The 142,478-nt window shown below is 47.8% G+C and overlaps 4 protein-coding genes across 4 annotated transcripts in view; 1 reads left to right on the top strand and 3 right to left on the bottom strand.

Annotated features, from left to right (window-relative positions):
* Positions 1-20,877: 20,877 nt before the first annotated feature.
* On the bottom strand, positions 20,878-72,713 carry PROM2 (prominin 2). The gene is made up of 24 exons (XM_063310879.1): positions 72,485-72,713; positions 65,125-65,174; positions 64,171-64,373; positions 62,407-62,527; positions 60,645-60,708; positions 58,955-59,044; positions 56,734-56,933; positions 55,610-55,684; positions 55,452-55,515; positions 54,350-54,509; positions 52,866-53,018; positions 52,510-52,633; positions 48,595-48,686; positions 47,560-47,644; positions 46,045-46,191; positions 44,419-44,490; positions 44,202-44,294; positions 43,563-43,616; positions 32,284-32,364; positions 30,811-30,879; positions 29,104-29,193; positions 25,364-25,470; positions 22,190-22,277; positions 20,878-21,391 (listed from the first exon to the last, which is right to left on the bottom strand). The coding sequence occupies exons 1-23, from the start codon at positions 72,711-72,713 to the stop codon at positions 22,214-22,216; spliced, it is 2,487 nt and encodes an 828-aa protein (XP_063166949.1). The 3' UTR covers positions 20,878-21,391; positions 22,190-22,213.
* A 38,513-nt stretch (positions 72,714-111,226) lies between these two features.
* LOC134502914 (leucine-rich repeat LGI family member 3-like) lies at positions 111,227-117,114 on the bottom strand. Its single transcript, XM_063311428.1, has 4 exons — positions 117,107-117,114; positions 115,517-115,686; positions 113,907-114,071; positions 111,227-112,172 (listed from the first exon to the last, which is right to left on the bottom strand). Exons 1-4 carry the CDS (start codon positions 117,112-117,114, stop codon positions 111,355-111,357), a joined length of 1,161 nt encoding a protein of 386 aa, XP_063167498.1. The 3' UTR covers positions 111,227-111,354.
* A 760-nt stretch (positions 117,115-117,874) lies between these two features.
* LOC134502913 (basic salivary proline-rich protein 3-like) lies at positions 117,875-118,402 on the top strand. The gene has a single exon (XM_063311427.1). It carries the CDS (start codon positions 117,875-117,877, stop codon positions 118,400-118,402), a length of 528 nt encoding a protein of 175 aa, XP_063167497.1.
* Positions 118,403-138,486: 20,084 nt separating this feature from the next.
* LOC134502912 (leucine-rich repeat LGI family member 3-like) overlaps positions 138,487-142,478 on the bottom strand; it is a 5,872-nt gene continuing 1,880 nt past the window's right edge. Inside the window, exons 3-4 of the mRNA XM_063311425.1 lie at positions 141,151-141,315; positions 138,487-139,432 (exon numbers count right to left, since the gene is read on the bottom strand). Coding sequence (XP_063167495.1) covers positions 138,615-139,432; positions 141,151-141,315 — 983 coding nt within the window. The 3' untranslated portion in view covers positions 138,487-138,614. The remainder of the gene's footprint in view (positions 139,433-141,150; positions 141,316-142,478) is intronic.

The raw sequence follows: 142,478 nt of genomic DNA, 5'->3' as shown, positions 1-142,478 counted from the left end.
AGTTGTTAAAGAAATCTCTGGGGACACAGACAGTGTTTCTCAACCTGCTAGTTCTACATTTGGAAGATGCCCTGGCCCAGATGGACAGCTATGGCAGCATCCCTCTGCCCACCCGATGTGCTAGATTTGGGCAGGGTATAGACAAAAAAAATTAAGATGAGGCTGTAATGTCAGCTCTACTTCTTTTTTATGTGTGTTGCATCTGCTCACAAAAAACCGAGCGAGGTTTGATGGCACCATTACGCAGCCCTTCTGACTGTTTTGACTCTATCCTGCAGGCAGCCCTGCCTCCCACCATCCCCCCCGAGCGATGTATGTCCCGAGACACGTAACAAGGATGGGGTTTTGATTGCTTGCTTATGCCTGCCCGGCTGACTTTTTTGAACTGCCCATGAATCTCCCTGCCTCTTGGCAAGGCTCCCTGGTATCAGATCCCTTTCTCTCTTTGAGTGGGAGATCCAAAGCAGCCTCTCTGAGACTTAGCCTAAGCTATTTCTTTGGCCTGATTTGAGCTGACAGGCGGGCACGCTGGAATTAACGTAATAAACCCGTCCACATTGATGTCAGATGAACTCGTGAAACAGCAGAGGCAGATCTGAGCACCAGGTAACGGTTGATTCTGCAGAGCTCCTGAGCAGATCTTTTGTTGTTGCTGTTTCTGGCTGACATCAAAGGCAGAACTGCCACAAACAAGCCAAGCATCCTTTGAGAGACAATGCACATTCTCTCTTGTGTTCCATCAAAAGAGAAAGAAAGGGTTTCTTCCTGTCTTGGGCTTTCTGTAACAAATCCTTTCTCTCTGGATCTCCAAAAGCTTCCTCCAGGAGAGAAGGATGAATGCTTTTTTCTCCAAAAGCAGCTGGATTTTTTATTTTCTAGCTCCACCCTGCCACACTGGGGGGAAAAAAAACCCTACAGTGTAGTGCTTTTTTCCAGAAGGATTTTTTTTAAAATCCAAGAATTAACTTTGAGCCACTCAGTGATCCCAGGAAGACCCAGCACATCAGCCACATTGTTCCAGGTGCTCTGTTTATGTTTCCATCTTTCCAGAATGGCACAAAGGCTCTCACAATCTGAATGCCAGAATAGCACCCGCCCCACGATTAGCTAAATCCATTAAGATCCCTCCCAATTAAAGTTTAAAGGGAATGGTGCCCTTAATCTTCGTCAAATGCCTGTTTTCTTGCCTCCTGCTACTGGGAGAGGGTCAAAAAAGTCAAGATGGCACCCACAACCACATGATCAATGCCCCACTTTTTTTTTTTTAGATTTTTTTATCCTACCTTTACTATTTTTATAAATAACTCAAGGTGGGGAACATATAGTACTTACCACTCCTTCCTCCTCCTATTTCCCCAACAACAAAAACCCTGTGAGGTGGGTTGGGCTGAGAGAGAGGGAGTGGTCCAAAATCACCCAGTTGGCTTTCATGCCTGAGGTGGGAACTCGCCACCTCTTGGTTTCTAGCCTGGAGCCTTCATCACTAGACCAAACTGGCTCTTTTACATTTTACCTACTTTGCATCTGCAATGTGTTAAGAAGAAGCAGGGCTTCATTGCAGGCACCATCTTGACTTTTTTGACTCCCCCTGCAGACTCTCCTGCATTTGTCTCCCATGTTGAGGTCACACTGAACTTTTTTGGCGTTTTTCATGACCCTGGTTGGTTCTCGAGGCATTACCAGTCCAACCTTATGACCCTCCCCTTAGGCTACCTTAACTGGACCATGAATTGGAGAACTGGAGATTTCTAAGTCTTAGGCAGATCCTGGTAAACCAGCTAAATTACTCAGGAAGCCAACAGAGCAGTGTTTCTCAACCTTGGCAACTTGAAGATCTGTGGACTTCAACTCCCAGCATGGCTGGCTGGGGAATTCTGGGAGTTGAAGTCCACACATCTTCAAGTTGCCAAGGTTGAGAAACACTGCAACAGAGTCTTCACCGCAGTGTCTGTCACCCCACTTGCAGAATTTTCTACCCAGGCTTTCTGTCCTCAGTACTGACTTTTCTTTCAAGGTTTCTTTCCAAAGCTATCTTTAATGCATTTGAAAGTTCTGCTAACCATCTATCTCTAACCAGGAAACAGCATCCCACAACCTTTTGGGGATGGTGGGCAGAGCTGGACTGTGGAATTTGGAATCTGAGAACATGTGGCTGGCATTCTTACTAACCCAGCTGCCAAGATGGGGTAACCAGCCACAAAATATTCAAATACCAGAAGCAAGCAAAGCCCTAGAGTATAAACTGCCAAGATTTTATTTTCTAACAATGTCCTCGGGGTGGGTGTAAATATAGATTGTGCCCAAGGCTGGGGTTAGCTTGGTACATGCTACAGTTTCCTTCCTTTTTAATTAAAATAATCTAAAACAAATAAAGAAATGAGGCAGAACAGGGATAATGGGGGAATTTGATAGAAGTCACAATGACACCAAATGATGTGCACACAATGTGACTTGTGCCCCTTGCAGACACACACAGTAGGGAGCCTGGCAGGTGCCAAGGTGCATATTTGCATTATCTTCCCATGTGGGTGTGGGTGTGTGCAGTTTTGGTCTGAGAAGAAGCCCCTCTCATATTTTTAAAGTTTGAATACCCCAACCCTGATCAGTTTTTCCTCCGCATCAGTGTTTGGCAAGGTCTCCCTTGCTTAGTGGCATCTTCTGAGACACTTCGCAACATCTTCCTGAGATGCATTTTCTCAAATCACACAATGATTCATCAGCCTCCCTAAAGATTCCGTTCTCTCCCTCCCCACTTGCAAAGACGATCTGGCCAAGCTAGCCTTGTGCAGAAAAATAGGCCAAGCAATGCAGATTTGAGGTCGCTTCCTTCTGAGCTGTAGGATCCATGACTGGATTCTCACAGTACATTAGGCTAGGCTAAGATGGGGGCTGGAAGTCTGTTGTGAAAATCCAACTACTTCACTGCCTTAACAATTATGAACAGGCCAGCTTGTTAAGCAGTAAGATTTTTGTTTAGGCAGGGAGCATTCAGGGAACTTGGCCGTTCTCTGTCATGTGTGCTACACAGTCAAGCACTAAATGACCATCATCGTGGACTTCCCTGCAGCCTCCCTCAGGGGCTTGGGTGGGAGACCACCAGAAGATCCCAGAATGGTAGGCAAGACTGGAAAGCTAAAAAGGTCTCCTTTAACATTCATAGATAACACTGAAAAATAATACAGTGGAGACTTCAGTATTAAGTATTCAGCTCAAAGGTCGAAATCTTTTTCACATTATAAACTAATTCAATGTATTTTGCAACGTTTTATCAAAGTTAGCATTAATTGTACAACTTAAGCAACCTCTCAGAAGACAGCAGTGGCAGACCATTTAAGCTTTGTTGGCAGGGTTTCTATGTAGCCTCTAGAAGTTCCAGCTGAACTCAAAAAATCAGAAGCAATCAGGTAGCACCTCCATTCTTATATATATAAGAATGTTTACAGAAATAAGAGATAAACATAAAATGATATAAAGAAAAGTTAAGAAAAGGAAATAAGGTAAAAGAAAAAGCATGGAAACAGATACAGAGAAAATTAAAGAAATGACTCCTGATCTTCTTCACAGCAGTTACAAACTTATTATTTCTCCTCCCTCTTTAAAATTACATTACATAATTCCCTTCTATCCCATATTCAACCCTTTTTAATCAGCAAATCCAGAAGTCACCATGTCATTTTCTTCCATTTTCAGCAAAAAAGTGGATTTTTGTACCTGATTTCCAGTCAAAGTACTTTGGTTTTATCCTGACCAAACAGGTCAATTTTGCCATTTCTGAGAATTCTGCCCTCTTCTCGATCCATTCCTCCGTCGTGGTGTTTCAATGCTCCTCCAACATGGTGCCTATAACAATCTTGCTGCCATTGCCATACATAAAACCAGTCTTCCATGCATCTTTTTTGATTGGCTATCCATCAGTCCCAATTGAGAGCCAGTTCGGTGCAGTGGTGAAGGTGGCAGGCTAGAAACCGGGAGGCAGGGCCGCAACTGGGGGGGGGGCAAGCTGGGGGGACACCAAAATGAGCACCGAGGGGGCACCAAAATGGGCACGGAACCCATGTTTGCCCTGGGTGACACAGATCCTAGTTGCAGACCTGCCGGGAGGCCGTGAGTTCTAGTCCCGCCTTAGGCACAAAACCAGCTGGGTGACCTTGGGCCAGTCGCTCTCTCTCAGCCCTGGGAAGGAGGCAATGGCAAACCACTTCTGAAAAACCTTGCCAAGAGAACTGCAGGGAGTGTCCAAGGATTGGACACGATTAAACGGATTTTTTAAAAAGTCCCAAAAAGAAAAGGTCTGGTAGCACCTTTTCCATCCAGTGTGAGACTAGGCTGAAATGGACAATTGCAGCCGTAGCTGAAAAATGAACTAAGCACATGTGTAGAGAGGACAAAGTCAGAAATAAGAACAGCCACCGAATTTACAAATCCATGAAATATGGGCTTTGGGGTCCAGAAGCAGATCAGCTCTTGGAGTCATTCTGGGTCTGGACTTCGCAGTTCCCGTGCCTCTAGCTCAAGTTTTCTCAACCCAGGCCATTTGAAGATGGGTGGACTTCAACTCCCAGAATTCCCCAGCCAGCATGGGGAATTCCCCAGCATGGCTGGCTGGGGAATTCTGGGAGTTGAAGTCCACCCATCTTCAAATGGCCCGGGCTGAGAAAGACAGCTCTAGCTAGTCCTTGGCCCGCCAAGTTGAGTAGGATTGGCTAAGTGGGGGTGCTAGTGAGAACAAGTGAGCTGGGAACAGCTGCACACCTTAAATCAGTAAAACTTTATTGTGGCTGTACATTCGGCAGGTCTCTGTGTAATCATGGCTGGCTGGGGAATTCTGGGAGTTGAAGTCCACCCATCTTCAAGTTCCCAAGGTTGAGAAACACTGGTGTAATCTAATTGAACCTCAGTTGTTGCAATGGTTGTTTGAAAGTGGTTTGCGAGCATTTCCAAAAACTTTATTTGCTCTCAGCCAGGGCTGTGGGTTGCATTATTTCAGCCCCACGTGTTGGACCACCAGTAGAGAGCAAGGGGCATCAGGGGATCTGCGTATATCACATCACATCACAGGGTGTGTGAATGGAGTCAATGGCTGTAAACTGAGCCTGAGTATTTTTGCAACACCAATAAATTTTATTAAAAGGCATCAGCTTTCGAGTTAGTTGGAAAAGATGCTACCAGGCTCCTGATGCTTGGCCCCCGTAGACTAACCCAGCTGCAGCTCACGGAAGCTGATGTCTTTTAATAAAATTTGTTAATTGGAGAAGGTGCCTCCAGGCTCCCGATCTTTGGCCCCCATAACCCAACCCGGGTCCCCTGCTACACCAGCTGAACCCAAGGGAGTCTCCCACCTTCCCTTTTCAGGCCAAAGGACAGCCGGTTGTAATTTACTGAAGCAGTTGCTGGAGAGTGAATAATGGCTGTGGTGTGCCTTCCATAAAAAAATGACACTATTAAGAGTAATCACCCATTTGTCAAAAGGGATGAATGGGCAGCACTGGAGTAACCGATCCGATGGGATGAAAAACAATCTCCGTGCCATTTTCTGGCCCCGTTAAGTGCTGGATGGCTTTTAGTTAACCATCCCTTTAACAAATGTCCTTAAGTGCCTTGGGAGTGAAGAACAAGGCCTTTCTACAAACTTCTTAAAATCTCCAGCTATATCAAGATCACCGGATAACATTCCGCCAGATTAAAACAATAAACTGAATGAGAAAGACCAAAAGGGCATAACTGCCATCAGATTCAGTCCTGTCATAGAAAGGGGCTGCCAACACTCTGCAAGAAAGTTGATAAATACAAATATAAAGTGCTTTAAACATACTGTCAGGCAGGAACACCTGCCAGAGGAGGGTGTCAAAAAAGTCAAGATGGCAGTCACGATCACAGACTTTGTCTTGGCTTTTTTGACAGTGAATGCCCCTGATTTGGTGAGAACCTGGCCTCTGTGGTTTATTTCATAAATCACAATAAACAAACATATAAACCAGTGTTTCTCAACCTCGGCCACTTGAAGATGGGTGGACTTCAATTCCCAGAATTCCCCAGCCAGCCATGGCTGGCTGGGGAATTCTGGGAATTGAAGTCCACCCATCTTCAAGTGGCCGAGGTTGAGAGACACTGATACAAACAAACACACATATGCTATGCTTAGCACAGAATATGAATCTACACTTTATTTAAAGGTGGTCTTAAATATTCTTTCTCTATATCCTATTCTAGAAAAAAAGCTTTCCGATACTATATGGATAAGTCTATATGCAGAGCCAGCTTCGAACAAGTGGCACCAAAAGATGAAGATACTCTCAGTACAGATATCCAAAGCACTTTCCTTTAATTGTGCAGATAATCCCTGAGCTTCAAAACATTAGGAGAAGGAGCTCTGAGGGAGCATTTTCTACACATTTAATTAAAGTCATTGGCTGGGATCAGACAATACCATTCACCTAGGCTGAGCTGGCCTAGCAGTTTGATGCCTTGTGTGAACACTGGTAATCTTTTAACCTAGTTCGGTGTATTTATTTCCTTATTTGGGTTATATCCCACCTTTACCTTTTACAACTCAAGATAGCATATATAATATTCTCTGCATGATGCAGATGGAAGTACATCATCTTGGCCCAAAGTAGGGTCAGGGGTACCTGCAGAGCAGCCAAAACAGTCAAGATGGTGACCGCAACCGTGCACTCAAAGCCCCACCCCTTTTTTACAGGCGTTGCGATGCGCATAATGAAAGGATGGGGCTTCAATCTCCTCGTGGTGAGTTGCCCGCTTCTCTTTTTTGAACCCCTGAGTGGGATGAATGGTGGACCTCAGGAAAGGCATTGCCACAATTCCTTACAGAGCGCTGAGCAGAAGCAACAAATCTGTAGCACAGTAGGGATCTCTTTGTTCTTCAGCAGCATTTGCAGATGGAAGGTTCAAAGACATTCATAAAATGGATCTGGGCTGACAAAGATTATCCCTGCTGCTGTAGCTCAGAAAGAAAAACCAGAAGCTTTTTCGAATGACATCTGAACATTGATAAGGCTCGATTGTCCCCTGCTAGCAAAACAACAGTGGGGAAAATTTGCAACAATTGAAATTCTTTTTTTTAGTGAACCTAGCAAACCTTGTTGTTGTTTATTCGTTTAGTCGCTTCAGACTCTTCGTGACTTCATGGACCAGCCCACGCCAGAGCCTCCTGTCGGTCGTCAACACCCCCAGCTCCCCCAGGGACGAGTCCGTCACCTCTAGAATATCATCCATCCATCTTGCCCTTGGTCGGCCCCTCTTCCTTTTGCCTTCCACTCTCCCTAGTATCAGCATCTTCTCCAGGCTGTCTTGTCTTCTCATTATGTGGCCAAAGTATTTCAGTTTTGCCTTTAATATCATTCCCTCAAGTGAGCAGTCTGGCTTTATTTCCTGGAGGATGGACTGGTTGGATCTTCTTGCAGTCCAAGGCACTCTCAGAATTTTCCTCCAACACCACAGTTCAAAAGCATCGATCTTCCTTCGCTCAGCCTTCCTTATGGTCCAGCTCTCGCAGCCGTATGTTACTACAGGGAACACCATTGTTTTAACTATGCGGGCCTTTGTTGTCAGTGTGATGTCTCTGCTCTTAACTATTTTATCGAGATTTGTCATTGCTCTTCTCCCAAGGATTAAGCGTCTTCTGATTTCCTGACTGCAGTCAGCATCTGCAGTAATCTTTGCACCTAGGAATACAAAGTCTTTCACTGCTTCTACATTTTCTCCCTCTATTTGCCAGTTATCAATCAAGCTGGTTGCCATAATCTTGGGTTTTTTGAGGTTTAGCTGCAAACCAGCTTTTGCACTTTCTTCTTTCACCTTCATCATAAGGCTCCTCAGTTCCTCTTCACTTTCAGCCATCAAAGTGGTATCATCTGCATATCTGAGATTGTTAATGTTTCTTCCAGAGATTTTAACTCCAGCCTTGGATTCCTCAAGCCCAGCTTGTCGCATGATGTGTTCTGCATACAAGTTGAATAGGTAGGGTGAGAGGATACAGCCCTGCCGTACTCCTTTCCCAATCTTAAACCAGTCCGTTGTTCCGTGGTCTGTTCTTACTGTTGCTACTTGGTCGTTATACAGATTCTTCAGGAGGCATACAAGATGACTTGGTATCCCCATACCACTAAGAACTTGCCACAATTTGTTATGGTCCACACAGTCAAAGGCTTTAGAATAGTCAATAAAACAGAAATAGATGTTTTTCTGAAACTCCCTGGCTTTTTCCATTATCCAGCGGATATTGGCAATTTGGTCTCTAGTTCCTCTGCCTTTTCTAAACCCAGCTTGTACATCTGGCAATTCTCGCTCCATGAACTGCTGAAGTCTACCTTGCAGGATCTTGAGCATTACCTTACTGGCATGTGAAATGAGTGTCACTGTTCGATAGTTTGAACATTCTTTAGTGTTTCCCTTTTTTGGTATGGGGATATAAGTTGATTTTTTCCAATCTGATGGCCATTCTTGTGTTTTCCAAATTTGCTGGCATATAGCATGCATTACCTTGACAGCATCATCTTGCAAGATTTTGAACAGTTCAGCTGGGATGCCGTCATCTCCTGCTGCCTTGTTATTAGCAATGCTTCTTAAGGCCCACTCAACCTCACTCTTCAGGATGTCTGGCTCTCGCTCACTGACCACACCGTCAAAGCTATCCCCGATATTGTTATCCTTCCTATACAGGTCTTCTGTATATTCTTGCCACCTTTTCTTGATCTCTTCTGCTTCTGTTAGGTCCTTGCCATCTTTGTTTTTGATCATACCCATTTTGGCCTGGAATTTACCTCCAATGTTTCTAATTTTCTGGAAGAGGTCTCTTGTCCTTCCTATTCTATTGTCTTCTTCCACTTCCGTGCATTGCTTGTTTAAAAATAATTCCTTGTCTCTTCTGGCTAACCTCTGGAATTTTGCATTTAATTGGGCATATCTCCCCCTGTCACTGTTGCCTTTTGCTTGCCTTCTTTCTTGGGCTACTTCTAGTGTCTCAGCAGACAGCCATTTTGCCTTCTTGGTTTTCTCTTTCTTTGGGATGTATTTTGTTGCCGCCTCCTGAACAATGCTGCCAACTTCTGTCCAGAGTTCTTCCGGGACCCTATCTACTAAGTCCAGTCCCTTAAATCTATTCTTCACCTCCACTGCATATTCCTTAGGAATATTAGTGAGCTCATATCTAGCTGATCTGTGGGTCTTCCCTAATCTCTTTAGTCTGATCCTAAATTGTGCAAGAAGAAGTTCGTGATCTGAACTACAGTCAGCTCCAGGCCTTGTTTTTACTGACTGTACAGATGTCCGCCACCTTTGGCTGCAAAGGATGTAATCAATCTGATTTCGGTGTTGTCCATCTGGTGAAGTCCATGTATAAAGCCGTCTCTTAGGTTGTTGGAAGAGAGTGTTTGTTATGCAGAGTGAGTTGTCTTGGCAAAATTCTATCATCCTATGTCCTGCTTCATTTTGTTCTCCCAGGCCATACTTACCTGTAATTCGAGGTGTCATTTGACTGCCCACCTTAGCATTCCAGTCTCCTGTGATGAAAATAACATCTCTTTTAGGCGTGTTGTCCAGTAGGTGCTGCAGATCCTCATAGAACTGCTCTACTTCAGCTTCTTCAGCATTTGTGGTTGGGGCGTATATTTGGATCACTGTGATGTTAGATGGCTTGCCCTGAATTCGAATTGAGATCATTCTGTCGTTTTTTGGGTTGTATCCAAGCACTGCTTTAGCCACTTTACTATTAATTATGAAGGCTACTCCATTTCTTCTGTGGTCCTCTTGTCCACAGTAGTAGATCTGGTGGTCATTTGATGTGAAGTGGCCCATTCCAGTCCATTTCAGTTCACTGACACCCAAAATGTCTATCTTTAATCTTGACATCTCACCAATAACCACATCCAATTTGCCCTGGCTCATAGATCTTACATTCCAGGTTCCAATGGTGTGTTGATCCTTAGAACATCGGATTTGCCGTTCACCACCAGCACCATCGGCCGCTAGCCGTCCTTTCGGCTTTGAGCTAGCTGCGTCATCACGTCTGGGGCTAGTTGAGCTCATCCTCTGTTCCTCCCCAGTAGCATTTTGACCATCTTCCGACCTGGGGGTCTCATCTTCCGATGGTATACCGACATATCTCTGGTTGTACTGATCCATTTAGTTTTCACGGCAAGAATACTGGGGTGGGTTGCCATTACCTTCCCCAGGGATCGCATTTAGTCTGACCTCTCTGTCATGACCTTCCCGTCTTGGGTGGCCCTTCACGGTTTAGCTCATGGCATCATTGAGGTGCTCAAGCTCCAGCACCACGACAAGGTAACAATCCTTTGCTGAAGAGCAAACCTTAATAAATCTATTATTATGTATTATATACATATACTTTTGTCCAGTCATCTCTTACCTTTCAGCTACCAGATGCTCTCCAAGAACAAGAGAACAGACTGTGGTTCTTGCTGCCAATGCTTGTTTTAAAAACTGCCCGTACTTATTTATCGATGGCCAACATCCCCGAAGAGTTCAGGATGAATAGCGGCAAGGGTTTGAAGACCAGCTAGACCATGAGTGAAGTGCAACATCTGGAATGTGGTGGCTGCCTGAAAATAGCCATTGCTAAAAGCAGGTACTGGGCCTCCCTTCTGCTTGCACTCCTGGGTGCCAGGGGGAGAGAGAAGAGCTGTCTTCAAACCATACACGGTGGCGTGCTATCACAGATGCCTCACACACTGGCACCATTTGCAGAACACAACCAGATCCAAGAAAGGCCTCCTGCCAGTGTTTGCAGAACATGCAACGCTTGGTTATTCTGACCTCCGTAGGACTGTGGAGGTTGCCTGGACCAGATGGATTATCAGGTTTTTATTATAAATGTTTTGAGGATGAACCTTTACAAAACACAACAAACTCTATCCTACAGGGAGGAGAGATGCCAGAGAGTTGGAAAGAGGCCAATTTAGCATTAACACCCAAAGGGGAACAAGATTTGATTTTAGAAGGAACTACAGGCCGATATCATTACTTGTCATGCGCTGCCTGCCTCTGAATAATACTCAGACACTGGTTCGTGGATCAGGCTCTGGTTTATTCACAGCGCAGTTACAGCGTCGGAAGAAAAAAGCTGAGAGTGACAGGAGCGCGCCGGTGCGGGGTTTAAATACCCCGCGCCGGTCAGCGCCCCCTCACTCGCGGTCACGTCACCCCCCTTTGTCCAATACGTTGCCCTGCCGGTGGGTGAGGGGTTGTGAGGCCCCGCTGGCGTTCCGGGATCGCCCATCATCGGGTTTTCTATTCATCCGGTGATTGCTGTCAGCTGGGCGATCTCCGTTGTATTGGCGCTGATGGCTTGGGTGTGCTCCGTGATCCATTTAGTTATTGTTTGTTGGCCGTTAGTCGTTGTGAGTTGATGGCTACTTATCTTGAGCCCCTTCACCTATTTCCTTGCTATTGTCATGTGTGCCATTGCGCTGATGACTTCAGCTCAACGGCACTCATGACATACTGCCCCCTGTCCGAATAGTGCTCCCCCCCGGTTTTCTGGTTTTTTTTTTTTTTTTTTTTCGGTGGAGCTGTCAAACGGCACGTTTTTTTTTTTTTTTTTTCCGAAATTCCCGCCGGAGTAGTTGTCGCCCCTCCCTTTGCTCCTCCCTCTACCACGTGCCTTCCCAGGGTGTGTCCATAGTGCGCATGCCCGGGTCACGTCCTGGCGTGCGCATGCTCCAGCCACACCCTGTTTGTTTGGCTCAGTTCGGCGAGGAGAGAGGCGTGGCTGGTCGGGTGCTTATCAGCTCCAGGTAGGGCCCTTCTTTTTTTCCATTTAAAGTGCGTCGCCTTTGTTGTATCTCCTGGGCGTTGCCCCCAGGTTGCCCTGTTGACTTGCTTGCCACTCCCCTGCGGCCGGGGGGCGGGGGGAGGGTGCTGGCGAACGCTTGTCACCACCTCGTGGGCCCGGGGCGGGGGGAGTGAGTCCCGGGGGGGGGAGGTCCACCCAAGTCGCGGGCTTGGGGGGGCCCTTTCCCTTGGGGCACGGGAGGCGGGGGGGGCCTGCGGGGGGGGGGTTTGGCTTGCTGACCTTGGTTGTGGCTTGTCGGGGTATGCCCGGTGAAATGCTCTGGTTAGGTCAGGCGCGTTAACGTTGTGCGCCGCCACCCATTCCGGGTGGGGGAAGTGTTTCCACCTGACCAGATAGTGTAGAGTTCCTCGTTGCTTGCGGGAGTCGAGAATGTCCCTTATCTCGAAGTGGTGTTGCCCGTCGATCATCACCGGTGAGGGCTGTGGCGTGCTTGGGTGCCATCGGGAGGTGGTTGCCGGTTTCAGGAGGCTGGTGGAGTCTCCGTAGGTTGTGTGGCAGGTCCAAGCGTATTGCTACCGGGTTCACTATTTGGGTGACTCGGAACGGCCCGATGTACTTAGGCCCCAGTTTTTTCGAGGGTTGGGTTGATTTTAGGAACTTGGTGGATAGGTAGGCCATATCCCCCGCTTGGAACGTCGGTTGTTGGCGCCGGTGCTTGTCGGCCTGCTCTTTGTAGGCTGCCTGTGCATCCTTCAGCGCCGCCGTGATTACTGGCCATGCTTCCGCGATCTTCCGTCCCCAGTCGCTAGCGTCCACCTGGGGTTCCGGGGGTTGAGGTAGCTCCGGTATGGGGACGAAGTCGCGCCCCGAGACTACTTCGAACGGAGTTTTCCCCGTGCTCGTGTGGACGGCGTTGTTGTATGCGACTTCGGCGAACGGGAGCAGTTCAGCCCAGTCGTCTTGGTGGTAGTTAGTATATGATCGTATGAATTGCTCTAAGGTGGCATTAAGAACCTCTGTGGCTCCGTCCGTCTGGGGGTGCCAGGCCGTAGATAGGGCCTGTTGGGTCCCCATCAGCTTTAGGAAGGCCCGCCAGAATTTGGAGGTGAACTGTGTGCCCCTGTCGGTCACCACACGTGCGGGACATCCGTGTAGCCTGTACACGTGGATGAGGAAGAGTTTGGCTAGCTGTTGTGCGGATGGGACCGACGTGCAGGGGATGAAGTGGGCCTGCTTTGAGAAGTAGTCCTTCACCACCCAAATGGCCGTTTTCTTCTGGCTGGGTGGGAGGTCCACTATAAAATCCATAGAGATTTCCTCCCATGGGCGGGAGGGTTCTGCCACCCGTTGTAATAGCCCCGCGGGTTTGCCTGGTGCCCGTTTGGCCCTAGCGCACGTTGGGCAGGACGCTACGTATGCTTTTACGTCTCGCCTGAGCGCGGGCCACCAGAATTGACGCCGTGTTAGGTGTAGGGTCTTGAGGAACCCAAAGTGTCCCGCTTGTTTGGCGTCGTGTGACCTATGCAAGATCGCCTGGCGTTGCGAGTCCGGGACGTAGATTCTGCCTTCCCCCCATGCTAGGTCCTGTGCCATCGTTACCTTGTCGGGGTTTGCCAGGAACCAGGGGTCGGTTTTGAGGGCGGCGGCGAGGTCCGTGCGCATTCCCCCTGGTAGTTGCGGTTGGCTTCTTCCGGTCGCCGGTTGTCCCGCCGTCGGCTGCGCCGTAGAGTCGAGCTGCCTCCGCGCGCCGCTTCGGGTGGTCACGGCCATCCCCAGTTGCGAGGCGGATAGGACCGTCCCAATGGTGTCTGGGGCGGGCTCTTCGTCTTGGGGCAGTCGGGAGAGGGCGTCGGCCAGGAAGTTCTTTTTGCCCGGCATGAACTTCAGCTGGAAATTAAAGCGGCTGAAGAATTGGGCCCATCGGACCTGTTTTGGGTTAAGGCGTCTGGGCGTTCGTAGGGCCTCGAGGTTCCGGTGGTCGGTCCAGACCTCGAATGGTTGGGTGGCTCCCTCGAGTAGGTGTCGCCATGTCTCTAGCGCTGATTTCACCGCGAAGGCTTCTTTCTCCCAGACGTGCCATCGCCTTTCTGTCTCGGAGAACTTCCTTGACAGGTAGGCGCATGGTTTCAGGAGTCCCGTGGGGTCTTTCTGTAGCAGGATGGCCCTCAGGGAGAAGTCTGAGGCGTCGGCTTGGACCACGAACGGCCGTTCTGGGTCCGGGTGCGCGAGGATTGGCTCCGTAGTGAACAGCGCTTTCAGCTTGTTGAATGCGGTCTGGCACGCGGGAGTCCAATTCAGCACTGTGCCCGGGTTCTTGGCGCGTCGGGTGTCCCCCACCCCTTTGGTTTTGAGGAGGTCCGTTAGGGGGAGGGCTATCTCTGCGAACCCCCGGGCGAATGACCTGTAAAAATTCGCGAATCCGAGGAAGCTCTGTAGTTGGCGTCTGTTGCGGGGGCGCTCCCAGTTTAGCACCGCCTCGACTTTTGCGGGGTCCATTTCTATGCCGTCCCCGGAGATTCGGTACCCCAGGTAGTCTAGGCGCTCTTTGTGAAACTCGCACTTTGTAGGCTTGGCATAGAGCTGCGCCCTTCTGAGCTTGTCGAGGACTTGCCTGACTAGGGTCACATGTTCCTCGTGCGTTTTTGTGTAAATAAGGACGTCGTCGATGTAGACCAGGACCCCTTTGAACAGATGTTCATGCAGTACCTCATTGATGAGCTGCATGAACACCCCAGGGGCCCCCGCGAGTCCGAAGGGCAGTACTTTGTACTGGAAGGCGCCTAGGGGGCAGTTGAACGCCGTCTTCCATTCGTCCCCCTCCCTGATTCGGATGCGATAGTACGCCTCGCGAAGGTCCAGTTTGGAAAAGACTTTGCCCGTGGACAGGTGGGCGAGCATGTCCTTCACCAGGGGTAAGGGGTATTTGTTGGACAGGGAAGCCGCGTTTAGGCCCCGGTAGTCGGTGCAGAGCCGTAGGGTGCCGTCTTTCTTCTCCCGGAATAAGACGGGGGCTCTGACCGGTGAGCATGCTGGCTCTATGAATCCCCTGTCTAGGTTTTTATCGATGAACTCCCGGAGGGTCGCCATCTCCTTCGGGGTCATCGAGTAGATCTTTGGTCTAGGTAAGGGGACGTCGGGCAGTAGGTCGATCCGGCAATCCGTCTTGCGGTGGGGGGGTAGTTGGTCAGCTTCTGCCTCTCCGAAGACCTCGGAGAAGTCGGCGTATTGTTCCGGTAGGTCTGCTGTGGTAGCGGCATTGTCTTGTGTAGTCGCCTCCGCTCGTCCTACAGTGGGGTTGGTTCTGCCCGCTGGAACTGGTGCTCGATACTCGCCGTCGCCGAATGTGAAGGTGCGGGTCTCCCAGTTGATGCGCGGGTTGTTTGTCGCGAGCCATGGCATCCCCAGGACTGCAATGGGCCGTCCGATGTGAGTGACGACGAACGATGTGCGCTCGGTGTGAGTGCCCATTTGCAGGGTGACCGGCTCGGTTTGTAGCATGGCTGGTTTCCCTCCCGCTGTGGAGCCGTCCAGCTGGTGGAATGCCAGCGGCGTGGGGAGGGGGAAGCAGCGGAGGTCGAGTTTGGCGACTAGGTCGGGGTGGATGAGGTTTTTTGAGCACCCCGAGTCCACTAGTGCCGCGGTCGTGGTGGCTCCGTTGCTGGCAGAGAGTTTGATTGCCGCCATTATTACGGGGCTTTCGTCGTTCCGTCGAGGTGGTCCGCGCTGCTGTCCCACCGCCTGCCTCGCCACGCGTTTCAGGGCAGGCGGGGAGCTTTTCCCGCCAGCTGGTCGGGGTCTGCGTTATCCTCTTCCCCCCAGTAAGCGTCCCAGCCTTCCTCTGGTGTCGCTGTGGCCACGGTCATTCGGCGGTGAGGGGGCGGCCCCAGGTTGGGTGGTTTGGGGCTAATTTTCGGGGTGGGTTTGGGTGCACTGGTCGGCGGTCGGTTGGCGAAGCAATCCACCGTCTTGTGCCCTAATTTGCCACACCTCCCGCAGGGCTCCCGATTGAATTTCTTTTTTGGGTATATGGGGCCGGCCATCCCCACGTGTGGTGCGGGTACCTTTTTTCCGGCATAGTTTGTGTCTTCCGTGGTTGTCATGAGGAAGGTGCGGTGCGCGTGTTCGGCTTTCCCCGCGAGGTGGATCCACCCGTGTAGCGTTTCTGGGTCGTCGCGGTAGAGGGCCCATTGGAGAACGTCGCGATTGAGCCCCCTTTTGAACATTTCCAGCAGGGTGGTCTCGGACCAGTCGCTGACCTTCCCCGCGAGGGCTTTGAACTCCAGGGCGTAGTCAGGGACCGTGCGTGTGCCCTGTTTAAGTCTTTGGAGTGCGCTTTTCGCCCTTACTTTGGCTAGGGGGTCTTCGAAGTAGTTTTTCATCTCATTGATGAAGGCAGGGAAGGTGGCGAGGGCGGGGGAGCTGGACTCGTACAGTTGGACGTACCAGTCCGCCGCCCTGTCTTGTAGTTTGATCGCCACGGCGGCGATCTTGTCGGCCTCGGAGTCGTAGGAGTGTCCGTGCCTCCCCATGAACTCCCTAGCGTTCGTTACGAAGAACGAGAGTTTCGTGGGGTTCCCATCGAAGAAGATGGGGAAGTCCTTTGGGGCCTGGGCGTTTTGCGCGGCCCTGCCTCTCGCTTCCCGGTCTGTGGTGTCGTCCGCCTGTGCCGTCTGCTGACCCTCCGCTGGCCCGTGGGGGTTCGGTGCTTCGCTCGGGGTGTGGGCCTGTGCGGGGACGTCGTTGGGTGGCGCGGGGGGCATAAGCGACTGGAGCATGGTCCGGAGTTCCGTCGGTTGAGCCCGCATGGCCGCGAGTTCAGCTCGTGCCTCCTCGTCCACAGCCCGCGCCGCCGCTGGGGCCGGTTCCGTTGGTGCGTCAGCGGGGGTGGGTTGCCGGCGGGGTTCATCCTCCCTCTGCCGCTGGTCCGCTTCCTCCGCCGTCTGCTGGGTGTCTCCATCGTCCTCCTCCGTGTTGACCGCCGTTGGGCTGTCGCTCCACGCCCGTTGCTGGGGTGCGATGTGGGGCGCGGGGTCCTCCGCTGGTTTCGGAAGGCGTGCTGCTCCCTCCCGCGGTCGGGTTGCCTCCGTCGCCATCTCCCCTTGGGGTTGGAGCTGAGGCTCGGGTCGGGTGGGGTGGGCGTCCATGGCTCCGGGAGTCCGCGGTGCCTCTGGCCTTGGTCGGTCCTCCTCTGTCTCTTGCCGCGCGGCTCGCCCTCCTTGCCCGCGCCGCTCCGGCTTCATCTTGCTGGTCTTCTCGCCGTCTATTCCTCCCGCGGCTCGTTGTCGTCCGGTGGGGCTCGGCGAGGCTGAGTTTATGACTCTCAGCTTTATGTCATGCGCTGCCTGCCTCTGAATAATACTCAGACACTGGTTCGTGGATCAGGCTCTGGTTTATTCACAGCGCAGTTACAGCGTCGGAAGAAAAAAGCTGAGAGTGACAGGAGCGCGCCGGTGCGGGGTTTAAATACCCCGCGCCGGTCAGCGCCCCCTCACTCGCGGTCACGTCACCCCCCTTTGTCCAATACGTTGCCCTGCCGGTGGGTGAGGGGTTGTGAGGCCCCGCTGGCGTTCCGGGATCGCCCATCATCGGGTTTTCTATTCATCCGGTGATTGCTGTCAGCTGGGCGATCCCCGTTGTATTGGCGCTGATGGCTTGGGTGTGCTCCGTGATCCGTTTAGTTATTGTTTGTTGGCCGTTAGTCGTTGTGAGTTGATGGCTACTTATCTTGAGCCCCTTCACCTATTTCCTTGCTATTGTCATGTGTGCCATTGCGCTGATGACTTCAGCTCAACGGCACTCATGACATTACTGAATAACACCTACAAGCTGTTCACAACAATTCTAGCTGATAGACTGAGAGTAATTTTGCAAGAATTTATTCATGAGGATCAATGCGGGTTTTTACCTAAAAGACACAATGTCAGAAACGTGTTGGACATTTTGGAATATTTGGAGCAATATAATGAAAGACAAGCTGCACTGATTTTCTTAGGTGCAGAGAAGGCCTTTGACAGTTCGAACTGGGCTTCCTCGTTCAAGGTTTTGGAAGATAATGAACTTCGGAGATAATGTGGGTAAGATGAATTTACACTTCGCAGAAAGCACAAATAATTGTAAGTGGAGATCTAACAAAACCCTGTGAGATACAAAAAGGAACAAGGAAGGGATGCCCACTGTCTACTCTCTTGTTTATTTTGGTTCTTGAAATACTGAATAGAGATATAAGACAAGATGAGAGGATAGTGGGAGTAAAGATTAAAAAAGAAACGAATGAGTTGAGGGCTTTTGCAGATGACTTGGTGTTGGTTCTGGAAGATCCTTTAAAGGGAATTGAAACATTAATGGGCAGATTAAAAGAATTTGCTGCATTAGCAGGTTTCAAGATGAATAAACAGAAGATATAGATATTAACAAAAATATGAAAATAGAAGATCAAACAGAACTGATGAATAAAATGGGTTTTAAGATGGAGGAGAAGGTAAAATATCTGGGTGTCACTACGACAAATTTAGTTATTTCAAAATAACTATGCAAAGACATGGAGCGAAGTTTTAAAAAGGCATTAAGATGGGAGAAACTACAACGGTGTGTGTGTGTGTAGGATTGTGCATTGCTGGCTTAGCATTTGGACAGATCCAGTCCAGCTGGTATGTTTGTTTCAATGTATTGTGCAAAATATGGATTAACTCACATGTGTGTCTGCAGGGAGGGCAGGTGATATCAGCCTCCGTGCCATTTGCCCAGTGAAGATGCCACTTGCCTCCCCCTGTAGATGTCCAAGTGTCTTGGACTGGAAATCTGCCATCATTCACTGGTCTCTAGGAGCCGCACACAGCATGTCCTTGCAGCAAAACCGATGGTGCGCAAACATCACCTGGCCCCACCTCTTCATATGTTTACTTGATGACCAGAAATGCAGTTCACACAAGTGTCCACCTGCTTCTGGTTGGCCCAAAAATCATTGGGTTCTTCAACCTCTAGATATGATAGCAAGTTTGGCTCCAGCTTTTCACCGTCCACTGAGGAATTTGTAAAAAAAACAACCACCAAAAAGTGGCAGTGAGCAGCATCTGGTGACTGAGGGAGGGGCTTCCCACCACAAGTGGAAGGAAGGGGGCTGCTTACAAGGAATGGCAATGCAGCATGCAGACCAGAAGCATGGCTTGACTGGAGGAAGGTGGGACAGGCAGCACTTCTGATGTCCAGCCAGGAGAAACACCAGCCAATGTTCTGTTAACTGCTGGCTGGGGGTGAGTTGAGGACAGTGTTCAGTGTTCTCGGCCCCCCAGAATGATGGCTGACTCATGCTCATGATGGGATAATCTGGAAGGGGGATCTGCCTTTGGACTTTTGGGGGCGTTTTTGGCCCAAAGCTTCAGGTATCTTAGGATGGCTACCATGTTCTGAAAGATGCCCTTCCTGTTGGAACAGTATACCCTGCCTTAGTGGACTTGACTAAGCTCATACCCTAGGCTAAATCTAACTCTGGTTGATTTGATTTTGGCTCTGGGGGAAGACCCTGACATAATGTCTAAACCAGGGTTTCTTAACCTCAGCAACTTCAAGACGTGTGGACTTCAACTCCCAGAATTCCCCACCCAGCATGGCTGGCTGGGGAATTCTGGGAGTTGAAGTCCACACATCTTAAAGTTGTCGAGGTTAAGAAACCCTGGTCTAAACTTTAGTTTATAGCTTAGCTCAATGTGTGCCCTGCAGGAATTTTGGAATACTCCCCAAACCATGGTCAAATCAAGCCATGGTTTAATCTAGTGCATGCAACTAACTATGTAGCAGCTTCCTAGTGTTACCTTCCCCACCTGAGTCAGGTCTAATCTCCATCCTGACTTTTCTGGAGAGAAAAAATGAGTAGAGATCAAGGAAGACCCTGGACCCTATTATCTGCTCCAGCTAGGACTTTCTGTTCCCCCACCCACCCGACCCCATTTTCCCAAGCTTCTTTCTCACAACCGTCCTTGCACCCTGAAATAACAGAATAGCTCATGGTTTTCTAAAGGTACACCAAGCTCTCATTGGCAAGAGACGCCTGCTGTGTTCTCTGTTGGAAGTCCTGGCAAATCCAGCATGCCTCATTTGCATGTGAATTAACATGTAAAGTGAGTTGTCCCACAATGCAACTCTGAGGAAGCTGTTTGTTGCCACTCCCACTTGCTCTTTCGCTCTTCCACCAGAAGCCAGCACATGGATGTGTGCTGCTCTCCTCCATTCTGGGCACCATGCCCAGAATTCCACCTACCTGCAATTCCCCTTTCTTCCACGCAGCTCTTGGCAGCTGTAGGGCTGAGAGTTTAGGGCAGAACTAAGTATTTAGAAAGGAAAGAAGAACAAAGGAACTTCATCTTCTCCACCAAGATGGATGTAGCAGAAGCAACAATAAAGTCAGTAAGAAATTCTTTTTACTTATCTTAACCTAATCTGTCTAAGTGTGTGATTCTTTATGCTTGGGAGGGCTGAGTGTGTGAGGTCAATAACCTGTGTTTCTCTGGCATGCTCACTGAAGCTATCTAAGATAACTTTCCTTTTTCTGTGCCAGCTTCTCAGCTGTGCTATAAGCTCTGCTCCATTTCAGTGGTTCTAGGCAGGCCGCTGAATTGGCTTCATTCTCAACCCTGGAAAACTGCTTTGGGGGCTTAGGGGGAATCTCTAAGAACAGTCAAATTAGCTCACTTTCGTTTATCTCCTTTTTTAGTTTTTGCAAACATGTCCAGTTCTTTTTTTTCCCCCTCAGTTAGACATACGTTTCTTCAAATATTTATTTTATTTTATTTATTATTCACATTTCTATCACCGCCCATCTCCCCCTAAAATGTACATTCATTTGTCTGCAATGTTGCTTAACAAACACTGTGTTTGCAAACTGCTTTCCATATTGCAATAATTCTAATACAGTCTGTGAATATATACGTTTTCCCCCCAATACGCTTTTAAAATTGATTATTGAGAGAGCGCATTGCAACATTTGGAGGGCTGCACATTTTAATTGACCATTCTATTTTAATTTGGGTACCGGTCTGAGAATACAAAGTTAGTATATCTGCATTCAGATGAACCTCCTCTAATGCCTCTCCCTGTATCAGAGAGAGGTCATGGCAGAGAAGGCAGGGAGGGGGCTTGTCCCCTGCGATAACAAGATTACCTCTGGCCCTTCTGGCAGCAGTTTCAGAAATAAATTACACCCTTGATGTCTCAGATTGCTTTCAGCAGAACAGAACAAGTTGGATGTTTCTAATATCATCTTCTTGAACTGGGCAGCGGTAACTCCAAGCAATTACATCCTGGAAATACTCTGGGGCTACTTCACCCCTTAAGAAGGAAACACCTGCTTGGGACAGATAGAGGCTTTAGTGCCTGAGATGCATCCCCTGTCCTTTTGGCCAGTCTAATCCTGCTGCATAAACCAGCCAGCTGCATCAAAAACAGGAGGAACTGGATCGAAATTGTCATCATCCACAATTCTACTCACTCTCCTGGGAGTGAGGAGCTCCAGGAAGGGTTACGTCACACAAACAACCGAAACTGGCCACAGAGTGAGTAGCAGCTGCAATGATGGAGGACCAGCCCTGGTTGGATCCAAGCCTTTTCCCAGGATGATTCCTGCAACTAAGAAAGAAACCACATTGAACCATTGGTGTGAGGCTCCCCGGAAAGCTAAGCATGATTGAAAAGAGAAGCAGACCTCCCCATCAAATATTCCAACTGTCTGGGAACAGGCATCCTCAAGTTGGGTCAAAAGAGTCAAGATGGTAACCGCAGCCATGCAATCAAAGCCCCACCCCTTTTTCGCATGTCTTGCATGCGCAACACATGAAAGATTTTGACTGCATGATTATGGCCACCATCTTGACATTATAACCCAGCCCGCTCAGATGCTCTTGGAACCAAACGCTGGATCTGAAAGGCTGGTTTTCTTTTGGCAGGGGAATTCTGGGAGTTGAAGTCCAAACATCTTAAAGTTGCCAAGGCTGAGAAACACTGGTCTAAGTTGTCTAAACATGTGAGGGTTAATGACCTTTAGTCAATACTGTAGAATAACCACTGTATTGAAATAATACACAATATACAGTAATGGATTATTACAGTAATATAATAAAAAGGGGGGGGGCAGAATCAATTCCTCATCCAAGGCAAAGCAAAGCATACAAACCAGGCTCCATTAATCTCCTGCCCTAAAGCCAGGTTCTTGAGCCATCCAACAGGGCTGTGGCCATCCAAACCTCATACTCAGACTATTTTTTCCAATTTCTGCACGTGTCATCAGGGAGTTGGAAGCTGGCAAAACTCTCTTGGAAACAGCCACACCATCGGTGTCCTGGCCACGCTGCAGCGTGGGGACCGGTGACTTTCTTAAAAGACAAAGCAAACCGCACAACGCACAAGTAGGAAATGTTTGACCCTCACCTGCTTATCCCGGGGGCCAAATTCTTACAGCCGCAGAGACGTGACGCGTGGGAGGTGGAAGGGAAGTGTTTCATCTGATCCAGTAGATCTAGACGCAGCAGAAGCGAAAGCAAATTGTATTAAGCCATATTACTTTCTTAGGAAACAGGGGTGTCTGCACGGTGTGGTCGAAAAAGTCAAGATGGTGGCCACAACGGTGTCATTGTGCATGGCACATTGATGTCACCATACACATCAAAAGTGAGCGGAGCTTCAGTGGCACCTTCCTGGCCACTACCTTGACTTTTCTGACCACACCCTGTGGACCCCAATTGTAGTGGTCGCTACACGGCTGAAATACTCCTCCCAGCAAATGACAGACACGGATCAGGAAACTGACATGGGAAACGTTACGATGTACCCAGAACATTGAAAGGATGAACATGACACCAATGAGCCAGAAGTAGTTCCGGGCTGAAACAATGACAGGGGTATTTATTATTTATTATTCGAATCTTGCTACCGCCCATCTCCCGCAAAAGGGGGACTCTGGGTGGTTTACAATAAAATCAATAAAATCAAGACTATAATAACAACAATTAACATCTATAAAAACAATTACAGATATAAAATGCGGTAAATAAGTATAAAATCCAAGAGGTTATTGATTGATTGATTGATTAGTTCAATTTATACAGCCGCCCATTTCAACTGCATGACTCTGGTCTGCTTACAAAAATGAAAAAGAGACTACCAAAAACTAATACAGTATGGTAATACAGTAACTCAAGGGGATTCAATTTTTTTTAGGCTCTGTAACCTGATAGCTAAAAATAATAATAATTCCCAGCACCCCTGATCTGTTGATCAGAAATGAGCTGCATCCATACAGCAGTGTAAAAGATATTATGGACTAACATCATGATGAAACCAGAATTATTCCTACTGGGTTTTATGGACAAGAAATTAGAAGAGAAATATGGGAAATTAATATTGTATATTGTAACTATGGCAAGATTGTGGTACGCAAAGGGTTGGAAAACCAATGAAATACCTATGGTGGAAGACTGGATTATAAAATTAACTGATCTCGCAGAAATGGCGAAGTTTGGTCAGAGAAAAAAACGACAAAGACTTTTCTGAAAGACTGGAAACCTTATATGGACTCTTTTTAAAAAGATTTTTTTAATCCCACCTTTATTATTTTTATAAATAACTCAAGGCGGGGAATATACCTACGTAAATACTCCTTCCTCCTCCTGTTTTCCCCACAACAACAACCCTGTGAGGTGGGTTGGGCTGAAGAAATAAAAAACAAATTGATGATTTTGGGATTTGGGGGCTAAAAAGGGGACCAAGTGGTTGGGGAAAAGTTTAAGTGACAATTATTCAGTAGAAAGAAGGGCAGAAGGTATAAACAGAAGGCATCTGTTCTTTGATTTCTTTCTTTTTTCCTATTTCTTATTTCCTATCTTTCTTATCATTTGCTTTGTACATTTTATTACACTGAAAATTTCTAATTAATATATAAAGAGGACGGGCTGCATTCAAGTGAGCTTTGTTTTTACGCCCTTAAGTCTCTCGTGAAACTCCATCCATTATATGCATTTACATAAAAATAAATAACCAATCAATAAACGTACATTTATATATTTTATATATTTATATAATAAAATAAAAATAAAAAAATAAATGTACATTTATATAAGTGTACATTTGGAGTATCGCTAACCAGAGACATTTTTCGTAATTTTGGAAAGGGTCATCAGGAGAGTTGGAAGTTGGCAAAATTCCCTTGGATTCCATGGGATGCTGATTGAAAAACCCTGCAGGAGCCCTTTCTCACAAGTTTTGGATGCTGATGCTAAACCAGGGTTCTCTTCCACATGGGATTCATTCAAAGATGAGGCAACTGTGGGTTTTAACCAGGCTGCGGCACCGTCACCCTCTGATACACGAAGGCCTTTATTTGATGCCAGAGTTAAAAGGAAGGGATGCTAGCAGTTCAAAGAAAGTATAACACTGATGTAATATTATCTATTGTTTGTTGTTTATTCGTTTAGTCGCTTCCGACTCCTCGTGACTTCATGGACCAGCCCGTGCCAGAGCTTCCTGTCGGTCGTCAACACTCCCAGCTCCCCCAGGGATGAGTCCGTCACCTCCAGAATATCATCCATCCACCTTGCCCTTGGTCGGCCCCTCTTCCTTTTGCCCTCCACTCTCCCTAGCATCAGCATCTTCTCCAGGGTGTCCTGTCTTCTCATGATGTGGCCAAAGTATTTCAGTTTTGCAGTTTTTTTATCTATTACTATTGTGGGTAGTGCATTTGGTTAACAGTAGTCTAAAAATTTTTTTTTTATATTTTTATGTATGTTTTATATTTTATTTGCTAGGGCTTACGTGCTGCTCCAATGCAAAAGGACTTTGAGAAGCTTACATTCCTTTCTTTCATTAAGAAAGTTTTTCTAAAAAAATAATAAACAATACAAGGAGCAACAGAAGGGGTTGCTCAGGGTTGACCTGTGGAGTCCCTGGTGCCCTCTGAGCTTGGTTGTTGGCTTGCAGACATTTCGTTACCCAGCTAAGTAACATCATCAGCACCAAGGACCATTAACAATTGCAACTGAAATTACCAAAAGGTGCCGCATCCGAGGAACACTAAACATCCCTAGATGAATGTGGAACTTGCTACTCTTACTAGTTCTGTCCTCCAACACACTCTTAAAACGCCAGGTTTTAATGGCAGTCCTGAAGCTCACCAGGCTTCAGGCTTTGACCCTGATCAGGGGAGGTGAGCTGATCCAAGGAAGGGGCTACTCCTGAGGAGGCTCAATGCTGGGCCCCCCCAAAGGTGGGGACCGGGAGTGTTCCCCACCTTCCCAAACTTTTCAAGTGGGCAGAATTTTGCAAGAGGGAATGTTAGGCATTTTAGCAGCTGTTGCTGAAAGCAATGAAGCCCTGCCAAGCTATTCAGATAACTATCTGTAGGCTAGAACTAGGCTTGATTTTTTTTTAAAAAAAAATATATGTCTTTTATTGCTGCAGCTTTTGTGTTTTTTTCTGGATTGTATGCTCATCCTTGTAAGTTGATTCTGGGTTGGGAATGAAAGACAGGCTAGAAAAGAGTCAATAATAACAATAGCAACCACCACCACCACCACCACCATCTGCAACCCATCTTTTACAGTTACTTACACTAATCTGTGCCGAATTGGACGAAAATGCTTCATCATTTTGAGGGCGAGAAAAATACTAGGAAGAAGGAAGAAGGTGCACCCTCCCAGGCTGAACCAAAAGGCATTCTGGAAGCAAGCAAAGGCATAAATTACAAAAAAAAAGTGGGGGTGGGGGTCTTGTTTCTGAGTCTTGTTTCACCAACCACTTATAAATCAAGTCTAGGAAATGCTCCAAATTTTGTGTTAAAAGATTTTCAAATTCAGCCATGCCTCTAAGTGTTCTGCCTTATTTCTGCAGTTCTTTTAAACCTATCCTGCTTATTTGAAGATATTGAAGGCTGGTTGGTTGGTTGGTTCTTCTTAACCCAATCAATTTCCCAAGAGAAATTTGCTGCCATAGATTGATAGAAAAAGGAATGGCCTTGAGGAACGGGAGGAAGAGCTGCAACCGAGACAATGGTCAGATAAAAGAAACCCGAGTCTGGGGCAGAACTGTAACCTGAGAAAGTTCCTCGGACAGGAGCCTCCCTAGTTCTCATGAAGAGAAAGGGAGGGAGCGGGGAGGCCCATTCAGACTTGCAAGATTCTGTTACTGTAACCTTATAATAGTAAAAGTAGTATTAGCATTCATGACTTTGATTTCCTGGTCTGGTCTATCTCAAAGGGCTGACAATTGGTAATAGCCAAGTGGCAAGAATATAGGAAACTGCCTCAAATTGCTATACATTGGATATACATTCGACTACTGCATAATTGTTATGTTGCATTGATTACTCTACCCAACACTGTATAGTTCCTCTGGCTCAGGGTTGTTCCCAAACTGGTTGTGGCTCTCCAAGGTGTTAGGTATAGGAGCTTGGGCCTACTGCAGGCCACAAGGCTCCTTCGTTCCCAAACTGTTGACTCCAGGAAGAAGACAGACAAGACCACATGGAGGAAGGGGATGTGGGTGGCTCTCGGCCCCTCCCAAGGCTTTCCCACCCAGAGGCCCAAGGCTCTCCTCTGGGTGGGTTGCAAGGCAGGCACGCTAAGGCTTGCCTTGACCAAAGGTCTGCAATCTGCCCCGAGCCTACATTCCTGCTTCCCGTGAGGCTGCGTGTCCTCCCTGCCTTGGTGCAAAGGAAAAAAGGTGACTCCAACGTGCCCTGATGCCCCTGGTGCCTTGGGGGTATTTTCAGTGGTTCCATGGATGGCCCCGTGGCTCTTAGGCTGCAGACAGCTCCCATGGCTTTCTGTTAGTCAGGGGGGAGCTGGCTGGCAGTTGACCCCAAAGCTGGAGGACTGAAGCAAGAAACTCTGCTCCTAACCTTGAACTGTGGTCAGTATAACATTCGGAAGGAACAGATGCCCCGGGATCAAGCTCCTTGATCTCTTTCTGCAAGATAGTGCCAAGAATCCTACAGTCGGGACATGTCACTCACCCTATTTTGGGGGGGGGGGGGTGTTTTTAATCTGGCAATTGGAGTTCAGAAGCACACTCCTTTTGAACATGGGGTTTCATAAAGCCCCCATGGCCAGTAGGCCTTCAGCCACAGCTGGCACCCCGAAATGTCTGTCTTTCTTTCCCAGGCTGTTTAAAGCCAAAGCAGGTGTCAAATCTCCAGGGGGAGCCAGTGCCATCCAGACCATTTTGCTTTGTGCACAGAAGAACTTTATGTTGCTTCTCCTGATTCAGCTCTCAATTTCAGCTGAGGGTTTTGGAGCGTCCAAGTAGTTCAGAGCAGAAACCTTCAGTGTGTCTCTACATTTGATAAAAGGGGTGACCTCCTCCTCCTCCTCCTCCTTCCTAGCATTTTCCCGCTATCGCGGGGTTGGCTTTTTGGATCCTGAAATGCCACTTTGCCTGATCATCCACATCCTCAGGGCGCAGTTTGCATGTCCTTATTGATGGTGTCTTGCCATCTCTGTTTTGATTGCCCATGTGGCCACCGGCCATCGATTTTACGACGGTAAACTATTTTGGCGACAGTGGAAGGTACTGCTCTAAGGACATGTCCATACCAACGAAGCCGGCTTCTCTCACCTTCTCTGTAATTAATGACATGCCTAGTTGTTGTCGGGTGGCATCGTTTGGGACGTGATCGAGCAGGGAGATGCCCGATATCCAACGGAGCACATGCATTTCCGTAACATGGAGGCGGCTCTCTATACCCTTTCTTGCTGCCCAACACTCGGTTCCATACAGTGCCACAGGGTGAGCGATCGTCTTACAGATCTTAGATTTGAGACGGGTCGGTATTTGTTTGTCAAAAAGCACACCAGTTCTCGCCAGCACAACCAGGCCGCATCCACCCTTGCTCACACATCACCGCTGATGCCACTGTCACCTTGGAGATGGGAGCCAAGGTACCGAAAGATACCTATCAAAGGGGTAGCCTTGTTTTCCCTGAATTAAAGAGTCGCAAATGCTTTCACTCACCTTCCCCAGCCTGATACCCACCAGCTGTGCTGGGACTTCTGGGCATAGTAGTCTCAACGTATCTGGAGGGATTGTGAAAAATTGCTTTGGCCTCTTCTCGTAGAGGAGCGATCTAGTTGCCGGATAATTAAGATTTCCCTTTTTAACCATTTTTCCAAATACTAACCTGTGAAACAAGGCTTCTTCCCAACCCTATTCCATTTCACTGAGGCTTTCCCCGGTGTCCATGTTGTGGAAGAATTTAAGCAATTAGAATATCAATAAATGTTTAGCATGGAGCTCCTGAGCATAGTAACAGTTTAAACTGTAGCAGCAAATATTTAGAAAGCACCAGATGTGGGCAGATACGTAAGAATGGTTGTTATCTTGTATTTGTGGTTAAGCTAGCTGAAGTTGTGGTTTGACAAAAGGCCGGGGTACAGTCTACACTAGGAAGTTGAAAAAGCCTGCCGTAAGAACCCAATGACAACCAATTTCCATACTTTTTGCTAAGAAAACTACATGGATGTATCAATAAAATCATCAGGAGAAAGCCAGGCTGTATCAGAATCACATCACTGCAAAACAGCTCTAGATTTGTCCTTCTAACGATGGAGAATCATTGTCTTGGCCACCTCTCAGCACTCAGCTAATCTTGGTACTCAGAAAAGCTAAGCAGGGTTGGATCAGATTAGACAGAGCACCACCAGGAAATCCCTGGACTGTAGAGTAGATTGGGAAGCTGAAGAAATGCCCCACTAGAAGGCAGCGGCAGCTTTTTGTAATGGTTTTGCCAGAAAAATTCCACAGATGTGTCCTTGAAGTGACCTGGAGTTGAGGTTGACTAGAAGATGCTACTGTACCTTTTACCTTATACCTACCTAGACACGGAAAAAAATGAAACCAACAGGAAACTTGGATATTGAGAAGGGATTTTCATGAAATGAGCGGATCACGAGGCACATTAAAAACAGATGGAGCTTTGGTCGTGCCACCTTTTCCTTCTGGACGCTACTTGGGGACATTGCTGTTCAGCGGTCTGGTAACACCTTTTCAAACTAGCAAGGTTTATGAAAAGGCATATGTTTTTGTGAGCTAAAGTCCAGTCATCAGATGCAGGAAATGGCTTTAGCTGATGCCTTTTAATGAAACGTGCCAGTCTGAAAAAGCACTACCAGACTGCTTCAGATTTTGACTCCCCCAGACCTAAATGGTTCTCCTCCTACAATGTTCACTCCTCAGAGCCACCTAAAGAAGTGCTTAATTTTAAAAAAAAAAAAAAACTTCTTAAAAACTAGGTTGGGAATACAGCGAACCAGGAAGAAGGCTGAAGGCTTTGGTTAGATGGCAGAAGGATTTACCCAAGGATCCACAATGCGATTGCACAAGATCACCCAGCTGTTGTCCAGAGCAGTGGAAAAGGGCTGGCAGGAAGCAACGTCCTCAGTCAGCTGGAGCAGAAGAAAGGAATATTTTCTGTAATTGCTGATTTGCACAGTTACTTTGCTCAAACGGAGTCTGGAGCCACTTTGTTCCATAAAGGTCTCTGGCCCCATGGGGAGAATTGATTGGAGGCTGAATCCTTCTTAGCAATGCTTAAACACCTGAGCAACTTAGGAACTTTGGCAATCTCCAAGGGTGTGGACTTCAAATCCCAAAATTCTCATCAATGGCCCTGCTGGCTGTGGAATTCTGGGATTTGAATTGAACACAGTTGGAAATTGCCATGGATGGGAAGCACTGCCGTACCCACTTGGCAACATTCAATGGCCAATCTATTAATTCAGTACAGTGCTGACAGCTTGAAAGAGAAATCTAGGATGGCCGATATTTTGTTGAGATAAACCCTGAGATATTTGTTTTATTCCTGTTCTCTGCCAAGTTTGGACCCTGAGGGCTTTGTCTGGGGGAATCAGATCTGAGGCCTACAGCCTTTCCCTCAGTGAGTGTTGAGAGAACGCAGCCCTTGCTATAGGTACAGAAAGAGCTTCAAACTTAATGATGAGAGAGAGAAGGCCACTGTCAAGGGGTGGAGATAAAAACAGGGGTGGCAGGCCTTTCTGGGGATGCCACACATCATTAATGAAGAAGCACAAGGACAGGATATTTGCTAGGCCATCATCTGTCTCCAGTGATCTCTGCCCCACCAACGAGGTCAGGCAGGGTTGGCACCTTCCAGGTCCCATCAATTAAGCGGGGTCATCTGACAGGACGTAGGAGGCATGCCTGCTCCATTGCTGTGCCTACTACAGGGAACAGCCTTCTGAAATTCGGATGGCCCCACCCCTGCTGGCCTCCAGAAGGGCCCTGAAGATCTGGCTTCTCCCCTGGCCTCTGAGCCAGCCAGGATGGTACATGTGAGCCTGTTTTATAGTGTAAATGTGAGTTGCCTCTGGCGTAATGCATCTGTTTTGATGTTTGTAACCCTCTGTTAGCTGCTCAGAGTCACATGGTGAGTGGGCAGTCATACACATGGGAAGAATAAAAAAATAAGAAGGTGTTTAGTTGGCTTCTGTGTTTCAGAAGATGGATGGAGTCAGCTATGGGCCTTTTTATTGTTTCTCCAGCTCCCTTCTCCAATTGCCTGATGAATGCCTGGTTGTAGTAACGCTATTACTCAGCTATGGGTACCACCATTTACAAACCTCCAAGAATCCCCACAGCCTGAGTGATCTAAACATTGGCCCCTGCATAATATACCACCAGTTTCCATTCCATTTGCCTGCCTATGGCATTTTGCCCCTAGTTGCAGGAGATTATGCCCGGCTAGCTGGCAGCACCTAGGCTATCTTGGCTGACCTAAGCATGGTTGAACCAGTTTGGTATTTGGATGAGAGGCAGGAAAGTCCAGGAGGGTACTTTGCATGGGGAAGTCCAAAAGACTTCATCCGGGAAGAAGACAATGGCCAACCACTTTCATACTTTTGCCAAGCAAACTACATGGAGATGTCTGTGTAATCACTGCCATCACCCACCAACTAGGGTCTGTCCAGAAGCCACCATCACTCCAACGCACTTCACAATCTGCTGACCACTGGGGCATCTGAACAAGGGAAGCCAATCCTTACCGTAGTCCTCATCCAATTCAGGTACTGGGAGATGTATCCCAACTCTTTCCTTACAAAGCAATCCAACTCCTGAAGAGAATGGAAAATTGAGTTAAAAGCAGATTTTCTAGAGGAATTTGTCAGAGAAACCCATCTTCCCCTGCTGTCTGTTTCTCCCCCTCTTGATAAAACATCTTCTAAACTGAGGACAATTTCCACCAGAAAATATATCCAAATATTGTGTATGCACATAGACAAACTAGCGGCAATCTATTGCCAATGATTGTATGAACAGCACTGTTTTAGATCTTGGTTGTCTGTTCCATTTTATGGGACTACAGTGCCCAGTTATCTCATTTGCACAATGTTTTGACAACAAAGGCAGCAAGGTCCAGTGGGCAAATTTTAGATGTGGGAGATCCAGCTTCTAAACCTTATCCAGCTATCAATTTATGAATTTAGAACAGCTATGGGCAAGTCAAACAGCCGCCCCGAATTTTCCAACACAAAACCTCTCCTGGGCAGCTGATGAACTTCAGGGAAGACCCTTATTTCTAAACTTGTGTTTTCTTCACAGTTCTTTAGATTGCTCTTTCTCAACCATGGCAACTTTAAGCTGTGTGGACTTCAACTCCCAGAATTCCCCAGGAGCATGAAGTTCATCCATCTTAAAGTTGCCAAGTTTGAAGAAAAGTGGATCCATTTGGATGGATTCACAATTCTAGGGTGTGGGTGTGCTCTTTTGTCTGTTGAGTGAGAGGCATGAACCTGAAATCTTCACAGATAAATAAAGAGATTGCAGCAAGCCCACCTTCTTTGCAGCTTCTGTTTCTATAGTTCACATGGTAAAAAAAAAAAACCACACAATTCTTTTGACCTGCAACTTTCCCAGGGTTTTCATGAATGCTAATCCTTCCCGCTTTCTTCCTTCCCTTTGCATCTCCACCCTGCTTTGTTCTTCCCAGCCCCGCCTTCCTTGAATTTCTTGTTTCAGAGGGGAGCTCTGTGGGAAGGGAAGAACTGCAACAGAAGGAACCCCAAAGCTGGATCAGACATAATGCCTAGTTCAGCCATCACTGTTTGCCACGGTGGCCCCAAATTGTTCACAAATAGGATAGTCCTTTATTATTATTATTATTATTATTATTATTATTATTATTATTATTAATATGCAGGTGCTGGTGCATCCAGCATCTTGCATAATCCAGTTCATTTAACATAGGTAATTGCAGATGCATGGTTCAGCTCTGTGCATATTCTCTAAAGCAGCTGTCTTCGAGTTGCTGCCCTCCAGATGTGTTGGCATGCATGGGAGTTGGTGCCCCAGCATGTCTGGAGGACCCAGCTTGGGAAATGCTCCTCCAGAATTACAACAGAGGAAGACAAATCTAGTATTTCAAGAGCAGCGGAGGAGATCTGATTCCGCTGTTACTCCTCGAATAGCCACGCTCTTGGGAACAGCCTTTCGAGTGTCCTTGTGTCCTCCTAGCTCACCTGTCGGAGGATCTTCAGAGTCTGCAAGGGGAGAACGGCCTCCACGAGGGTGGTCTGGGACTCGGTGTTTTGGAATTGAGCCTGGGGGCGGGGGGGGGGAGAGGCAGGAAGAAAAAGCAAGACGTTGAGCCATCAGGGAGGCTGGGAGAGCTCCTGCTGCAAGCATAGGAGGTAAGGACCTCGGAAAATGGCAAGCTTGCACTGAACTCCTTCAATTCATCTAATGCAGGGCTGGTGGGCACCATTAGACTGCTAAGAAAAGAGAGAGAGAAGGAGGAGAAGGAGAAGAAGGAGAAGGAAAAGGAGAAGGAGAAGGAGAGTTCAAGGAGATAATTACGTTATTGTAGAATTGTATTTTTTATTGTGCTTTCAAGCCAGCCTTGACTCCTAGTGACTGCCTGGACTAGTCCCTGCAGTTTTCTTGGCAAGATTTCCCAGAAATGATTTGCTCTTCCTTCCTCTTGTTCCTGGGGCTGAGAGAGAGCGACTGGCCCAGGGTCACCCAGCTGGCTTTGTGCCTAAGGCAGGACTGGAACTCACAATCTCCTGGTTTCTAGCCTGGTGCTTTGACCACTATACCAAGGTGACTCTCCATCACATCGACCATTTCTATGACTCCGCCAGATGCCACAGGGGTCAGGAAATGCACAAGTGGCTGAATCCACACTACGTGCTTAATCCCAGTCCAGGTCAACCAAGCATCACTGCTATATTCATATAATCTTGCTTTCCCCAAATCAATAAAGTCTGTTAAGGCATAAACATGATGACCTGGTTGAGCCAGCAGAGTAAGACAATGGCTAACTTGTCTTCAGAGTGTCCACAACACCCTGAACCACATTCTACCCACTCTACTTTAACCTAGCCTAGTTGCCTGGTGTCCTAACAGCCAGGAACCACGCTGAGACGAGGAGCAGGTCTCTAGTGCTTTATTACTGCTACATTAGACAGAACATCCTAACAAACTGAAGAAGCGTGGGAAAAACCCAGACAGATGAACCCCAAAAGTCAAGGCGGGTCTGATCTGTGTCTCTTTGAATGGCTGCTCAACTCCTCACTACTACGCATGCGTTTTCCCCCCTGGATAGGGGCTGTCATGAGTGCCGTTGAGCTAAAGTCATCAGCGCAATGGCACACATGACAATGACAAGGAAATAGGTGAAGGGGTACAAGATAAGTAGCCATCAACCCACAACGACTAACGGCTAACAAACAATAGCTAAACGGATCACGGAGCCACCCAAGCCATCAGCGGCAATACAACGGGGATCGCCCAGCTGAAAGCAATCAGCAGAGGAATGGGAAACCTGATGATGGGCGATCCCGGAAACCCTCACCCACCGGCAGGGCAACGTATTGGACAAAGGGGAGTGACGTGACCGTGAGCGAGGGGGCGCTGACCGGCGCGGGGTATTTAAACCCCGCACCGGCACGCTCCTGTCACTCTCAGCTTTTTTCTACCGACGCTGTACCTGCCCTGCAAATAAACCAGAGCCTGATCCGCAAACCAGTGTCTGAGTGTTATTCAGAGGTAGGCAGCGCATGACATAAAGCTGAGAGTCATAAACTCAGCCTCGCCGAGCCCCACCGGACGACAACGAGCCGCGGGAGGAGTAGACGGCGAGAAGACCAGCAAGATGAGGCCGGAACGGCGCGGGCAAGGAGGGCGAGCCGCGCGGCAAGAGACAGAGGAGGACCGACCAAGGCCAGAGGCACCGCGGACTCCCGGAGCCATGGACGCCCACCCCACCCGACCCGAGCCTCAGCTCCAACCCCAAGGGGAGATGGCGACGGAGGCAACCCGACCGCGGGAGGGAGCAGCACGACTTCCGAAACCAGCGGAGGACCCCGCGCCCCACATCGCACCCCAGCAACGGGCGTGGAGCGACAGCCCCACGGCGCTCAACACGGAGGAGGACGACGGAGACACCCATCAGACGGCGGAGGAAGCGGACCCGCGGCAGAGGGACGATGAACCCCGCCGGCAACCCACCCCCGAGGACGCGCCAACGGAACCGGCCCCAGCGGCGGCGCGGGCTGTGGACGAGGAGGCACGAGCTGAACTCGCGGCCATGCGGGCTCAACTGACGGAACTCCGGACCATGCTCCAGGCGCTTATGCCCCCCGCGCCACCCAACGACGTCCCCGCACAAGCCCACACCCCGAGCGAAGCACCGAACCCACACGGGCCAGCGGAGGACCAGCAGACGGCACAGGCGGCCGACACCACACCCCGGGAAGCGAGAGGCGGGGCCGCACAAAACGCCCGGGCCCCAAAGGACTTCCCCATCTTCTTCGATGGGACCCCCACAAAACTCTCGTTTTTCGTGACCAACGCTAGGGAGTTCATGGGGAGGCACGGACACTCCTATGACTCCGAGGCCGACAAGATCGCCGCCGTGGCGATCAAACTCCAAGACAGGGCGGCGGACTGGTACGTCCAACTGTACGAGTCCAGCTCCCCCGCCCTCGCCACCTTCCCTGCTTTCATCAAAGAGATGAAAAACTACTTCGAAGACCCCCTAGCCAAAGTACGGGCGAAAAGCGCACTCCAAAGACTTAAACAGGGCACACGCACGGTCCCTGACTACGCCCTGGAGTTCAAAGCCCTCGCGGGGAAGGTCAGCAACTGGTCCGAGACCACCCTGCTGGAAATGTTCAAAAGGGGGCTCAACCGCGACGTTCTCCAATGGGCCCTCTACCGCGACGACCCAGAAACGTTACACGGGTGGATCCACCTCGCGGGGAAAGCCGAACACGCGCACCGCACCTTCCTCATGACAACCACGGAAGACACAAACTATGCCGGGAAAAAGGTACCCGCACCACACGGGGGGATGGCCGGCCCCATATACCCAAAAAAGAAGTTCAACCGGGAGCCCTGCGGGAGGTGTGGCAAATTAGGGCACAAGACGGCGGATTGCTTCGCCAACCGACCGCCGACCAGCGCGCCCAAACCCACTCCGAAAATTAGCCCCAAACCACCCAACCCGGGGCCGCCTCCTCACCGCCGAATGACCGTGGCCACAGCGACACCGGAAGAGGGCTGGGACGCTTACTGGGGGGAAGAGGACAATACAGACCCCGACCAGCCGGCGGGAAATGCTCCCCGCTTGCCCTGAGACGCGTGGCGAGGCAGGCGGTGGGACAGCAACGCGGACCACCTCAACGAAACGACGAAAGCCCCGTAATATTGGCAGCAATTCAACTCTCTGCCAGCAACGGAGCCACCACGGCCGCGGCACTAGTGGACTCGGGGTGCTCAAAAAACCTCATCCACCCCGACCTAGTCGCCAAACTCGAACTCCGCTGCTTCCCCCTCCCCACGCCGCTGGCATTCCACCAGCTGGACGGCTCTACAGCGGGAGGGAAACCAGCCACGCTACAAACCGAGCCGGTCACCCTACAAATGGGCACTCACACCGAGCGCACATCGTTCGTAGTCACGCACATCGGACGGCCCATTGCAGTCCTGGGGATGCCATGGCTCGCGACAAACAACCCGCGGATCAACTGGGAGACCCGCACCTTCACATTCGGCGACGGCGAGTATCGAGCACCAGTTCCAGCGGGCAGAAGCCACCCCACGGTAGGACGAGCGGAGGCGACCACACAAGACAACGCCGCTACCACAGCAGACCTACCAGAACAATACGCCGACTTCTCCGAGGTCTTTGGAGAGGCAGAGGCTGACCAACTACCCCCCCACCGCAAGACGGATTGCCGGATCGACCTACTGCCCGACGTCCCCTTACCTAGACCAAAAATCTATTCGATGACCCCGAAGGAGATGGCAACCCTCCGGGAGTTCATCGATAAAAATCTAGACAGGGGATTCATAGAGCCAGCATGCTCACCGGTCGGAGCCCCCGTCTTATTCCAGGAGAAGAAAGACGGGACCCTACAGCTCTGCACCGACTACCGGGGCCTAAACGCGGCTTCCCTGTCCAACAAATACCCCTTACCCCTGGTGAAGGACATGCTCGCCCACCTGTCCACGGGCAAAGTCTTTTCCAAATTGGACCTTCGCGAGGCGTACTATCGCATCCGAATCAGGGAGGGGGACGAATGGAAGACGGCGTTTAACTGCCCCCTAGGCGCTTTCCAGTACAAGGTACTGCCCTTCGGACTCGCGGGGGCCCCTGGGGTGTTCATGCAGCTCATCAATGAGGTACTGCATGAACATCTGTTCAAAGGGGTCCTGGTCTACATCGACGACGTCCTTATTTACACAAAAACGCACGAGGAACATGTAACCCTAGTCAGGCAAGTCCTCGACAAGCTCAGAAGGGCGCAGCTCTATGCAAAGCCTACAAAGTGCGAGTTTCACAAAGAGCGCCTAGACTATCTGGGGTATCGAATCTCCGGGGACGGCATCGAAATGGACCCCGCAAAAGTCGAAGCGGTGCTAAACTGGGAGCGGCCCCGCAACAGACGGCAACTACAGAGCTTCCTCGGATTCGCGAATTTCTACAGGTCATTCGCCCGGGGGTTCGCTGAGATAGCCCTCCCCTTAACGGACCTCCTCAAAACCAAAGGGGTGGGGGACACCCGACGCGCCAAGAACCCAGGCACAGTGCTGAATTGGACTCCCGCGTGCCAGACCGCATTCGACAAGCTGAAAGCGCTGTTCACTACGGAGCCAATCCTCGCGCACCCGGACCCAGAACGGCCGTTCGTGGTCCAAGCCGACGCCTCAGACTTCTCCCTGGGAGCCATCCTGCTACAGAAAGACCCCACGGGACTCCTGAAACCATGCGCCTACCTGTCAAGGAAGTTCTCCGAGACAGAGAGGCGATGGCACGTCTGGGAGAAAGAAGCCTTCGCGGTGAAATCGGCACTAGAGACATGGCGACACCTACTCGAGGGAGCCACCCAACCATTCGAGGTCTGGACGGACCACCGGAACCTCGAGGCCCTACGAACGCCTAGACGCCTTAGCCCAAAACAGGTCCGATGGGCCCAATTCTTCAGCCGCTTTGATTTCCAGCTGAAGTTCATGCCGGGCAAGAAGAACTTCCTGGCCGACGCCCTCTCCCGACTGCCCCAAGACGAAGAGCCCGCCCCAGACACCATTGGGACGGTCCTATCCGCCTCGCAACTGGGGATGGCCGTGACCACCCGAAGCGGCGCACGGAGGCAGCTCGACTCTACGGCGCAGCCGACGGCGGGACAACCGGCGACGGAAAGAAGCCAACCGCAACTACCAGGGGGAATGCGCACGGACCTCGCCGCCGCCCTCAAAACCGACCCCTGGTTCCTGGCAAACCCCGACAAGGTAACGATGGCACAAGACCTGGCATGGGGGGAAGGCAGAATCTACGTCCCGGACTCGCAACGCCAGGCGATCTTGCATAGGTCACACGACGCCAAGCAAGCGGGACACTTTGGGTTCCTCAAGACCCTACACCTAACACGGCGTCAATTCTGGTGGCCCGCGCTCAGGCGAGACGTAAAAACCTACGTGGCATCCTGCCCAACGTGCGCTAGGGCCAAACGGGCACCAGGCAAACCCACGGGGCTATTGCAACGGGTGGCAGAACCCTCCCGCCCATGGGAGGAAATCTCTATGGATTTTATAGTGGACCTCCCACCCAGCCAGAAGAAAACGGCCATTTGGGTGGTGAAGGACTACTTCTCAAAGCAGGCCCACTTCATCCCCTGCACGTCGGTCCCATCCTCACAACAGCTAGCCAAACTCTTCCTCATCCACGTGTACAGGCTACACGGATGTCCCGCACGTGTGGTGACCGACAGGGGCACACAGTTCACCTCCAAATTCTGGCGGGCCTTCCTGAAGCTGACGGGGACCCAACAGGCCCTATCTACGGCTTGGCACCCTCAGACGGACGGAGCCACTGAGGTTCTTAATGCCACCTTAGAGCAATTTATACGATCATATACTAACTACCACCAAGACGACTGGGCTGAACTGCTCCCGTTCGCCGAAGTCGCATACAACAACGCCGTCCACACGAGCACGGGGAAAACTCCGTTCGAAGTAGTCTCGGGGCGCGACTTCGTCCCCATACCGGAGCTACCTCAACCCCCGGAACCCCAGGTGGACGCTAGCGACTGGGGACGGAAGATCGCGGAAGCATGGCCAGTAATCACGGCGGCGCTGAAGGATGCACAGGCTGCCTACAAAGAGCAGGCCGACAAGCACCGGCGCCAACAACCAACGTTCCAGGCGGGGGATATGGCCTATCTATCCACCAAGTTCCTAAAGTCAACCCAACCCTCGAAAAAACTGGGGCCTAAGTACATCGGGCCGTTCCGAGTCACGCAAATAGTGAACCCGGTAGCAATACGCTTGGACCTGCCACACAACCTCCGGAGACTCCACCCGGTGTTCCACACCAGCCTCCTGAAACCGGCAACCACCTCCCGATGGCACCCAAGCACGCCACAGCCCGCACCGGTAATGATCGACGGGCAACACCACTTCGAGATAAGGGACATTCTCGACTCCCGCAAGCAACGAGGAACTCTACACTATCTGGTCAGGTGGAAACACTTCCCCCACCCGGAATGGGTGGCGGCGCACAACGTTAACGCGCCTGACCTGACCAGAGCATTTCACCGGGCATACCCCGACAAACCGCAACCAAGGTCAGCAAAACCAAACCCCCCCCCCGCAGGCCCCCCCCGCCTCCCGTGCCCCAAGGGAAAGGGCCCCCCCAAGCCCGCGACTTGGGTGGACCTTCCCCCCCCCGGGACTCACTCCCCCCGGCCCGGGCCCACGGGGTGGTGACAAACGTTCGCCAGCACCCTCCCCCCGCCCCCCGGCCGCGGGGGAGTGGCAAGCAAGTCAACAGGGCAACCTGGGGGCAACGCCCAGGAGACACAACAAAGGCGACGCACTTTAAATAAGAAAAAGAAGGGCCCTACCTGGAGCTGAGAAGCACCCGACCAGCCACGCCTCTCGCCTCGCCGAACTGAGCCAAACAAACAGGGTGTGGCTGGAGCATGCGCACGCCAGGTCAGGACCCGAGCATGCGCACCATGGACACACCCTGGGAAGGCACGTGGTAGAGGGAGGAGCAAAGGGAGGGGCGACAACTACTCCGGCGGGAACTTTGAAAAAGAAAAAAAAAAAAATAATAATGTGGCGTTTTGACAGCTCCACGGGGAAAACCCAGAAAACCGGGGGAGAACACTATTCGAAAAGAGGGCAGTATGTCATGAGTGCCGTTGAGCTAAAGTCATCAGCGCAATGGCACACATGACAATGACAAGGAAATAGGTGAAGGGGTACAAGATAAGTAGCCATCAACCCACAACGACTAACGGCTAACAAACAATAGCTAAACGGATCACGGAGCCACCCAAGCCATCAGCGGCAATACAACGGGGATCGCCCAACTGAAAGCAATCAGCAGAGGAATGGGAAACCTGATGATGGGCGATCCCGGAAACCCTCACCCACCGGCAGGGCAACGTATTGGACAAAGGGGAGTGACGTGACCGTGAGCGAGGGGGCGCTGACCGGCGCGGGGTATTTAAACCCCGCACCGGCGCGCTCCTGTCACTCTCAGCTTTTTTCTACCGACGCTGTACCTGCCCTGCAAATAAACCAGAGCCTGATCCGCAAACCAGTGTCTGAGTGTTATTCAGAGGTAGGCAGCGCATGACAGGGGCCCCCTCCTGCTCGCCATCAGTGCTCATGACACCTGTGCTAATCCAGCCACAAATATTTTATTTATTTATTTAATTGTAGGACATTCGTATGGCCACTCATTCTTACCTATGAACTCTGGGTGGCTAACAACAATCAGCCAAACAATATAGTAAAACCTCTATAAATCAAGCAAAAACCAGCATTAAAATAACAATACAGCAATAACCAAGGCACCGTATAACAAACAGTCGCACGAACTGCACTTCCCTATTTCCCTGGTTCAAGTGAGGCAATTTTTCATGCAATAGACAATAAGTGCTGGAGGAGGTCTCGGTGATCATGTAGTCCACCCCACAGCCCAGCACAGAAATGGACTTGGCAGGTATTTTAGACAAGCGTCCCCTCTGGGGACAGCAACCTCCTATCTCAAGGCCAGCCCCAGGCCTCTCCTACAGATGGTCCCTTCTTCCTGAGATCCAGAGAAAGAAAACCTGGACAAGGAGATGGTGACTTCTTGGCCACCATACTGAAACATTCTGCCATTGCCTACATCCATGGCCATTCATGGTGGTCTCTCATCCACATACTAACCAGCACTTACCCAGCTTAGCCTTTTGAGATCATCCAAGGTAAATTAGGGCTGTCACCTACCCAAAACTCATAAGTAGAGGTGGAAGAAAACAAATCACAGTATATGCAAGTTTCACACATGCCCACACAAACATTTGAACCCAAGCTCCCCATGGCAGGTATGATGCTGCTGGAAGCTTCCCCAACACTCAACCCAGCAAAGATCAGAAGCAAAATTGCCAGGAACCCCTTGGATGATCCCCTTACAAGGCTTCCTCTGGTGAAAGAGGCCATGTTGGGGCAGAGGTGGGAGCCCAAGGTGGGATCCTCCAGGTATGTTGGACCACCTCTCGGAATCGTGGCCGTATTGAAATTCAACTCACTGGGGACAAGCTGGTGTAGATCAACATGACTGCCCAACGGTCATGGTCAAGTTGATGTCATGGTCATAATCAGTTATCTACACAAGGATGCAGCAGCCAAACCACCTCTTCAGGCACTCAGCACAAAACTATGAGAATTCTTGGTTGAAATCTCATGAGTGTTCAAGCATTCTGTTTTACATTTTTTATTTAACCCTAGAGTACCCTAGAGGGACGCGGTGGCGCTGCGGGTTAAACCGCTGAGCTGTCGATCGGAAGGTCGGCAGTTCGAAACCGCGCGGCGGGGTGAGCTCCCGTTGCTCGTCCCAGCTCCTGCGCACCAAGCAGTTCGAAAACATGCAAATGTGAGTAGATTAATTGGTACCGCTTCGGCGGGAAGGTAACGGCGTTCCGTGAGTCATGCCGGCCACATGACCCGGAAGTGTCTATGACAACGCCGGCTCCAAGGCTTAGAAACGGAGATGAGCACCGCCCCCTAGAGTCGGACACGACTGGACTTTACGTCAAGGGAAACCTTTACCTTTACCTAGAGTACCATAGATAGCGTCCAGGGTTGCTCCGTATGCCCTGGCGTCCACAGGTGTGTGTTGCCAACCGTGACATTAATGCTTTTTCTTATTTTAATGCATAATCAGTCTCCTCCCATTTTTCAAGTGGAAATGTTCTGTGTAAAAAATGTATAAGGCGTTTTACACTTATGGAAAGGTGTAACCGGTTCCTCTGTGTTTGATAACAAGGCATTTTCTATTTGTCTGTAATTATGGTCCAGCTAGCTGTCCTTCCCCCAGCCCACAGAAGCAATCTTTCTGGTTAATCTTTAATTCTGCAAGATGTTTCTGCTGGAATTTGCATCCATTACCCTATCATAGGTGAGAGAATGAAATATCCCTCAGTGGGTAGTTCAGTAGGAAAAAGTACTTCAGGAGAGGATCAAAGGCAACACCTTGTTTCAAATGCAGGTTTTGAAGGGCCAAACAAACAGGCCTTCTTGTCCATGTCTGATACAGAAAACAAAGAATTTTCATGGATGAGATAGATGTAGAAGGGCTAATGCTGAAGCACTGTGTGTGCAAGTCCTTATTCCCATCTACTCTCATGGGAGCACATCTGGAATGCTGGCTATAATTTTGGGAACCACAGTTTCAGAGGGGTATTGACAGGTTAGGAGAGGTTCAGAGGAGGGTGACAATGGCGATACAGGGACTTGCGGACCTGCCATGTGTGGATAGGTTGAAGGAACTGGGGAGGTTCAGTCTGGAGAAGAGCAGATGGAAGGGAGACACGATATCAGTGTTCAGGCGCATAAAATGATGCCCTAGGAAAGATGTGCAGAAACGAGAACCAGAAATAACGAGTATAAATTGCAGCTACATTAAACATAAGGAAACACTTCCTAACAGCAATATTTGTACAACAGCTGAACAGTTCACCTGGTTGTAGGTACTCCATCTCTGGAGGTTTTTAAGAAGAGGCTGGATCAATGAAGCCCCAGACAAGGATTTAATTGGTTTTTCTGCACACTGCGGAGGATTGGACTAGATTGGTGTTCTTCAACCTTGGCAACTTTAAGATGTGTGGACTTCAACTCCCAGAATTCCCCAGCCAGCATAGCATAGCTGGCTGGGGAATTCTGGGAGTTGAAGTCCACACATCTTAAAGTCGCCAAGGTTGAAGAACACTGTGCTAGATGATCCTTGTGATCCCTTCCAACGTCATAATTTTCTGATGCCACAGAGGACAGAACAGAGCATTCACCTACCTAATTTGAAACCCAAGAATTTCAACCTTCACAGCATAGAACACCAGCCAACTGTAGGTGCAGAACCTTGTTGCTATACATGTAATGGGCAATGTACAAGAAAACAGATTACTGTGGAGTGATTTCTATTGTATCCCCATTGGCCTATGAGTAAATATCTTGAAGTTATCATCAAAGGAGTCAGTAGTGCAATCACAGTTTAGAAATATTTCAGCTCCCCAAACCATTCAAGGAACTAGAACTGAAGGACACGAAGCTGGGGTGGAAGGTATTATCTCACCTACCTATGTCCCTTGTAGTGGGCAACACATTTAAGAGTGGCTTTTCTTGCCAGTCTACATCCAAAAATTAAAATTCCAATCTCAAGGAGACATCATCATTTTTCTTCTACCAATAAGAATCGTGAAAAGGAAGACAATGTATTACTTTAAAACCCAGGAACATCTAATGTTCTAATGTTCGAACATCTAATGTATTGATGGGATTTAAGAAAAGGTGGAATATACTGTATATGAATGAATGAATGAATGAATGAATGAATGAATGAATGAATGAATGATATATAACTTCTGGAGTGTGATTTCTTTGTGGTTGATATGTATGTATGTATAAAATATATCAACCACAAAGAGATCACACCCAAAAGATAGAGAGACAGTTTGGTCTAGTGGTTAAGGCAATGGGCTAGAAAGCCGGCTGGGTGACCTTGGGCCAGTCCCTCTCTCTCAGCCCAACCCACCTCATAGGGTTGTTGTTGTGCGGAAAATAGGAGGAGGAGGGCGTATGAGGTATGTTCACCACCTTGAGTTATTTATAAAAAAAATAATAAAGGCAGGATAGAAAACAAACAAAAAAAATAGATTGATGAGAGAGAGAGAGAGATGATAGACAGATCATTCACAAAGAGAACACACCCCAGAAGTTATATCACCTGTAATAACAATACCTGGAAGCTAGGTGCCATCGTTGCTAAAAACTGAACACTTTCTTTCAGCTTTGCCTGTAAATAAAATGAAATACAACAAATTAATCTGGCCTCGTGAAATATTAATCGCATGCTTAGCATGACCAACTGCTTTCTCTTCCATTCAGACAGAGCCAGAAACACCATCTTCACTTTACCTAAAATTAAATTTATAGACTATAGTTTAGAATCTCTCAATAGGATGTTTGCTCCTTCTGCTGAAGCACTTCTGGGAAAAGGACTTTGCATGATAGATGCCAATGAAATTCCACCAAATTTGCCTAGAATGTCACTTTCCCTAGTCAGGAAAATATGATTCTGATGATCAAGAGGCTGCACTGGCAAAACACACAAAGCCATTAAGAAATGTCCCATGCTTAGCATGGTACATGAATGAGGCCACCAGGTCTTTCACTGATCTGGTTAAGAAAGTTTTCCGAACAGGGGGGTTCAGACTGCACCTTGCAGAATTCCTAACCACAACGGCCACACCTAGAGGGCAGCAAGTTGGAGAAGGTTGCTCTACAGTGTCCAGAAGATCTTCATGATCTCTGAAAAACCAGAAAGTGTCCTGCTGAATCTCAAGTTGAGGTTCTTTGATGTTCTTTACCGAAGGCTTACCACAAGGGTCTCCATTGGGAGGACCATCTCATTCTGGATTCTTCTGAGCTTCATGGCTTCCTCAGCCAGTTGGTCCGCCAGAGTTCTGTCGCTCTGCAAGGAACATCAACACCTCTGGGTTGGCTGGGAAGCGAGGACGGGAATTTGAGAAAGACCCCGGTGACTGGCTTCCCTCCCCATAAAGCCCCGTGGCCACCCATCTCTTCTGGTTCCCTACCTGAACATTACTCAGCCTCTCAAGATCTATTGCCAATCCTTCAACATTGGTCCTCACCACAGGGTTGCGTATCTGCAAGAGAAATAATCACCTTTAGCCTGGACTTATTCCAGCAATCCCAAGTGAGATGACTTCATTATATTAAACTGATGCAGCAGAATGGTGAGCAACACTGGAAAAAGGATTGGCTTGAGGAAGGCCACCTAAAGTGTTTACAGGAGAACCAATATCTGCACTTGTTTCTTGGTTACACCTACCTTCTACTGTACTTTGCAACTCCCATGATCCCCAGCCAACATAACCAACGGCCATTCTGTTTAGGAAATTGTAACCTAACACATCAGACTGGAAGCAGATTGAGGAGAACGGCAGTATGTAACGCTTATTCCCCAAACTACTGTATGTTGTCCCTGGTATAAAAAAGCTTTGGGTTCATAAAAGGAAGTCATGGTTTTCCAGGTTTTAGAGCAATGCACGACATGTTTCTATGTATTAAGGCAGCTATCTTGGATTTCTATAGTTTTTAAAAATGTATTCTAATAGTAAATATCTCTGCTGATCATAAAAGAGAAAAAAGACCCAGAGCTAGGAGGTGGTGGTATAGTCTACCGCTCATACATTTTGCTAGAAAAGGTTTCAAAACTTGTTCCTGGGACAAGGATTGTGCAAAAGAAAACTAATAAATTTGGACAAAGAGGAATCGGAGAGAGAAAGGGGGAACACCAGTCAGATTCTTAAAGCGGTGTTTCTCAACCTTGGCAGCTTTAAGACGCGTGGACTTCAACTCCCAGAATTCCCCAGCCAGCCCTGCATCTTAAAGTTGCCAAGGCTGAGAAACGCTGTCTTACAGATGTCACCTCTCTAAGCAGAGGATAGAGCTGATCAGAGTGCTGGGTGATGCCAGGCTCAGGATGAGTGAGAGGACACACCAGCCTTCAGAGAAGAATTTGGAGAAGCATCCCAGGAGAATCAGAGCATCCACCTACCATCATTAGGAAATATGATGACCTGGTTCATACACTGAGCTAAGCTATGGCTTGTTGAATAAACCAGAATTGGCTGGGTTTAAGCTTCATGATAAGCCATTGGGGGGTAGAAACACATTCTTGAGAGGACACCAGTGGTAGGCCCCCTACTGAATTCTGCTAGCAACAGAGGTCACAGTTACATGACACATCACTGCCTCAAGTCCATGAGATGTGACCAGGTCTGGCCCTACCTTTGGGCACCCCAGCTCCTAGTTCAGACCACATCATAGTGCAATGGCCTGTGAGAAGAACCTTGGGAGACAGGAGAAAGGGCCGCAGCTTAGACAATGGTCCGGTAAGAGAAATATGAGTCCAAAGGAGGGACGGAAGTAGAGAAGGCATCTCAGAAGGGACCCCCCCCACCCCGCCTAGCTTTCTGAAAAGTAAAGGCCAGGGAGGGGAGAAGAGCTTTCAGATTTGCAAGATTCAGTTACTATAATCTGACAATTAATGTAGTGTTAGTATTCATGCTCTGAGTTTCTTATCTGGACGACCTGAAATGGCTGACACATAGTGACTTCACCACCCACATCTGTAGTTGTGGATGGAAGTGGATAGAAGCAGGATGTCTCTCTCCTTCCCCCAGTTTTACACTCACCTCTGCTGTGAAGTCAGCGTAGTTGACCAAGTCAATATCGCTCTTTCTGAAGGTCTCCAAGTCCTGCCTTCCCTCTGCATTTAACAAAGCAACGTCTTCAAAGCGGATGTTGACGTCGCCAAGGCGTTTCTGAAAGTCTGCAGTGTACTGGAGCAGATGGGGGGGGGGGGGAGAAATGAGGCTGCTTTTACAATGGCAAGTTTTAGTGTGATTATTTAATTTAAAGTTTAAATTTAATTAATTTATTTTTAATAAATGTATTTATTTTTCTGAATTGATTAGCTGCCCAACTCGTTTTCAAATTCAAGAGACAGAATCAATGCTGGAAGGACACCCTGGGTTTTTTCTGCTCATTTGGGACCCCCGTACTCACTTGACCCACTTTTCAAGCTTGGATAGGCTGAAAATTTGGCTGGAAATTTTAATTATTCCCTTTCATGCATTTTCCTGCTTGAAATAGTACTCCTATGTTTTTTTACTGCCTTTTCAACTTATTTTTTACTGGGGAGAAAAAAATAGATAAGATACGGTAATAGATCCCTATTATTGGCCCCAATTAGGGGTGTCTCTAGTAAGGTGGTCAAAAAAGTCAAGATGGTGGTCACAACCAAAGGATCAAAGCCCCATCCCTTTTTTATGCACATTAAAAAGGGGCAGGGCTTAGACTGTATAGTTGTGGCCACCATCTTGATTTTTTTGACCCCTTTCTGGGCACAAGTCTGTCCTCAATAACGAAAAAACTTTGAAAGGGTGGAACTGCATCTTTCAACCAGTCTTTAATCCTCATCAAATGTATGGCTGGTGCCACCAGCTTTAGATTTTCAGTTTTATAAAGAAAGAAAAAGACTGTATAGCTCTCCACATAATCTGTAATTTGTACCTAAGATTCAGGGGAGTAGCCTCACTGAACCTGAGAGCGTGTGCAGAGCACAGGAAAAGATTTTTATTTTTATTTATTTAATTTAAAAAAAAAATTAAAATTATACTAAATTTTTTTTGGGGGGGTGAAAGCAAATTAATCATCAATGATTATCCAAGAAAAGGTGACCAATGTTCTTTAACACACAAAAATGCAAAAGTCCCCACAAAGAAGGTTGTGCACTTTTATAGTTTAAAAAAATGGTATTTAGGCCAACTCCCCCATGCTGAGTAATTTTAAATATAATGGGGAGGAACATTGCCTAAATTCAAGCCCCACCCCAGCCGATATTGCAGAACAAGTTCTCTGACTCTGTCTTAGGCTAATTCAACAGAGGAGGCTACCAGAGCAGACCTGCCAGTTGGTACTTAATTTATTGCTTGTTTTTAGGGAATATGATGCTGTAATTCGATGGTTTCCTTCACATTTGGGTGGGAAGATCTTGAGAACCTCTGGAAGCCCATGGTGATTGAAGCCAGGATTGTTGAGCCTGGCAGTGTGCTATTGTTTCGTGGGATCCTCCCAAAGGTTCCCAGGGGAATCGAGCCTTGCTCTGCAAAAGGGGGCGACCGAGGATGCAGCCAGAGGCTGGTTACCTTGGCAACGCTGAGATGCTCGCTGAGGCTGTACTGGTCCTTCAGTTGCAGAACTTCCCACAGGCCTGCACCGTCCTTGCACTGCCTGAAAGGAGACGGAAAGGCATTAGGCCAACCCCCATCAGCTTGCGATTTCCCACCACCTCCTTCATGCGAGGTCTCTAGATAGTGTTGACCCACAATCCCAACCCTAACTGTTGGCTCTGCCAGGCTGGGGTTATCAGATGTCGGGCAAGAGGAGGACACGCCCTCCTTTTTGGCCTCATGTCCTCCATCCGGCAGGCATAGCCTTAAAATCAAATATTGTTGGGACAATAGGATTGTAATTACCTGTTGAAAAGAAGGTGGAAGGTCACTCCCATGTTTTTTTAATTTTTGTTTGTTTTTCTATCTCTTTTGTTTCTTGCACTTTTTTCTTTCTCTCTCTCTCTCTTTCCTTTTTTTTTCCTTTTGATTTGTCTTTTACCCTATGGAAAAATTCTTAATAAATAGAATTTTAAAAAACCAAATATTGTCTGGCTTTTTGAGTATATCTTCCTGAGCAGCTTTTCTCAGAAGCGCAGGGCGTCCCTAAAAGGGCTAACCACAGGTTAACCAGCCCTGCTCTCTGACCTTAATTGGTTGATTAACACCCTCAGCTGCTGCCAGAAATTGTCCAGACCTTAATCAGTTCTGCTCTGAAGGCTTTTGCCTACTAACCGGCTATAGTACATTCCCGCTTTTGGAAAACCAGCCTCTCTAATGCTGGGGAAAGTAATTTTTCTACATGTAGTTCTAAGTACATTTTTTTCTTTTTTTCCAGTTTTTCACTGTAATTTTTGTTGTGGATACCAAAAAAGTGAAAGAGTTAGTGTGTCCTCCTTTCTCCCCTTGTCCTCCTTTCCAATGGTCCATGTCCTCCTTTGCCTGCTTGGCTATGTAGTAAAGCCCTGGCCAGCTCAAGATGCTGGGCATCTTCTTGAGGTGTTGGCCTGGAGGGAGGCAGACAGTCCAACCCTTTGGCAAGGTGGTGCCCTTGGAAAAGGGGATACTCACTGATACGCAGACGTGAGATTAAGATTCTGCCTTAAGCCGAGGTATTGAGAGACGTTCATGGAAGGAGGGAGGTTCCCAGGGGTGTCGATGAACTGAATAATAATAATAATAATAATAATAATAATAATAATAATAATAAATAATAATTTTATTTATTGATTTATTGATTTAGATTTAGATTTAGATTTAGATTTAGATTTAGATTTAGATTTAGATTTAGATTTATCAGATTTATCACCGCCCATCTCCCCTACATGGAGAGACTCTGGGCGGTTCACAATAAAAACATTCAACCACAATATAATATACAATAATATACAACAATCTCAATGACATAAAAATATAAATATTTTTAAAATATAATAAAATCCAGATGGCTAGGATATTCTCTTACAATAATTATTATAATAATAATAAAACATCGGGAGCACCCCTTGAACACCATCGGCATTGACAAAATCACCATCGGTCAATTGCAAAAGGCAGCTTTACTTCGAACAGTTTTCATCCTGCGACGATACCTTTAACACCATCAAACAGCCACATCTGCCTATCCCAGGTCCTTGGGAAGGACTCAACAGGTGGACAAAAATGCCAGATCCAGCCTGAACATCTGGCTGACTGTGCGATCAACCATAATTTATTAAATGTATATGTGGCCCGAGTCCCAGCAACTCTGAATGAGGAGCAAAACACGTAAAGAGAAAATTCCCTGAAGAAGCCAAATCAAGACCTTGCACTCAGCAGCATATAAGGTGGGGAAGAGAAACAGGAAACCAGTGGGAATGGAGGGGTCTGGAAGATCCAAAATTTAACATATAGTATCTGTGTAGCATACAAAATTCTCTCCCCTCCAGAGGTGAAGCCTCCTCCAAGCTGAGCTTCAGCCTTAGTTTGTTATTGGTCCTTTCCAGAGCCTTTTTTTCAATTTCTCACTCTAGCTGACTGTCCTATGATTTCCTGGTGGTCTCCCATCCAAGTATTAGGCTGCTATGGTTTTGCCTAGTGATCTCTGCTCTCTGGCCTGGATATCCCATCCCCACCTCTCTCTGATGCCTTCATTACAAGAGTCCTTGGGCTGCTGCAGCCCTGGCCACCCACCTCCACATGAAAACCCTCACCTCCAAAAAACGTACAGTTCCTTTTTCACCTTTCCCCCAGAAATGTCTGAAAGAAAGCTGTTAGCTTTCAGTGGTGCATCGATCTAGAAAATAAGGTAACACTTTTATGCCTCTGACAAAATGGACTTTCATAATATATGTTTGGGTGCCTGTGGGTGTGTGACACAGAAAGAGAAGGGGTAAGTGCCTGCACACCCTTGCTTACTGATTCTCCCAACTGTAACAATTTCAACAGCACTGTTTACAAGTGTAAAGGATTTTGGAGCATGCCTGGATCAGAGCTGGCCAAGATGAAAAAATACAGGTAGTCCTCACTTAACGACCATTTGTTTAGTGATGGTTCAGACTTATGATGGTGCTGGAAAAATTGACTTACAACTGGTCCTCACACTTATGACCATTGCAGCATCCCATGGTCACATGATTGCCATTTTTTACCTTCCCGCTTGGCTCCTGGCAAGCAAAATCAATGGGGAACTGTGTGATACACTTAACAACCACATGCTTCGCTTAATGCCCATGGTGATTTGCTTAACGACTGCCACAAAAAAGGTCATAAACTCAGGTTGGATTTGCTTAATGACCGCTTCGCTTAGCAACCAAAATGCTGGTCCCAATTGTGGTCATTAAGTGAGGACTACCTGTAATCCAGTATCGCTATTGAGTGCCAATGTGGTTCATGGGGAACTTCCTGGACTACGGAGGGGAGAGACCCAGGTTGAAGCCCCCCTCAGCCATGGGGGGACTTTGGGCCAGTCCTGCTTTCTCAACCTAGCCAACCCCACAAGGTTGTTGTGAGAGGGAGCATTGCATATACTGCCTTCAGTCCTGCTGATTGAAAGGCAGGACATAATTCCAATAAATAAAGAAAATATTTATAAATAAATAAAATGAGCTTGCCTACATCTCCCTGCACCTGCCAGTTTCTAAATACCGTTGATTAAAAGGCACCATGCAGTGACAGGGCCTCTCATCCAGCGTTAACTGTTCTCCGAGGAGACTTAATTAATTCATCATCACGGCTTGGCTCATCTGTGCTACTGAGAACGAAGGAAGGGAAAGGGCCAGCAGCTCTTAAAGGACAGTGACCATATTTTCTTGGGAAAAAAAATAAAGGACAAAGCTGAAAAAGGGGCAAACCTGAAAGAGGTTCACAAGGATTAAAAAAAAGGATTTTAAAAAAAGGATTAAAAGATTAAAAAAAACAAGGATTAAAAAAATAATTCAGTGTTTCTGCAACTATAGCTGGCTGGGGAATTCTGGGAGTTGAAGTCCACACCTCTTCAAGTTGCCAGGTTGGAGAAACAGTTTTAATGGTTTAAAACTTTGCTTTACGAAGGAAAATTCAAGAGCAAAACCAAGAAAATAAACGATTAAATTAAATACATCTAAAGGACAGCTTTCTGAAAACAAGGACTGTCCTTCATAATGAAGGACATGTGGTCACCATATCGTAAAGGGATCTTTCCACCCAGGACAACTGCAAAATAGGGAAGAGAAGTGAAATCTCAGCATCTCCCCGACAGCACCAACGGGAACTTTCGAAGCCAGCTGTGGGGGAAACAACTGCGCTCATGCACAGCGCTGGGAATGGTCTTCTCCAATCTGCCAACTAATCTCACCGTCCAAGGAACAATTGTAAGGGTGGCTTGGGTACAAGCAACTTAGCTTAGGCCCTGGGTGTCAACATGATTGCTCACAACAGCATGACGAATGTGCCTTAAACTACACAGCTTTGATCCTGGCCACCATCTTGGCATTAGGCCATGCCTTAGGGTCACCCCTGAGCCTTTGCACAGCCTCACAAAGACGTCTTTCATCTCCAGACACCCGTCAGGTATATGGGGATTGCAACTCCTTTTGGGCAGGCTGGCTGAGAACCCTGGGAATTGTAGTCCAGACACACCTTGAGGCTTCTCCGAAGTCCCTTTCTTGCAGTGAAAAAACAGCACGCCAGCTCACCCCTGAAACTCCCTTTTCTCTCCCTCTCTCTCAGAACGTCTGCACGGGTCTGGATGTTGGGTCGGGATTGCATCCAGAAATTTGGGAATGGGACAAAGAATATATGTGCCAGTGGCAGATGAAGAAAAAATTGATGGCCAAATCAGGCAGAATGTTAAATGTTAAGACACAGAGTTGTTATTTAAAAGCAAAAAAAGAATTCCCCTTTCAGTTGAGCTTTTCCAAGTGGAAGATATGCAGTGCATTTTCCCCACTGAGAGGCCTGTCCCTAAACAGAGATTCAGGGCCGGTTTTTCTGAATATTTAGCCTGCTCCCATTAAATATCACCCGCCACCTGACATTGTTTACATGTTTTAAAACCTGCTTGTCTGATGCCAAGGCATATGGAAGAGCATGCTGAGCCTAGTCCTGAGGTCGATCGTGCTTTGGAAGGATCTTTTGCCAAATTTATCGGAATAAATTGGGGCGGTGCAGAATCGCATTCGTTTCTGTGAGACCGCTGGGGGGCCAAAATTCCCCTGCATCTATGCCTCTGGCAATGCAGAAGAAGGGGAGATGCATCTCAGTGGATTTTCCTTCTCAGCCAAGAAGAAGCCTTGAATTTTCCCCGACTCAGAGAAGACATGGTAGGTAAGTCAAAAATTGTAGGACGAGTCGTAGAATCTGGGTTGGAAGGAACATTTTAACCACCGCGCCATATCGTCCGCCTGAGCGGTTAGGCTGGACGTGAGTGCATGTCTTATGTGCTACCCAGCAAGGCTCCATTACAGTCAGGCCTTTTCACCGACAACCTCTAAGCACACTTGCTAATTTCCACACACATGAACTCACTTTGTAAACCTCTTGATTGGCCCAGGGCTTGCACACCAGCGTCTGGCTGTTTCCCCCGATCAGAAAGGTGCCCATGACCAAGAGAATCAGTATCCAGGAGAAGAGGAAGCTGAAGGTGACACCCCTGTAATCAGACGGACAAACAGATCAGGGAGGGCCAAAGTCACCACCCCACCTCCCCATCCAGGTTGCTGCGCCTTCCAAAGAACGTGGAAGCGAGGTTGGGCAGAGGGAAACAGGCACCTAGAAATGGCCACATTTGGTCCTCCTTGCCAATATATTTGTTTGTTTCGTTTCTGTAGAAGAACCTCAGCGGCTCAAATCTGGATACAGAGACAGCATCCAGGAATTCTTACGTGATAAGAAACTTGGCTCCAACTTCAGCCCGGCTCTCATAGTCACTGGGATCCTCCCGCACAACCAGCCCGTAAGTGCCGAAGGAAAGGCCCAGAATGTTGCAGAAGACAATCAGCAGGATAACTGTGCATGCTATCGTGCCTGCAACCCACCTGGGAAAGGCAAAAAGGGGCAGGGAATCAGCAGGAGAAAGGTGAGGCTGATGGCTCAAGTCTCTGAAGTCAGTGCTTGGCATATCCACCAGAAATTTGGCATCCTACTTCCATTCAGCCAGAAATGTTTAAATTGGGTGGGTGGGTGGGTGGGTGCAAGGGGTGTCTTACAGCCATGGCATCCATGGTGTGAGGGGCAAAAAAGTCTCAATGGCATCTGTGGGCACACAACTGAAGCCACCCCCTTCACTGCTCTGACCCTCCTTGTTACACTCCTTAACATTTGTACTCAGTTACATCAGCAATTGGTGCGATGCTGGAAGACCTGAAGGACCAGGTTAGGGGCAGAAAACCTATCTGTGTGGCTGCTAGGAGTTGAAAATGACTTGATGGCACAAAATCTATCAGTCAAAATATTTGTACAAATATAAAGGTATTTGGAACTGTTGTAGGCAACAGGAGGTTTTTACATACAAACTATGCATCAACAGGGGGTCCTCCTGCAAGTTCTCAAGATGGTTTTCTCAATCTTGGCCCTTCTCTTAGGACAGGGAGGACCAGCCTGATACTCCAACACCCTTTTGCAGTGCCCAAAGTCCTGGTCCAGTCATGATTTCTGAAAGTCTGTTTTCAAGTTAGGAACACAGGAGAAGTGTAGTGTATGCCTGAAAATATAAGGATCCCTCCTAGACCTCCCCCATTCCTCCAACACCAGGGGGAAAGGAAACTCTTTAGCCAGGCTGGCCAGATGTGTGCTGTGGCTCTGCCCATATTATATTACCGCTCCACCCACTGGGGTCCTCAGTGCCCCCAGATGTTAGGAGTGTCGCGTTCCTTCTGCGATCAGAGGTTGCAGTAATGATTGCCAATGCTGACTGCAGCATTCTTCGCCTATGAAACTATGGGGAGTTGAAATCTAATGTGAAGGCTGGTTGGAATGCCATCAGAAAGCATCAGGGTGCATACCATTTTCAAGCAAACACATAAATACTACCTTGCAGCCTGCAGGGAACTCCTGAAGCCCCCACCTCTTGCCCCTCTAAAATTATGTGGTGCAATTATGCAAGTCAGTTTTTAAGACTTACAATGCCATTTAAAGGCTTCTGCCTGAGCCTGCCTGCCTGCCTCCCTCCCTGTTTTTCTGAGTTTTTCCATTTCCTTCAGTCATTTTTCTGCTCAAAAATTTTTGAATGTGACTAATGGCCCAGCACTCTGCAAGCCTGCAGCAGAGAAGCACCTTTCCATCACCTGCCCTGATCCTTTTTAAGCAAGTGATGCACCTGAGAATTTCGGCCTGCCAAGTACCTGCTCTGCCCAGTTCTCTGTTTTACCTGTATCTCTCATAGTACTTCACCTCCTTCAGGTAAGGGCGGCTAATGTTCTCTGCCTTCGCCAGGGCTTCCTTCATGGGACGGGTCTGATCGGAGATGGGGAAGTCATCTGCGACAAGCTGGACCCTTTGGGCAGCTTTCTCAATGTCCTTCTTGAGGTCTGCAAGAAAAGTGAAGGGTTAATGGCATCCACTCTTGATATGGTCATTTGACTAATCAATAAAATTATTCATTCATAATGGCATCCACCATGGCAGGCAAGTGACATCATGGTCCTCATGCCATCACATAAATGATGCGAATTTTGCATCATTTGCACAGTGAAATCACGATCACCATACCATACCATCACCAGACACCTTCAGTTATGATGCTACATTATTGAGTCTTCCTATCTGATTTATTTATGTGTTAGGTATCTATCCAATCCTTCCTCCAGAAGCTCAAGGCAACATACCCATCACTCCATTCCTTCAGTTTTAAACCCAGGACAATAATCCTGTCTGGCCCGAAGTCACCAAGTGGCCTTCTGTAGCTGAGGATGGACTTGGATCTGGATCTCCACTGGCTACTATGCTACACTATTGTACTGCCTGCATTGTGTGCGCACTAGCACTGAAATCAGATTTTGGTTCTTACTCTAATTGTCTGGCCTACATGGTACTCGATCAGATGTAAGGGTATAGGTAATCCTCATTTAGCAACTGCCTTGCTTAGTGACGGTTTGCAGTTATGACACTGATGAAAAAGTCACTTTGCAACCAGTCCTCGCATTTGCAACCTTCACAGGACTGTAAAGCAAAGGAAAGCTGAAGGAAGATTGTAAGCACAGTTGTAGTTTCACTTAGCAACTGCTTCACTGAATGACCAAGTTGCTGGTCCCAATTGTGGTTGCTAAATGAGGACTACCTGTAACCTAAATCTAAGTTAACAAATACAACTGCAAATAACAGCCCTGGCCTTTTTTACATGCAATGCAGTGTACAGAAGAAAGGGGAGGGGCTTCAAATTGTGTACTCCTGGCCACCATCTTGACTTTTGATACCCTCTGGATGCCCTTGTGTGAATCCAGCTCATATTTTCCTGGAAAAGCTTCACTCACCTTGAACAACTCCATCCATTTTCATTACGGTAAACTCTGGGATTGCGTTGAAACTGTTATTGGCCTAGAAGTGTAAAAATAATATTTAATAACCAAACCAGAGGCAAAATGTACATTTTGCTGAAAGAAGATCCCTTCAGGAATCCTTCCTCACTTACTTTGTGAATCATTTCTGAGAAATTAGTCTGAGGCAGCCCATGCAAATTTTTCAAAACTTTTTCAACAGAAGGCACCTGAAGAAAGAAACGACTTGTAAAAGACTAATTCCTGGGACCCAAGATCAAAGCAAACAATATAAAACACAGCACAGACATGGAAAACGATCAGAGCTTCATTCATGGTTACAACTATAAAGCTTAGCAAGAAGGTCTTAGACTCCTTTTTAAATGATAAATGTAGCTGCATAAATCACACTCATACCTAGAGTTGCCCTATCTGGTGCAATACTCTGAACAACCACTAGATGGCAGCAAATAGACTTTTACTGTGTCTCTTTGCTGTCCACTAGCGGTCAACTGGAGCTCTGCAGCCCAGATATGGTAATCCTCTACATATTCACACCCAGCACAGTTATTTGGTCCATGTGGAGACACATACCAAGTGGATTTCAAAAGGTGGAAAAGGTTAACCACCATCTTCCTCCACCCATATCCACAACGCATTAGACTCGCTTTCTCCTTATCACACATTCAAAAAATCATCCACCACCTTGTCTAATTTTGCCCTAGTTTTGCAGAATAGTAGCTTAGGCGTCATCTGCTACTGACAGCTGCAGACTCCTTTTTTTCCAGCTGCACCCAGGGAACAGTTCTCCTGGGAGTGAAAACATGGACCTCACTGAGCAGGTGCTGCTGTTAGCCTTGACAGAAGAAGTCTTCTACCATTTCCTATCCTGAAAAAAAATGAGGAGGACGGAAATGTACCTCTCAGAAGAGAATACCCATAAGGGTAGGAGACCATGGCGCTTCAGGCACAGAGGGGTCAAAGGAAAAAGGAACAGGTCCAAAATTGGGGACCAGGAGCGTGGAGAAAGCACGCCAATTTGCACTGCACCTGATGGCTTTTCGCAATCCCGACAAGTGAATCTCACTCCCTTGAGTCCGATGGGCCTTCCACAGACTCAGGCAGTATCAGGTCGGAGGAGACTTGCACCAACAGAAGTGGTACAACAGTGCCCATTTCATATCAGAAGCACGCTCCTTAACACCTTAATTTGCCCAAGGAGGTTTTGGACTGATGCCCCATTTCCATTCTGGTGCAGCCAGCATCAAGATTAGCTTACCTTTTGGAAGTCAGCCCCCAACTTCAAATTTTGAGCTCTGCTTAGGGCCCCGGTGCAGTAAGTGCAGCGTGGCTCTTCCAGGAGAGAAGTGAGGCTTTGCTTCTGATCCTTCAGCGTTGACGCCAGCTCCCCCTGGTCCTGGATCAGTGTCTGGACGGTCCTGTGGATCGTGTGCAAGTGGTGCAGGGAGTTCTCTAGGTCTTAAAGAGAAAGGTCATGCAGTAGTTGGGATGTCCTGAAGTTTTCATGCAAAGCTGTAACACATTCCATGCCAGCAAACTAATCTCTGCTACTTTTTACTTCTTAGGGCCACACTGTTAATGGCTCACCTGTAGAATTTGCTACCCTGACTTGTAATGATGGTCATAACACAACGAGGCTTGCAAAATTCATGGAGAAAAAGTGGTGCTACTCATGGTATCTGTATCAAAGCAGCCTGCCAGCCCCAAATGCCCCTACAGGTAGTCCTCACTTAGCAACCATTTGTATAGTGACGGTTCGGACTTACAACGGCACTGAAAAAAACCAACTTGCAACCAGTCCTTGCACTTACGACCGCCACAATGTCCCCGCAGTCACAAGATCGCGATTCAGGTGCTTGGCAACTGGTTCACAATGACAACCACTGCAGCATCCTGCGGTCACGTGATTGCCATTTTCAACCTTCACGTGATTTCAGCTGCCTTCTGGCAAGCAAAATCAGTGCGAAGGGCCCCATTTCATGGCTGTGCTGACACCGATGGATTTTGGCTGTATTTATATTTGGCTGTATTTATATTTAATTTTTTGCTTTTTTATTACTGTTAGCCACCCAGAGTCACTGGTCTGAGGTGGGCGGCTATAGAAATTAAATAAATAAATAAATAATAAACCACATGATTCACTTAATGACTACTTGGTTCGCTTAACACCCATGTGATTTGCGAAACGACTGCGGTGATTCACTTTACAGTCGCCATGAAAATGAGCATAAAATTGGGTTGGATTCGCTTAACAACTGCATCACTTAACGACTGAAATTCCAGTCCTAATTGTGGTCTTTAAGCGAGGACTACCTGTATATACATGGCCTGGTTCTGATCGTCTCTTGAGCACCCTAGCAGTCAATGTGGACCAGATAAGCTTTTGACCTGATTTGTATTCTTACACTCTTACAGTTTTCAAGTACTAAAAAGAGGCAGAGCTTTGATGGTGTGGGCACAGCTGCCACTTTGACATTTTTTACTCCCTTTTCAACGTCTCTGGCTCAGGGGGCACCACCAGCTGTCTTAAAAGAGTCTGATAAGCATGAGACGGCAGGCGAACGGCAGCAGCAGTCACCTGACTCCTCGACTTCTGGCACTGCCTGTGTGGTCCTGTGATTTAGCAGGCAATGTGCAGCCCTGATCCAGACAACTGACAACGCCACCCCAGGCCATCCCCACATTTGATGGCAGCAAACCCCAAAGCTTGACTCTGAGCTGCCCTTCCATTCACGGCTGGAATCTCTCCTCGGAGTCTTAATGAATGCCCCCAGGTTGCCAAGGGAAGAGGGAGAAAAAGTGCTCTCTGCCCACATTTTCCATAGTGTGCCAGCTATTATACACCCATGTACCATCTGCTTTTATCCTCCTTCCCTCCAAGAAGTACCTAAGACGCTACACTATTTTCCCGTTAGAAGCTGCTCAAGCCGCTTAACCGTCTTTCCTGAAATTGCTCCTCTGCTAAACATGCAGGTTGGGATGTGCCCCTACCAAATAGGATAGCAGAAAGAGCTGCAAGGAGAGATCTCTTGTATGGTCCCCTGAGACCTGCTTTCCCTAGCCTGACGCTCACCAGATGTGTTGAACTACAACTCCCAGAGTCCCTAGCCAGCCTAACCATACTAAGGAGCCTTTCATCCCATCCCAGTTAGAAACACTGGGATAGGCTAGGTTGCTGTCAGCCTTCCAAGGTAGGCCAGACTAGGAATCCAACTATAGTAACAGAACCTTGCAAGTCTGAATGCGCTTCCCCCTTCCTCCCTTTCTCTTTGTGAGAACTAGGGAGAGTCAAGTCTGAGATGCTTTTTTCAAATTACACTTCTACCCTGGGCTCAGATCTCTTATCTGACCATTGTCTTGGTTGCATCTCTCCCTCCTATTCCTCAAGGTCATTCCTTCTGCCCATTACAGTAGTCACAGAGCATTGTGTTGCTTTAAGAAAAAGAAGAAAAAAAGCAGGAGGAAAGAGTTTTTCTTACCTTGCACCCTACCCTTTATGGCAGCCATGGCAGAATACACAGTTTCCTTGAGCAGAAAGTGGATGGTACTGCCGATGTTCCAGCTAATATCTGCAAGGCACAGCAGCAGCTCCAGTGAAACCCCCAGATAAAAATGTATCTCCCACCCATCTCCCCTTTGGCAGAGGACCGGGTGCCCCAAACAGATGCTCATCTCCAGTTGTATCCTGCAGATGCCGCATTAGACACTGCATACATAGTGAACATCGGTTTTAATGTTTTTAAAAACAGGTTTCCAGTCATTAAGAGTGTAGGTATTGCCTGAAAATATTCAACCGTTTTACTTCTTTATTTTAATTTTATTGTTATTAGTTTGCATTGCACGCAACAGCTTCTACCTTAAGCCATTTTACAGCAGGCCATTTAAAGTTTCCATATATCCTGATGGGCATTAATTTGCTCATTTGTAAAAGAGATAAAATCCTGCCAGTCCTGAAAAAATAATGGTTTCCTGCTTCGTTTTTAAGCCTGGGAATCCGATCAGTTGTCCCTGCCAAGAGAAGAAATCTCCACTCAAATGATTCAATTTTTTTTAAGATACTATGAAATGGCAGAGTGTGGACTTGTGTTACTGGAGTTCAGCAGACCTTCTTTTTTAAAGGCCCTTTTAGGCAGGCACAAGCAGGATTGGAAAAGTACTAGACAACCGGTGACCCACGGGGTCATCGTTTCAGAGATATTTCCTAACCAGATTCCTCCATGCCTTCAACAACGGCAGAGTTTCTAATGCACTAGAAAAATTCTTAAAACTTCAGGGAGACATTCGGAGCTGCATCTGCCTTGAAAGTAGCTCTTGTTGAACTGTATAGCGTAGTCACGCAATCAGGAGTTGACCACCGGAAATGTTTTGTGACATTTTGTATTATGTCATAAAATGTTCTTATACAATTTGCCAAATTTCTATTCCACGGGAGTCACGGGCCCTGGACTTTGGACGCATTCCGTGAGTTGGCCCATCTGAGGCACCTTGGTTCAGAAATCGTTGGCCTGTGACGCACCGTTTTGCCCAGTTAAGGGTTAAAAACAGCCAGACACAAGAGTTTTGGTAGTATACAGATTCTGGGGTAGGGTGTCTGCTGTAGTCTTGATGAACTACATCGTAGGAGGAGAGCCATATTAGTCTGCGGTAGCAAAACATCAGAAAGAATCTGTTAGTACTTTTTCCAGCGACGTAATCCATTTTATGAGCTGGGCCTCACTTCGGCTGCATCAGCTGCAGCTCGCAAAAGCTTCAGCCTTTTCATAAAATCTGATAGTTGGAAAAGGATGAACTACAGATATTCATACTCTATAGCAGTGTTTCTCAACCTGGGCAGCTTGAAGGTGTGTGGACTTCAACTCCCAGAATTCCCCAGCCAGCATGGCTGGCTGGGGAATTCTGGGAGTTGGTCCACGCACCTTCAAGCTGCCCAGGTTGAGAAACACTGCTCTACAGCACTAACATAACCATTCTTCCTATTCAACCCAGATATTTTCACTCAAGGCCAAAAGTAAACAGTTCCTCTCTGAAGGCACCTGAACTTTTATTTGCAGACGCAGATGGGTCGCATTGCACGTGTTGTGCGTTTATGCAATTAACTTAAAAACATAAAGGGCAAAGTGGTGCTGAGTCTCTCGTAGAGAACCTGCAGCAAAAGACAGCAGGACTTACTGTTCAGGTCACTGAGAATCTGCCTTTGTGGGACTCTAAATTGTTCCACAGTCAGCTGGAGTCCCTGTTGCAGAAGAGAGAAGAGTCAATTCTCAAGAGGCAAAGGAATAGCCGGAAAGGCAGGGATCAGCCCTCCATCCGCAGCAAACCGTGAGCTTTAGTGGCACGCCACAGGGGCTGTTTGTTTTGGATTCTTGCAGAACGCGACTTGGCCAGATGTTCTCCAAAACTGGAACATTTGTGGAAAGGTTTCATTTAAGCACCATTTATTACCTGCGTGGCCTACAGCAAGGGACACAGCCTAGCTCATCTATGGATGATCTCAAAAGCATGCGGGCTGGGGAATTCTGGGAGTTAAAGTCCGCCCATCTTAAAATGGCCAAGGTTGAAAAACACTGCACTAGTTGGTGGCTCAGGGCAGCCCCCTTATGCAGCCTTGCCACCCCAGACTTTTTAGATGGGAAACTGGGAGACAGAATGGGCCCTAATGGAGCTGTGAGGTTGAACCCTTTTCTTCCCCCAGAGGCAGCGTGTCCTGACTTTGAGAAACAGAAGGGGTCAGCCCCTGAGCATTCCCCCCGCTTTCTCCTCCTCTCAAAGCCTTCCTTTGTGCAACAAAACTCTTGCAGCAGAGATTGAAAGAGCTGCTGGCATAATGAGGCTCTGTCCCAACCCACCCCGTGCTTTGCAGCTGCCAGGGGTTTGCAGCCTGTAAAACGCTGCCAGGCCAAGGCATTGCCATGGTGACAGCGTGACGCTGGGAATAAATGCTGGAGAAAGGCTCAAAGACAGCACTGAAGCTCCATGCATGGAGGAACGAGGTTCATTTCTGGATCTCCAGACTTAGGACAATTTGGAAATGGGCTTTCTCATGGGTGTCCGAAATGGGTGGACAAAACACTCCGAGTGACTGTCATAGCTCTGCCTGGTTTTTAGGTGATGAAACAGCCACCACCTTGACTTTTTTGACCACCGCACATCACACTTGTCCATAATTTCACAAATCCTGGTCAGGATATGTGACACATCCTGAGCATATATGAGGTCAGATAGTTGGCTTTAAAGTGCACAACTTGCTTAAATTAGTATTGATGGGTCCCAGAGAATATTTTAGAGATCTTTCTTTACTCTTTCTAGTTTAACCTAGCCGAATAAGTGGGTGTCATCTGCAAAGCAGACAGAGTCTTCTGGGGGGGGGTCAAAAATGTCAAGATGTCAGCTGCAATCACATAATGGAAGCTTCACCCCTTTTTTACACACCCAGAGTTAGACTGCGCTCCTGCAGCTGACATCTTGACCTCATTGACCTCCCTGGCAAATTTCCAGGTTAAATGTTGGGGCCAAAATGAAAACCCACCATTTTAATGACCGTTTGTAGATTTTTTTCACAAAAGATGTTGAACACCCATTCTCTAAAGATAACTTTATAAAGCCCAGCTGAAACAAGAAACCATAATATTTCCATTAAAATTTAATAATGGATAAAACATTTTTTTAGAATAATCCTCCCAACAAGCATTGCCTTTAGTTGTTTCGCTTTCCAAATGGTTTGTTTTTTTCACTCTTGATTAAAAAAAACTGCACCTGCTAGTGCCAGGCAATAGCCCTTTCCCCAACCCAGTGCCCTCCAGTCAAGTTTGACCTGCTTAACCATGTGGTGTGAACACAGCCACACAGCCCTGAGTTGTTCTGGCATGCAATGGAAAAAGCGTGCTGTGTCCTGGAACAAATGGCTCCCCTGGGTTTTTCAGAGTCAACTCACTCGGGGAATCCCATTCAGATGGTTCCTCAAAGCCTGCAGGGTGTTCAGCGCATCCCGGGCACCCGGGTCCATCTCTTCTTTCACCTTCTGGTTGGCGGCAAAAGCACAGATAATGCCCCCCCTGATGGAAAATGGTATAAACATTGCAGAAAACAGAGGAGTGATTTTACATACAAGAGGGAAATCAAGACTAGATTCCGACTAAATTCCCTTGCCTGGGAACTCATGCAGCCGTTGAACCAGGGTTTCTCAACCAGGGTTCCGTGGCACCCCAGGGTTCTGCGAGAGGTCACTAGGGGTTCCCTGGGAGATCATGGTTTATTTTAAAAATTATTTCAAATTCGGGCAACTTCCCATTAAAAAACTAAGTTTCATTCTTTATTTTCAGCTTAAGAACACTGTTAATACATCTCTACAGGCCCACCCATGAAACAAATGTAATGATTTTGCAGCTTCTGGCCTACATTTGAGCCTGAATGTGCAGGGTTTCCCCGAGGCCTGGAAAATATTTCAAGGGTTCCTCCAGGGTCAAATGGTTGAGAAAGGCTGTATTAAATCATAGACCCAAAGCCAGAGGTCTTCAGACCACGGTTGGTTGGTCATCTGGCAGGGATGCTCTAGGGCAGTGGCTCTCAGTAGGCGTAAATACCCAGTATTTTTAACAAATGCATATATTTTGCTGTTGGGGGGGAGAGCTATTGTAAACCATCTTTGTCTCTGAAGCAGGTGGTAAACAAATTTTTGTATGGCCGTCTTGGTCTTCAGAAGCCCAGAGCACCTAGATCTGGAAGGCCAAAAAAAGAAACTCGGCCTTGTTGCCTTGGGTTCAGGTCAGACTGAAGCAGAATTAAGCCCTGTGGCATTTTCAGACTCTGCAGCTGCAGGCTCTGACCTGTAGCCCTAAAGAGAGATGCTGCTGTCACCAAAGCAACAGTGAGAACTGGAGAGCAACAGGCTGACGCTTGGCTCTGGAGCTGCACCTCCATGCTAGGATCCTGTGACCATGAACAAGTTGACTACATCCAGCTCTGCTGCAGACCAGTGCTTCTCAAACTTGGCAAGTCTAAGATGTGTGGACTTCAACTCCCAGAATTCCCCCGCCAGCATGCCGGCTGGGGGTTTCTGGGTGGTGAAGTCCGAATGCTGTAAAGTTGCCAGATTTGAGAAACACTGCTTTAGACCATGACCTCTATTTAGCTTGGCTCTTGCTGTATCCAGAACAGCATTTCTTGGCTTTGAATTACAGCTCTAGCATCTCTGTAGGATTCGGGTACAGGTAGTCCTCGACTTACAAAGATTTGTTTAGCAACTATTCAAAGTTACGACAGCGCTGAGAAAAGTGACTTATGACCAGTCCTCACACTTACGACTGTTGCAGCATCCCTGCGGTCATGTGATCAAAATTCAGGTGCTTGCAACTGACATGTATTTACAATGGTTGCAGCATCCTGGGGTCACATGATCTCCATTTGCAACCTTCCCAGCCGGCTTCCAACAAACAAAGTCAGTGGGAGAAGCTGGATTCACTTAATGACCACAGTGATTTGCTTAACGTCCATGGCAAAATTGTTGTAAAACCAGGCATGACTCATTTAACGACTACCTTGCTTAGTGATGGAAGTTCCTGTCCCTATTGTGGTCATAAGTCGAGGACTACCTGTAATGGTTCATGTGCCTGTCCTTCCTGATCTTTGCATCTCTATGGGGACAACAACACCTGTCATGGGGCCCTGATGCCAGGGTCTGGCTCAGCCTCTCACTTACAGGATTACAAGGGTGGTGAGGAGCAGACAGATCATGAGAAGATTCCGCTGGCAGATCAGGGAGCGGCGATAGGCCTTGGTCTGTCCACCACAGGGCCGGTGTTTCTGGAAGCAGCAAATGCTCAGTCCGATCAGGGGCACCATCACAAAATAGAGAACCCCAATTGCAGCACAAACAACATATCCTGCTTGGTACTTAAGGATCTGATGAACAAAGAAAATAATAATAAAAAAAGGTCTTCAGAGAATGGTATCTCTTGTCCCTCTCCCCATCCCATTCCTTTAAATGCTGTGGATCTAAAACAGTGTTTCTCAACCTCAGCTACTTTAAGATGTGTGGACTTCAACTCCCAGAATTCCCCAGCCAGCCACGAGTTGAAGTCCATACATCTTAAAGTTGCTGAGGTTGAGAAACACTGATCTAATATCACATCCCCATTTTTTTTAATTGCAGAAGGTCCATCATGAAGGGATTGAGTAGAGAGAGAAAGGATACACGGACGCCTTGCATTTCGTTAGTGAAGGGATAAATCCTTGTCCAGTTCTGCCAGAAAGGACTTCATTAAATAGAATTTGAGGGCTGATTCCAGGCTTTGCATTCTAATATTTTCCTGCCAATTTCCTCAAAATCCTTTACTGTCCCTTACCCAGCCCACCCACCACTAATGCCTAATCCCTGCTAAATCTCAATACTGTCAGATATTTCTGGGCTAGCATTCATGCACAAGGCATTTTCTGCAAATAAAATTCTTAGACAGCCAAGTTGGGAGAGTCCCAGGTGTGCTGAACGTGTATCTTGCAGAATTTCCAAACACCTATCCAGAAATTCTGGGAGTTGCAATCTGGCACTTCGAGAGATTAGTGAGGATGGTTGTAGATGCTGGGCTGTGACAGCCAATATGGACCCTCAAAGAAACAGAATGGGAAATCCCACTGCCCCAGCCCACTTTTTCACCTGAGAAGTTGTAGCAGTTGATGGCTCATCCAGGGCATCCTTCAACAGCTCTGTGGAATAAGACAAATTTTTTTTTGGCTGAAGTATTAAATATTGTCACAGTAGATGAAGCAGTAGTTTATTTATGATAGTGGGAAGATTCAAACAGAATTCAGCTGGATTAACGCTTTAATCAATGTGTGTTTAAAACTACGATCTAATAAACTAGGACTTAGACTTCTTGCGGGGGGGGGGTGTCTCACATCAGGAGCAGAGGACCTCCTCCTGTGCAGGGGCACATTCCACAAACTGATTTGGAGGATCAGTTGTTCCACTTCCCCCACAATTATTAGCTTTGAAAATCTCATCCTTAGGTTTTAATTAGTACCTTGCTTTATATTCCTGCCCTATGCTATTTGAGGCTAGTCTAGCATCTTGCACCAAACCAGCCAGAGCAGCATCTTTTGGTACTGGTGGAGAAGAGAAACCTCCTTTTTTACACACACACACACACACACACAAACACACACACACACCCATCCAGCCGGGAATGTATCCTTCCTCCTGCAGGACTTTGGATATAATGCTGTTAGAAGCGGGTGGTAGGCAGTCCTAGTTTAGGGCCCTGTTCTGTTTCCATCATTTGGTAGCTCTTGAGGTCAACGTGGAAGTGGGCAGCTGCTGCATTTTGGCTAGACCACCGGACAAGCCGCCAGGCCCCCTAGCAGGACTGACTTATCCATTAGGCACCGTACACTAGGCACAGTGCCTACGGCCGCAAAATTATTTATTTATTTATTTATTTCAGAAAGAATAAAAATGAAGTAGTCATTATTTATTCCATGCTTTTTAAGAAGCCTTTATTTAATTCCTTGCCTTTTAAGAAATATTTATTTATTTCCATGCCTTTTAAGAAATGTTTGTTTGTTTATTTATTTCCATGACTTTTAGGAAGCTTTTATTTATTTCCTTGCCGCTTAAGAAATGTTTATTTATTTCCATGGCTTTTAAGAAATACTTACTTATTTCCATGCCTTTTAAGAAGTCTATTTATTTGTTAGCCCTAATCCTTTTCATTAAAAAAAAAAGGCAAGAAACAGACAGAATTTGAACATCAAACCCTTGGTCTTATTTGTAACCTATAGGCGTAGTGTGCATTCTAAAATTTAGTAATTTTGACGATACACGACAGGCATCATAATGAATCAGGCACATCTGATCACTATTACAGAATAATATGTATAATCTGTTATTTACAATACTATTCCCTCTTTCCCTGTTGAAATATGAAGAACATAATGAAAATCATACAAAATATAATTTTTAATACTATTGGTTTTAGGAAGGGAGGGGCCCATAAGGGCAAAAGTGCCTAGGACTCACCAAAGTCATAGTGTGGCCCTCTAGTCCAGAAATGCCCTATGCCAGGGTTTCTCAACCAGGGTTCCATGGCACCCTAGGGTTCCACGAGAGGTCACTAGGGGTTCCCTGGGAGATCACTATTTATTTAAAAAATTATTCCAAATCTGGGCAACTTCACATTAAAGAGGCAAATTTCATCCTTTATTTTTAGCTTAAGAACACTGTTAATGCATCTATACGGGCCTACCCATGAAACAAATATAATGATTTTGTAACTCCTGGTGTCCTAACAGCCAGGAACCACGCTGAGACAAGGAATAGGTCTCTAGTGTTTTATTACTGCTACATAGACAGAACATCCTAACAAACTGAAGAAGCGTGGGAAAAACCCAGACAGATGAACCCCAAAGTCAAGGCGGGTCTGATCTGTGTCTCTTTGAATGGCTGCTTAACTCCTCAGTACTACGCATGCGTTTTCCCCACTGGATAGGGGCCCCCTCCTGCTCACCATCAGTCCTCATGATATCTGGCCTACATTTCAGCCTGAATGTGCAGGGGTGCCCCGAGGCCTGGAAAATATTTCAAGGGTTCCCCCAGGGTCAAAAGGTTGAGAAAGGCTGCTCTATATTCAGCACCAGAGATGGCCTTTAAATATTTGCAGAGGTTTCAAGGTGGAGAGGAAAGAATGGGCAGGGAAGGGTGTACCACTAGACCCCTTAGGTCCCTAGATCTCTTTTTTGGTGTTTATCTGGCTCTCTGCTTTAACTAACTTTTCAAAAAGAAAAAAAATCCAATGGAATAGGAAACTCCTACACTGCAAAGACGAAGAATCATATTTATTCACGTCCATGCCTTTGGGCCTCACCACGTTCCCACTAAACGGTAGAGACCCTTTTCACAGGGGTGTCTGGAGAAAGGGGGTCAAGAAAGTCAAGATGGTGGCCACCATCATGCAATACAAGCCCTGCCCATTTTTTATGCGTGTTGCAAACCCTTCACTGCAGACCCCCTGCCCTGCTGGGTACCGGGTTGCTGGAGAATTTGGGAACTATCCATGCCGATAAAGGCAGCCTTGACTGGAATCGTCAAGCTTCCCACAGCAGCCATTTTGTGGTAGGACCCATCGCATCCTCCAAATGTGGCCCCCAGGAGGCTAATGACACCCCCTGTCCCCCCCCCCCAACTCTGTAATTTCTCTCACTTCCATGCTGAGTTAGGGGAAAGGGGCTCTTCCTTGCAATGATAGGACAGCAAAAAGGGAACATATTCCAAGGAGGAGAAAGCGATGGACCAAGTGATGGGTCCTGGGATGGATGGGGCTGGAGTGTGGACAACTTTGCTTCCTTCAAGACATGACCCCCTTTCAGATTCAGACCTGCTGCCGAAAAGACCTGCCTAAGCAAAGCTGCATTCACACAACTTTTTTAACTTGGTTCCTGAGTTAGCCCATTTTCTAGGTTCAGAAAGCACAATGTACCATTAGCTAGCCAAAGAGTTTGACTGGGTTTGCAGAATATGCTAAAGCACAGACAGACAGACACACACACACACAGAGGTTAAAACAAATCAAGCTTAGCAGCTGATGCCCCTACAGCAACAGATTTGTAGCTAACCTGCTTACGTCTGTTACGTGAACACAGCCTAGGAGTTTCCAGTCTAATTGAAGTGGGTGTGAGCAAGAGGAAAATAGAGTAGATAAATATTTTGATTTTGGAACAAATGCTAGAAAAACAGCAGGTAAGAATTGGCAAGGTGTGTTTGCTTGTTATTGTTAAAGGTGACTCAATTAAAAAAACTGTGGATTCCTTTCTATGCTGGAGAAAAAAAACACCTGTTAGGATCTGGGTAGCTTAGCATATCATCTGACTTCAACCTTAGTTGCAGATAAAGAGGAAAATGCTAAGCACAGTTTGAAATGTGTGCACCGATGGGTTATACATACTTGAGTCCTGGATTCTCTTTTTCATATATCTCTCTACCAAGGATTGAGAGCCAGTTTGGTGTGGTGGTTTAGGCACCAGGCTAGAAACCGGGAGGCCGTGAGTTCTAGTCCCGCCTTAGGCACAAAGCCAGCTGGGTCACCTTGGGCCAGTCCCCCCCTCTCAGCCCTAGGAAGGAGGCAATGGCAACCCACTTCTGAAAAACCTTGCCAAGAAAACTGCAGGGACTTGTCCAGGCAGTCTCCAAGAATTGGACACGATTGAACAGATTAAAAACAAAATAACACCAAGGATTACCACCTCTCTAGGACTGACTCCAAGTTTTAACCCCTTATATTAAGGCCCAATAACTGATGATGCACAATTGCGGTTGCCCATTGTAGCTAGAGGCACAGTCCACTGCATAGCCCATGGCTTAATAGCTGGAAGGCCCATGCAAGGGCAAGGTTGCACATTGGGCCAGGAGGGAACTCCCACTGTACCACACAAAAGCATGCTTCTCGGGGATGATCAGAGATCCTGCCTGGTGAGGTGAGGTGCATATTGAGATTCACAATCATCTATTAATTGTAGTTGTTGTAATTTTCATTGTATCTGATTTTTTCTGTTTTTTATCAAGTCACACTGCCAAGCGTCACATCGGCGCAAGTTGGGCATCCATATACGCTTCATATATAAAGAAATAAGTTCTATTCATGAGTTTAGCGCTCTTTCAGAAGAGCGCTAAACCTGTCACTGAAAAGGCCTGCCTAACAGCCGATAAGGTAGCAGGGCTGCACCACGGCACTGTCCTACTCCTAGCAGCAGTGAATTGGGCTGATCCCTCTTTCAAAGCCAAGTTCCAAGCCAGATCAGATTAGTGAGCCGTTAGTACAGGAGCAGAGCTTGCTTTGAAAGAACTGGGCCTTCCCACTGCCCAAAGCCCTGGAGGACGGTGCGCAGGAAATGGGGAGGACGAAGCAGGCCCACCTCAGCTGATTCCCTACAATCAGTATAGCTAACGGTGTCTTCAGGGTGCCACAGAGGTGGGCTGGAAAGAGAATATAGATAATGTCAAGGGTACACAAGAGAAAGAAGAAGGCACATAGAGGTAAACAACATTTACATACCATTCAAAAGAGACAATAAAAAAGCCAAAAGACCAGTACACTCCCTGGCCAGCAATCAACACCCAGACAGGCAAAAATCAACACTAGGATTAACACCAGATGAGCCATCAGACAGCACAAAGGAACTATTAACTGAGGCAATCAACCCAGCAGCAAACAACAGCCCAATGAAGGAACTCCCAAGGAGAGAACAACACCCCCACCAACACAAGCAGGGCAAGCCGTGGTCTATAAACTGAGAGCAGGGCCCTCTCCTGTTGGCACTGAAGATGTGGCCTAGCCTGGCAATGAAACGTCTGCAAGAAAACAACAAGGCTCAGAGAGCACCAAGGACACCACAGAATGAAGATGGCTGGATGATACTTCTCGGTTGCATCTCAGGTTCCCTGGACAGATACAGGGGATAACACTGCCCCCATCCCATGCATAACAATAGAGAAAGCATCTGCGTGGAGGGAGGGGTGAACAAAAAACCAATATGGCATCTGCAACTATGCAATTAAAGCCCCTCCCTTTCTTATGTGCATCACAACGCATGTAATATTTTTGTAATTAAATGATTCATATGGCTGCCCATCTCATACCATCTATAACAGTGTTTCTCAACCTCAGCAACTTTAAGATGCATGGACTTCAGCTCCCAGAATTCCCCAGCCAGCATCTTAGCTCCATGCATCTTAAAGTTGCTGAGGTTGAGAAACACTGCTCTATAGCAATAGAGTCCATAACAATGGAGGGGCAGGAGTTTGATTGCACAGCTACAACTGCCATCTTGACATTTTCAACCTCCCCAGTGTGAATGGCTCCAGCCCCTGGCCACATCTAGGGTACAAATCCATCCTTTTTGTCTCACCGTCCTGAGTCAAGGACAGCCGGCAAAAGTGAAAGATTCAGCACAGGACCAGCCCACCCACCCCCAAGTTGCCCATTCCTTCACTAAACCAAACTTGATCCGGCATCTCCCTGTGAATGTTTCCTCCTCCAGTTTCCTGTCTGGGAAGGAAGCCAAGGGTTAGCCTGGCTCTAGGAAGGCAAGGGCAATCTCCTAGGGGCCCCCAAGAGCAAACTTGACTGCTGCTGCTGCTGCTGCTGGGACAGAGGATGAATGAGGCTTCTTTAAAAGAGGTCCATTTCCTGTTGTGATGGAAGTTCACAATGGAAGGGGCAACGGAAGATTGGGGCAGGCTACTGGACTTCTCCCCAAACTTCCTTGGAGCCTTTGTGCAAGTTCTAATCTTAAGTAAGACTACAATCAGGAAATGAGGATGAGACGGGTGCAGACAGTGGCAGAAGGCAGCTATTGCCAGAGTTAATTACCTGAGATACTTATCTAAGCTAGACAACCTGAGATGCCAGGACCTCTTGTGGTCCTCAGATCCCCTTTTCTGAGGACCTCAGAGGCTTCTCCAACCAAGACCCAAATGACAGGTTGCTCTACTTTATCTCGAGAGGGACTTTCTTTGGTGGAGGCTGTGCTGTTTGCCTCATGGAGGGACTGCAGCGACCCCCTTCAGCTCATCAAAACGTGTCCGTTCACTTCTGGGGGGCCCTCTGGCTGCTGCAGAAAGTCTTCCAGCAACGGGAGATCGTGGACGTCGCCGCACAAGGTAACTAACAAAGGTGAGTAACATGGCAGCACCCTTGAGAAGGTGGGGTGGGAGACCGCCATTGCTTCACAAAGAGCCCAGAAACCTTGGCCCCTCAATGTGTCTGACTTGGCATCATTGTCCCACCTATGGTGCGCCTTGCCCTCCCCAAGGGTGATTGGCACCCCTTCTGATTTCTAAAGATTAGCCATCCCCACTTTATGCCTTTCATGTGCTGATTAGTTGCATTTTAAAGGATCTTGTGCTGGGCTTTATTTTATCCTGAAAAGCCAGTTAAAACATCTGTTAAATGAATACCTTAGAACTTGTAGCATGGTAATATTCCCAAGCTATCGCTTTTCATGGTCCCTCAGCCCCATGATGTTGGGAATATGGAAAGAGAATGAAATAATTAACTAATTTGTTTTGTGTGTGTAGACACAATACAGTATGAACGTACCATACAGATCCAAGTTTTCTTCTTGCCACAATCATTTTAAAAAATCACGCTGAATAATTTAACAGCTACTGCTCTGTCCTTAAAACAAAATGTTGCAAAAACTTTTAAATGCACAAGTATAGTATATTTCCCAAACAGTCTGGGAACACAATATTCTTTTTAAAAATACTGAAATATTTCATTAATTAACACGTTTCTATCCTGCCAAGGCTATCATTAGAGGCCGCTGGCTTAGATACGACTTTAAAAGTATATCATTAGATACTCACAGTATTAATTTGCAATATATATTCAAATATAATGGCACAGATTACTCTGTTGAGTGTCAAAACTAAGAAAAGGAAGATGGTTGATAAGCATTAGGAACAAGTGAAGGATGCTTAACTGCATTTAGATGAGTTAAAACCTTCCCACTGCTTCCTGGGGGTAAAATCCCATCATGAAGTCTACAGTATGCTTGTGTCTGGGGGGGGAAAGAATGGAAATATCACTGGGGGGGGATGGAGGAAAATCTTGAAAACAACCCTGACAAAGGATTCTTGGGTTGAATTGACACATTGCACTGAGCCATAATGCGATCTGTAAGGTTTTGGCTCAGCATGACATGTGAACCCAGGCATTTGTGGATTGTCTGGGAAACTGCAAGTTAGCAACATAGTGCAAAGTTCAAGCCAGTCTGAGAATGAATTGGTCCAGAATGGTCTTCTCTGAGGAATAGGAGGAACGGGCTAGTAAGCTGGATCTGATCAAGAAGATGCCCACAGAAAGTTCTAGCAGACCAATGTTTATCTCCATGCTACGGAAAGCTTCACTTGCCCATTTCTGCTCATTAAGCTGCTGGTGAAGACACAAAACTATGTTAATTTTTCTCCCCAATTCAGAGCGCTCTCACCAGACTTATCAGCAAGAAGAACGGTGGCTTACCTGTGGGGAAAGGGTTCTGTTGGACCACATCCAGGTAACTCTGGACAAGGCGATAGAGGGGATCCAGCGATCCGTGGGCTTGGTGTTGAGCAGGAATCCGCTGGTCAGCACCCACATCGGCAAATTGGAGGATCAATGGAGGGTTTCCTCCTGCAGAGCATTGCTGTGAGTGGACCGAATCTGGGCGGACAAAGGCAAAGGCCAGGAAGAAGAGGAGCACATGTCCCATTCCAGAGCTCCAGACTCCAGCAGGGTCTAAGATTAGCTGTGATTCACAAGTCGGCCTTGTCCCTAGACGCTCTAGCAAGGTAGAGGACCCTGGGGACAGCAAGGCCCTTGTCTTCCTTCCTGCCAACCAGAGGAACAGCTCTTTCCAGCCTGTAGATCTTCTTCAGGCTCCAAGTCCAGCTTGCACAGGAGAAGACAACAAGGAGAAGAGAGCTTAGGACCACTTCTGCTGGGTGCTTTTCCAGCTTCAGCTGAGCAAGTCTGCCTCCTCCTGAAATACTTCCAAAGGAGTGTGGAGAAGGGGTGGGGGGGGGGGAGACACAAAAACCGGCCAGACAAGTTTGATGCCTCCTGATGACAAGGCCCTTCATGCAGCTTCCCAGCTCGTGGGATGGAGCAGGGTGCGGCAACCACACTGGGTGGAAGGGAGAAAGAGGGAAGCTGGTTTTTTTCCCCAGAAGCCGTTCCAGGGCTTGTCCCCAGTTTGCTTCCCTGCCCCTCTGCTGCACTTAGTCCCCGTGGGTCGCACCCGCCAGTGGGTGGTCCTGAATGCATTAGCAGCTGACTCAGTTGAAAGAGAAAGGAGGCACGTGGGAGGGGTGGGGGGCATCAGACTTCAGTTTGGGCCAGGCGGTGGTGGGGATGAGCTGAGCTGGCTCAGATCCATATCCCATCTAGTGATGCTGGGGCCACAGGGGCAGAGTTCGTGGAGAAGAGTGGGAGTGCCGGTCTCCAGAGCTTCTGTATGTCTCGTGAAATGCCAAATTGGTACTCTCTGGCTGTGCACTGCAGTTTATTTTTTCCCCCAAGCTATACAAAGGGGACGTGTAAGAAGTAGGGAATGGCACTCCTAGCTCTCCCTTCCTTCCTTCCTTCCTTCCTTCCTTCCTTCCTTCCTTCCTTCCTTCCTTCCTTCCTTCCTTCCCCTCCCTCCCCCCTCCCTCCCTCCCCCTTCCTTCCTTTACTCCTCCCTCCCTCCTTTCTTTCTTTCTTTCTTTCTTCCCTTCCCTCCCTCCCCAGAAGGGTTGAAGCCAGAAGGATAAATAAAAATAACCACTTATTTTAAAATAACTCACTTCCTCTGAGTCACAGAGGAAAAGAGGGAACTCTGCACATGCTCCAAAGCACCCTACTTGGATGCTTTTAGTGGAGGGGTGGGTGACCTTTGGGGGGGCTGAGGGTTGCAAAGTGGGTGAGCCATGGGACATATGTGAGTAGGACTGGAGTTTGAGTGGAGTTGAATGCTTTTCTCTATTTTTTAACACTGATAAGCCGCCTTTGAGATTCACTCTGCAACTGTAGAGGGCTGTCAGTTTTTATAGCAGTTCTAATCAGAAGGGAGCCCAAAATGCCCCCAAAGGAGACTTGGGAGCCAAGTGGGGCCCTGGGCCAGCAGCCCTCTGAACTAACACTAAGAAAATTCAGTTTTAAGGGTTTCCAAACTAAGTTTTAGGCTTGCCACTAACAAGAAGAATTGATGCATTTGAATTGTGACGTTGGCGAAGATTACTGAGAACACCATGGGCTGCCAGAAGAACAAACAAGTCAGTTTTAGAAGAAATACAACCAGAATGTTCCCTAGAGGTGAAGATAACTAGGCTTAGACTCTCATACTTTGGGCACATCGTCAGGAAAGACCGATCAATCGCTTGAAAGGATATCATGTTTGGTGAAGTTGAGGTCCAGCGGAAAAGAGGAAGGCCTTCAATGCAACGGATTGATACAATCACCGCAACAATGGATGCAAACGCTGGAACAGTCAGGCATGTGGTGCAACTCCAAACAGCATTTTGTCCTGTTATACACAGGGTCGCCATGAGTTGTAGACGACTCAACAGCAACTAACAGCAACGACAACTACTCTTTTTATCTGTGTAAAATTGGCTTGGGATTGGGACTGAAAAACAGAACAATTTATGGATTTCTTTGGATAAATTAGTAACAGCATTTTTTGTAGAAAATGTCTATCAGAGCCTGTAATGGTATCTTCCTGCTGAAAAATTGGTGACCAATCAAATGGATTATTCGCTGGCCTCAACCATTCAACAATTGATCCAAGAACCCCGTTCTCTTCTGAAAAATGTCCTTTTAACCCTATTTCCACCCATTGACAGAATTAAATTCTGTATGTTGAAGAGTGAAACCAAAACAGGCAGGCAACTTTACCCAACATGCTTGCTCAAACTGTTGGAAGTGTAGCCTTCAAAACACATCTTAATTAGAATGAGGCTGTTTCTAAATTAGGGCTCCAGGTTGTGTGCTCTCTTGTTGCCAAAGCAATGTATTATGTGTCATCAAGTCTTTTCTGACTCCTAGTGACCACATAGACAGATCTTCTCCATGACAATCTGTCCCTAACCTGGTCCTTCTGGTCTTCCAGCGGTGCCCCCATCGCCCCTGTAGCTGAGTCCTTCCCCCTCGCTGCTGGTCGTCCTCTTCTTCTCTCTCTTTCCACCTTTCCCAGTCTTAGAGCCCTGAGCCTTCTCCCGAGCGCTGGGTCTCTGCATCAGGGGTCCGCAGTAGGATCCTTTGAGCCTGCTCATTGGTGCCTCGAGTGAGACCTCTGGGTTGATAGGTTGGATGATCCACCAGTTTGTTTTCTTGGCTGTCCACGGTCTTCTCTGGAGTCTTCTCCAAGACCAAAGTTCAAAGGCGTCAAACCTTTCCTAAGCTGCTTCTTTAAAGTCCAACTTTCTCCTCCATGGAGTGTCACAGGGGATACACTGGCTTGCACAATTCTGATCTCACCTTCCACCTATGCAAAACGGGGCAGCCGCATCCTAGGAAAGGAAACCCAGTGCCACTGCAGCTAAACAAGAAAATGCAGGTGAGACGCCAACATTCCTAAAAGCCAGTGCAGACTTGCCAGTTAAGATTTTATGAATCAGGAGGCTGGTAGCCTGTCTGTCTTGGGGATATCGCCCACTTGAGTATATCTGAAGATTGAAGCTCCTGGGTTTTTCTACCCTTATGTTTGTGTGTATGTGGCTTCAAGTCAGTTTTTGACTCCTGGCAACTGCCTCGGCAAGTCTCTGCAGTTGGCAAGATTTTCTGGCAAGATTTCAAAAGTGGTTTGCCCTTGCCTACTTCCTAGGGCTGAGACACTGGCCCAAGGTCACCCAGCTGGCTTCATGCCGAAGGCCAGACTGGAACTCAGGGTCTCCAGGTTTCTAGCCTGATACCTTCACCACGACATCAGACTGGCTCTTTACCTTTGTGTTTAGGTGCTGATATTTGAGAATCAGAAAAAAAGATGTCCTCACATATCGTCACTTCTATGTCAGCACATTCCATATCCCTGCTCTTGCACAGAAGCATCCAATACAGGTAGTCCTCAGCTTATGACCACAATTGGGACTGGAACTTCCATTGCTAAGCAAGGAGGTTGTTAAGTGAATCACACCCGATTTTATGACCTTTTTTGCCACAATCATTAAGCAAATCACCGTGGTCGTTAAGCAAATTACCATGGTTGTTAGGTGAATCTGGCTTCCCCTATTGACTTTGCTTGTTGGAAGCCAGCTGGGAAGATTGCTAATGGCAATCACGTGACCTCGGAACGCTGCCAAGTGCCCTAATTTTGATCACGTGACCACAGGGACATTGCAATGGTCGTAAGTGTGAGAACCAGTCATAAGTCACTTTTTCCAGCAGTCGTAACTTCGAATGGTTGCTAAACGCAGGGCTGCAACTAGGGTCTGTGTCACCATGGGCAATCATGGATTCCGCACCCATTTGGGCGCCCCCCCAGCACTCATTCTGGTGCCCCCCCCAGCATGGTGCCCGGGGCCCCACTTGCCCCCCCCCTAGTTGCAGCCCTGGCTAAACGAATGGTTGTAAGTCGAGGACTACCTGTCTAGTTCAAAATCTTTTTTTAAAAAAGGAAGTCAGAAAAAAGAGCTAAAAGCTTTCTATGGGTTGACCAAACTCTGAAATCCTTCAACTGCCTATTAATTTCCCCCACAAAGTGCTGTTGTAATCCTCAAGCTAGCCCAGTTGCAAATGGCTCCGTTTACCAATATCTGCTTTAAAAGTGTTGATCCTTAGGGATCCCTCATCATGTTTTGATGAAGCGTTGCAAAATGTTTCCTGTGTTTCTGCTTCACTGCTCTGCTATTTCTATGGCATGGGAAGAGAATCAGTGAGATTCCTGTCCAGTCCATTTTCTGAGCCACGCTTAAAAAAAACTGCACCGTTTCCCTTGTTTCTTAATCTGTAGCTCTTTGGCTTTCTCTAGTGGCTGGAAACAGCTACAGCAGAGCAAGGGAAAAATACAGAAGTGGGTGTCATTTGGTTGCTTATTATCATGAGTAAGGTTTTTTTCCCTGCAAGAAGATTTAGCTGCTTTTTACATTTTTATGTTTTTATCTTTTAAAAGCTTTTATTGTAAGACAGAAAAGAAAGAAAAAAGAAGGGCTATATTAAGAATTTACAAAATGTAAACATGACATGTTAAAAGAAAAGGAAACAACAGGCAACCATTTTTCTTACAAGTAACACTGAATTGGAACAGATATAAAGAAAATCGTTTATCAGTTTAGCACTTTAAGAACTAATATTAAAATCAAATCGGAAATTGACAAAAATGGTCAAGATGATAGCTTTATCACTCCAATTCATAAGAATATAATAACAATCAACAAGAATTTGTAACTAATCTAAAGCAGTACTTTTATGGTCAGACAGAATCTAGCGTTTTCAAATTTTATGTTAAAAGAAACTCCAATTTTGGATGTGATAGAGGTCTCTGTGTGAAATTACAGTCCATAAACAGTTTCCAAATTAAGTTCAAGTTAGGAACTGACTGACATGTAGACATGAAGTCATTTTTTTATCTTGATGCATACTCCCAGTCCTTTAAAGAAGGAATTTAATTTCCAACTGGAAGAATAGAGTATCTTAGCAGCTGTTATCCTGTATAAAGCAAGTCCAGTAGGAATATAAGGCTTGCTGATACTTAATAAAAAACCACCTGGTAGAACAGAAATTCAGTATTTAAAATCTGTTTCACCTGATGAGGAATCATCTTCCGGAATTGCTGAGCTTTGTAGCATTGCCATCAGATATCAAAAGTCAAGAATCAAGATAATTAAGGATCCTTCTTGATTGTTACATTTCTGGAAGTTTTTTTAATATGTTTTTTTCCATTTTGGGCTGAGATCGACTCAGCCTTCCATCCTTCCGAGGTCGGTGAAATGAGCACCCGGCTTGCTGGGGAAGGCAATGGCAAACCACCCCGCTCTACAGTCTGCCAGGGAAACGTCACAAAAGCAGTGTCCCCCCAAAGGGTCAGACATGACTCGGTGCTTGCCCAGGGGACCTTTCACCACCTCACACCACATACATACATACATACATATATGGAATCTGGATTGGAAGAAGATGAGCATGATTTTAAAACTGAGGAAGGAATATAAATAACCTGCATTATGGTGATGATTGTACTCTGATAACTGTAACTGTAGCAATGGAAGTGCAGGAGCACAATAAAAAAAATGGGACTAAAAGTTTAAATACAAAGACGACCAAATTAATGGCAATAGTTAAAGCAATCAACCTTAGAAATGACAATGAAGATACTGAAGTGGTGCATGTTTTCTGCCTTTTAGGATTGACTATCAATAGTAAAAGAACCAGCAATCAAGAAATATGCTGCAGACTAGCAGTTGGTAGAATAACAATGAAGGCCTGGGAAAAGATACTCAGATGCCGTGATGTGTTAATACCTACAAAGATCAGAATGCTGACAGTGGTACATCCTGTGACAGTCTATGGAAGTAAGAGTTGGGCTTTGAAGAAGCAGGATAGAAAAAATATGGCTGTTTTTGAACTTTTGTGTTAGAGAAGACCCCTGAGAATACCATAGATCAGTGTTCTCAACCTCAGCAACTTTAAGATGGGTGAACTTCATGCTGGCTGGGGAATTCTGGGAGTTGAAGTCCACCCATCTTAAGTGGCCAGGCTCAAACTATCATATTTTGGACACATTCTGCAAACATCTAGGTCTCCAGGGAAGTCTATAATGCTCGGAAAGGTAAAAGGAAAGAGAAAAAGAGGACAACCAGCAGCAAGGCAGATGGATTCAGTTACAGTGGTAATGGGGACACCATTGGAAGAGCTGAAGGACCAAGTTGGGGACAAATCCTCATGGATAAAAATCTATGTGGTCACTAGGAGTCAACACCAATTTGATGGTTCATCATCATCATCAAGGAAAGAAGGCTGAGGGGTATGAATTGCTGTAGAAATATGAACAAAAAAAGACTTCTGACAAAAAAGCCTTTCTGTCATGATCCCAATATCTGAGTACCTACACATGTATTGGAGAAAACATCCTACTGAAATCATATTCCAAATTAGACATCATGGGAGCTACAATTGCTTAATGCAGATTAACCAAGTCCCAGGGGATGCATTTGTCCAGCATGCAAAATGTGATTAGTTTTAACTGTGCTAGAGTACAGTGTGAACCAGCCAGTTTAGTCAGTGTATGATTCAGTGATTTTGTGCAACCCCCCAAAATAAATTAATTCAATAATCAGGGTGTGTTGGACAGACACAATCACAGTATAAGAGAGTAAACTGAGGAGAAAGAAAGAGGAACATCTCTAGGCACAAACCATCAGCAGACGAGAGATCCTGTTACAGGTTTATCAAATAAACAGATTCCTATGCTATCATGGACACAGGATGGGAAAAAGAGATTCAAAAGAGATTCTACCTTAATGTACTTACTAATAAAAGAGGGCTAGAAGGTTCCCATTTCACAATTTGGAATGTCAGCCCTAACGCTTGGCATTAAAATGCGTTACAGAAAGTCAGTGCAAATCATGATTGTGCCCTGCAGTTAATGGCTTGACGGCCTGGGCTGTGGTGCAATGCAGTTGGGACAACATATTTGCATCGTGTCTACATTTGGCCTGTTCTGTTCTAATCCCCATTTTTCCCAGCATTGCCAACAATGAACAGAAAGTTGGTAACTGGTCTTTGTTTTACCAAATCAAAATCTAGTTTTTAACTGTACATCTGCATATTTTATTAAAGGTGGCGGACTCTGTCCATTTACAAAGACTTTTTCGTTCAAAAATTTCAATTTCTAAATGTGTATACAGTGCATGAATCTCCATGGCCACACGGAGTGAAAAATACTCCGTATAAACATTGCAGCTGCTACTGTCGCTTGATTCTCTCTGCATAGCAGACTCAATAAAAATTGCAAAGTTTGGAGGCTGTAAATGTGAAGGCGTCAATCTATAGTAAATGTCTTAGGCAGAGGCGGGGGACTTATGTAAATAGTTACAAAAATCAAAAGACATTCCTCATAAGCATCCTCAAGCATGGATGCAATAGAAGCATGTGTTATGAGGGTTGAAGATGTCGTGGTAGGGAAAGCTGGTAGCTTCCTAAGCATGCATGGAAGGGAATCCAAAAAGTCAAGATTGGCATCCACAATCATGCAAATGAAGCCCCACTGCTTTCTTACATTGTTGTGTGTGACCCCCATAAGAAAGGGCGGGGCTTCAATCGCGCGCTTGCAGCCACCATCTTGACTTTTCTGCCTGCCCCTGCAGATGCCTCTGTGAGCTAGCATCTAGGAACAGCTGTAACCATTTCAAACGGGCAACAAAATTCTAGGAAACTTTATTTATTTATTTATTTATTTATTTCTCTCCCTCTCTCTCTCTCTCTCTCTCTCACTCACTCACTCACTCACTCACTCACTCAAATTTAGCCACTGCCCATCTCCCCCAGAAGAGGGACTCTGGGCGGTTTACAATAAAATCCCACATAAAACATAAACATTAAAATCACATAAAACAATTATGATAAAACACAATAAATAAATAAAATCCAAGAGAGATGTAAAATCCAGGCTGGTGGGAGGGACTCTAGGGTGTGAGCCATCCCCAAGAATGGTTATTCACTTTCCGGCCCCAGGCAAGATGGCAGAACCAGGTCTTCAGGGCCTTCTGGAAGGTCAGGAGTGAGGGGGCCCACCTCACCTCCGGGGGCAAGATATTCCAGAGGGCGGGGGCCACTACAGAGAAGGCCCGCTTCCTGGACCCTGCCAGATGAAATTCTCTTATGGATGGGGTCCGTAACATGCCCTCTCTGGATGATCGGGTGGGGCGGGCCGATGTAATGGGGATGAGACGATCCCTCAGGTAACCTGGCCCCATGTCATGTAGGGCTTTAAAGGTAATAACCAACACCTTGAATTGGACCCGGAAGCAAACTGGCACCCAGTGCAGCTCGCACAGCAACGGTGTTATATGTGGCCCACCTAGGTGCCAAAAATAGCCCATGCGGCTGCATTTTGGACCAGCTGAAGCTTCCAGATACTCTTCAGGGGTAGCCCCATGTAGACCGCATTGCAGTAGCCTATGTGGGAGATAATCAGGGCGTGAGTGACTGTTCGGAGGGCTTCACGATCCAGGAACGGGTGTAACTGGCACACAACCCAAAGTTGCGCAAAGGCCCTCCTGGCCACGACTGCCACCTGCTCTTCAAGCAGGAGTCATGATCCAGGAGAACCCCCAGATTATGCACTGAGTCTGTCTGGGGCAGTGCCACCCCATCCAGAACTAAAGATGACAGTTTCTCGGAAGATGAAGCCCCATCAACCCACAGCCACTCCGTCTTATCAGGGTTCAGTTGAAGCCTGTTGTTCCCCATCCAGACCCCCACAGCCCCCAGGCACCAAGAAAGGGCAGTCACTGCATCACTTACCTCACCAGGGACAGAGATTGTCATGCGCTGCTTACCTCTGAATAACACTCAGACACTGGTTCGCGGATCAGGCTCTGGTTTATTTGCAGGGCAGGTACAGCGTTGGTAGAAAAAAGCTGAGAGTGACAGGAGCGCGCCGGTGCGGGGTTTAAATACCCCGCGCCGGTCAGCGCCCCCTCGCTCACGGTCACGTCACCCCCCTTTGTCCAATACGTTGCCCTGCCGGTGGGTGAGGGTTTCCGGGATCGCCCATCATCAGGTTTCCCATTCCTCTGCTGATTGCTTTCAGCTGGGCGATCCCCGTTGTATTGCCGCTGATGGCTTGGGTGTGCTCCGTGATCCGTTTAGCTATTGTTTGTTGGCCGTTAGTCGTTGTGGGTTGATGGCTACTTATCTTGTACCCCTTCACCTATTTCCTTGCCATTGTCATGTGTGCCATTGCGCTGATGACTTTAGCTCAACGGCACTCATGACATACTGCCCCCTTTTCGAATAGTGTTCTCCCCCGGTTTTCTGGGTTTTCCCCGTGGAGCTGTCAAAACGCCACATTTTTTTTTTTTTTTCAAAGTTCCCGCCTGAGTAGTTGTCGCCCCTCCCTTTGCTCCTCCCTCTACCACGTGCCTTCCCAGGGTGTGTCCATGGTGCGCATGCTCGGGTCCTGACCTGGCGTGCGCATGCTCCAGCCACACCCTGTTTGTTTGGCTCAGTTCGGCGAGGAGAGAGGCGTGGCTGGTCGGGTGCTTCTCAGCTCCAGGTAGGGCCCTTCTTTTTCTTATTTAAAGTGCGTCGCCTTTGTTGTGTCTCCTGGGCGTTGCCCCCAGGTTGCCCTGTTGACTTACTTGCCACTCCCCCGCGGCCGGGGGGCGGGGGGAGGGTGCTGGCGAACGTTTGTCACCCCCCGTGGGCCCGGGGCGGGGGGAGTGAGTCCCGGGGGGGGGAGGTCCACCCAAGTCGCGGGCTTGGGGGGGCCCTTTCCCTTGGGGCACGGGAGGCGGGGGGGGGGGGTTTGGTTTTGCTGACCTTGGTTGCGGTTTGTCGGGGTATGCCCGGTGAAATGCTCTGGTCAGGTCAGGCGCGTTAACGTTGTGCGCCGCCACCCATTCCGGGTGGGGGAAATGTTTCCACCTGACCAGATAGTGTAGAGTTCCTCGTTGCTTGCGGGAGTCGAGAATGTCCCTTATCTCGAAGTGGTGTTGCCCGTCGATCATCACCGGTGCGGGCTGTGGCGTGCTTGGGTGCCATCGGGAGGTGGTTGCCGGTTTCAGGAGGCTGGTGTGGAACACCGGGTGGAGTCTCCGGAGGTTGTGTGGCAGGTCCAAGCGTATTGCTACCGGGTTCACTATTTGCGTGACTCGGAACGGCCCGATGTACTTAGGCCCCAGTTTTTTCGAGGGTTGGGTTGACTTTAGGAACTTGGTGGATAGATAGGCCATATCCCCCGCCTGGAACGTCGGTTGTTGGCGCCGGTGCTTGTCGGCCTGCTCTTTGTAGGCTGCCTGTGCATCCTTCAGCGCCGCCGTGATTACTGGCCATGCTTCCGCGATCTTCCGTCCCCAGTCGCTAGCGTCCACCTGGGGTTCCGGGGGTTGAGGTAGCTCCGGTATGGGGACGAAGTCGCGCCCCGAGACTACTTCGAACGGAGTTTTCCCCGTGCTCGTGTGGACGGCGTTGTTGTATGCGACTTCGGCGAACGGGAGCAGTTCAGCCCAGTCGTCTTGGTGGTAGTTAGTATATGATCGTATGAATTGCTCTAAGGTGGCATTAAGAACCTCAGTGGCTCCGTCCGTCTGAGGGTGCCAAGCCGTAGATAGGGCCTGTTGGGTCCCCGTCAGCTTCAGGAAGGCCCGCCAGAATTTGGAGGTGAACTGTGTGCCCCTGTCGGTCACCACACGTGCGGGACATCCGTGTAGCCTGTACACGTGGATGAGGAAGAGTTTGGCTAGCTGTTGTGAGGATGGGACCGACGTGCAGGGGATGAAGTGGGCCTGCTTTGAGAAGTAGTCCTTCACCACCCAAATGGCCGTTTTCTTCTGGCTGGGTGGGAGGTCCACTATAAAATCCATAGAGATTTCCTCCCATGGGCGGGAGGGTTCTGCCACCCGTTGCAATAGCCCCGCGGGTTTGCCTGGTGCCCGTTTGGCCCTAGCGCATGTTGGGCAGGACGCCACGTAGGTTTTTACGTCTCGCCTGAGCGCGGGCCACCAGAATTGACGCCGTGTTAGGTGTAGGGTCTTGAGGAACCCAAAGTGTCCCGCTTGCTTGGCGTCGTGTGACCTATGCAAGATCGCCTGGCGTTGCGAGTCCGGGACGTAGATTCTGCCTTCCCCCCATGCCAGGTCTTGTGCCATCGTTACCTTGTCGGGGTTTGCCAGGAACCAGGGGTCGGTTTTGAGGGCGGCGGCGAGGTCCGTGCGCATTCCCCCTGGTAGTTGCGGTTGGCTTCTTTCAGTCGCCGGTTGTCCCGCCGTCGGCTGCGCCGTAGAGTCGAGCTGCCTCCGTGCGCCGCTTCGGGTGGTCACGGCCATCCCCAGTTGCGAGGCGGATAGGACCGTCCCAATGGTGTCTGGGGCGGGCTCTTCGTCTTGGGGCAGTCGGGAGAGGGCGTCGGCCAGGAAGTTCTTCTTGCCCGGCATGAACTTCAGCTGGAAATCAAAGCGGCTGAAGAATTGGGCCCATCGGACCTGTTTTGGGCTAAGGCGTCTAGGCGTTCGTAGGGCCTCGAGGTTCCGGTGGTCCGTCCAGACCTCGAATGGTTGGGTGGCTCCCTCGAGTAGGTGTCGCCATGTCTCTAGTGCCGATTTCACCGCGAAGGCTTCTTTCTCCCAGACGTGCCATTGCCTCTCTGTCTCGGAGAACTTCCTTGACAGGTAGGCGCATGGTTTCAGGAGTCCCATGGGGTCTTTCTGTAGCAGGATGGCTCCCAGGGAGAAGTCTGAGGCATCGGCTTGGACCACGAACGGCCGTTCTGGGTCCGGGTGCGCGAGGATTGGCTCCGTAGTGAACAGCGCTTTCAGCTTGTTGAATGCGGTCTGGCACGCGGGAGTCCAATTCAGCACTGTGCCTGGGTTCTTGGCGCGTCGGGTGTCCCCCACCCCTTTGGTTTTGAGGAGGTCCGTTAAGGGGAGGGCTATCTCAGCGAACCCCCGGGCGAATGACCTGTAGAAATTCGCGAATCCGAGGAAGCTCTGTAGTTGCCGTCTGTTGCGGGGCCGCTCCCAGTTTAGCACCGCTTCGACTTTGCGGGGTCCATTTCGATGCCGTCCCCGGAGATTCGGTACCCCAGATAGTCTAGGCGCTCTTTGTGAAACTCGCACTTTGTAGGCTTTGCATAGAGCTGCGCCCTTCTGAGCTTGTCGAGGACTTGCCTGACTAGGGTTACATGTTCCTCGTGCGTTTTTGTGTAAATAAGGACGTCGTCGATGTAGACCAGGACCCCTTTGAACAGATGTTCATGCAGTACCTCATTGATGAGCTGCATGAACACCCCAGGGGCCCCCGCAAGTCCGAAGGGCAGTACCTTGTACTGGAAAGCGCCTAGGGGGCAGTTAAACGCCGTCTTCCATTCGTCCCCCTCCCTGATTCGGATGCGATAGTACGCCTCGCGAAGGTCCAATTTGGAAAAGACTTTGCCCGTGGACAGGTGGGCGAGCATGTCCTTCACCAGGGGTAAGGGGTATTTGTTGGACAGGGAAGCCGCGTTTAGGCCCCGGTAGTCGGTGCAGAGCCGTAGGGTCCCGTCTTTCTTCTCCCGGAATAGAGCATGCTGGCTCTATGAATCCCCTGTCTAGGTTTTTATCGATGAACTCCCGGAGGGTTGCCATCTCCTTCGGGGTCATCGAATAGATCTTTGGTCTAGGTAAGGGGACGTCGGGCAGTAGGTCGATCCGGCAATCCGTCTTGCGGTGGGGGGGTAGTTGGTCAGCTTCTGCCTCTCCGAAGACCTCGGAGAAGTCGGCGTATTGTTCTGGTAGGTCTGCTGTGGTAGCGGCGTTGTCTTGTGTGGTCGCCTCCGCTCGTCCTACCGTGGGGTTGCTTCTGCCCGCTGGAACTGGTGCTCGATACTCGCCGTCGCCGAATGTGAAGGTGCGGGTCTCCCAGTTGATCCGCGGGTTGTTTGTCGCGAGCCATGGCATCCCCAGGACTGCAATGGGCCGTCCGATGTGCGTGACTACGAACGATGTGCGCTCGGTGTGAGTGCCCATTTGCAGGGTGACCGGCTCGGTTTGTAGCGTGGCTGGTTTCCCTCCCGCTGTAGAGCCGTCCAGCTGGTGGAATGCCAGCGGTGTGGGGAGGGGGAAGCAGCGGAGGTCGAGTTTGGCGACTAGGTCGGGGTGGATGAGGTTTTTTGAGCACCCCGAGTCCACTAGTGCCGCGGCCGTGGTGGCTCCGTTGCCGGCAGAGAGTTGAATTGCTGCCAATATTACAGGGCTTTCGTCGTTTCGTTGAGGTGGTCCGCGTTGCTGTCCCACCGCCTGCCTCGCCACGCGTCTCAGGGCAAGTGGGGAGCATTTCCCGCCGGCTGGTCGGGGTCTGTATTGCCCTCTTCCCCCCAGTAAGCGTCCCAGCCCTCTTCTGGTGTCGCTGTGGCCACGGTCATTCGGCGGTGAGGGGGCGGCCCCGGGTTGGGTGGTTTGGGGCTAATTTTCGGAGTGGGTTTGGGCGCGCTGGTCGGCGGTCGGTTGGCGAAGCAATCCACCGTCTTGTGCCCGAATTTGCCACACCTCCCGTAGGGCTCCCGGTTGAACTTCTTTTTTGGGTATATGGGGCCGGCCATCCCCCCGTGTGGTGCGGGTACCCTTTTCCCGGCATAGTTTGTGTCTTCCGTGGTTGTCATGAGGAAGGTGCGGTGCGCATGTTCGGCTTTCCCCGCGAGGTGGATCCACCCGTGTAACGTTTCTGGGTCGTCGCGGTAGAGGGCCCATTGGAGAACGTCGCGGTTGAGCCCCCTTTTGAACATTTCCAGCAGGGTGGTCTCGGACCAGTCGCTGACCTTCCCCGCGAGGGCTTTGAACTCCAGGGCGTAGTCAGGGACCGTGCGTGTGCCCTGTTTAAGTCTTTGGAGTGCGCTTTTCGCCCTTACTTTGGCTAGGGGGTCTTCGAAGTAGTTTTTCATCTCATTGATGAAAGCAGGGAAGGTGGCGAGGGCGGGGGAGCTGGACTCGTACAGTTGGACGTACCAGTCCGCCGCCCTGTCTTGGAGTTTGATCGCCACGGCGGCGATCTTGTCGGCCTCGGAGTCATAGGAGTGTCCGTGCCTCCCCATGAACTCCCTAGCGTTGGTCACGAAAAACGAGAGTTTTGTGGGGGTCCCATCGAAGAAGATGGGGAAGTCCTTTGGGGCCCGGGCGTTTTGTGCGGCCCCGCCTCTCGCTTCCCGGGGTGTGGTGTCGGCCTCCTGTGCCGTCTGCTGACCCTCCGCTGGCCCGTGTGGGTTCGGTGCTTCGCTCGGGGTGTGGGCCTGTGCGGGGACGTCGTTGGGTGGCGCGGGGGGCATAAGCGCCTGGAGCATGGTCCGGAGTTCCGTCAGTTGAGCCCGCATGGCCGCGAGTTCAGCTCGTGCCTCCTCGTCCACAGCCCGCGCCGCCGCTGGGGCCGGTTCCGTTGGCGCGTCCTCGGGGGTGGGTTGCTGGCGGGGTTCATCGTCCCTCTGCCGCGGGTCCGCTTCCTCCGCCGTCTGATGGGTGTCTCCGTCGTCCTCCTCCGTGTTGACCGCCGTGGGGCTGTCGCTCCACGCCCGTTGCTGGGGTGCGATGTGGGGCGCGGGGTCCTCCGCTGGTTTCGGAAGTCGTGCTGCTCCCTCCCGCGGTCGGGTTGCCTCCGTCGCCATCTCCCCTTGGGGTTGGAGCTGAGGCTCGGGTCGGGTGGGGCGGGCGCCCATGGCTCCGGGAGTCCGCGGTGCCTCTGGCCTTGGTCGGTCCTCCTCTGTCTCTTGCCGCGCGGCTCGCCCTCCTTGCCCGCGCTGCTCCGGCCTCATCTTGCTGGTCTTCTCGCCGTCTACTCCTCCCGCGGCTCGTTGTCGTCCGGTGGGGCTCGGCGAGGCTGAGTTTATGACTCTCAGCTTTATGTCATGCGCTGCCTACCTCTGAATAACACTCAGACACTGGTTCGCGGATCAGGCTCTGGTTTATTTGCAGGGCAGGTACAGCGTTGGTAGAAAAAAGCTGAGAGTGACAGGAGCGCGCCGGTGCGGGGTTTAAATACCCCGCGCCGGTCAGCGCCCCCTCGCTCACGGTCACGTCACCCCCCTTTGTCCAATACGTTGCCCTGCCGGTGGGTGAGGGTTTCCGGGATCGCCCATCATCAGGTTTCCCATTCCTCTGCTGATTGCTTTCAGCTGGGCGATCCCCGTTGTATTGCCGCTGATGGCTTGGGTGTGCTCCGTGATCCGTTTAGCTATTGTTTGTTGGCCGTTAGTCGTTGTGGGTTGATGGCTACTTATCTTGTACCCCTTCACCTATTTCCTTGCCATTGTCATGTGTGCCATTGCGCTGATGACTTTAGCTCAACGGCACTCATGACAGAGATGTATAATTGGGTATCATCAGCATACTGATGATGCCTCAACCCGTGGTGACGGATGATCTCACCCAGTGGTTTCATGTAGATGTTAAACAAGAGAGGAGAGAGAACCAAACCCTGCGGCACCCCACAATGGAGGGGTCGAGGGTTGGATCTCTCCTCTCCTATCACCACCGACTGGGACCGGCCCTGGAGGAAGGAGGTGAACCAGCGCAGAACTACGCCGCCCACCCCCAACTCCCTGAGATGGGATGCCAAAAGGATACCATGGTCGATGGTATCGAAAGCCGCTGAGAGGTCAAGGAGAGCAAGGATGGATGCACTGCCTCCATCCCGCTCCCGCCAGAGATCATCCATAAGTGCGACCAATGCAGTTTCTGTCCCATATCCTGGCCTGAAACCTGATTGAAAGGGGTCTAGATAATCCATTTCATCCAGAATCCTCTGGAGGTGCAAAGCCACCACTTTCTCAACCACCTTCCCTAAAAAGGGGAGGTGGGAGACTGGACGAAAATTGTCCAGCACAGTTGGGTCCAGAGATGGCTTCTTGAGGAGGGGGCGCACCAGTGCCTCCTTAAAGGCAACCGGGAACACCCCCTCACTCAAGGATGTATTTACCATCGCTTGGACCCAACCACACGTCACCTCCTGAGCTGCCTTCACCAGCCAGGAGGGGCACGGATCTAAATAACAAGTCATGGCATTCACAATCCGGGGGATCCTGTCCACTTCCTTGGGTCCAACCAGATCAAACTGCTCCCAGATAACAAGGCTAAAACGTTCCCTCAGTATCTCCACAGACCCTGCTTCACGCATGGAGTCCAGCTTAGACCGGATCCGAGTGAGTTTATCCTGCAGATGCTCAGAAAACTCTTCCGCATGGCCCTGTAGGTGGGTCACTGGGCCCACCTTCCCCAAAAGGGTACGTGTGATCTTAAACAGGGCCGTCGGACGGCAATCTGCGGATGCAATAAGAGCAGAGAAATACTGCCGTTTCTTCGCTCTTACCGTCACAAGGTAGGCCTTAATAGCGGCCCTAGCTTGTGTTCGGTTGGATTCGGTCTTTGTCTTCCTCCAGCGGCGCTCTAGGCATCTCTTAAGCCTCTTCAAAACTCTCAGCTCCTCCGTGAACCACAGGGAGTGTCGGGTTGAATGAAGCAAGAGAGGCCGCACAGGTGCGATCCTGTCCAAGGCCCCAGCCGCCTCCCTGTTCCAGGCCGCAGCCAGGGCCTCCGCTGGACCGTGCAGCAGATCCCTGGGCACCTCCCCCAGCTCCCTCTGAAACCCTGCTGGGTCCATCAGTCGCCGGGGGCGGACCAACCGAATGGGTCCTGCCTCCCTGCGGAGGGGAGCGGCATAGGAGAATCTCAGGGCCACCAGGGCATGATCTGACTATGACAATGGGGACAGATGCAGCTCTCCCCTCAGATCACGTTGCCACTGCTCCGACAAGAAGACCAAGTCCGGAGTGAGACCACTGTCTCGAGTCGGGTCCCAAATGATCTGGGACAGGCCCATGGCTGCCATGGTAGCCACGAACTCCCGAGCTGCCTCCGAGGCCTGCCCCAGGGAAGGCAGATTGAAGTCCCCCAGAACCATAAGTTTGGGGAACTCCACCGCCAAACCCGAGACGGCCTCAGGCAGCGCAGGCAGGGAGGTTGCTACGCAGCAGGGGGGCTGGTACAGCAGCAATACTCCCAGCTGCTCTCGGGAACCCAACTTGAAGAACAGGGTCTCACACCTGGCAACTTGTGGGGCAGGGCCCCTGAAGGCCACAAGAGACTCTTGGATGACAACAGCCACCCCTCCTCCCCTACCCTGGTATCTCGGCTGGTGCCACACCCGAAACCCAGCTGGGCACATTTCCGAGAGGGCTACCCCCCCTTCTGAGCCCAGCCAGGTTTCAGTGATACACGCCAGGTCTGCCCCCTCCTCTGCAATCAAATCGCCTATGAGGGGGGCTTTGTTGTTAACTGACCTGGCGTTAAGCAGCAGCAGCCGGAGACCAGGGCCCTCAAGGATCTGCTGTCCAGGGCCCGGGTCTGCACTCGGAGGGCCAGAACACGCCACCGGCGTCTTCCCCGGAGATGGCCCGCCCTCCGGTTCCCGTCATGGCATCCCCGACTCATCACCACCTTGATGATATACCCCACTCTATAGCCCCCAGAATTTCCAGGCCCGGTTGCCTCCACTCCCAGACCCCCAGAAACCCTGGGTGGAAATAAGGGTCTCCTCCCCCATTCACCCATTCTGCAGAATCAATCAACAGCCGGGCAATGGCCAGCCCCGCAGCGCACCAGCTCACCTCTCGGCACTGCGGGAGTCTAGCCAGAGCTCTGCACACCTACCCTGTGCCCCCCTCAGCCTCTCTCACTGGTCGATGGGGAGCACCCACCCATTCCTGTCCCCCCCCCGTCTCTCACACAGGGGGTAGACACTCTCTCACACTCTCATGCACAAACACACAACTCTGCCCCCCCCCGAATCTCTCACCCCCAGAGGGGAGCACCACCCCCACACAGGAGGGACCCTCTTAACTGCCTGCCGTCTCTGGGAGGGTTAGGGGAGGACTCGCACCCACACCCTAGCCTCCCCCCGAAGTCTTCCACCAGGAGGCTCTGGTGCGGAATCCACTACCCTGGAGACCCTTGTTCCACCCACGCCTGGCTGTCCATCCGGGTCTTGTCGCTCTGCCGGTCCGCCACTCCACCAGCCACTGCCGGGCCCGGCCTCGCTGCCCGGGACCAGGGCCCAAGGAAGCCCCAGGCCCACCGCTCCTCACCACACGCCGCAGAGTCGCCACGACCACCAAGGCCCGGCCCGGGCGGCCGTCCCATCCAGGGCTCGTCGCTCTGGCGGCTCGCCACTCCGCCGACCGCTGCCAGGCCAGCCTCGCTGCCGAGGCCCAGGGGCCAGAAAAACACCAGGCCCGCCGCCCCTCGCCGCAAGCCGCAGTCGTCGTGAGCCCCCCAAGCCCCGTTGCCGAGGCTCGTCCGGAACCGCGGAGACGCTCAGGCCACCCCTCCACGCCGTCGAGGCCGCCGCGTCGCCCAGCTCCGGCCCGTTCAGCTCGCCGCACCAGCCCGCGGGCCGCAGAGTCCCCGGGGACCTCCCGACGCCCGACGCAGCCCGCCGCTCACCGCCAGTCCAGGCACCGAAGTCCAGGCGGGGAAGACCGACGAATCCAAGCCCGGGCTACTTAAATTAAGCCCAGGCGATTCTTGTCCACCTCAGCCCCACCAGCAGCAAGGCGGGGGGTTGGTCAAACGGGCCTAAAGAGCCGAAAGCCCCCGAAATTCCGCAGCGCCAAGAGGGAAGGAGCGGCAGCTTAACTCATTGAGTTAACTATTTCTCTTAATTGCAAGAGAAAAAGGATTTTTTAAAAGCCACTTAAGATATGGAAGTTCATGTATTATCCCACCTGGCAATTTCCACAGATTTTTATATGCCAGCCAGAAATTATTTAAGAACTTTATTCCAATATCATTTTATGGAACTTACAGACTGTATCTTACTGAATAAACGTCTGTCTCAACTGCATTTCCTTCCCAGACTGACATTCTGATCAGGTTCTAGCAAAGAGAAGCTGGCACTGATTTTCACAGCGCATGGAGACTGGCATTTTGGGCAGCTCTTAAAGGGCTCCAGCCCAGAGAAGCCTCTAATAAGCCTGACCTTTATGCAGGTGGACATTTCGCAGGGATAGTCAGTCAGACAGACAGACAGAAACATAAATTCTCATTCCAAGGATTTAATTTGCTGAGATATATAGATGTACTGTGGTAAACAGCTTCAACAGATGTTTTCAAAATTCACTTCTGCCCCACCAGATTTCTTGATGAAGATTGTTAATCTGTATCCCAAAGATGTCTTCAAAACTTGAGTCTGCTTCTCTCCTCTTCTATCACCATGATTTTGTCTAGATTAGAACTAGAACTATGCCTCCTGAGGAATCTGTATAACGACCAAGCAGCAACAGTAAGGACAGACCACGGAACAACGGACTGGTTTAAGATTGGGAAAGGAGTACGGCAGGGCTGTATCCTCTCACCCTACCTATTCAACTTGTACGCAGAACACATCATGCGACAAGCTGGGCTTGAGGAATCCAGGGCTGGAGTTAAAATCTCTGGAGGAAACATTAACAATCTCAGAGATGCAGATGATACCACTTTGATGGCTGAAAGCGAAGAGGAACTGAGGAGCCTTATGATGAAGGTGAGAGAAGAAAGTGCAAAAGCTGGCTTGCAGCTAAACCTCAAAAAAACCAAGATGATGGCAACCAGCTTGATTGATAACTGGCAAATAGAGGGAGAAAATGTAGAAGCAGTGAAAGACTTTGTATTTCTGGGTGCGAAGATTACTGCAGATGCTGACTGCAGTCAGGAAATCAGAAGATGTTTAATCCTTGGGAGAAGAGCAATGACCAATCTCGATAAAATAGTTAAGAGCAGAGACCTCACACTGACAACAAAGGTCCGCCTAGTTAAAGCAATGGTGTTCCCCGTAGTAACATATGGCTGCGAGAACTGGACCATGAGGAAGGCTGAGAGAAGGAAGATCGATGCTTTGGAACTGTGGTGTTGGAGGAAAATTCTGAGAGTGCCTTGGACTGCCAGAAGATCCAACCAGTCCATCCTCCAGGAAATCAAGCCAGACTGCTCACTTGAGGGAATGATATTAAAGGCAAAACTGAAATACTTTGGCCACATCATGAGAAGACAGGACACCCTGGAGAAGATACTGATGCTAGGGAGAGTGGAGGGCAAGAGGAAGAGGGGCCGACCAAGGGCAAGATGGATGGATGATATTCTGGAGGTGACGGACTCATCCCTGGGGGAGCTGGGAGTGTTGACGACCGACAGGAAGCTCTGGCGTGGGCTGGTCCATGAAGTCACGAAGAGTCGGAAGCGACGAAATGAATAAACAACAAGAACTAACACATTGGGAGGAGGAGGCAAAACTCTGGATAACTTTGTTGTTTGAGCTTCTGTAGATCCTCATCTATTTCATCTATATACTACCAAAACTGTCGTGTCTGGTTGTTTGTAACCTTTAACTGGGCAAAACAGTGCATCATAGGGCAACCATTTTTGAACCAAGGTACCTCAAATGGGCTAACTTAAAGAATGTTTCCAAAATCTGGGACCCATGGCAAAGTTGTGGCTGCTTCAGCACTACTGGGCCTTCTGACTATACTTCCCAGAAACCCTGAGGTTGCGTGGTGCAAGGGAAGATGGGAGGAGCATATCCATGCCCTCTTTCCTGCCTCCCTCTGGCCCCTTCGCCCAATCACCTGGTGGAGGGCCCATCAGGTGAGCAGCGATTGGCTGCTTTGGAACCAAGGCTGAAATTTGAAATCTCTTAATGAGGGTGGGCAGTGAGGGAAGCACAAGGGAGTGACTTGGATGCCTGCTGCGAGGTGGGGCTGGCTGGGGAGCACCAGCAGTTGTGGGCAAGCCCTCTTCCTCCCTGGAGGGAAGGGGCCCTTGGGGACATGCCAGGAAGGGGTGCAGGTTTCCTCATGGTCTGTGGCTCCCTTTGTTCTCCCTCACCCCTGCAAAGTGGCAGGCAGTTCCATGGGTCAGCCGAGGAGGAGGAGTGATTTCTGATGCTCCCTGCCAGCTTTCCACAAGCAAAGTCAATGGGGAAGCCTGCGGGAAGTCAGAAGTCGCTCCCGCTTCCACTGCTTTTTTGCTCACCCGTGGTCATTCTGTTTCTCTGTTTAGGTAAGGAAATATCTCTGACAGGATAACCCAACAGGTCATGGATTGTCTAGTAGGGTATAGTCCTGAGTATTAACTGTGGAGTATATACCTGTTGTTGGGAAGAAAGGAGGGAAGCAGGTGATGGTAGAAAATAGCACAAAAAAGGAAACCAGCATTAAAGCAGGAGGTGGGGGTGACTCAAATATGTGTTGCTGGTTAACATACATAGTGTTACCAATCTTGGTTTTTGTGCAGTTCATGAAAAATAATTCAACGAATTCTAAGTGCCCTGTTTCGCATGACATCCATCCCTGCAATTCTGTTTCTCAAGGACCGTCACCTTGAGCTTAGCGAGAGCATCCTGCACCTTTCTGATGCCAGTGTTGCGCCCATTGATTCTTTTGTGTACTCTGGGTAGAGCAGAGGTGTCCTCAGGGTGTGGTGAAAAAAAGTCGAGATGGTGGCTACAATGGTGCAATCAAAGCTCTGCTTATTTATGTGTGACACGCATAAAAAAACAGGTGGTGCTTTGATCATGCTCATCATGGCCACCATCTTGATTTTTTTCTGAGCATATCCTGACGATGCTCCTGGGCCAGCATAAAGTATACCGGGCCTTGCTGACGCATGACAGCATGTACCAACCTGGAGGATGAGGATCTGTCCGTTGCGGTTGTGTATGACATTGTGAGATTCTGTAAGAGTTTAGAGACAACTTGAGGAGAGTCCAGACAATCTGTGTCTCACACTTTGTCTGCGCCACTGTGCTGTATTTGTGTCAGCTGTTACGGCCATTGAATGCTTTGGACTTGAAGGCAGATGTCTTCTTTGGAGCACACAGGTGTGTGCAAGTAGCACCTTCCTGCAGGTCCTTAATCCATGCCTGGCTTTTCCTGTAATCAGGCTACACTGGAAGAGGACAGCTGCATGGTTCAGAGAAAAACGCAGCTTCTTTAAAGAGACTGGTGGGCACTCCCACATGCTTGAAGGCACATTTTTCTCTCCAATATGATGAGATGCCCAGCTGTTCTTGCAATAGCAATTTCAGGTTAGACGTCTGTTTGTACCCAAGTCCAAACTATCACACAGCACTTCTACAGGGAAATGTCATTGTCCAGTTGACAAACACACAAACACACACAGATATTGTGGCGTTTGCAGGGGGCATCAAAAATGACAAGATGGTGGTCATGACCACATGACCAAAGCCCTGCCTCTTTTGTATGCACTTTGACCTTACAGACATGTACAAAAGGAGCGGGCTTGGATCTTCTGGTTGCAACTACTACCTTGACTTTATGGGCACCTTTATAGGCTGCCATGCAAAAACGTGCCACGAACCCAAAGGCTACAGCAGGCTGCAATGCAACTGCCGGCTGACTGGTGATGTTCATGTCTCTGTTTTTTCTAGGCTGGATTTGTGTTGGCACAGTAAGAGTTGGAAGGTGGGTCCTATGCCAAAGGGTGTAAGAAAAACCCTGGCAAGGAACTAGAGCCAGGTAAGGCGCACCTGGCATTCCAAAAGCACTGGAAGGGGGGGGGGTCACTTTTCTCCAACTCTCCATTTCCTCCCACCTTCACCCCGGATGGTTCTCAGATTATGCCTGAGTCTGTTGAGCTGCTTTAAAAAGCAAGGTGGAACTCGAGGGGGAAAGAAGGGGAGGCTGCCAGAGGGGCGAGACAGAAATTATGTGAAGAAATGCAAATCAATACATTTCTTTTCAAGATTCCTCAGTAGCAACCTGTGGCCATTAGGCATTACTCGAGCACCTGTATGGGTGATGCCCATTTGAACTCTGGTTGTTAAAATCAGGGATGTCAGGGGGGGTGTCCTGGGGGGTCAAAAAAGTCAAGATGGCCATACGAACAAAGACCCATGGCTTTTAAGGGGTGGGGCTTCTATTGCACAGTCATGGCCACCTTGACTTTTTTGATGCCCCCCTCCTCTGCGAATCCACCCTGGCTACCAGCCTGGGAGAAAATTTCTGCGAAGAGATGCTTCTCCTGAAATATTACCTCTTCCAATAAAGACCTGAGTCACCCACCCTAAAGTATTTTCCTTTGAATTAATCTTGTCTACACATTTAGATAATCAAGTACACATATATTATTGCGGTTTTGTCTCTGTAATATAAAATTTATTAACTAGAAAGAAACCCAACATTATTTACAAGCTCCTACTTAGAAAAACTTAGAATATACACACAAGTAAAATAATTATAGTATCGAACAAAGAACTCTTAAAGTAGAATTGGCCTCCCGGCCCAGAATCTTCTAGAAGAAGCTGAAGGGGACTATCGCCAAGGACAGCCAAATTTGGGGTAACCAAACCATAGAGAGATGTCCATTTCTCTCTCCCGCTCCACAAAAAACTTGACTCTCCCCACTGAGGTCCAGCAGGCTGCCTCCTCCCTCTCCTTCTGTGCGTCCCGCTTCATCTGCTCCCGGAGCGGCCGTTGCTCATCCGAGATGGGCTCCGAGACCTCCAGGTCCTGGGGTGGCGTCCTCCAAGGGATGAAAGTCGCCCCTTCATAGGGGGGGGATGAAGAGGGATCCTCGGGCAGTGGGCCTCTGTCTGCTCTTTGGACGATGCTGGACTGCCAGAGGTTTGGTGCCAGGTCAGCTGGCTTACTCAGCAGACCAGCCGTTTTCCCAACAGCTCCAGCTTGGGGTCTCCAGCCCTGGGTGTGCGGAAACTGAGAAGCTAAGGGCCCTGTGGCAGGTGGGATTGGGGCAAGGGACGCCTGCCTCCACAGCGGCTTTGGTTGCTGAATCGGCCCGGAGAGTAACGGCAGTTTTTGCCAAGGGTGCGAATGTGGCTTAGGTATGAGATGGGATGAAGGTCTGGACAGGAGCTGTGCAGGTACTTTTGTCACAGGGTATGAGGGTGGCTTGTATGAGGGAAGCAGTGCAGGGTTACGTAGGAATTGCTTAGTCAGAGGTTGTGAGGACGGATTAGCTAATGTTCTAGGCAAAAGCCTGGCCTTCGGAACAAGGTTTTCTGGAACAGGATTGTAAGATGGAACTGAGTGGACTTTCTTGCTTGGCATAGATGAAACGTTGCTCTTCCCCAGTGGGTACAACACTTGCACGGACTCCATCATTTGTAAAGCCAGGTTGGTCCTGGGGACTGGCTTCGGTGCGTCTTCTGCTTCTGTTCTGGGGTAGCGCTTTTTGCCTTTCATCCCAGAGAGGCTCACATTTATCCTTGCTTTCTCTTTACACTGGGTTTTAGACTGAATCCTCTCCGACCCTGAAGCATCGTGGCCCATCATAAGATCTCTGGAAGAAGAACTAGCCTGGGCTGCACCCAGTTTGCTTGGCCCTCGCATTAGAAATTCAGGAAGGAAGATCTTTGGGTCTTCATTTTGAGTTAGAACTTCCCTGGGCATCTTTGCTGGAGTCAAATCTTGAAGGGGTTCCAGAAGGCAAGAGATCCTTCTGATTCTAGAGGCATCTGCTGCTACCTTTGCATGGATTCTTTTCCAAGGTTCCTCTCTCTTCTGGAGAAGCTGCTCTTTTCCCCAGGTCTCAGAGGATGTATTCCCCTTAGTTGTCTTCTCCTCCTTCTTGAGACTCATCTGACTTCTCTCAGATTCCAAGGTGTTTCTTTCCCACTGCAGATGAGGTGCTTTGGATGTATGCATCTCAAAACTCATTTTGGGCCTTTTGGGTGAAGGCTCTTCTTCCGTTGAAGTGGCTTTCCTTTTCCCTTTCAGCTTAGACAATTTAAGGTCCACTGAAGACCCTAAAGACAAAGGATGGGTGGCTTGTTGACTGGTGTGCCCTGTCATCACACTGAGCCTGGACCTTTTACTTAAAGGTGGGGATCCTGGACTGACAGCCTTTCGTTTGGATGCACTCCTAGATGCCTTCTGGGTGTTCTTCAGCTTCCCCTCACCCTCGTCTTTGCTTTGACCATGGTTAGATTTTCTTTGGTTTCCAAAAGACTTCAGAGTGCCTACATCCTGCTTCCTTTCCAGGTGATTTCTTGCTGGGGCAAGGACTCTTCCTGTTATCGTGGCCTTCAGTCCTTGTAACTTGTCATTAATTTTGCTCCATAGATACGTTGTGCCAAACTCTTTGAAAGTGTGAGGCTGAATTGAGGAGTTGGAACGCTGGCCTCCTGGTACTTCTTGAAGTTCCTCATCAGAATTGCAGAGGTCAATCACCTGCATAGCCTCTTCTTTGCCTGGTGATGTGGGCACTAGTGATAGTTTGCCCCCTGAAGGCGCCACACCAGGCTCACTAGAGCTTGCAATTCCCAGAGTGCCAGTGGCCAAACATGGAAGATCACGCTTGGGTAAGCCAGCTCCCACAGCATTCTCTGGAAGGGAGAATTCAGAACAAATTTCTTGGAACACAATGCCTTCTCTTGTATCCTTTGAATCTGGACATGGGAACAGACTTTCTGGAAGGAAAGACTCAATAGATGAGATAAGCTGTTCAAAGTCAGGAAACTCAGTCAGGAGCTCCTGCGGCACATGGAACTCATCCATGAAGTCTGCCAAAAGAGTTCCTTCACCTTCTGCCCAGGAAGGAGGTGACTGATGGTTCTTCTCTAGCCCAATATGAGCACCCATAACTGAAAGAAACCAAAAATGGAACCTATGATTGGAGGACACCAAATCTCTTCTAGTTCGCTGAGACAAAATGTGAGCCATTCTTAGGTTCCCATACTTCTCCCACCTCCACATTTGCCCCTGCTCTGCTATGAAAGAAGGAAACAAAGGACTGTCTCCAACCTCTGCAGACCATTTCTCCAAGTAGCAACTTCCTTCCTGGTTCACAGCATCAGAACAGACAATCTACAAGCTTGGAAAATTTTGCAAAACTGGCTCAGTTGATGAACACAAGGCCAGTAAGGACTGGCAGGAGTGAAGCAGAGATTACTTTGGAGAACACCCTGAGGGATCATCAGGATGAAGAGGTGCTTCTCCCACCAACCCCTCGCAAATGTTCAGAGATGTGGTGAGGAAGCTGAGCTGCCTTTGAGCTCTATCTGTCTCATCATCTCTAGGAGTAGGATTGCCATGGACTGCAGTGGTACAGGACCGTATGGCTCCCTTCCCGCACTTCCTGGAGGTCCCCTGCTGAATGCTAGTGAACCTCAGTCAGCAACCGGTCAGGTACGCCCAGTCAGGCTGGACTCACCTGCCAGACTGAAAATGGGTGAGTGGTCCTCCAGGTTCTCTCCTGAAATACCAGCAACCACACAGGAAGGCAGCTTGTTAACCACTTGCCTTTCGTGTTAAGATGTAAGATATTTAAGATCTTTGCTTTAAGATTAATTTTAGGTTTTATGTGGTGTTGTAACTATGTATATTAATTACTTTTTCTGACATGGGTCTGGATCAATGTCCATTATTTATGGACGATTCATCTCAATGTGTTGTATTCTCTAAAGCCCACAGCACAATTTCACACATCTTGGAAGAGCATGATGGGACAGGCATCTTGCAAGGAGTCCTCCCTTGGCAGGTGGACAGTCTCCCCATCTGCAACGCTTCGGCACTCACCGTTCAGCCCAGAATTGTTGCCGTGGGCTTGCTTTGATCCCGCCTGGACCAGAGGGCCTTGAGAGGTCTGTGGGACGCCAGTCTTCAGACGAGCCCCTGACGAGGCTCCTCCTGGAGCTTGGGCCTCTGAAAGAAAGCAGCCAAGAGGTGATTCTACAAGCAAGGAAGCTCTTCCTTCCTCCCAACTACTGATCCCCTTCTTAGATGTTCAGCAGCCTTGAACTGCAGGATGCCTGCAAAGAGAAAGCAAGGGTCATCTGGCTGAATTTCTCTTTCTCTTTTGCTGGAGTCCAAATTTTTCCTGTTTTCTCACAGGGAGAGTTTGTGGTTTCTTTCTGTTCCGTCATAGCTGATAGCTACTGGGATCGTTTAATGTGTTGAAACTGGATCTTGCAGGGGACTGTGCAGGGCAGAAGCCCTCCTGATGGCCTGAGCCTCATGCAGCAGGCTGGCTCTCCCTCTGCTTCCCTAAAAGCCACTTTGCTCTGCCTTCCAAGAGCTGCGGCTTCTGCCCCATGGATGCCCCTCTTTCCCCACCCTCTTCATACACTCTCAGCTAGTGCAGATGGTCACCAGGGGCTCTCCCTCTCTCTGAAGACCATTCCCCCTCATCCCTGCGCTTGCTTGGTACGTCGAGGGATATCCTGGGGGAGGGCTGCACCTGGCTTGGGGACATGGAGGGCTTGGGGCCAAGGCTAGGAGAAGCGGCCCCAGTAAGACTCATTGGAAGAAGAGGGTAGCCAGAGACTGAACCCTCGGTTTGAGGTCCTCTCGGCTTGGAAGGACCCCAGAAGCTCTTGACTAGCGCATAGGTCCTTCCTGCTGCCTTGAACAGGGACAGGAACAAACTGAGGCTACAAAAGACGTGTTTGCTGCCTGAAGCAGGTCAAGTCTGTGGGTGACTCCTGGTACCAAGTCTGTTCAGCACTCACCTTGCAACACAGGAAGGATATGAGGCATGTTCTCAAACTCAGTATCTAAGGATGAAGCAGGAGCCAAGAGGATCTCAGGTGTCCTCACAAACTGATGGAGGCTACTTGGGTAATGTTCACTTCTCAGCTGAGCTCCATGAAGATGGTACATCTGGGATTTGTGTTGTTCCCCATTGGGGGCCATGACCTCTGAAAGAGTCAGACAGAGAGAAAATGAGCAAGAGACATGGCCTCTGTCCTGTGTAAAGCAGATCCTGCCATGGTGGATCAATCAGTCTGAGACCCCCTATAAAATTTTCCTACACAATTCCATGGAAGTGGCTGAAGATGCACAAGAGGATGAAGATGTCACTTCCCTGAGGTCTGTGCCTGCCAAACAGCTGGTATTGCTTCATCAATTGACTTGATAATTGACATCATGGGTCAAACTAAAAATATTTTAACTAATACTAATGGGCTGAATAGTCCATTAAAAAGGATTTTTAAAAAGTTAAAACAGGAAAAATGCACACCTTATATGTCTTCAGGAAACATATATCAAAGCATAGGTCTTCAAGAAATATATATCACCCTAACTCCAACCTTTGTTCAGGGAAGCCAGGGCTTGCCTTAGAAGATACCCCAGTTTCCTGAGGACTCCCAGGAACGGTGGCATAGGCTTCATCCTTATGGGACTGGGCTAATTTATTTATCAGATTGGTCACCGCCCACCTCCTCTCACTAGAGGGACTCTAATGCCTAATCTATGGCATTCGGAAAGGAAGACCAGCACAAACCTTTCAAGTCTGCATGTGAAGCTTCCACACTGCTGTGTCTGGATGGCCCTGCTGGCACTGATGTCTGAGAGATCTGAGGCTCCACCTCTTTGAGGACCAGAACCACTTGGCCGGCTGGAGATGGCAGCACTGGGAGAGACCTGCCTGTCTGAGTTGGACCTCTCTCCCCCAAAGGGATGAGGGCCAGAGTTCCATGGTTGTACAGGTAGCTCTCATCCTGCAAAGAGGCGGGCTGGCTGGGCCCGTGGTGAAGTGGCTGCCTCTGCACCAGCCGAAGGCAAATGTTGGAGGTGGTCGGTGCCCAAGCGGCTGCCTCTGCACCAGCTGAAGGCAAATGGTGGAGGTAGGAGCGCCGGTATATCTGCTCCATGGGCCTGGTGGCAGGAAGATGTCGATACTGAGGTGGCAGTGGTGTATAAAAGGGCTGATGAGGGTCACCACTTCTCCACTCAGAGACAGGAGGGTTACAGGCTGCCAAGGTGGGCAGCTGTGGTTGTTCCCCATGGATATTTTGGAGGTGTGAAGCTCCTGGGGGCAGGTAGCCTTGGATGCCAGCATTGCCTGGGGTCAACTGAGTAGGCAGATGGGAAATAGGAGGCTGGACCCAAAGATTGCTCAGAACTGGTGTTCCTGTTCCAGAGATGTGATGAGGATTGCCTCCTAGAGCAGACACAGCCGCCACTATCGGGCAACTTGGAGCCTGAAGGTTCAGATTGTCTGGTGTCCATGCGTCATGCACATGATCTGTAATGCACACACATAAAGAAGCAAGGCCATTAGCTATTTATCTCCTGATAAGCCGGATTAATACACATACACAATTCTGAGTATTTGCATTCAGCATCTCAATATACTGTACACGAATCCTGTACAGAAAACCAGGACTGCTGTTTGGAAGCTGGGAGGGAGCAGTCGAGATTCAGACCAGGTACTTTCTCCATCATTCAAGGTCCCTGCTGGAATGTTCCTATTCTGAAGTGTGAATCTCTAGGTCACCTGAACTGTTACCGCCCGCTCTCCCCCGTCTTCCTGAACCCAATAGGGGCCACTTTGCTTCTCCCCCAAATGTGATCCTAGAAGTTTCTTCACCCTGAGGACCTCTACAAGATTTTGGAGGCTCCAACAGCTTGTTCCCATTTTCTGTCTGGAAGTCTTCCTGCTATTGTATTCCTCCCAGTATGGAGCTGTTCAAAGTCTAAAGACCAGTAAGAAGCAACAGTCATTTATCAGGGATGGCCTAGTGAATCCTCGGGTTGGACGTGATGACCTCTTAGGTCCCTTCCAACTATGATTCTATGATTCCTACCCATTTCCCTCTTTGAGAACTCCCTGTTTCTTTCTTGTGTTTGAAGATGCTCTATACCATATTTGGTTAAATTGCTGATTTGCATGGGTTCTCTAAGAGTTTCAACATGGGTGTTCCTTAGTGATTTTCCTCAGATCCCATAAAGTTGGTGCTGGGGCCTTCTCTCCAAAAATGTTACACAGATCTGGGTGTGTTTTTCAGGCACTACAGCAGTGTTTCTCAACCTTGGCAACTTTAAGAAGGGTGGACCTCAACTCCCAGAATTTCCCAGCCAGCCTTGCTGGCTAGGGAATTCTGGGAAATTAAAATCCACATACCTTAAAGTTGCCAAGGTTGAGAAACACTGCACTACAGTAACTTGTTTCCTATTACCTTAAGCTCTTTTGCCTTTACCATCAGCATAAAATGAGACTTAGATGAATCCATTCCTCCTCAAACAATTTAGATCTAAAGGGCTGACGCACGTCAAGCTACAGTACCATGCAGTTGATGGAACTGAGGTCATATTTTCTGTTGCCCTCATAGAACCTCTATGATTCCAAAAAGGAATGTTTTTCTATGAAAGCAAGTTTGAAGGGAAACACCGTTGGGAGTTGGAGGTTCTATAGAGACGCCAAAGGTGAAGACAAAACCTTCAAGCAAAGGGTGGCTTCTCTTCCAGGGTTCAGTGGTCGTTTTTTAACACCAGGGTTGTGTGGCATTTCAGGGACCAAGAGGTTTTAAGTGGCACGTAGGGGTCTTGCTCCAAAAGGGAGTGGACAGGGCCAAGACCAAAACAAACTTCGTTTTGTGACATTTAATTTGAATTAAACGTAAACCAATCCAGTCATTCGTCAGTCTCTTATTTAAAAACCTTACTCCTCTCCCACAACAAAGCATTACCTTTGGGTGGTATCTTTTAGAGGCACACCTCTGGTTGAAGGGATTTAAATAGGCAAATATTGGATACAGATCCTAATCACAAAAATGTCCATTGGAGAGGCTAAACACAAAGGCACAAAGCCATTCTCCTCAATACATGTCCCAAGATGAAAGAGAGCGAAAGATTGGTTGGCCAGAAAGGAGCAATTTTCCTTCCTTTCACCATATCCTTGGAAGAAGAGAGGGGGGCTGGGTGTATCATGTAGTTTAGCCCTCAGTCACACTGCCAGAAGTTTGAGATATATACCCTTGCCTACACCCCGCTGACTGGAGGCTTCTTACAAATAAAGGTAGTTGGGAGTAGGGATCTCCAAGGAGTTGACATTCCTCCTAAAATTTTAAAAGGACACTGAAGTCTCTTCTCTCGGCCACAGAGAAATAAGCCAAGGCAGTTCATCAGGATATTTGTTTTCCTCCTCTCTGAGTCAGGTGCCCTTTCATCCCTCTGTTCCATCACTCCTCCTGCTAAACTTTAGATTGGATGAGGAACCAGATTTAAAAATCTATTTCTATTTTTAAAAAAATACTTCAAGAAATATCTATTGTCAGCAATATATAAAACTGCCCTGCATAAAGTACCCACGATATGAGCACATCCAACAAAAAGAAGTCAAGAATTTCCCAAAATTGGGTTTGGAGATGGCTCACCCCATCGGTTTGCTTCTGATTGGCTTTCTATCACGGTTTCCATTCCTCTCTCTTTCATCGCCCATCCCCAGACCTTATCCTTTCCCCAGCTGTGCCTCTCCAATGTGACAGTTTGCCTCGGAATGAGTCTTCTGGAGAAACAAGGGACTCCTTCAAAGGGCAAATGGCACCATTTCCTACCTGCCATGATACAGAGAAGAAGATAATATTCCAAATGTTGGGAGACACTAACAGTAGCCGCCTAACCGTTGAGCATCCAGTAAAGACTGGCCAGCAGTTTTGATATAAAATTGTTTATTGCTGTCCCTATGGTAACCCAGGGCATTGTGAGGCAAGGGCAAAGAGAATTTTCAGAGGAGAACCTGATGATGCAGAGTGAGGTCACTGCCAAGGCCAAGGAGCACATCAGAGATGCCTATCAAGAGCTAAGCTCGCTTTCCCTGGTGCCCAAACTCTTTTTTCCTTCTTTTGAGGCTTTATTAATTTTTCAAGATACAATTAAAACACAGAATACCGAACACAAGTCTAAAAGAGAAACAAGAAAAGCCCAAACATTGCAGGAATAGAGAAGCACACAAGACAAGAAAGTACTCAAAAGTTCATCTCCTACTATTACTCAAACATTTAGCAACGTTATTTCTCTAAAATCAAGCCATTTAGTCATCAAAACCCAAAATCGAGACTTCTTTTTTTTTTGCGCTGCAAGCAAATAGTCCAGGAGTGGCTTCCAGACAGAAGCAAACCCTGGAACCCAATCTTCCCTTTCACCCAAGCGGGAAAAAGCTTTCGTTTGGGCAGCAGATCACGTCTTTACGGCTTCAGCTTTCCTGAGGGGTCAAAGGTTAGTAATCATCACTGTGTTCCAGCTGTGCAGGAACAAGGAGTGTGTAACCAGGTAGTTGTCGATGTTCTTAGATCTTTCATTCCTGAAGTGCTGTAAAGTAAAGGGTTTACAGTGGAGGTAAACAGTCTACACACCCCTGTTAAAATGCCAGGTTTTTGAGATGAAAAAAAATCAGACCGAGATAAATCACTTCAGAATTTTTCCCACCTTTAATATAACATACAAGCTGTACAATTCAGTTGAAAAGCAAACGTGAAATTTTTTAGGGCGAAAAAATAGAAATAAAAAACTAGAATAACGGGGTTGCATAAGTGTGCTAATACTTCGCTGAAGCGCCTTTTGATTTTATGACAGCATTCAGTCTTTTTGGGTCAGAGTCTCTCAGCATGGCACATCTCGCCTTGGGAAGCTTTGCCCCCTCTTCCTTGCAGGAGCGCTCCAAATCTGCCAGATTGCAAGGGCATCTCCTGCGCACAGCCCTCTTCAGGTCATCCCCCCGATTTTCAATTGGATTCAGGTCGGGGCTCTGGCTGGGCCATTCCAAAACTTTGACCTTCTTCTGGTAAAGCCATTCTTTTGTTGATTTGGAGGTATGCTTTGGGTCATAGTTGTGTCGAAAGGTGAAACTCCTCTTCATCTTCAGCATTTTAGCAGCGGCCTGAAGGCTTTGTGCCAAAATTGATTGATATTTGGAACTGTTCATAATTCCCTCCACGTTGACTGAAGCCCCAGTTCCAGCTGAAGAAAAGCAGCCCAAAGCATCATGCTGCCACCACCACGTTTCACTGTGGGTATAGGGTACTTTCGGTGATGTGCAGTGTTGTCTTTGCGCCAGACATACTTTTTGGAATTATGGCCAAAAAGTTCGACCTTGGTTTCATCAGACCGTAACACATTTTCCCACATGCTTTTGTCAGACTGGATGTAGGTTTTTGCAAAGTGTAGCTGGGCTTGGATGTTTCTCTTTTACCTTTTTGATAGCTTGGTGGTTATAACTCTGCCCTATGTTACAGGGCTATCACAAAGAAAACGTGGAACCCAAAATGCTTGGTTTTCTATGTCCTTTCCTATGTAGATCTTTGGAAGCTGGCAATACCCAAAGCCCTGCTAGATGGCCTTCCATCGGGTATACCCAAGATCGTGACATCATGTGTCTTTTAGACTTATGATGTGACTCTCCAGTGGTGGGCTCACCACAATCTTCCAGCACCTTCTTTTCTTTTTCCTTTGTCTCTTGTTTTGCTGTCTTCATCCTGTCTACATTAGGGCTTTAGGTGGGAGGTAAGTTGGAATTTGTTGTTTGCAACCTTAGGCTTCATTATTTGGATTGTTGTTCCAGCTGTTGGTTTTAACCTTGTACACAGACTAGAGTCACTCCTGGGAGATGGGCAGCCATAGAAAAGGAGGGAGGGAGGGAGGGAGGGAGATAATGCATCATATAAAGTACCTATGTTTCTAAAGGGAAAGTGTGGAATCTTTATTGCTTGTGCATAATGAAGCCAATGGATGCACATTGCATTTTAAGGTTTTGTGATCAAAAGATAGTAGAGGATCTTCCTTCTCTTTGCTACAGTATAAAATGTAGAGCTCAGCTCAGCTCCTGGTGCCTGACTAGACAGGCACATCCATGTACTTTTCTTGGCAAAAATATAGACATTCTTTTCCACTGCCATGTTGTGTTGTGTTTTTTGTTTCCCACCTCCCTCAAGAGCACCAAGACATCTAGCAGCTGTGAGCATCACTTTATCTCCTCCAGAAGTGTGGTTCTGCTCAAGTATTCCAGCAAGCAAGCCATGAATCTGAGCGTGCTTCCTGTTCACACCTGCCTTTCCTGCCACCCTCCTCTTGTGTTTCAACCCCATTCTCTACTTCCAGATGAAGCAGACAATGGTTTACCAGTAATTTAGAAAAGAAAAAGGAGAAGAGAAGCAGACTTCATGAGAAGGAAATGCATGAACACATGGTTTGTACCCCCTTTTTTTGGCAGCAACATGTTAGAACTTTCAGGTAGGTACTTTATAATAATCCTTCTGCTACAACTTCCCCTGAAGTAATTTGTCTGTGATTCCCCTTGGCTGGACTCTGAGATCAGAGAGAATGAATTCTGTGGGAGAAGCAGAGACATCTCTGTTTTGGATTTAAAGGCCATCAGGAAGCCCTTCTTGCTCCTTCTTCCTTTCCCATCAGGCATAGGATCTTTCCTAAAACCTATTCTCTGTTCTAAGGCAGTCTTTTCCCACCTGGTGCCTTCAGGATGTTTAGAATGCAACTTCCATAATATGTCGACTTTGCTGCTAGGGGAATGTGGGCATTGAAATGGGATTTGAGGTACAACACATCTGAAGGGATCTACTGCTGAGAAAGGTAACCATCAAAGTAAAACTACACATTCTGTGAAAACAGTCTCACACTTCTTGAACGGGATGTGTGCGAGAGTAGATAGCTTATGAAGCACTCTCTGAGTTTTTGCGCTTACTCGGCTACAGAATGGCCAAGTGGTCTGTAAATGCTCAGTCTTCCAATGGTCTACAACCTCCTTGGCTTTCCACACATATCCAAGAGAAAACATAAGGTGGGAACTACTGAGATAGTTTTTTTTTCAGATGGTCAAGACAGGAAGGCTGCAGAGTGATGGAAAACTGTGTCACAGAGAACCACCACACTTTGCATCAATAAAAGTAGGCTCAAAGATACCCTCAAGTGAAATTCAGAAGAAAAACGAGGGAAAGGGCTGTTCTAAGGACCGAGGCTCATGTGGTAGGACCCTATGCTAGGGAGAACTATTATGGCAACTTAGCTTAGGTTTCTCGAGGCCAGCAAAGATCAGCAAAATGTCCCTTGGCCCAGAAAGGCAGGGGAAAGATTAAGCCCAAAGCAAACAAACCTGTGTTTTCGTTTAGCATGTTGGTTAAATCCAACTGATAAATCAGAGTTTATTTCTCCCCGTGTCATTCCACCAGTCGCCCTGTCTGGCTATTGCTCTGGCAAGCTGGTGGGGAGTGGGGGAATAAGACCAGGGTTTGAAGAAACATATTCTGTGTCCCTAGAATTCTGAAACACCAATGACCTTTTGGAAGTTTTCCGATTTCAAAAGACCATCCAAACCGTTCTTCAATTGTTTTGGATGTGCCCAGTTCAATTCTGTGCTGGGATTCCATCAGATTTGCTACCAAATCTGGTGAGAAGGAAAGAACAGTTGGATAGAGAAAATGGGCAATCTGTAACATGCATACAAACATACGTACATATAAAAATGTAACAAAAATGTAACATATACATACATACATACATACATACATACATACATACTTATAGGAATAGGAATATATCCTAAAAATACAAAAGTAACCTGGATTTCAATCTTATCGTTCTTTGAATGGCTATTCCGTTTTGGGGGGAGGGCTTTGATTTTGGGCCCATCTTGAAATAATGAGCAGGACTGATACAAGAATGAATTTGTCTTTGTGATCTGCACGTAGCTGAAAAGAGGAGGAGAGAGGGCTTTTAAAGTCAGATATTTTAAGTGCATAATAAATTAGGTGCACACGATCGTGATTCCTGAAACCATCATCCTGATACATCTCTTCTCGCTTCAGAGGAAATGCAAACTCCAGGAATCTGAGAATGAGTTTAGAGATCACGAGGTTAAGGGAGCAGAGAAAGATAAGTAGTCTTCATGCCTTTATTTGGCTCATTTCCTTTTGCCCTTGATTTCTAATCTTTCACTTTCATCCCTCTTTGTTTCTGTGGCTTGAAAAGCTAGAAATGGAACTTTCCTACAATGAAAATCGTACAGGTTTAAGTATTCGAAGAGCCAACGGACATCACTCTCTGGACATTGACATTTTCCCCCATTGTTTTTTGCCCGTTGAATTCAACGCCTAATAAATGGGAGAGATCTCTGGGGAAATCTAAAATATTGAAATAACTCTTCGAATGATATTTAACTAAATATTGAAATAACTCCTGGCCATGATATTAAACATTAAGTTAGCTTTAATTATTTAAATGAAAATTATTGACCCATCAGATCATTTCCAAACCCTGAACCAACCCTGAAGAGGATGGGCCTCTTTCTTGGGTAGAGTCTGGGGCAACTCCCCCCCCCCCACACACACACAATGTAATGTACTCTTTAATTACTTCTAAATACCAGCAACTTGCAGACAAAAATATGATGCTAAAGGCACAGCTGGGCATCAGCTGCTCACGCTTTTAGTTTGGCGGTCTGGTTGATTCTGTGCGGATGAAAAATCCCATTGAAATCTATTATATGGGGCTGATGGCCAAGCTACATGTTACACCATTTTCAGAGTGTACAGCAGATACCTATTACAAAATGACTGTTATGGCAAACTAGGAATGGCTAATTCATTAAATAGGCTATCACATGGTTAAAGGCATCTTGGTAAAATTGAATCTGATCAGATGGTATATTTGGGTGTAGATCATAACACACTAACAGCAGTGACTGGGTCTTCACAGTTAAGTTTCACATGTCTTCAAAGGCTCCTTGCTGCAAATTCATAGCCTGGTGAGAGGAAGGGCTGCCCACTAGTGTCCTCATGGTCCATTCCACACATGTACACATCACCCGAACAGGTGTATTCCTTAGGTCTGCAGCTGGAGATCAAGACTACCCAAATCACCCAACTGAAAATGAAAAGCTGCCCACATAGAGCACCAACCAAGCTGCCCTCGTGAACCCAACATTAGAGATTAGAGTTTTATTAGAATGTCTTTTGAACAGTACATAACTGCATCTCAGTGTTGTGGTCCAAGGGAACAGGAGGTGCCACATATACCATATTCCCAGTAACCTCATACAGTAGTTTGTGACAAGTGATGGATGATGAGAGCATAGCTGGTACCCTGCAGCAGAACCAATGCCTCTGTTCCCACGTGGACACCAAAGTCAGCCACTTGTTATTGGCTGATATTGTTTTATCAGGTAGACCTAAAAAGAACATTGGAGTCATGTTTGAGCGCTTTCAGATGCAATCACCCGATATTCGGAGTACACTCTAGACAGTACAAATTATGGACTCTATTGCTAGAGGGCATTGTTTCTCAACCTCAACTTTAAGATGCAGGGACTTCAACTCCTAGAATTCCCTAGCCAGCACGGATGGATTGAGGCACAGAGCAGTTTAAAGATGAGGTTCTCCCCCCCCCCCAAAAAGGGGGGGGAATTAACAGGACACTTCCAGAAAGCTCTGCCATTAGAGTAAGATTTTTCTCACTACTTGTAGTGATCAGGGTGGAAGAGTTACCCTCAAATTAGTTATCTACGTTCCTTCTCCCAGGATTCTAATAGCTGACTGAAATATAAGATCTAAGATATAAATCGAGATAAAAACTATCTCTTCTGGAGAAATTTGCTTATGGAACTGGAACTGGGGGTTTGACCCCCTCTTGCTGTTTTTCCACATCTGCAGGTACACACTGTGGATGGAAAAGGGGCAACAGACTTGAATATATTTCATTTAAAAAAAAAAAAAAACCATGCAAAGGGACTTTCTTCTGAGCTGGCATGGAGAGGATTTTACTGTTTCCACTTTTAATTCAGGCTAAAAGGCTTCTTTAGTTTAGAAGTGCCATTCAGGGACTATTTAATATTTTTAAAGTAGGCAGGAAAACGTAGCCCAAATTAAAATGTGATTTTTAAAAAACCATATTGCTAACATAGCATTTAGAAAGGTCATTGTGGAAGCCTTCTGAAATGAAAAGGAAAGGCAGTAGGATTCAAAGAGCCACCAAAAATCTTGCTTGGGACCAAAACCCCCCCCAAAAACCTCACACTCCAAAAAAGAGAGATGAGTAGAATGAGAATGCCTTATACAGGTCATCCTTGTTTAGCGACCACAATTGGGACCTGCAACTAGGTTGTTAAGCGAAGCGGTTGCGAGTGAAACGACGACTGAGCTTTTACTTCACAGACCTGCGGTGGTCGTAAATATGAAGATTGGTCACAAAGTTACTTTTTCATCACCGTCGTAACCGCAAATGGTCACTAAATGAGGCGGTTGCTAATCGAGGACTACCTGTATTGCTATTCCATTCCTTCCTTGCAAAGTCGGGTTTTATGAAGTGTCTTCTCCATTGCCTCCTAAGAAAAAACACAGAAGTAGCAAAGGTGAAGAAAGCAGAACAGTGATTTGGTGACAGTGACCAGTAGTGCCCTGTAAACACAAATGGACAAACATAGCAATTTCAGACTAAATTATGATACATGAAAGTTCCTTGTAATTATTTTGAGGTAACCAGTTGCTACCTAAGATTCATGCGCTCTTTGAAGGGGCACCTCCAAAAGTCATTTGCATATCTGTAAAAGGATTCAGTAAGCTGTGAGGATATACTAGTCGAGATAGGATATACTGTGAGAATACACTAGTGCGTGTCGCTGGACACAATTTATGGGCAACTGTTGTAGTGCTCACACTTGTGCAACTAAATCTGGGGCTGGGTGAAGAAATGTGTTTCCTGTTGCATGGACCCAAAAGCCCGCGATCCAGGGGTCTTGCAAATATGCCCGTTGATACGGTCCTTCCATATTCTACCGAGCTTTTGAGGAACAGGCGGAACAGCTGAATAGGATGCAAGCAGAAGAGAGGGAGTAAGGAACTGTGTCCCGGTGATCACCAGGGCCAGTTGCCACGGAATGCTGCAAGTGCTTTCAGCAGTAGAGCAGGGCTGCTGTGGTGCATGTTGGGGGGAGGTGAGGAATGACTCAGCCGTCCTACAAGCTGAGGTCTACCACAATACGCTTGTAAACCAGTGTGTTCCCCTTGAAGCTGGGGGCCAGGAGGACACTCATGTCCTCCAAAGGGATAGGCTGGAAAGCTCGTGGAGCTTGGACAGAGAGTTCTTGGAACTTCACAAACTTCTGCTTGTCTTCATCCCAAAGGTAGATGTGGGTAAAGGAGAAGTCACTACCCAGAGCCATATAACGATGCTGAGATATCTGGAAAGGCTCCATCACCATGGAGCCTCGAGAGGGCAGGTTCTGCACCTCTGTGAATCGCAGCCCTTCCCACTTGACCACCTTGGAATCACCAATGTAACGGCTCAGACACAGGTAGTTCTCTCTCTCTATCTGGAAATGCTTGACCATCTGAACATCCATTACTTCTGCGACGTCACCCAGGTGGGCAAACTGCTTCTGTGAGCGATTCCATTGGTAGATGATAGGGGCCTGGGAGCTGCTAGAGATGATCAGTCGGGGTTTCCCATCTACCTCCAGGTGCTCCACATCGGTGTCACGATGCCACGAGTGCAGGTCTTGGTGGGAATAGAAGCCATTCTGGTTCCAGCGATACAGGCTGGTAGAGCCCGCCTTGGAGCTGTCGGCGATGACAAAGAACCACTCACTGTCGATCTGGAAGGCCTCGATGTCATTGGGCTTCCGGATCTTCTGGCTGTCAATATCTTGGATCTTAACGAACTTGTCAATGTTGGTGTCCCAGCGGTAAATATAGGAGCCCCCAAAAAGCTGAGCCACCACAACGTACAGGTGGGATTCTACCACAATCGGTTTGCAGTAAACCGCTGAGTGAGCTGCAAGAGAGAATTGGAAAGGGTCAGCACAGAACACCGACCGACAGCAGGCGCGCTCTGTGAGCACCGCTGCATCACAAGGAGCCCAAACGTCCTCTGTGCCCGTCTGAGTAGGTGAGCGAGCTGGCGGGAGAGGATGGGGGTCGAGGTCCAGTACTGAGATTCTCACCTGATCGAAACGCCGCTATCGTTTAAATACGGGATACCCAAAGAGTGACCTTGGGACCTGCCAAGTGGAATTCCTTACTCTCGCACCTGCCGAGAGGAGTGTCTACGCCTCTTACCCCCTCCTGCTGCGGTAATGGGGAGCTGCAGGCTAACATTTCCAGGGAACGACACATCTGGGGAGGCCCCTTTGAAACCCTATGGATGGCAAGGGACAGGTTCTGGTCCCCGTGCCTTTTAGGAGATGGCCTGGGGAGAAGACCCCATGGTGGAAGGCAGCGTAAGTCAGGGCAAGAAGTCAAACACCCAAGGCAGGCAATTTAAACGTAATCTGAGATAATGTTAGGAAAACAGAAGTGAACTTTCTGTAACGACTGTTTGCAGAATGTGGTTGCTAGGTCTGATTCCCGCAGTGTGCCAAGAGCTAGACAGTCGGCTGTTACTGGGTTTGGGAGAATTTTTCTTTGAATCCTTTTTACTTTATTTCTGTAAGCTCCTTAGAGACATTTTGGAATGGAGCATCTCATAAATCGAAGGGAGGGAGGGAGAAGGAAGGAAGGAAGGAAGGGGGGAAGGGTGGTTCTCAACCCTGGCAACTTTAAGATGGGTGGACTCCAGCTCCCAGAATTCCCCAGCCAGCATCGCTAGCTGGGAGTTGGAGTCCACCCATCTTAAAGTTGCCAGGGTTGAGAACCACGGTCTAGAATATCCAGGGTGCATAGAGCCGCCAGATTCTTACATCGGAGAGAAGAATTGTGCATTTGTTCTCAATGCAGTCCTCCCCCCCACAACAAATGGGTGTTGGTGAAAATGTGTACAGTGCCCGTAATACAACCTTCCCTAATCCTGCACCCTCTGAAGATGTTGGACTACAGCTCCCAGAATTCTTTGCCAGATGGCCTTCCCAGCCAACATGGACTTGCACTTTTAGAATGCAGCAAAGCTAGCTTGAGTTTGAGAAACTTCATCCAACCATCCTGTCCGATCCAACAGGGTGGGCAAATTTTGGGTCTCTTCTATGAAGCAGTGACATCCAACGGAAAGCAGAAGACCTGTTTCTCTGCCACAGCATCTGCCTTGTGGAACAATGCTTCTCCCGTGATCTGATCCCTCGTGGCCTCCTATAAAACCTTAAAGATTTGACCAAGACTTGGACCAGGATATCTGGTGAGACTGGTTTGTATGATGGTTTGTATATTTTGGGGGGTTCTGAGCCAGACCTTGATAGTATGGCACTGCATTGCTTGTGGTTGTCATTCATTCATTCATTCATTCATTCATTCATTCATTGATTCATTCATTCATTCATTCATTCATTCATTCATTCATTCATTCATTTGTGCTGTTCTTGTTTTAAATGGTTGGGATAGGCAGCCATATAAGTCTTTTAAATAAATCTGCAGGGGATCTCTTTTTCACAGCCTGAGGTGACCTTCCTCCCTAAAGATTCCTCACCCCACACTGTGAATGGGTCCTCAACCTGTCCCTTGCTGTATGTGCCCAATCTGTTGCCTTCCAACCACACCAGGGTGAACAGATGTCCCCTTTTGCCCTGCAGCTGTGCCTTACCAGGGATGCGGTCAAAGTCTCGTAGCTTGCGCTCAACGTAGTCCCACTTCAGGATGGTACAGCTGCTGGAGCTTGGCTGGGCCAGAGCCACGTAGAGGTCGCTGGAATATGTGAAGGGCTCAGCATATACAGACTGGAAGGGCAGAACCTGGTGCACCACAAAGTCTGGGGTGGGGGAGAAGAACCAATCATGTTTAAGGGGCTCCCATAAAACCTGGAGGAATTTACAATCAAGATACCAGAACCACAAAATGTGGTTTCCATCCAAGGATCCCCCTGAGCTAGGGGCATCCACAATAGAGGTCAAAAAAGTCAAGTTGGTGGCCAGGACCACGTGATCAAAGGCTCACTGTCAGGATGGAAGATCCTGCCACTATTTGGTAATGGGATTTGCAGTAATTAGTTTAGCATACCTGCAGGGTTGTTGGGAATGCTTTGTAGTTATTAGTTAGGCATGTAGGACCATTAGGATTGTTGATTAGGATGCTTAGTCGAACGGCTGGTACAAGGCTGACACAAATGGCATGGCATTATCAGCTTGTTAGTGAAGGATTTATGACTAAGGAATGAAAGAACTGTGAGAAGAAAGGAGGGGTTGTCACAGAGTGAATTCCTCATCTGGGAGTGGGGTGGTGCAAAGGTTGAAGATGTAACTGACATTTTGCACGGGCTTTTTAGTCTAGTCTTTGCATTGGAAATGATCACTTGTATTAAATAAAGATCTCTTCCATATCCTTTAATGGCTTGTGGCAAGAGTCTTTGAATTAATAACAAACAGGATCACGACCTTCACACTCACCCTGGTTTTACATGCAACACATGGGGCTTCAATCATGGGGGCACAGCTGCCCTTTTGACTGTTCTGACCCCTCCTGTGGATGTCTTCACATGCACCAAAGCCTTGAGTGTCATCAGCATAGTCCCTTCAAAACTTTTCATTTGTATTTATTTTATTAATGGCTTCAGTCAAGTCTTGCCCCTTGCTTCCCAAAGACCCGCTCCGAGGCAGCAGTCACAGTGCCATACTCATATGGCACCTCCGTTTCCAAAACATTTTCTCCCCAGTTGTGCAGCTTTTCAGCTGTTTTCAACCACTGGTTGGATATCATCCAATCCAGGGAATTGTATTGTCCTATTTGATGCCCAGTACTCTGCTGTTGTGTTTTTTAAAATATTTGTGCTATATTTAAAACACCAGCTGATCATAAGGCAGACTGGCATCTGGGCCTCATTTTCTATATGCAATCTTTTTTTTTTTTTAGAAATTCCAGTAGCCTCACTGAAAATTTGTCAAATAATGTCCATAATACTTTTTAGGTTAACTGACGTAAAATCCTGTAATTTTACAAATGAATCCATCCTTTTGTCTGTGACTTCTCCTAGCAGAAAGAAGTGGAAATAGGAAAAGTTTCACCAGCAAATCCTCATTTTACTAGCTAGCTTTTAACAAATGCATGGTGGTTGTTAAGGAAAAAATGATGGCAACCTCACCCTGAGCTCCAGAGGCAGCTGGAGAACATGAATGTAACTCTGATAAACCAAATTCTTGACCTGATTTATGAGTTCTGATGCCATTTCTTAGACGGCCATGCAAAGACATCCCTTCCTACCTGTGGTGATACAGTCAAAGTCCTTCAGAGGGAGCTCTCGGATCTTCTGGCCTTGGTACTGGGGGGGACCACCACAGAAAATGGCAGGCATACTTGTGTTGGTGTTCTCCATCCATTCTACCAACCATTTGATCTTGCAATCACAGGTCAAAGAATTCCCTCGAAGGTCTCTATGGGGAGGGAAAATTTGAGGACCATCAATGACCTTCTCCAGCTCAACTCTAAAGACAAGGCCCTATATCAGGGTTTCTCTAGCAGGGTTCCATGGAACCCTAGGGTTCCACGAGAGGTCACTAGGGGTTCCCTGGGAAATCATGATTTATTTAAAGAATATTTCAAATTCAGGCAACTTCACATTAAAGAGGTATGTTTCATTCTTTAGTTTAAGAACACCATTAATGCACATGTACAGGCCTACCCATGCAACGAATAGAATCATTTTGTGATTCCTGGCCTCTATTTGAGCCTGAATGTGCAGGGGTTCCTTGAGGACTGAAAAAATTTTCAAGGGTTCCTCCAGGGTCAAAAGATTGAGAAAGGCTGCCCTATGTAGTCCCCAAAGAAACAAACCAAGTGTGGAAATGGGGTCAGCTCTACCGTGGGGCTGAACTAGAAATGAAAATTTGGTTCTAGCACTAATGGCCCATCTTTCTCTTTGACTGTAAGACCATCAAGAGCTGCCTTCGGACAACTTGCTTTACTGAATTAACCCATTTGCTGCATTTGCGTATTGAACCATAAACCTATCACTGGTCGGGTAGTCGGTAAAAGCTAAACCACACACATGGCTGGGGAATGTTATGACCTCATTGTTTGCCATCTATGTTAGGATGATTCCTGAACTGGTCCCTGGTAATTAATCAGCAGAATGAGGATGAGGACAGAGAATGATGCACAATCCCTAACATAGCCCAATACTGTCCTTTTTTAATGAAGTGTTTGTGTTACACAAATTAAGGTTTGGATCGTCCTGTTACATATCTGAAAGGTCTCTCTACAGCCAATTAAGTCAATGTCTTCTGGCCCTGTGCCCTGCTCTAGTGCCCCCTGGGTAAGTGGGAATTCAGCTCCAGTTCTCTCACTTTCAGCACATCATTCTTTTAATGGCTAGGCAGCTGGGCTAAGCGAATATGCAATTTACATCTTTAAAAACCTGGAATCCTATCCAGTCATACTTAAGTTACACATTCTTGTTTCTAAGTCTCTCTGGTTTCAGTGCAAAAATAATAGATGTGTGTTTAAACCATGTTCCCTCATATTCCATTCATTATTCACACCCATTGATTTTGGAACTTGGACTTAAATTGTCCCAGTTGGCTGGATTCACCCAAAGACTTTGCCTTAGTTCTTTTAACTAAAGCTAATCTTTGGATGCAGTCTCGATGACCTACTGTTGACGAAATTAACAATCGTATGGGTAGACAGAGCCCCAAAGACATTTCTACTTTCAGAAAGAATTAGCCAGATTACCATAGGCCTCTAGTAGAATACACAATGATGTTTCATGCATCATGAGGTCATTGTGCAAAGGGCACAAATTATGTAATTTGTGTAATTTGCATGATGATGTCATGTTGCCCATGATGTCACTTGCCCATCTAGTACCCCTAATGGCCACCCACATGCTATTATTCCTGTTACTGTTATTTTTAAAGTATTCCCAACCTCAGAGGGCCTTACAGATCACTAAGTATATCCAAAGGCTTCAGGAGATCTCTGGGCAGCGTCTGCAGGTTGTTGTTGGCCAAAGATCTGAAAGAAAGGAAGGACAGCTGTTTTGTGCCAAACATTTCATTGTCCTCACATTAAGACTGAACAATGGAAGTTGCAAGCTGCAGCTATGCTTTTTGAAAGATTCTTCAATGTGCAAAGTTGCAAGCTGCAGCTATGCTTTTTGAAAGATTCTTCAATGTGCAAAGGTTCATCCTTTTTAAGAGTCGTGAAGAGTTGTACAACTGAAAAAAAAAATCCCAGTACTCTCTTCCACTTTGCAGCAAGACAAAAGGTTCAAAAATACTCCACCATTCAAGGTAGAGAAATTCTAGAACCCTGAAAATGAGGTAGAAAAACAGAAGCCTCCTTCTCAGGGGAAGAATTCTTCCAAAAATCTGAAGACTTAATTCATCTCAGAGGTCCTGATCACCGCGAGGATAGATACCATGTTTTCTTTGACTTGCTACCAAGAGAGAAAAATTATCTTAGGCTCCAGACTCTTTAGCCAGATGGGTGTGAAATGAGCTGTGTGCATTGGTGTAAGTGAAAACTCACAGATGCGTCAGGGACTTAAGCCCACGAAAGGCATTTTTTGACAGAGACTGGATGTCATTGTTCTCAATGAACCTGAGGAAAAAGAACAAGATGATAAGGGGCCATGTTTTGGTAAGGTTCCCCCTACATTTTCTACATCACCCACCCACCCACCCACCCACCCAAGGGAGCCCCAGGCCCACCGCTCCTCACCACACGCCGCAGAGTCGCCACGACCACCAAGGCCCGGCCCGGGCGGCCGTCCCATCCAGGGCTCGTCGCTCTGGCGGCTCGCCACTCCGCCGACCGCTGCCAGGCCAGCCTCGCTGCCGAGGCCCAGGGGCCAGAAAAACACCAGGCCCGCCGCCCCTCGCCGCAAGCCGCAGTCGTCGTGAGCCCCCCAAGCCCCGTTGCCGAGGCTCGTCCGGAACCGCGGAGACGCTCAGGCCACCCCTCCACGCCGTCGAGGCCGCCGCGTCGCCCGGCTCCGGCCCGCTCAGCTCGCCGCACCAGCCCGCGGGCCGCAGAGTCCCCGGGGACCTCCCGACGCCCGCCGCAGCCCGCCGCTCACCGCCAGTCCAGGCACCCAAGTCCAGGCGGGGAAGACCGACGAATCCAAGCCCGGGCTACTTAAATTAAGCCCAGGCGATCCTTGTCCACCTCAGCCCCACCAGCAGCAAGGCGGGGGGTTGGTCAAACGGGCCTAAAGAGCCGAAAGCCCCCGAAATTCCGCAGCGCCGAGAGGGAAGGAGCGGCAGCTTAACTCATTGAGTTAACTATTTCTCTTAATTGCAAGAGAAAAAGGATTTTTTAAAAGCCACTTAAGATATGGAAGTTCATGTATTATCCCACCTGGCAATTTCCACAGATTTTTATATGCCAGCCAGAAATTATTTAAGAACTTTATTCCAATATCATTTTATGGAACTTACAGACTGTATCTTACTGAATAAACGTCTGTCTCAACTGCATTTCCTTCCCAGACTGACATTCTGATCAGGTTCTAGCAAAGAGAAGCTGGCACTGATTTTCACAGCGCATGGAGACTGGCATTTTGGGCAGCTCTTAAAGGGCTCCAGCCCAGAGAAGCCTCTAATAAGCCTGACCTTTATGCAGGTGGACATTTCGCAGGGATAGTCAGTCAGTCAGACAGACAGACAGAAACATAAATTCTCATTCCAAGGATTTAATTTGCTGAGATATATAGATGTACTGTGGTAAACAGCTTCAACAGATGTTTTCAAGATTCACTTCTGCCCCACCAGATTTCTTGATGAAGATTGTTAATCTGTATCCCAAAGATGTCTTCAAAACTTGAGTCTGCTTCTCTCCTCTTCTATCACCATGATTTTGTCTAGATTAGAACTAGAACTATGCCTCCTGAAGAATCTGTATAACGACCAAGCAGCAACAGTAAGGACAGACCACGGAACAACGGACTGGTTTAAGATTGGGAAAGGAGTACGGCAGGGCTGTATCCTCTCACCCTACCTATTCAACTTGTATGCAGAACACATCATGCGACAAGCTGGGCTTGAGGAATCCAGGGCTGGAGTTAAAATCTCTGGAAGAAACATTAACAATCTCAGAGATGCAGATGATACCACTTTGATGGCTGAAAGCGAAGAGGAACTGAGGAGCCTTATGATGAAGGTGAAAGAAGAAAGTGCAAAAGCTGGCTTGCAGCTAAACCTCAAAAAAACCAAGATGATGGCAACCAGCTTGATTGATAACTGGCAAATAGAGGGAGAAAATGTAGAAGCAGTGAAAGACTTTGTATTTCTGGGTGCGAAGATTACTGCAGATGCTGACTGCAGTCAGGAAATCAGAAGATGTTTAATCCTTGGGAGAAGAGCAATGACCAATCTCGATAAAATAGTTAAGAGCAGAGACCTCACACTGACAACAAAGGTCCGCCTAGTTAAAGCAATGGTGTTCCCCGTAGTAACATATGGCTGCGAGAACTGGACCATGAGGAAGGCTGAGAGAAGGAAGATCGATGCTTTGGAACTGTGGTGTTGGAGGAAAATTCTGAGAGTGCCTTGGACTGCCAGAAGATCCAACCAGTCCATCCTCCAGGAAATCAAGCCAGACTGCTCACTTGAGGGAATGATATTAAAGGCAAAACTGAAATACTTTGGCCACATCATGAGAAGACAGGACACCCTGGAGAAGATACTGATGCTAGGGAGAGTGGAGGGCAAGAGGAAGAGGGGCCGACCAAGGGCAAGATGGATGGATGATATTCTGGAGGTGACGGACTCATCCCTGGGGGAGCTGGGAGTGTTGACGACCGACAGGAAGCTCTGGCGTGGGCTGGTCCATGAAGTCACGAAGAGTCGGAAGCGACGAAATGAATAAACAACAAGAACTAACACATTGGGAGGAGGAGGCAAAACTCTGGATAACTGTGAGACAAATAACTTTGTTGTTTGAGCTTCTGTAGATCCTCATCTATTTCATCTATATACTACCAAAACTGTCGTGTCTGGTTGTTTGTAACCTTTAACTGGGCAAAACAGTGCATCATAGGGCAACCATTTTTGAACCAAGGTACCTCAAATGGGCTAACTTAAAGAATGTTTCCAAAATCTGGGACCCATGGCAAAGTTGTGGCTGCTTCAGCACTACTGGGCCTTCTGACTATACTTCCCAGAAACCCTGAGGTTGCGTGGTGCAAGGGAAGATGGGAGGAGCATATCCATGCCCTCTTTCCTGCCTCCCTCTGGCCCCTTCGCCCAATCACCTGGTGGAGGGCCCATCAGGTGAGCAGCGATTGGCTGCTTTGGAACCAAGGCTGAAATTTGAAATCTCTTAATGAGGGTGGGCAGTGAGGGAAGCACAAGGGAGTGACTTGGATGCCTGCTGCGAGGTGGGGCTGGCTGGGGAGCACCAGCAGTTGTGGGCAAGCCCTCTTCCTCCCTGGAGGGAAGGGGCCCTTGGGGACATGCCAGGAAGGGGTGCAGGTTTCCTCATGGTCTGTGGCTCCCTTTGTTCTCCCTCACCCCTGCAAAGTGGCAGGCAGTTCCATGGGTCAGCCGAGGAGGAGGAGTGATTTCTGATGCTCCCTGCCAGCTTTCCACAAGCAAAGTCAATGGGGAAGCCTGCGGGAAGTCAGAAGTCGCTCCCGCTTCCACTGCTTTTTTGCTCACCCGTGGTCATTCTGTTTCTCTGTTTAGGTAAGGAAATATCTCTGACAGGATAACCCAACAGGTCATGGATTGTCTAGTAGGGTATAGTCCTGAGTATTAACTGTGGAGTATATACCTGTTGTTGGGAAGAAAGGAGGGAAGCAGGTGATGGTAGAAAATAGCACAAAAAAGGAAACCAGCATTAAAGCAGGAGGTGGGGGTGACTCAAATATGTGTTGCTGGTTAACATACATAGTGTTACCAATCTTGGTTTTTGTGCAGTTCATGAAAAATAATTCAACGAATTCTAAGTGCCCTGTTTCGCATGACATCCATCCCTGCAATTCTGTTTCTCAAGGACCGTCACCTTGAGCTTAGCGAGAGCATCCTGCACCTTTCTGATGCCAGTGTTGCGCCCATTGATTCTTTTGTGTACTCTGGGTAGAGCAGAGGTGTCCTCAGGGTGTGGTGAAAAAAAGTCGAGATGGTGGCTACAATGGTGCAATCAAAGCTCTGCTTATTTATGTGTGACACGCATAAAAAAACAGGTGGTGCTTTGATCATGCTCATCATGGCCACCATCTTGATTTTTTTCTGAGCATATCCTGACGATGCTCCTGGGCCAGCATAAAGTATACCGGGCCTTGCTGACGCATGACAGCATGTACCAACCTGGAGGATGAGGATCTGTCCGTTGCGGTTGTGTATGACATTGTGAGATTCTGTAAGAGTTTAGAGACAACTTGAGGAGAGTCCAGACAATCTGTGTCTCACACTTTGTCTGCGCCACTGTGCTGTATTTGTGTCAGCTGTTACGGCCATTGAATGCTTTGGACTTGAAGGCAGATGTCTTCTTTGGAGCACACAGGTGTGTGCAAGTAGCACCTTCCTGCAGGTCCTTAATCCATGCCTGGCTTTTCCTGTAATCAGGCTACACTGGAAGAGGACAGCTGCATGGTTCAGAGAAAAACGCAGCTTCTTTAAAGAGACTGGTGGGCACTCCCACATGCTTGAAGGCACATTTTTCTCCCCAATATGATGAGATGCCCAGCTGTTCTTGCAATAGCAGTTTCAGGTTAGACGTCTGTTTGTACCCAAGTCCAAACTATCACACAGCACTTCTACAGGGAAATGTCATTGTCCAGTTGACAAACACACAAACACACACAGATATTGTGGTGTTTGCAGGGGGCATCAAAAATGACAAGATGGTGGTCATGACCACATGACCAAAGCCCTGCCTCTTTTGTATGCACTTTGACCTTACAGACATGTACAAAAGGAGCGGGCTTGGATCTTCTGGTTGCAACTACTACCTTGACTTTATGGGCACCTTTATAGGCTGCCATGCAAAAACGTGCCACGAACCCAAAGGCTACAGCAGGCTGCAATGCAACTGCCGGCTGACTGGTGATGTTCATGTCTCTGTTTTTTCTAGGCTGGATTTGTGTTGGCACAGTAAGAGTTGGAAGGTGGGTCCTATGCCAAAGGGTGTAAGAAAAACCCTGGCAAGGAACTAGAGCCAGGTAAGGCGCACCTGGCATTCCAAAAGCACTGGAAGGGGGGGGTCACTTTTCTCCAACTCTCCATTTCCTCCCACCTTCACCCCGGATGGTTCTCAGATTATGCCTGAGTCTGTTGAGCTGCTTTAAAAAGCAAGGTGGAACTCGAGGGGGAAAGAAGGGGAGGCTGCCAGAGGGGCGAGACAGAAATTATGTGAAGAAATGCAAATCAATACATTTCTTTTCAAGATTCCTCAGTAGCAACCTGTGGCCATTAGGCATTTCTCGAGCACCTGTATGGGTGATGCCCATTTGAACTCTGGTTGTTAAAATCAGGGATGTCAGGGGGGGTGTCCTGGGGGGTCAAAAAAGTCAAGATGGCCACATGAACAAAGACCCATGGCTTTTAAGGGGTGGGGCTTCTATTGCACAGTCATGGCCACCTTGACTTTTTTGATGCCCCCCTCCTCTGCGAATCCACCCTGGCTACCAGCCTGGGAGAAAATTTCTGCGAAGAGATGCTTCTCCTGAAATATTACCTCTTCCAATAAAGACCTGAGTCACCCGCCCTAAAGTATTTTCCTTTGAATTAATCTTGTCTACACATTTAGATAATCAAGTACACATATATTATTGCGGTTTTGTCTCTGTAATATAAAATTTATTAACTAGAAAGAAACCCAACATTATTTACAAGCTCCTACTTAGAAAAACTTAGAATATACACACAAGTAAAATAATTATAGTATCGAACAAAGAACTCTTAAAGTAGAATTGGCCTCCCGGCCCAGAATCTTCTAGAAGAAGCTGAAGGGGACTATCGCCAAGGACAGCCAAATTTGGGGTAACCAAACCATAGAGAGATGTCCATTTCTCTCTCCCGCTCCACAAAAAACTTGACTCTCCCCACTGAGGTCCAGCAGGCTGCCTCCTCCCTCTCCTTCTGTGCGTCCCGCTTCATCTGCTCCCGGAGCGGCCGTTGCTCATCCGAGATGGGCTCCGAGACCTCCAGGTCCTGGGGTGGCGTCCTCCAAGGGATGAAAGTCGCCCCTTCATAGGGGGGGGATGAAGAGGGATCCTCGGGCAGTGGGCCTCTGTCTGCTCTTTGGACGATGCTGGACTGCCAGAGGTTTGGTGCCAGGTCAGCTGGCTTACTCAGCAGACCAGCCGTTTTCCCAACAGCTCCAGCTTGGGGTCTCCAGCCCTGGGTGTGCGGAAACTGAGAAGCTAAGGGCCCTGTGGCAGGTGGGATTGGGGCAAGGGACGCCTGCCTCCACAGCGGCTTTGGTTGCTGAATCGGCCCGGAGAGTAACGGCAGTTTTTGCCAAGGGTGCGAATGTGGCTTAGGTATGAGATGGGATGAAGGTCTGGACAGGAGCTGTGCAGGTACTTTTGTCACAGGGTATGAGGGTGGCTTGTATGGGGGAAGCAGTGCAGGGTTAGGTAGGAATTGCAACGGTGGCTTAGTCAGAGGTTGTGAGGACGGATTAGCTAATGTTCTAGGCAAAAGCCTGGCCTTCGGAACAAGGTTTTCTGGAACAGGATTGTAAGATGGAACTGAGTGGACTTTCTTGCTTGGCATAGATGAAACGTTGCTCTTCCCCAGTGGGTACAACACTTGCACGGACTCCATCATTTGTAAAGCCAGGTTGGTCCTGGGGACTGGCTTCGGTGCGTCTTCTGCTTCTGTTCTGGGGTAGCGCTTTTTGCCTTTCATCCCAGAGAGGCTCGCATTTATCCTTGCTTTCTCTTTACACTGGGTTTTAGACTGAATCCTCTCCAACCCTGAAGCATTGTGGCCCATCATAAGATCTCTGGAAGAAGAACTAGCCTGGGCTGCACCCAGTTTGCTTGGCCCTCGCATTAGAAATTCAGGAAGGAAGATCTTTGGGTCTTCATTTTGAGTTAGAACTTCCCTGGGCATCTTTGCTGGAGTCAAATCTTGAAGGGGTTCCAGAAAGCAAGAGATCCTTCTGATTCTAGAGGCATCTGCTGCTACCTTTGCATGGATTCTTTTCCAAGGTTCCTCTCTCTTCTGGAGAAGCTGCTCTTTTCCCCAGGTCTCAGAGGATGTATTCCCCTTAGTTGTCTTCTCCTCCTTCTTGAGACTCATCTGACTTCTCTCAGATTCCAAGGTGTTTCTTTCCCACTGCAGATGAGGTGCTTTGGATGTATGTATCTCAAAACTCATTTTGGGCCTTTTGGGTGAAGGCTCTTCTTCCGTTGAAGTGGCTTTCCTTTTCCCTTTCAGCTTAGACAATTTAAGGTCCACTGAAGACCCTAAAGACAAAGGATGGGTGGCTTGTTGACTGGTGTGCCCTGTCATCACACTGAGCCTGGACCTTTTACTTAAAGGTGGGGATCCTGGACTGACAGCCTTTCGTTTGGATGCACTCCTAGATGCTTTCTGGGTGTTCTTCAGCTTCCCCTCACCCTCGTCTTTGCTTTGACCATGGTTAGATTTTCTTTGGTTTCCAAAAGACTTCAGAGTGCCTACATCCTGCTTCCTTTCCTGGTGATTTCTTGCTGGGGCAAGGACTCTTCCTGTTATCGTGGCCTTCAGTCCTTGTAACTTGTCATTAATTTTGCTCCATAGATACGTTGTGCCAAACTCTTTGAAAGTGTGAGGCTGAATTGAGGAGTTGGAACGCTGGCCTCCTGGTACTTCTTGAAGTTCCTCATCAGAATTGCAGAGGTCAATCACCTGCATAGCCTCTTCTTTGCCTGGTGATGTGGGCACTAGTGATAGTTTGCCCCCTGAAGGCGCCACACCAGGCTCACTAGAGCTTGCAATTCCCAGAGTGCCAGTGGCCAAACATGGAAGATCACGCTTGGGTAAGCCAGCTCCCACAGCATTCTCTGGAAGGGAGAATTCAGAAAAAATTTCTTGGAACACAATGCCTTCTCTTGTATCCTTTGAATCTGGACATGGGAACAGACTTTCTGGAAGGAAAGACTCAATAGATGAGATAAGCTGTTCAAAGTCAGGAAACTCAGTCAGGAGCTCCTGCGGCACATGGAACTCATCCATGAAGTCTGCCAAAAGAGTTCCTTCACCTTCTGCCCAGGAAGGAGGTGACTGATGGTTCTTCTCTAGCCCAATATGAGCACCCATAACTGAAAGAAACCAAAAATGGAACCTATGATTGGAGGACACCAAATCTCTTCTAGTTCGCTGAGACAAAATGTGAGCCATTCTTAGGTTCCCATACTTCTCCCACCTCCACATTTGCCCCTGCTCTGCTATGAAAGAAGGAAACAAAGGACTGTCTCCAACCTCTGCAGACCATTTCTCCAAGTAGCAACTTCCTTCCTGGTTCACAGCATCAGAACAGACAATCTACAAGCTTGGAAAATTTTGCAAAACTGGCTCAGTTGATGAACACAAGGCCAGTAAGGACTGGCAGGAGTGAAGCAGAGATTACTTTGGAGAACACCCTGAGGGATCATCAGGATGAAGAGGTGCTTCTCCCACCAACCCCTCGCAAATGTTCAGAGATGTGGTGAGGAAGCTGAGCTGCCTTTGAGCTCTATCTGTCTCATCATCTCTAGGAGTAGGATTGCCATGGACTGCAGTGGTACAGGACCGTATGGCTCCCTTCCCGCACTTCCTGGAGGTCCCCTGCTGAATGCTAGTGAACCTCAGTCAGCAACCGGTCAGGTACGCCCAGTCAGGCTGGACTCACCTGCCAGACTGAAAATGGGTGAGTGGTCCTCCAGGTTCTCTCCTGAAATACCAGCAACCACACAGGAAGGCAGCTTGTTAACCACTTGCCTTTCGTGTTAAGATGTAAGATATTTAAGATCTTTGCTTTAAGATTAATTTTAGGTTTTATGTGGTGTTGTAACTATGTATATTAATTACTTTTTCTGACATGGGTCTGGATCAATGTCCATTATTTATGGACGATTCATCTCAATGTGTTGTATTCTCTAAAGCCCACAGCACAATTTCACACATCTTGGAAGAGCATGATGGGACAGGCATCTTGCAAGGAGTCCTCCCTTGGCAGGTGGACAGTCTCCCCATCTGCAACGCTTCGGCACTCACCGTTCAGCCCAGAATTGTTGCCGTGGGCTTGCTTTGATCCCGCCTGGACCAGAGGGCCTTGAGAGGTCTGTGGGACGCCAGTCTTCAGACGAGCCCCTGACGAGGCTCCTCCTGGAGCTTGGGCCTCTGAAAGAAAGCAGCCAAGAGGTGATTCTACAAGCAAGGAAGCTCTTCCTTCCTCCCAACTACTGATCCCCTTCTTAGATGTTCAGCAGCCTTGAACTGCAGGATGCCTGCAAAGAGAAAGCAAGGGTCATCTGGCTGAATTTCTCTTTCTCTTTTGCTGGAGTCCAAATTTTTCCTGTTTTCTCACAGGGAGAGTTTGTGGTTTCTTTCTGTTCCGTCATAGCTGATAGCTACTGGGATCGTTTAATGTGTTGAAACTGGATCTTGCAGGGGACTGTGCAGGGCAGAAGCCCTCCTGATGGCCTGAGCCTCATGCAGCAGGCTGGCTCTCCCTCTGCTTCCCTAAAAGCCACTTTGCTCTGCCTTCCAAGAGCTGCGGCTTCTGCCCCATGGATGCCCCTCTTTCCCCACCCTCTTCATACACTCTCAGCTAGTGCAGATGGTCACCAGGGGCTCTCCCTCTCTCTGAAGACCATTCCCCCTCATCCCTGCGCTTGCTTGGTACGTCGAGGGATATCCTGGGGGAGGGCTGCACCTGGCTTGGGGACATGGAGGGCTTGGGGCCAAGGCTAGGAGAAGCGGCCCCAGTAAGACTCATTGGAAGAAGAGGGTAGCCAGAGACTGAACCCTCGGTTTGAGGTCCTCTCGGCTTGGAAGGACCCCAGAAGCTCTTGACTAGCGCATAGGTCCTTCCTGCTGCCTTGAACAGGGACAGGAACAAACTGAGGCTACAAAAGACGTGTTTGCTGCCTGAAGCAGGTCAAGTCTGTGGGTGACTCCTGGTACCAAGTCTGTTCAGCACTCACCTTGCAACACAGGAAGGATATGAGGCATGTTCTCAAACTCAGTATCTAAGGATGAAGCAGGAGCCAAGAGGATCTCAGGTGTCCTCACAAACTGATGGAGGCTACTTGGGTAATGTTCACTTCTCAGCTGAGCTCCATGAAGATGGTACATCTGGGATTTGTGTTGTTCCCCATTGGGGGCCATGACCTCTGAAAGAGTCAGACAGAGAGAAAATGAGCAAGAGACATGGCCTCTGTCCTGTGTAAAGCAGATCCTGCCATGGTGGATCAATCAGTCTGAGACCCCCTATAAAATTTTCCTACACAATTCCATGGAAGTGGCTGAAGATGCACAAGAGGATGAAGATGTCACTTCCCTGAGGTCTGTGCCTGCCAAACAGCTGGTATTGCTTCATCAATTGACTTGATAATTGACATCATGGGTCAAACTAAAAATATTTTAACTAATACTAATGGGCTGAATAGTCCATTAAAAAGGATTTTTAAAAAGTTAAAACAGGAAAAATGCACACCTTATATGTCTTCAGGAAACATATATCAAAGCATAGGTCTTCAAGAAATATATATCACCCTAACTCCAACCTTTGTTCAGGGAAGCCAGGGCTTGCCTTAGAAGATACCCCAGTTTCCTGAGGACTCCCAGGAACGGTGGCATAGGCTTCATCCTTATGGGACTGGGCTAATTTATTTATCAGATTGGTCACCGCCCACCTCCTCTCACTAGAGGGACTCTAATGCCTAATCTATGGCATTCGGAAAGGAAGACCAGCACAAACCTTTCAAGTCTGCATGTGAAGCTTCCACACTGCTGTGTCTGGATGGCCCTGCTGGCACTGATGTCTGAGAGATCTGAGGCTCCACCTCTTTGAGGACCAGAACCACTTGGCCGGCTGGAGATGGCAGCACTGGGAGAGACCTGCCTGTCTGAGTTGGACCTCTCTCCCCCAAAGGGATGAGGGCCAGAGTTCCATGGTTGTACAGGTAGCTCTCATCCTGCAAAGAGGCGGGCTGGCTGGGCCCGTGGTGAAGCGGCTGCCTCTGCACCAGCCGAAGGCAAATGTTGGAGGTGGTCGGTGCCCAAGCGGCTGCCTCTGCACCAGCTGAAGGCAAATGGTGGAGGTAGGAGCGCCGGTATATCTGCTCCATGGGACTGGTGGCAGGAAGATGTCGATACTGAGGTGGCAGTGGTGTATAAAAGGGCTGATGAGGGTCACCACTTCTCCACTCAGAGACAGGAGGGTTACAGGCTGCCAAGGTGGGCAGCTGTGGTTGTTCCCCATGGATATTTTGGAGGTGTGAAGCTCCTGGGGGCAGGTAGCCTTGGATGCCAGCATTGCCTGGGGTCAACTGAGTAGGCAGATGGGAAATAGGAGGCTGGACCCAAAGATTGCTCAGAACTGGTGTTCCTGTTCCAGAGATGTGATGAGGATTGCCTCCTAGAGCAGACACAGCCGCCACTATCGGGCAACTTGGAGCCTGAAGGTTCAGATTGTCTGGTGTCCATGCGTCATGCACATGATCTGTAATGCACACACATAAAGAAGCAAGGCCATTAGCTATTTATCTCCTGATAAGCCGGATTAATACACATACACAATTCTGAGTATTTGCATTCAGCATCTCAATATACTGTACACGAATCCTGTACAGAAAACCAGGACTGCTGTTTGGAAGCTGGGAGGGAGCAGTCGAGATTCAGACCAGGTACTTTCTCCATCATTCAAGGTCCCTGCTGGAATGTTCCTATTCTGAAGTGTGAATCTCTAGGTCACCTGAACTGTTACCGCCCGCTCTCCCCCGTCTTCCTGAACCCAATAGGGGTCACTTTGCTTCTCCCCCAAATTTGATCCTAGAAGTTTCTTCACCCTGAGGACCTCTACAAGATTTTGGAGGCTCCAACAGCTTGTTCCCATTTTCTGTCTGGAAGTCTTCCTGCTATTGTATTCCTCCCAGTATGGAGCTGTTCAAAGTCTAAAGACCAGTAAGAAGCAACAGTCATTTATCAGGGATGGCCTAGTGAATCCTCGGGTTGGACGTGATGACCTCTTAGGTCCCTTCCAACTATGATTCTATGATTCCTACCCATTTCCCTCTTTGAGAACTCCCTGTTTCTTTCTTGTGTTTGAAGATGCTCTATACCATATTTGGTTAAATTGCTGATTTGCATGGGTTCTCTAAGAGTTTCAACATGGGTGTTCCTTAGTGATTTTCCTCAGATCCCATAAAGTTGGTGCTGGGGCCTTCTCTCCAAAAATGTTACACAGATCTGGGTGTGTTTTTCAGGCACTATAGCAGTGTTTCTCAACCTTGGCAACTTTAAGAAGGGTGGACCTCAACTCCCAGAATTTCCCAGCCAGCCTTGCTGGCTAGGGAATTCTGGGAAATTAAAATCCACATACCTTAAAGTTGCCAAGGTTGAGAAACACTGCACTACAGTAACTTGTTTCCTATTACCTTAAGCTCTTTTGCCTTTACCATCAGCATAAAATGAGACTTAGATGAATCCATTCCTCCTCAAACAATTTAGATCTAAAGGGCTGACGCACGTCAAGCTACAGTACCATGCAGTTGATGGAACTGAGGTCATATTTTCTGTTGCCCTCATAGAACCTCTATGATTCCAAAAAGGAATGTTTTTCTATGAAAGCAAGTTTGAAGGGAAACACCGTTGGGAGTTGGAGGTTCTATAGAGACGCCAAAGGTGAAGACAAAACCTTCAAGCAAAGGGTGGCTTCTCTTCCAGGGTTCAGTGGTCGTTTTTTAACACCAGGGTTGTGTGGCATTTCAGGGACCAAGAGGTTTTAAGTGGCACGTAGGGGTCTTGCTCCAAAAGGGAGTGGACAGGGCCAAGACCAAAACAAACTTCGTTTTGTGACATTTAATTTGAATTAAACGTAAACCAATCCAGTCATTCGTCAGTCTCTTATTTAAAAACCTTACTCCTCTCCCACAACAAAGCATTACCTTTGGGTGGTATCTTTTAGAGGCACACCTCTGGTTGAAGGGATTTAAATAGGCAAATATTGGATACAGATCCTAATCACAAAAATGTCCATTGGAGAGGCTAAACACAAAGGCACAAAGCCATTCTCCTCAATACATGTCCCAAGATGAAAGAGAGCGAAAGATTGGTTGGCCAGAAAGGAGCAATTTTCCTTCTTTTCACCATATCCTTGGAAGAAGAGAGGGGGGCTGGGTGTATCATGTAGTTTAGCCCTCAGTCACACTGCCAGAAGTTTGAGATATATACCCTTGCCTACACCCGGCTGACTGGAGGCTTCTTACAAATAAAGGTAGTTGGGAGTAGGGATCTCCAAGGAGTTGACATTCCTCCTAAAATTTTAAAAGGACACTGAAGTCTCTTCTCTCGGCCACAGAGAAATAAGCCAAGGCAGTTCATCAGGATATTTGTTTTCCTCCTCTCTGAGTCAGGTGCCCTTTCATCCCTCTGTTCCATCACTCCTCCTGCTAAACTTTAGATTGGATGAGGAACCAGATTTAAAAATCTATTTCTATTTTTAAAAAAATACTTCAAGAAATATCTATTGTCAGCAATATATAAAACTGCCCTGCATAAAGTACCCACGATATGAGCACATCCAACAAAAAGAAGTCAAGAATTTCCCAAAATTGGGTTTGGAGATGGCTCACCCCATCGGTTTGCTTCTGACTGGCTTTCTATCACGGTTTCCATTCCTCTCTCTTTCATCGCCCATCCCCAGATCTTATCCTTTCCCCAGCTGTGCCTCTCCAATGTGACAGTTTGCCTCGGAATGAGTCTTCTGGAGAAACAAGGGACTCCTTCAAAGGGCAAATGGCACCATTTCCTACCTGCCATGATACAGAGAAGAAGATAATATTCCAAATGTTGGGAGACACTAACAGTAGCCGCCTAACCGTTGAGCATCCAGTAAAGACTGGCCAGCAGTTTTGATATAAAATTGTTTATTGCTGTCCCTATGGTAACCCAGGGCATTGTGAGGCAAGGGCAAAGAGAATTTTCAGAGGAGAACCTGATGATGCAGAGTGAGGTCACTGCCAAGGCCAAGGAGCACATCAGAGATGCCTATCAAGAGCTAAGCTCGCTTTCCCTGGTGCCCAAACTCTTTTTTCCTTCTTTTGAGGCTTTATTAATTTTTCAAGATACAATTAACACACAGAATACGGAACACAAGTCTAAAAGAGAAACAAGAAAAGCCCAAACATTGCAGGAATAGAGAAGCACACAAGACAAGAAAGTACTCAAAAGTTCATCTCCTACTATTACTCAAACATTTAGCAACGTTATTTCTCTAAAATCAAGCCATTTAGTCATCAAAACCCAAAATCGAGACTTCTTTTTTTTTTGCGCTGCAAGCAAATAGTCCAGGAGTGGCTTCCAGACAGAAGCAAACCCTGGAACCCAATCTTCCCTTTCACCCAAGCGGGAAAAAGCTTTCGTTTGGGCAGCAGATCACGTCTTTACGGCTTCAGCTTTCCTGAGGGGTCAAAGGTTAGTAATCATCACTGTGTTCCAGCTGTGCAGGAACAAGGAGTGTGTAACCAGGTAGTTGTCGATGTTCTTAGATCTTTCATTCCTGAAGTGCTGTAAAGTAAAGGGTTTACAGTGGAGGTAAACAGTCTACACACCCCTGTTAAAATGCCAGGTTTTTGAGATGAAAAAAAATCAGACCAAGATAAATCACTTCAGAATTTTTCCCACCTTTAATATAACATACAAGCTGTACAATTCAGTTGAAAAGCAAACGTGAAATTTTTTAGGGCGAAAAAATAGAAATAAAAAACTAGAATAACGGGGTTGCATAAGTGTGCTAATACTTCGCTGAAGCGCCTTTTGATTTTATGACAGCATTCAGTCTTTTGGGGTCAGAGTCTCTCAGCATGGCACATCTCGCCTTGGGAAGCTTTGCCCCCTCTTCCTTGCAGGAGCGCTCCAAATCTGCCAGATTGCAAGGGCATCTCCTGCGCACAGCCCTCTTCAGGTCATCCCCCCGATTTTCAATTGGATTCAGGTCGGGGCTCTGGCTGGGCCATTCCAAAACTTTGACCTTCTTCTGGTAAAGCCATTCTTTTGTTGATTTGGAGGTATGCTTTGGGTCATAGTTGTGTCGAAAGGTGAAACTCCTCTTCATCTTCAGCATTTTAGCAGCGGCCTGAAGGCTTTGTGCCAAAATTGATTGATATTTGGAACTGTTCATAATTCCCTCCACGTTGACTGAAGCCCCAGTTCCAGCTGAAGAAAAGCAGCCCAAAGCATCATGCTGCCACCACCATGTTTCACTGTGGGTATAGGGTACTTTCGGTGATGTGCAGTGTTGTCTTTGCGCCAGACATACTTTTTGGAATTATGGCCAAAAAGTTCGACCTTGGTTTCATCAGACCGTAACACATTTTCCCACATGCTTTTGTCAGACTGGATGTAGGTTTTTGCAAAGTGTAGCTGGGCTTGGATGTTTCTCTTTTACCTTTTTGATAGCTTGGTGGTTATAACTCTGCCCTATGTTACAGGGCTATCACAAAGAAAACGTGGAACCCAAAATGCTTGGTTTTCTATGTCCTTTCCTATGTAGATCTTTGGAAGCTGGCAATACCCAAAGCCCTGCTAGATGGCCTTTCATCGGGTATACCCAAGATCGTGACATCATGTGTCTTTTAGACTTATGATGTGACTCTCCAGTGGTGGGCTCACCACAATCTTCCAGCACCTTCTTTTCTTTTTCCTTTGTCTCTTGTTTTGCTGTCTTCATCCTGTCTACATTAGGGCTTTAGGTGGGAGGTAAGTTGGAATTTGTTGTTTGCAACCTTAGGCTTCATTATTTGGATTGTTGTTCCAGCTGTTGGTTTTAACCTTGTACACAGACTAGAGTCACTCCTGGGAGATGGGCAGCCATAGAAAAGGAGGGAGGGAGGGAGGGAGGGAGGGAGATAATGCATCATATAAAGTACCTATGTTTCTAAAGGGAAAGTGTGGAATCTTTATTGCTTGTGCATAATGAAGCCAATGGATGCACATTGCATTTTAAGGTTTTGTGATCAAAAGATAGTAGAGGATCTTCCTTCTCTTTGCTACAGTATAAAATGTAGAGCTCAGCTCAGCTCCTGGTGCCTGACTAGACAGGCACATCCATGTACTTTTCTTGGCAAAAATATAGACATTCTTTTCCACTGCCATGTTGTGTTGTGTTTTTTGTTTCCCACCTCCCTCAAGAGCACCAAGACATCTAGCAGCTGTGAACATCACTTTATCTCCTCCAGAAGGGTGGTTCTGCTCAAGTATTCCAGCAAGCAAGCCATGAATCTGAGCGTGCTTCTTGTTCACACCTGCCTTTCCTGCCACCCTCCTCTTGTGTTTCAACCCCATTCTCTACTTCCAGATGAAGCAGACAATGGTTTACCAGTAATTTAGAAAAGAAAAAGGAGAAGAGAAGCAGACTTCATGAGAAGGAAATGCATGAACACATGGTTTGTACCCCCTTTTTTTGGCAGCAACATGTTAGAACTTTCAGGTAGGTACTTTATAATAATCCTTCTGCTACAACTTCCCCTGAAGTAATTTGTCTGTGATTCCCCTTGGCTGGACTCTGAGATCAGAGAGAATGAATTCTGTGGGAGAAGCAGAGACATCTCTGTTTTGGATTTAAAGGCCATCAGGAAGCCCTTCTTGCTCCTTCTTCCTTTCCCATCAGGCATAGGATCTTTCCTAAAACCTATTCTCTGTTCTAAGGCAGTCTTTTCCCACCTGGTGCCTTCAGGATGTTTAGAATGCAACTTCCATAATATGTCGACTTTGCTGCTAGGGGAATGTGGGCATTGAAATGGGATTTGAGGTACAACACATCTGAAGGGATCTACTGCTGAGAAAGGTAACCATCAAAGTAAAACTACACATTCTGTGAAAAGAGTCTCACACTTCTTGAACGGGATGTGTGCGAGAGTAGATAGCTTATGAAGCACTCTCTGAGTTTTTGCGCTTACTCGGCTACAGAATGGCCAAGTGGTCTGTAAATGCTCAGTCTTCCAATGGTCTACAACCTCCTTGGCTTTCCACACATATCCAAGAGAAAACATAAGGTGGGAACTACTGAGATAGTTTTTTTTTCAGATGGTCAAGACAGGAAGGCTGCAGAGTGATGGAAAACTGTGTCACAGAGAACCACCACACTTTGCATCAATAAAAGTAGGCTCAAAGATACCCTCAAGTGAAATTCAGAAGAAAAACGAGGGAAAGGGCTGTTCTAAGGACCGAGGCTCATGTGGTAGGACCCTATGCTAGGGAGAACTATTATGGCAACTTAGCTTAGGTTTCTCGAGGCCAGCAAAGATCAGCAAAATGTCCCTTGGCCCAGAAAGGCAGGGGAAAGATTAAGCCCAAAGCAAACAAACCTGTGTTTTCGTTTAGCATGTTGGTTAAATCCAACTGATAAATCAGAGTTTATTTCTCCCCGTGTCATTCCACCAGTCGCCCTGTCTGGCTATTGCTCTGGCAAGCTGGTGGGGAGTGGGGGAATAAGACCAGGGTTTGAAGAAACATATTCTGTGTCCCTAGAATTCTGAAACACCAATGACCTTTTGGAAGTTTTCCGATTTCAAAAGACCATCCAAACCGTTCTTCAATTGTTTTGGATGTGCCCAGTTCAATTCTGTGCTGGGATTCCATCAGATTTGCTACCAAATCTGGTGAGAAGGAAAGAACAGTTGGATAGAGAAAATGGGCAATCTGTAACATGCATACAAACATACGTACATATAAAAATGTAACAAAAATGTAACATATACATACATACATACATACATACATACATACTTATAGGAATAGGAATATATCCTAAAAATACAAAAGTAACCTGGATTTCAATCTTATCGTTCTTTGAATGGCTATTCCGTTTTGGGGGGAGGGCTTTGATTTTGGGCCCATCTTGAAATAATGAGCAGGACTGATACAAGAATGAATTTGTCTTTGTGATCTGCACGTAGCTGAAAAGAGAAGGAGAGAGGGCTTTTAAAGTCAGATATTTTAAGTGCATAATAAATTAGGTGCACACGATCGTGATTCCTGAAACCATCATCCTGATACATCTCTTCTCGCTTCAGAGGAAATGCAAACTCCAGGAATCTGAGAATGAGTTTAGAGATCACGAGGTTAAGGGAGCAGAGAAAGATAAGTAGTCTTCATGCCTTTATTTGGCTCATTTCCTTTTGCCCTTGATTTCTAATCTTTCACTTTCATCCCTCTTTGTTTCTGTGGCTTGAAAAGCTAGAAATGGAACTTTCCTACAATGAAAATCGTACAGGTTTAAGTATTCGAAGAGCCAACGGACATCACTCTCTGGACATTGACATTTTCCCCCATTGTTTTTTGCCCATTGAATTCAACGCCTAATAAATGGGAGAGATCTCTGGGGAAATCTAAAATATTGAAATAACTCTTGGAATGATATTTAACTAAATATTGAAATAACTCCTGGCCATGATATTAAACATTAAGTTAGCTTTAATTATTTAAATGAAAATTATTGACCCATCAGATCATTTCCAAACCCTGAACCAACCCTGAAGAGGATGGGCCTCTTTCTTGGGTAGAGTCTGGGGCAACTCCCCCCCCCCCACACACACACAATGTAATGTACTCTTTAATTACTTCTAAATACCAGCAACTTGCAGACAAAAATATGATGCTAAAGGCACAGCTGGGCATCAGCTGCTCACGCTTTTAGTTTGGCGGTCTGGTTGATTCTGTGCGGATGAAAAATCCCATTGAAATCTATTATATGGGGCTGATGGCCAAGCTACATGTTACACCATTTTCAGAGTGTACAGCAGATACCTATTACAAAATGACTGTTATGGCAAACTAGGAATGGCTAATTCATTAAATAGGCTATCACATGGTTAAAGGCATCTTGGTAAAATTGAATCTGATCAGATGGTATATTTGGGTGTAGATCATAACACACTAACAGCAGTTACTGGGTCTTCACAGTTAAGTTTCACATGTCTTCAAAGGCTCCTTGCTGCAAATTCATAGCCTGCTGAGAGGAAGGGCTGCCCACTAGTGTCCTCATGGTCCATTCCACACATGTACACATCACCCGAACAGGTGTATTCCTTAGGTCTGCAGCTGGAGATCAAGACTACCCAAATCACCCAACTGAAAATGAAAAGCTGCCCACATAGAGCACCAACCAAGCTGCCCTCGTGAACCCAACATTAGAGATTAGAGTTTTATTAGAATGTCTTTTGAACAGTACATAACTGCATCTCAGTGTTGTGGTCCAAGGGAACAGGAGGTGCCACATATACCATATTCCCAGTAACCTCATACAGTAGTTTGTGACAAGTGATGGATGATGAGAGCATAGCTGGTACCCTGCAGCAGAACCAATGCCTCTGTTCCCACGTGGACACCAAAGTCAGCCACTTGTTATTGGCTGATATTGTTTTATCAGGTAGACCTAAAAAGAACATTGGAGTCATGTTTGAGCGCTTTCAGATGCAATCACCTGATATTCGGAGTACACTCTAGACAGTACAAATTATGGGCTCTATTGCTAGAGGGCATTGTTTCTCAACCTCAACTTTAAGATGCAGGGACTTCAACTCCTAGAATTCCCTAGCCAGCACGGATGGATTGAGGCACAGAGCAGTTTAAAGATGAGGTTCTCCCCCCCCCCCAAAAAAGGGGGGGGAATTAACAGGACACTTCCAGAAAGCTCTGCCATTAGAGTAAGATTTTTCTCACTACTTGTAGTGATCAGGGTGGAAGAGTTACCCTCAAATTAGTTATCTACGTTCCTTCTCCCAGGATTCTAATAGCTGACTGAAATATAAGATCTAAGATATAAATCGAGATAAAAACTATCTCTTCTGGAGAAATTTGCTTATGGAACTGGAACTGGGGGTTTGACCCCCTCTTGCTGTTTTTCCACATCTGCAGGTACACACTGTGGATGGAAAAGGGGCAACAGACTTGAATATATTTCATTTAAAAAAAAAAAAAACCATGCAAAGGGACTTTCTTCTGAGCTGGCATGGAGAGGATTTTACTGTTTCCACTTTTAATTCAGGCTAAAAGGCTTCTTTAGTTTAGAAGTGCCATTCAGGGACTATTTAATATTTTTAAAGTAGGCAGGAAAACGTAGCCCAAATTAAAATGTGATTTTTAAAAAACCATATTGCTAACATAGCATTTAGAAAGGTCATTGTGGAAGCCTTCTGAAATGAAAAGGAAAGGCAGTAGGATTCAAAGAGCCACCAAAAATCTTGCTTGGGACCAAAAACCCCCCCAAAAACCTCACACTCCAAAAAAGAGAGATGAGTAGAATGAGAATGCCTTATACAGGTCATCCTTGTTTAGCGACCACAATTGGGACCTGCAACTAGGTTGTTAAGCGAAGCGGTTGCGAGTGAAACGACGACTGAGCTTTTACTTCACAGACCTGCGGTGGTCGTAAATATGAAGATTGGTCACAAAGTTACTTTTTCATCACCGTCGTAACCGCAAATGGTCACTAAATGAGGCGGTTGCTAATCGAGGACTACCTGTATTGCTATTCCATTCCTTCCTTGCAAAGTCGGGTTTTATGGAGTGTCTTCTCCATTGCCTCCTAAGAAAAAACACAGAAGTAGCAAAGGTGAAGAAAGCAGAACAGTGATTTGGTGACAGTGACCAGTAGTGCCCTGTAAACACAAATGGACAAAACATAGCAATTTCAGACTAAATTATGATACATGAAAGTTCCTTGTAATTATTGTGAGGTAACCAGTTGCTACCTAAGATTCATGCGCTCTTTGAAGGGGCACCTCCAAAAGTCATTTGCATATCTGTAAAAGGATTCAGTAAGCTGTGAGGATATACTAGTCGAGATAGGATATACTGTGAGAATACACTAGTGCGTGTCGCTGGACACAATTTATGGGCAACTGTTGTAGTGCTCACACTTGTGCAACTAAATCTGGGGCTGGGTGAAGAAATGTGTTTCCTGTTGCATGGACCCAAAAGCCCGCGATCCAGGGGTCTTGCAAATATGCCCGTTGATACGGTCCTTCCATATTCTACCGAGCTTTTGAGGAACAGGCGGAACAGCTGAATAGGATGCAAGCAGAAGAGAGGGAGTAAGGAACTGTGTCCCGGTGATCACCAGGGCCAGTTGCCACGGAATGCTGCAAGTGCTTTCAGCAGTAGAGCAGGGCTGCTGTGGTGCATGTTGGGGGGAGGTGAGGAATGACTCAGCCGTCCTACAAGCTGAGGTCTACCACAATACGCTTGTAAACCAGTGTGTTCCCCTTGAAGCTGGGGGCCAGGAGGACACTCATGTCCTCCAAAGGGATAGGCTGGAAAGCTCGTGGAGCTTGGACAGAGAGTTCTTGGAACTTCACAAACTTCTGCTTGTCTTCATCCCAAAGGTAGATGTGGGTAAAGGAGAAGTCACTACCCAGAGCCATATAACGATGCTGAGATATCTGGAAAGGCTCCATCACCATGGAGCCTCGAGAGGGCAGGTTCTGCACCTCTGTGAATCGCAGCCCTTCCCACTTGACCACCTTGGAATCACCAATGTAACGGCTCAGACACAGGTAGTTCTCTCTCTCTATCTGGAAATGCTTGACCATCTGAACATCCATTACTTCTGCGACGTCACCCAGGTGGGCAAACTGCTTCTGTGAGCGATTCCATTGGTAGATGATAGGGGCCTGGGAGCTGCTAGAGATGATCAGTCGGGGTTTCCCATCTACCTCCAGGTGCTCCACATCGGTGTCACGATGCCACGAGTGCAGGTCTTGGTGGGAATAGAAGCCATTCTGGTTCCAGCGATACAGGCTGGTAGAGCCCGCCTTGGAGCTGTCGGCGATGACAAAGAACCACTCATTGTCGATCTGGAAGGCCTCGATGTCATTGGGCTTCCGGATCTTCTGGCTGTCAATATCTTGGATCTTAACGAACTTGTCAATGTTGGTGTCCCAGCGGTAAATATAGGAGCCCCCAAAAAGCTGAGCCACCACAACGTACAGGTGGGATTCTACCACAATCGGTTTGCAGTAAACCGCTGAGTGAGCTGCAAGAGAGAATTGGAAAGGGTCAGCACAGAACACCGACCGACAGCAGGCGCGCTCTGTGAGCACCGCTGCATCACAAGGAGCCCAAACGTCCTCTGTGCCCGTCTGAGTAGGTGAGCGAGCTGGCGGGAGAGGATGGGGGTCGAGGTCCAGTACTGAGATTCTCACCTGATCGAAACGCCGCTATCGTTTAAATACGGGATACCCAAAGAGTGACCTTGGGACCTCCCAAGTGGAATTCCTTACTCTCGCACCTGCCGAGAGGAGTGTCTACGCCTCTTATCCCCTCCTGCTGCGGTAATGGGGAGCTGCAGGCTAACATTTCCAGGGAACGACACATCTGGGGAGGCCCCTTTGAAACCCTATGGATGGCAAGGGACAGGTTCTGGTCCCCGTGCCTTTTAGGAGAGGGCCTGGGGAGAAGACCCCATGGTGGAAGGCAGCGTAAGTCAGGGCAAGAAGTCAAACACCCAAGGCAGGCAATTTAAACGTAATCTGAGATAATGTTAGGAAAACAGAAGTGAACTTTCTGTAACGACTGTTTGCAGAATGTGGTTGCTAGGTCTGATTCCCGCAGTGTGCCAAGAGCTAGACAGTCGGCTGTTACTGGGTTTGGGAGAATTTTTCTTTGAATCCTTTTTACTTTATTTCTGTAAGCTCCTTAGAGACATTTTGGAATGGAGCATCTCATAAATCGAAGGGAGGGAGGGAGAAGGAAGGAAGGAAGGAAGGGGGGAAGGGTGGTTCTCAACCCTGGCAACTTTAAGATGGGTGGACTCCAGCTCCCAGAATTCCCCAGCCAGCATCGCTAGCTGGGAGTTGGAGTCCACCCATCTTAAAGTTGCCAGGGTTGAGAACCACGGTCTAGAATATCCAGGGTGCATAGAGCCGCCAGATTCTTACATCGGAGAGAAGAATTGTGCATTTGTTCTGAATGCAGTCCTCCCCCCCACAACAAATGGGTGTTGGTGAAAATGTGTACAGTGCCCGTAATACAACCTTCCCTAATCCTGCACCCTCTGAAGATGTTGGACTACAGCTCCCAGAATTCTTTGCCAGATGGCCTTCCCAGCCAACATGGACTTGCACTTTTAGAATGCAGCAAAGCTAGCTTGAGTTTGAGAAACTTCATCCAACCATCCTGTCCGATCCAACAGGGTGGGCAAATTTTGGGTCTCTTCTATGAAGCAGTGACATCCAACGGAAAGCAGAAGACCTGTTTCTCTGCCACAGCATCTGCCTTGTGGAACAATGCTTCTCCCGTGATCTGATCCCTCGTGGCCTCCTATAAAACCTTAAAGATTTGACCAAGACTTGGACCAGGATATCTGGTGAGACTGGTTTGTATGATGGTTTGTATATTTTGGGGGGTTCTGAGCCAGACCTTGATAGTATGGCACTGCATTGCTTGTGGTTGTCATTCATTCATTCATTCATTCATTCATTGATTCATTCATTCATTCATTCATTCATTCATTCATTCATTTGTGCTGTTCTTGTTTTAAATGGTTGGGATAGGCAGCCATATAAGTCTTTTAAATAAATCTGCAGGGGATCTCTTTTTCACAGCCTGAGGTGACCTTCCTCCCTAAAGATTCCTCACCCCACACTGTGAATGGGTCCTCAACCTGTCCCTTGCTGTATGTGCCCAATCTGTTGCCTTCCAACCACACCAGGGTGAACAGATGTCCCCTTTTGCCCTGCAGCTGTGCCTTACCAGGGATGCGGTCAAAGTCTCGTAGCTTGCGCTCAACGTAGTCCCACTTCAGGATGGTACAGCTGCTGGAGCTTGGCTGGGCCAGAGCCACGTAGAGGTCGCTGGAATATGTGAAGGGCTCAGCATATACAGACTGGAAGGGCAGAACCTGGTGCACCACAAAGTCTGGGGTGGGGGAGAAGAACCAATCATGTTTAAGGGGCTCCCATAAAACCTGGAGGAATTTACAATCAAGATACCAGAACCACAAAATGTGGTTTCCATCCAAGGATCCCCCTGAGCTAGGGGCATCCACAATAGAGGTCAAAAAAGTCAAGTTGGTGGCCAGGACCACGTGATCAAAGGCTCACTGTCAGGATGGAAGATCCTGCCACTATTTGGTAATGGGATTTGCAGTAATTAGTTTAGCATACCTGCAGGGTTGTTGGGAATGCTTTGTAGTTATTAGTTAGGCATGTAGGACCATTAGGATTGTTGATTAGGATGCTTAGTCGAACGGCTGGTACAAGGCTGACACAAATGGCATGGCATTATCAGCTTGTTAGTGAAGGATTTATGACTAAGGAATGAAAGAACTGTGAGAAGAAAGGAGGGGTTGTCACAGAGTGAATTCCTCATCTGGGAGTGGGGTGGTGCAAAGGTTGAAGATGTAACTGACATTTTGCACGGGCTTTTTAGTCTAGTCTTTGCATTGGAAATGATCACTTGTATTAAATAAAGATCTCTTCCATATCCTTTAATGGCTTGTGGCAAGAGTCTTTGAATTAATAACAAACAGGATCACGACCTTCACACTCACCCTGGTTTTACATGCAACACATGGGGCTTCAATCATGGGGGCACAGCTGCCCTTTTGACTGTTCTGACCCCTCCTGTGGATGTCTTCACATGCACCAAAGCCTTGAGTGTCATCAGCATAGTCCCTTCAAAACTTTTCATTTGTATTTATTTTATTAATGGCTTCAGTCAAGTCTTGCCCCTTGCTTCCCAAAGACCCGCTCCGAGGCAGCAGTCACAGTGCCATACTCATATGGCACCTCCGTTTCCAAAACATTTTCTCCCCAGTTGTGCAGCTTTTCAGCTGTTTTCAACCACTGGTTGGATATCATCCAATCCAGGGAATTGTATTGTCCTATTTGATGCCCAGTACTCTGCTGTTGTGTTTTTTAAAATATTTGTGCTATATTTAAAACACCAGCTGATCATAAGGCAGACTGGCATCTGGGCCTCATTTTCTATATGCAATCTTTTTTTTTTTTTAGAAATTCCAGTAGCCTCACTGAAAATTTGTCAAATAATGTCCATAATACTTTTTAGGTTAACTGACG

Source organism: Candoia aspera, chromosome 9 (genome assembly GCF_035149785.1).
Source record: "Candoia aspera isolate rCanAsp1 chromosome 9, rCanAsp1.hap2, whole genome shotgun sequence".
Classification (NCBI taxonomy): domain Eukaryota; kingdom Metazoa; phylum Chordata; class Lepidosauria; order Squamata; family Boidae; genus Candoia; species Candoia aspera.
The sequence above is the reverse complement of the archived record's forward strand: the minus strand, read 5'-3'. Positions and strand labels throughout refer to the sequence as shown.

Coding starts and splice junctions, on each gene's coding strand:
- PROM2 (XM_063310879.1), bottom strand. CDS start 72,713: ATGGGACATGTGCTCCTCTTCTTCCTGGCCTTTGCCTTTGTCCGCCCA. Junction 65,175..72,484: donor ACAGAACCCTTTCCCCACAG/GTAAGCCACCGT, acceptor CTTATTCCACAG/AGCTGTTGAAGGATGCCCTG. Junction 47,645..48,594: donor AATCTCACGTCTGCGTATCA/GTGAGTATCCCC, acceptor GTCTCCTTTCAG/GCAGTGCAAGGACGGTGCAG.
- LOC134502914 (XM_063311428.1), bottom strand. Junction 114,072..115,516: donor CTTTGACTGTATCACCACAG/GTAGGAAGGGAT, acceptor CCCCCACCCCAG/ACTTTGTGGTGCACCAGGTT. Junction 112,173..113,906: donor AGACTTTGACCGCATCCCTG/GTAAGGCACAGC, acceptor TCTCTCTTGCAG/CTCACTCAGCGGTTTACTGC.
- LOC134502913 (XM_063311427.1), top strand. CDS start 117,875: ATGATAAGGGGCCATGTTTTGGTAAGGTTCCCCCTACATTTTCTACAT.